The 123,434-nt window shown below is 39.5% G+C and overlaps 4 protein-coding genes and 4 long non-coding RNA genes across 8 annotated transcripts; 3 read left to right on the top strand and 5 right to left on the bottom strand.

The window, feature by feature from the left end:
* Window positions 1–2,047: 2,047 nt before the first annotated feature.
* On the top strand, window positions 2,048–3,090 carry LOC117819847. Its single transcript, XR_004632643.1, has 3 exons — window positions 2,048–2,188; window positions 2,271–2,430; window positions 2,786–3,090. It is a non-coding gene; the product is annotated as an uncharacterized LOC117819847 (long non-coding RNA).
* Window positions 3,091–5,939: 2,849 nt separating this feature from the next.
* gcgb (glucagon b) lies at window positions 5,940–7,501 on the bottom strand. Its single transcript, XM_034694251.1, has 3 exons — window positions 7,345–7,501; window positions 6,631–6,786; window positions 5,940–6,438 (listed from the first exon to the last, which is right to left on the bottom strand). The coding sequence occupies exons 1-3, from the start codon at window positions 7,437–7,439 to the stop codon at window positions 6,318–6,320; spliced, it is 372 nt and encodes a 123-aa protein (XP_034550142.1). The 5' UTR covers window positions 7,440–7,501; the 3' UTR covers window positions 5,940–6,317.
* A 681-nt stretch (window positions 7,502–8,182) lies between these two features.
* fap (fibroblast activation protein, alpha) lies at window positions 8,183–17,972 on the bottom strand. Its single transcript, XM_034694114.1, has 26 exons — window positions 17,626–17,972; window positions 17,337–17,418; window positions 16,833–16,919; window positions 16,633–16,727; window positions 16,474–16,548; window positions 16,280–16,332; window positions 16,022–16,091; window positions 15,194–15,314; window positions 14,946–15,100; window positions 14,181–14,278; window positions 13,942–14,071; window positions 13,812–13,850; window positions 13,620–13,718; window positions 13,454–13,524; window positions 13,314–13,367; window positions 13,064–13,188; window positions 12,872–12,922; window positions 11,643–11,741; window positions 11,203–11,272; window positions 10,913–11,107; window positions 10,665–10,719; window positions 10,475–10,574; window positions 9,201–9,259; window positions 9,033–9,105; window positions 8,794–8,867; window positions 8,183–8,601 (listed from the first exon to the last, which is right to left on the bottom strand). Exons 1-26 carry the CDS (start codon window positions 17,626–17,628, stop codon window positions 8,500–8,502), a joined length of 2,235 nt encoding a protein of 744 aa, XP_034550005.1. The 5' UTR covers window positions 17,629–17,972; the 3' UTR covers window positions 8,183–8,499.
* An 87-nt stretch (window positions 17,973–18,059) lies between these two features.
* ifih1 (interferon induced with helicase C domain 1) lies at window positions 18,060–38,005 on the bottom strand. The gene is made up of 16 exons (XM_034694113.1): window positions 37,433–38,005; window positions 35,213–35,384; window positions 34,944–35,081; window positions 32,959–33,030; window positions 28,973–29,199; window positions 28,140–28,350; window positions 26,896–27,113; window positions 25,203–25,304; window positions 24,937–25,060; window positions 24,602–24,817; window positions 23,043–23,299; window positions 22,806–22,955; window positions 22,546–22,707; window positions 21,337–21,530; window positions 21,165–21,258; window positions 18,060–18,931 (listed from the first exon to the last, which is right to left on the bottom strand). Exons 1-16 carry the CDS (start codon window positions 37,862–37,864, stop codon window positions 18,743–18,745), a joined length of 2,958 nt encoding a protein of 985 aa, XP_034550004.1. The 5' UTR covers window positions 37,865–38,005; the 3' UTR covers window positions 18,060–18,742.
* A 2,604-nt stretch (window positions 38,006–40,609) lies between these two features.
* Window positions 40,610–99,533, bottom strand: LOC117819735 (potassium voltage-gated channel subfamily H member 7-like). The gene is made up of 15 exons (XM_034693168.1): window positions 99,113–99,533; window positions 98,560–98,790; window positions 86,353–86,508; window positions 78,684–79,124; window positions 74,507–74,715; window positions 69,918–70,343; window positions 63,985–64,384; window positions 63,551–63,750; window positions 59,619–59,871; window positions 55,381–55,586; window positions 55,209–55,293; window positions 54,875–55,036; window positions 51,945–52,101; window positions 48,458–48,638; window positions 40,610–45,959 (listed from the first exon to the last, which is right to left on the bottom strand). Exons 1-15 carry the CDS (start codon window positions 99,186–99,188, stop codon window positions 45,642–45,644), a joined length of 3,501 nt encoding a protein of 1,166 aa, XP_034549059.1. The 5' UTR covers window positions 99,189–99,533; the 3' UTR covers window positions 40,610–45,641.
* LOC117819736 lies at window positions 79,863–90,804 on the top strand. The gene is made up of 2 exons (XR_004632609.1): window positions 79,863–79,957; window positions 90,648–90,804. It is a non-coding gene; the product is annotated as an uncharacterized LOC117819736 (long non-coding RNA).
* Window positions 99,534–99,860: 327 nt separating the features above from the next.
* Window positions 99,861–111,408, bottom strand: LOC117819788. Its single transcript, XR_004632626.1, has 4 exons — window positions 111,310–111,408; window positions 109,512–109,582; window positions 102,597–102,725; window positions 99,861–99,990 (listed from the first exon to the last, which is right to left on the bottom strand). It is a non-coding gene; the product is annotated as an uncharacterized LOC117819788 (long non-coding RNA).
* Window positions 111,031–122,329, top strand: LOC117819787. Its single transcript, XR_004632625.1, has 2 exons — window positions 111,031–111,188; window positions 121,820–122,329. It is a non-coding gene; the product is annotated as an uncharacterized LOC117819787 (long non-coding RNA).
* Window positions 122,330–123,434: the final 1,105 nt, after the last annotated feature.

Here is a 123,434-nt window from a genome sequence, read left to right as displayed (position 1 = left end):
TTTTAAGTGGGATTGTATGAAGTACTTGTCAGTGAGTGTATTACCCACACAAGATCCTAATCAGCTAGGCCCTTTAGATGAGACACCAGCAGTGGTGGACAGTAACACAGTAAAATTACTTGAGTACTGTACTTAAGCACATTTTTTGAGTATCTGTACTTTACATGAGTATTGGTTTTTTTTGGGAAACTTATTACTTTGACTCCACTACATTCAGAAGACAATTAGACAATTATCATACTTTTTACTCCACTACATTTCTATCAATGCTGTAGTTACTCACTACTTTTGCTTTGACGTCAGTTCATGAATTTCCTTGTCTTTTCTGAAATCTGATCCCTCGGTTGAACAAGGCAGGTCATAGAGGTGGTAATAATTCTCCACCTGAGCACCCATGGTCATATCTTCAGCCCGTGTTAGAGGTTTCTGAAATGAAGAATGATAAGTTTCGTTTGAAATCTTCTCCCTGTTTCTCACTCTGCCCAAAAATTCACTGTCCAACCTGAGAGAGCGTGTTGAGCTACGTAACATTTGTTTCATTCCAGATGAACATTTCAAACTAAGTTGTCTGTGCTTGGAGTAACTTATTCGCTGTTTTTATTCCGTGGTATAGTTTTTAGAGATTTCAAGTAATGGTTTCTAGATAAACATACAACAGAATGTACTCCTATGTATTCTTGAATGCACTTATGCTTTGTGAAAATACAACATTTTGAGTTGTTTTAAAAAGTAATTTGAATACTTCAGTATTTTTAAAAGCAAGTACTTCAGGACTTTGACTCAAGTTATAATCTGGCAGATCAAAAACTGCTCCAATAGTCCGACTAAACTAGCATCTGTTTATACAGCTTCAGAGAGCGACTGCCAACTTTTCAGCGCTTAGAATATAGCCAATGTCTGGAGATATAAAAACATCCAACCATGATGTCTTTTTCAGTGTGTTGCCATTAATTACAGTCCGACTTTAAATTACAGAAGCAAGAGTGCAGTTTGGGTTGAGAGACTACATCGAAGAGCTGGTTGTTAGCTGTGCTTGAACACAAATGTCTGTTTATAAAGATCATTTGAAGCTAAATTGTTTTCAGAAAATCACCAATTGGAATTGTGGTTGCAACACAAAAAGAAACCAGAATGCTTTCAACAACAAATATCTGTGCTGTAGTTGTACTCAGAGTTTGTTCACACAAAGGCTTCTCAATGGGTTCTTGTTTTTCAGCTTTTCTGAAATCCTCCAACTGCCTTCTTTTCATGCAATATTTTCCAGGTCCCAGTTCTTTGACCTAAACAAATACTTTTTATTTTTTAAACAAAGTCCAATACAACAGTAATAATTCACAGTGATGACATTTAGAGGGAATATAACTCAAATAATAATAATAATAATAATAATGATAATAATAATAATAATAAATAATATGAAATACAATAAATGAATTGAAATAAATACATAAAATAAATTAAGTAAAATGTTATGTGTTAAAACAGTACATCATTATCTAGGGCATAAACAAGCACTGAAACAGGCAAAAGAGGGGAGCAGCAGCATGAGCCAAAAGGGCATCTCAAGGGTCCTTCCAGTTTGATTCATATGCCTCTTATTACTTACATTGACATGAAAGGTTACTCATCCACAAAAGTATCAGAGCTTAAGACAAAAATATTTTGTTCATAATGATTTTCAGGCAGTTCATTTCAACCTCCCCTAGTCCTAGCAATGTGTCGTCATCATCATCTCTTATTTCTTCAGGGATCACAATGTGTTACAGTAACACAGACAAGGACGCACAATTGGACCTGCAAAACTAGGAATACATTTAACAGCGTAATGTTCACTCACCTGCTGAAGGTGCGTTGCATAATCACCTGCTATCTCCTGTCACTGTTTGGGTTGTAAACAGTGAACTCTGGTGCATTTCCGCTTTATAAATAGAACGTTCTCGCGCGCATTGAGAGGCACCCTACTGCAGGCAAGATGGCGCCGCCACAACATCCACACCGGAAGTCCATACCGGAAGTCCATACCGGAAGGGATTCTTTAACCCCCTCTCTACCCAATGCCGGATGCTTCGAACTGGAAGTTTCTTCTTCGTGTAGCGTATTGATTGCATTAGTCTGTCGCTGCTAAATCAATTAGCAGAAAGCTAGCGATAAAACAGCCTTCTCGAGACACGACACTCCAATAATTAAAGTGAACACACATGCACACTGCTCCTTCCATTGTGTGTGCTTGTGCTTGCGTATTGAAATGTATATTTATTCCTTTCTTCCAGATGCATCCGTCGATTATTGAAGGAGACCAGGGGTTGGAGTACACAAGTGTGTCACCATCCCACTTTGGCTGTCCCCTCTGCCCCAGCTTCACCACACGGAGTGCAGGAGTCATCAAGAGGCACCTGGAAGCTCATGTGACAAATGCAGTGCATTTCATGGGTATGGCTTTAAAAATTATCTTTTTGAGATCATATACCTTCACATGTCATTTTTTAACGATACCTTGGTTTCTGCATGTCTAAGGTCATACTTTAACCAGTGTTATATTGTAGTTGCACTCCTTTGCAACTGTTTATAAGCTTATCACATAAAGCAAGTTTCTTTCAAGTGATCCCTCGCAGCACTCAGGGGAATTGTTTCACTTTTTGAAATAGACGTAACTGTTTATAGTAAGGAAAGATACATCTGTATATACTTTATTTATTTTTATATTTAAATATATGATGTTAAATGAAAATGTTTCTCTCAGATACTGGATGATTTTTAAAAACAATTACTCTCGCCCTTTTTTTAGAAATGATGATCTGCAGATGCAATCTCCACTGCTCCAGATGAGCCAGATGTGGGTCAGTCACCGCCGGCTACTGCTTCAGAGGAGCCCATTGCTTCAGAGCCCATTGCTTCAGAGGAGCCCATTGCCCCAACCCACATTAAGTGCCCGTACTGCCCAGTTGTCCTCTTTAAGAGGAATTTGGTTATACATGTTCAACGAAAACATGATAAAGAAAAAGACATCACGGAACTCAAGCTGTACACAGAGATCTATATTCACCACAAAAACAACAGAGGCTCCCCAGAAATGTGTACTGTACATCTATCATCAGTGGCTGACAGTGGTGCCTCAAGTTGAAATATTTTAGTCCTAATATTTTATGTTGATTTGGAGTTTGTAATAGCAAAAGTGCATTGTTCTTTTTCAAGTACAACATTATCAATACAAAAGGGTTAAGACATCATACATATAACATTAAAAGAACATAAAATAAAGTATAATTCTACATTTCAAGTAGGGGTTGGATGGAAAGAAACAGTAGCTATGTATACATTTGCAGTTTTTCTAGTCATTCTAATTGAAGGTTCCAACTTCAATGTTTTCATGGACGCCAAATAAAGTGATCTTGTTAAGACATTGGTGTACATGCATCAAGCATTCAATCTGAATAAAACTGTTTGACAAGCTCAGAGTGTTTATGCCCATCTAATGTCTCAAAATAGAAGGAGAAACCATTCCCTCCGTTTGTTCTTGTGGTTAATGAACACCCCTGTCACTGTGTCATTGTAACGTGTTACAAATTATGTTAAAAAAGAAACAGTCACCACACACCTACATTTTCCTCCTCCACTCGCCCCTGCACCATAGATAACATTCTGCTCTTCTCTCGTGACTGTGGATCTACTCTGGATCTGTATTTCATTCATTCATTAATCTATACATGTGATCACATAGGCAGACAGCATGCAAGGTAATTTGGAACAAACACTACAGCAAACTTAGATAATGTGACAAGTCCCCATGGAAAGAGACTCCTGCACGCTGCACAGTTATCATAATGAACCTGTGGGGAACAGCTGTGCAGAAAGGAAGAGGGGTCACTGGGGGAATCAGTCAAAGGGAAGCAGGTGTGCAGGGGCAGGACACACACCACAGGGAACTGGTGGGCAGGTGAGGTACAGTCAGGCTAACACAACATAAAATAATATATGACCCAGACAAAACAAGAGAGGCATATGCAGATGTCATCACGGCAGCATCATAATCAGCTTTAAGTATTTCAACACACACTCGGAACAAAAGGCTGTGCATGGCTGAGACGTTAACACTATAACTTAGTGTTTCGTGCAGGCTTCTAAGTAACTTGAATTCTCAACAGTCTATACACTTTTGGAGTCAATCAACTAGTCAATAATACTGATACGATTAAAATGTAAGTGCAAAAAAGTTCATAGAATTACGCGTAAACCTACGTGTTTTTGAAGGCTTTTATTTTGCGTTCACGTTCCTGTTTTTCAAGGCTTTTATTTTTTTGAAGGCTTTTATTTTTGTAACTTTCGGTAAGGACTTCCGGTGTTGATGTTATTGCAACATTTTTAGCTTTGTAACTTCCGGTATGGACTTCCGGTATGGACTTCCGGTGTGGATGTTGTGGCGGCGCCATCTTGCCTGCAGTAGGGTACTCTTGCGCGCATTTCGTGGTCACGTGAGGGCATCATTAGAGGCTACTTTTGCTTCTATGGTAACTGAAGCCTATCTCAACAAACATAATGTTGTGGTTGTTTTAAAATGTTTATTTAAATGTATAAATGTTGTTGAAAGTAGTTTGGGAATATAGAAGAATGCTATATGCTAGAATTTTTTTTAAATAATAAGAGAACATGTTTTGTAAAAAAGTGATGTAATTAATGATAACTAGTGGGAGGGGCTAAATATTTAGAACAGGGCCACAAGGGCTGCTTCAAGCCTTAGGTCAGTTTGGATTTCGTTACACAGAATGTAATTGCTGCAACATCTGGTTTGAGCATTGTTGGTATTTTGAGTGCTTTTTGAGTTAATGAGGAACCTCTGTCTTGTATACAATATTCACCCTTTTCACATTTGTTGGGGTTATTTACTTCACTGCACCATGGGATGCCAGTTAAAAATATGTTACTTCATCATTGCATCTTACTTTTCCTACTTTGGGAGAGTTTTGTAACAGAACCTAAATCTGACTAAACTTGTTGAGTGTATGTATGTATGTACGTATGTACATGTGTCTATGTGCATGCGTATGTATATATGTGTATACATATGTGTTCTTATGTATGTGTATGTACATATGGATATGTTTTATATTTGTATACTCCATATTTTATATTAGCTCCTTAAAGGAATTCTGCTGGCCATCACCAGGAAGAATCCAAAGCGCTCTCTCTGTTCTTGTCTAAAAAATTGGTATTGTCTGTTTGTCTGTGTGAAGCCAAAGGCAATTTTCCACATTGTGGACAAATAAAAGTTCTAATCTAATCTAATCTAAAGCGGGCACCGATTTTTGTAATCAACAGATGGTTGTGATGTGCTCGGGTGACAGCTCAGAGACCGGAAACATCCCAAAGCATGACAGTCTGCTGGCTCATGTGAATTACTGTTTTTGTCCCAGTGCCAGTAGCAGGACCTCAAGAGTGTCGACCCAGTCATTGTTCTCAGCAAGTCTGACTTGATTGACATGATTTCCGTCGCTTTCATTTAACATGGCCATCCCTGAGCATCGCTGGGAAATCTCTCTCCAGTGAACAGCTGACAAGTGACACACATCATCCTGTTACCGGGTAAAAATCCCAACACACATATCTCCCATGAGAGAGAAGTGTTTATTGATTTATTTTCTGCCTGCATAAACAGAAGAGAGTTTGACAGAAGAAATCAGGGGTGCTCACTGTGCTCTTAGCTAAAATTTAATACTGCTGTTAACAACAATACTGCTTTTATATTCTCCTTTACAACTCGAAATGTTCTACAAACAGTTATTGATTCAGATGACCAAGTTTTTAGTTCCTATTCTTGAGGATATTTATTTCACGTGCTCTCTGAAATAAAGGGGAAACCAACATTCCAAAATAGATTCAACCTTTAAAAAAAGGAACTATTAGATTGTACATGTCATTTCTTTATTGAAAACTAACTATGACTTTTATGTGAAAAATAGGAAAATCAAGACCACCTCCATTGGTGATTGTACAAGTTGCAATTCAGATCGATATTATGACCATAACAAATTCTTACAAATCTATGTGAGAAGGCTGGTGAAAATGCCAAAATATGAAATTTGAAAACATGAGTGATGTGAATGACTGATAAAAATGTACACAGCATTTTTGATTGAGACATATTTCAAACATAAATATAATGTACATTTTTGCAGCTCAACAACATTTTCTTCAACCACTGAAGGCTGACAGAGCTTCTTATGAGGGTAGTTTAATAGCATGACCAAGAAAAAAAGGCTAATACAGATCGAGAAACACCTGGGTGTGGATTGTTAAGTTTTTTCAGGGAGCTCTGGTTGAGTTTAATCTCTCCTGCCTCGGCCATTCTTCAGCCAGGTCACAAACTCCTTGGCAGCCTGGTCCTGCAGGTAGGAGCTCACATCACTGGTGTAGGTGCCGTCTGCATGGCGTCTGAATAGACTCCTGTGGATACATAACACAGTCGAAAAAGTGTAATAGTTCAGCCGAAAGCAAAGCTGATTTCATATGATTTGATTAAATATTACGTTAGAATCTTAAAAAATTCAACCACAACATATTTCAAACTTGAATTATGTGTCATGTAAATCATACAATGAAACCAAGTTGATTCAGTAAGAAAAAAGGCAAACTTACCCATTCCTTTTTGAATTCTTAAGCCACTGGACAAAGTCTTGTGCTCTTCTTGTCTCCAGGTATTTGCTGTAGTCATTGGAAAAAGTTCCCTCTGAATGTCTCTTCATGTTTGGGAGCTCAATGGGTTCACTCAGCATGGAATTTTCAGTCAAAAGCCTAGAAAACAAAGGATATGTTTCTATAAAAAGTCTATAAAAAGTCTGCCCTGCAAAAATGTTGTTTTGCAGAAACAGTGTTTAAAGTGTATTTATCATTAATGGCTTTAAAACCATTATGCTCCATAACTTCCCTAGACAGTGATTTAAAATAAACTTTTCCCACAGCATTAATAATTTTAAATGACAATAACTAATAAATAAAATTTGCTCTATAGTAGACCCTGTTTCTCAGCTGCCTCTTTGAGCTCTGAAGTGTCTTTGTCTGTCTCCCCTTGGGTTGTAAGACTGTAGCGCTCTCATCTAAAAAAAAAAAACCCACTAATACTGTTAAAAAGTCAATTAAAACTGTAATACTTGAATAAGTTGAAAGACACCAGATTCAGTACTTCCCTTAAAAGATTTAAAATCTCAGGAAATTAAGTGCACACTTCCTTATTTGAGTCAAGTGCATGATTGAGGATGTTGTCTCATGATGAGACCTGTCTACTCTAAACCTCCTCAAAAGGATCTCAAGATACTCAAAGCTTATTGGCTACAGTAAAAGCTTGTATCTTACATGGGGTTTCGGTCTGTGTCCTGATCAGGTGCCTGCCAGCTGCTTTGGACAATGATGAGGAGCAGGAGTCCAGCCAAAGAGTGAACACTCGTCATTGTTGTAGCCCCTGAAAGATGAGGAGAGGAGAGAATGACACAATTAGAATATTTCAGCTTCAAGTAACAAAATGTTATGTGGACAGTTCAGATGTTTGAAATGAAAAACATGAAATTACTCACCTGTGCTGCAGTCTGTTGAGCTTCCAAGAGAGTAATAATAAATTTCTATGATTGGTGCCCGCCTTCTCCCGTGGTTCCTGAAGCTGTTTCAGTTTCCCCTCTTTATCACCTCACTCTTATATGGTGGAGTCGTGGAGCATTCTCCCAGGTGACTCCCCCCGTCACTGACACCTCAGCGGATCCTCTGTTACTCTCAAGCCATTAGTCAGCTTCCGTCTCAGTCCACTGAATGTATTTGACTTTGTTTAAAAGAAAAAAAATTGCGAATGGACGATAAAAGCTGCTACAAATCTACCCCGACAAATAGAAACTGACAAATACTGATTAACAGGTGTTCAAAGTACTGTCAGTGTCATGACACAGAACACTGTGATTCATTTAATGTTATTAATCTTCCACAGAGTAGATCTAAATTGTTAACTAGGATTCTTTATTTATTAGTTATTGCATATGAAGAGAATTATAGTTCTATTAAAACTGAGGACTGTAACTCTAACTTGATATGACCACTCATGACAATATTAAAACATGTTGGCTGTTTTTAGTGTGATGGAAAATGCATATTGTTGCTCTAATCCTAATCAATTTTTTTTAAGATTAAGGATGTATGGGACAGAAAATGTAATAAACTCAAAGTTTATTTCTCTTCCATAAGGACATTACTGCAGCACATATTTTAACACTCCACAACAAATCAGTGCAGTGCAATGCAGACATCATTTCCATATTAAACAAAAAATCCTAAATGCATGCAATGGCTTTTAGTATGTATAAAAAATGAAAGATAAAATATAAATGCTCATTTGTATGAGCAATAGAGACACCATTGCACATAAAAACAATTGTACAGGGATGAACCTTACACAAAAACATACACAAATTAGACACAAATAACCTGCGGTAATGTTCTATCAAAATGTTGTCACAGTTTTCACATCTATTTGGGATTAACAAGGCATTTCTGCAGGAAGTGGCTCATGAGGTTATAGGTGTGATGGTAGGCTGATCCTCTGAGTGTGTGGTCCTTGTCAGTGTACCACTGAAATTAACACAAAAGAAGATTACACATAGATTCTCACACTCTAAGTTACATTTTATTATTTATCTAATTATGTATCTTTTTAATCATATATATTCCAGGCGGTACTCTGTAATACATGCCATTTTTTCAGGTGATACTTCGATATGTTCAACTCCAATATTAGCCCCACTTCCCTCAGCCAATATTTACCATTGCTTCAAAGTCCACTTGCATGTCCACCAGAGCTTTGGAGATCTGAGCTGCTTGCTGGAAATGGACGTTGTCTGTACAGGAAAGACAGCACTTTCACTACATGAATGAACATTCAAGCTTGCGTTTCCATGAGGGCAATCAAGTGCATTCGTGCAAAGCTTAACTGTTCTATCTGGTACACTGTTGAGAAAATAAGAGCTAAGACGTGCTTCAAAAAAACATATTGTTGAACATACCATCTGCTGTGCCGTGAACCAACAGATAGTCCACTGTTTTGAAGTTCTGAGCTCTGGCTGTCACTGAAGAATTCTGTTGAATAAAAGAAAGATCTCTACTTTAGTAACATACTATGTGTTCAGATCCATAATGTGCAGTAGCTACAAGTTGATTGGTATATCATTTACTTTGTAGGATTCTGAGTTCTCAGTGGGCTTGCCCATGTAGCGCTCAGTGTACACTGCATCTGCAAAGGAACACTCAATAAATGTTAGCATTTTACAGACCATGAAACACTGAAATAAAAAAAAACACAGGATACATAACACTTTTCACATCTACATGATGGTTACCCAAGTCTAATAAACTGAGTTCAAGCTTAAGACTCCAACTTGAAGTGAAAAAAATGATGTGGTTCAAAGTAAGTCATATCGTTTTTGCAGCAGCTGATTGGCAACTACTAGCAAACACTGGCATCTCTTTACCAAACTGATATTAGCAGAGTGTCAAATTTGGTCATATCTATTAAAAGATGTCTGCAGAATCGGTTGCTGTAGACAGTTTTTAATAATAATAATAATAACTGGTATTTATTTAGCGCCTTTCAAGAAACCCAAGGTCACTTCACAGGGTCAGGTAGGGGGTCCGGGGGGTAGGTGGGTATAACACTATCTAACGGGGGAAAGGCCTTGAGGAAAAGGTGAGTTTTGACTGCTTTCTTAAAAGTCTGCAGCTAAGCCAGGGGGGATGGAGAGGAGACCCAGGTCCGAAGACCGTAGGTTCTGGGATGGAGTGTGTTGGTGGAGGAGGTCAGCCGGGTATTGGGGGGCGAGGGCATGCAGGGATTTGTAGGTGAGGAGGAGGAGCTTATAGGTGATGCAGTACTTTAAAGGGAGCCACTGGAGGTGAATGAGAGTGGGGTTGATGTGCTGCCAGGGCTTGGTGTGCGTGAGAACCCTGGCAGCTGAGTTCTGCACGTTGTAGTGGGGTTAGTCCTGACCAGTCACTAGGACTTAATTGGGTGCAGCAAAACAGCTTACGAAGGGACAGGATACGGTCTTGGAACACCTTGGCTATCATCTGTTAGCTTTTAAGACATCTGAATGCACTCATATAAAGACATTTGGCTCCAACTCCACTCTTACATCTGAAATCGTGAGTCAAAATGCACATGATACAACAAATTCAAGTCTTTGTCTCGAGTAGTCTGCTCTGAAGTATCAGCAAATGCTACATTGTGGACAGCTGATGACTTTTGAGACTGCACTGTCTGTGGGTAAAGTTCTTGTCACATTTGATGGGAAGAGAGAAAATTGTAACCAAATAAGGTAATATATCTGGTCCTGTTGCATTATTTTATCCCTCAAATAAACTGTTGATAGATAGGTAGTGTAACTATTTTAGAAATTCAAGTACACTTTAGAAAGTAGAAAACTGAAGAGGTGTTTGGATGTATACTTACCATAATATTCCCACTTGGCTACTGGGGCAACTGCTATCCCACACTTTAAGAGTCCACTTCCAGCACCCAGGGCCATGGAGGTGACGTAACCACCGTATGACTGAAGTCATTTTGAATGAGTTAAAGCTTTAAACAAATGGGTAGGTATACAGCAGATACATAAAGAGTGACAAGACTGTGAGTTACTTACCCAGCCCCATATCGCTATTCTGTCTTTATCGATAAAACCCATGTCGATGAATTTCCTACAACACAGACATCATTTTGACTCAGCAAAAACGATCTAACCTTATTTCAATTTCCATGACTTTACAGTGATAATATTACCAAAGCATTTACAAACATTATCAAAGATCCTGCTTTCTGAATATCATGACATTAACTTTGTCTACCCCGCTTCAGGGTGCCTGAGATGTCACAGAGGTGACACATTTTTACCTCACAGCTGTTAGCTGATCTTCAACTTCAAACGTCCCAAGGCGCTTGTAGATGGAGTGCAATATTTCGTCACCTTGATAACCACTTCCCCGTCCATCAAAGCTGGCGAAGATGATCCCGTGTGAGCTGGAGAGGTACGTCCCCCAGTTCAGCTTGAAGCGATAGTCCACCCTCTGACTACAGGGGCCACCATACCTTTACACGACAATCAATGAAGCAGTTTAATGTTAACATGTGTTCTTCTTTCAGATTAAACTGTGACAGAGTGCTAAGAGGTGTTGGTTACTCACACATCAATGAGAAGGGGGTATTTTTTAGACTTCTTGAAATTTGGTGGCAACATCATTTGATACCAGAGATCTGTTGACGTAAAAACAGATGTTTCTAATGTAAAAACAGGCTTGTTTACGCTTTGAAAATGGGGATTGAACTCTGTGTGGTGATTACGTCATCAATTGAACCTTCATTTGAGGCGATTTGTGAGTCAAAATGGAACTCATACATGTGTGGTGGAGCTTTCAATGTGCATATACTGAGAATGGACTTTACAATAAAGTGGAAGATATCAGTTAGTAAAGTTTAAGCTTTTGAAATAAAAAAATAAAGTTCATGCTCAGTTTTGAGTACACTCAGTTCATACAGTTTTATTTCCTCTGTGTGGAAAATCATACCACATGGCAAAAAAAAATAATTTGAGGAAGAGTTGGTAAACTTATTATTGGTGTCTCACCAAATCCTGCGATCTTCAGTGTGCCATACTGCATAGTTGGCATTTGAAATTCTGACAGCATATTTTCCAGCTCCTTGTTGTCCTCAAGAACAGAGAGCTCTGTGAAAAAAGGTGATGGTCAAACATGGTCAACCTTTATCTAAGATGAAATCGGTTTTATCTTTTAATGATTTTGAGAGAGTTATACATGCTTTTATTTCAACTCGACTGGACTACTGCAATGCACTTTATAACTTTTCTTTTAACTGGCACCCGTAAGCAAGAGCACATAACCCCCATCCTTGCCCCCTCCACTGGCTCCCTGTTTATTTTAGGGTTTATTTTAAGATTTTATTGTTTGTTTTTTAATCTTTAAATGGAATCGCTCCACAGTACATCACCGACCTCCTGCAAAGCTACACTCCCGTAAGGTCTTTGAGGTCTACAGGACAGCTTCTTGTAGGCCCTAAGACCAGGCTGAAAACCAGGGGTGGCTGTGCCTTCTCAGCATTGGCCCCGAAACTGTGGAACGAGCTACCCCCCCCCCCCCCCCCCATGTTAGATTGTCCCCAACATTACTGACTTTTAAATCCCACCTTGAAACATATTTTTACTCCTTGGCTTTTAACCCAGCTTGAGAGTTGTGTGGTCTCTGTCTCTGTCTGTTCTTTTATTGGATTTTTATTTGCTGTTACAGTTTTTTTTATTCTTTTTAAGTGTTCTATCATGATTCTTTTACTTTATTCTATTTTATTTTCTGACAGCGTTTTATGTACTGTGTGTTTTAACTAATTTTACCTTACTGTGCAGCACTTTGCTAAACTTGATTGTTTTTTTAAATGTGCTATATACTGTAAATAAAGTAGAATGGATTGAACCTAGAAATTATTGAAACCTAAAACAAAAAATTAATCCATCAACACTGTTTTAACTTTATCCTTGAGCATAATGATCTCCAACGGGCCTGTGGCAATCACAAGAGAGCGAACAGCCTCGAGCAATCCTTTGCTTTAGGCCTTTTTTCTTTATCTATGCCTCTGCCTGCTCTGCATCTACATGTTGTCTGTATAAAACTGTGTAGAATAAATCAAGGGGGGGTTATAAGGGAGGAGACATTATAGATTGGGCAGATTTAAAAGAAATAAAAATAACATGGTTTCCTTATGAAATGGTACAAAGAAGACTTGATATTTCAACTCCAGGCCTGGGGTCAGAACACGAAACTTGTTTGTTTTCATGAATATACCTACCTTTGACTGGCCCCGTGTTGTCCATGAGTGTGAAGAGGGGAAACCCAGGTCCTGTTGACACAAAAATAGAAAATGCACAAATACTTGAAAATACATTTCATTTCAGAAATAGCTTTTAGTCGCAGATGTTCCCCTGCACATCCAACTTGAATGATTTCATTGCTTGAGAGGACATGTGGATGCGTAACTGACCATAGCAGTCCATTCGGTAGTATGAGGCGTCAAAGCTGAAGTAAGCAGAGTTGTACTGACACCTGTCCTCCTTCAGGCTGCAGGTGAGGCACTGAGGGGCCGAGGGGCTGCTTCCAATCATAACCCTGACAAACAAACAAGTAGCAACCTGCGTCACTTGTGTCATTCAAGTCATGCCAGTTCACATTAACAATGTAGAGAAAGCAAATCAAGCATACAAATAAACAGTAGAGACAAAAGAGGTCCTTACTTGTAAAGATTTCTCTTAACAGGTGTTCCTTTGTACTCATTACTCACAAAATATCTGCAGGAAGAACATATATACAAGTATTTACTGAAAGAATCTTTGTGGTCATTATTTTCTCAGAAATGTGCAGTGTCATCACTCACATGGCATCTTTTGTTAATTTGGATATGTAGATGACTTCCCACTTCCCTGAGGTAATAGGTGTTGCTTGGCCCTTAACAACATGCCCTTAGTGAATATACCACAAAACCAAAGAAACGTACCGTGCAGTTTCCTTTTCCATGAATGTAAGAGACAAAAGATACTTACATCTTTGACATAATGAATGTGTTTGTAGCCCTGAGTATCACTCATCACTTTGTAGAAACTGAGTTTGTCTTCAGCGAAGAACAGAGGCAGGGGTACGTACTACAAAATTAAGAGATTTCATACTTTTTAGAACTTCATTAAACAATAAGCCGTCAATAAAAAGTCTACAGTGGTAACTTGTTTTTGACTTACATGGCCGACCCAGCCCGTCTTGCTGGTTTGCTCAAATTTCTACAGAAAGCAGAGACATTTATTGCAGTCAGGAATCCTTTATAGATTATCTATTTTCAAATCACTTGTGATTTCTTGACCGGACAGCTACCTGACTTTCACTCCAGTTGCTTCCATCAAAGTCATAAATCTGTACAACCACGTAATTCTGTTGTCTGGTGAGCCACTGCACAGCAAAGCGTTCGTCTGTAAGCCAGTTCACTGAGCACAAAATGTGATCACTGAGTAAAGGCGACAGAGGGTGACAAGATTTTCACATCAGACAGAAAACAGGGATGTTGTATTTGCCTCTAGATCTGAGAGATGATGTGAACTAAAGAGTATACAGACCCAGAAGCAACAGAAGCTGGAGGAAGCACCTGAGAGCGGCGGGATGGATTTGTCGTATCAACCACATACAGTTTCACCGTGGTAAGGGGTGACCCAGCCTACAACAAAACACAAAACCATTGTTAAAAGAAACTATACATCACGAGTGCTGATAATGTAGTCTGTGCTTTATAAATTAGAAAGTGCCAGGGTCAAGTTGGTAAAAAGGTTTAGTCTAGATGAGGATTATCTGGATTTGGAAATCAACTTTTTCTTTTTTCAATCTTACTCTTCTGAGTCAGAAACAAGCTTCTAATGCAGATCTGAAGTTAACAGTGCTCTGAATGAGACGTTATACTGCATAGTTCGTCCTCAAAGGACACCAAGACCCGCATTTGAACTGAAAAATCCACACAGCTGCTCTGAATTAAATATTTTCTGATGTCAGCAGATATTTGGTGAATCACTTTTACAGCCCTGCTATGACATCGCTCAAGCAAAACACCATACAAAGATCAACATCTTTGAGAAAATGCTGTTTCGTTTGACTTACTGAATCAACTTTCATGAAGAGTTCAAGATCATCCAGATACTTTGATCCCAATCCTAATCAAAATACTGAACAGTATAAACTGGAGATATTATCAGAGTAAAAAGGGGATCACATAAATCAGAATTATCTGATTTTGTCATCCTTTTTTTCTTTTGAACAGCTGTAAACCATCAGATTACTTTTTAACAACTGGTACCAGAATATTTCATGTAACTTCCATATGAGAATCCCACCTTTGGGTATGGGACAGACACTGTCTCCGGGTATTGCTCAGATCCATACCAGGGGAACTCCACTTTGTGAACATTTGTATCATTAAACTCTGCGTAAGCCAGAAGTTTGCCGGTTGTGGACCACCATATTGCCCCATTTGATGCAAATACTTCCTCTGAAATGGTTAAAGAAAAAAAAAAAAATCCATTATCATCCTCTGTAAAGAGACAGAGTCACACAATTTTATAAAAAAGTGAACAATCCTTACCCTCATATACCCAGTCAGGGATACCATTGAGGATCTCATTCTTTTTCCCATTGTGGGTCAGTTGTACAGCTTCAGCGTTGACGTCAGACCTGACAAAAATGTTGTAATCTACGACGTAAGCCTGGGAAACAAAATGTTTATTTATTTGTTTATTTCAGCAGGGACAGTGTACAGCCATTTAGTTGTACCAGAATTAGCTAACAGCTAATTTACATCTGTAGTCCCTGGGCAGGAGACCGAGGCGATGCCTCTGTTAAAAACAAATACATCATTTAAACAGCTACACAATCATACATAACTACTATAAAACAACAGGGATACATTTACATCAAAACTACCGACACAATAATAGAATATAAATAGCTAAAAGCACTACACTATGAGGGTTGTTATATTGAAGTGTGATGAGTACATGATTGGGTTGGTTTTAGCCATGATTTCATCCTTAAATGACTTAAATTCAGCAAAGCTGCAGCACTCTCTGATTTTACTAAGTAATGAGTTCCAAGCAGATGTTGCTCTAATGGAGAGGACTGATTTGCCAAATTCAGAAGATCTGTGGTGTATGACACAGTCAGCTCTATTTGCTGTTCTTCCATTATCTGCACGCAATGATATAAACTCTTTTAATGGGGGAGCAGCCAGACCAAACAAAACGCTGTAACAGTGTTCAGTGTTGTCAGTGACAAACTATGAATTAATTTCCCAAGTTGTCTTCAGGTACACGGGTAACATCTATCAGAGCCCTTAATGCTGAAGTAGATCCAATACTGGTCACTTTAACTAAATGTGGAGACAAGGCTACATGATCTCAGGGTATAAACTTACATATCTGTTTCCTGTTGAGGCCCACGCAAAGTACTGCACAACAGTTGGAAGACTCTTCGTAACAAATGTTCTGGGAAGAAACATGAAAATGATTTAGAGTAACAAAGCCCATCAGTCAGATGCTAAATAATGTACTCTGTCTCAACAAAATAATTTCATAGATTACCACTTAAAAATCCGACAAAGTTGCATCAATTTTATCACATTACAGTTCTTAAAATAAGCCAGTTTATTCGTGATAAAAACATAGCAACTTACAAATTCTTTCTGTCATAGATGGAGTAAGAGGCTGTGAAGGAATGTCTCCATTTCTGTTGTAGTTCAAACACAAAACTTTAGATCAGACTTTGATATCAGGATTTTTTATAAATAAGCTCTAAGCTAAGATAACATTGTATCATTAGAATCAATTGGGTCAGACACACCAACCTATCTGGGGAACAGTTGCTCACCTTTGTTACGTTGCTTTCAAAAGCAATGTATTTATAATCTCCTGATAACAAGTAATCTGTTGCATCCACCTGGGCCTGCAGTGATAAAAACAGAAACTGAGCATTTCAAAAATATCTTTGTTGTAAATAAATGTGATTTAAAAAAAAAAAGTATATTACAAAGGTTGAATTGCTCAAATATGGTGACTCCTCCTTAGTTTCAGCATTGTGGAGGAAGACATTCCCATCTCTTGTTTTATGCAGATACTCCTTGTCTGATACAAGAGATGACAAAGTATAATGGTGTGAGTTTTACTATGCAAAATCAAATTTAAGATATTATAATGCCAGAAAGAGCACCATGTATATAGGATGTGTACCTGATATCCAGTACAAATTGTAGGATCTCCACCTAATGGTGTCATTGAAGTAATCATCGATGGTGAACGGCCTCTTCCCATCAGACTCTAAAATGATGCACATATCATTTTGAATCTTAATAACACCAGAGCTGTCTTAAACCTGGCACATTCCTAGTATGCCAGAAATTAAACATGCACACAAGGTGGCGCTATTTCAGCAGCATGCTCTGACACTGCATGCAGAAAGGCATCTTTTAAATCACATCATCATCGTCTTAACTTTGCAAAAGTAAATTAATTAGCAGCAGAACAAGCGAGAGCACACAAAATTATATACAACAGTACAGGTAAAAAAAATTAAGAAAAAAAACAGTGTTGTCCTTGACACCTGATTTGAAGCTTTAGTGCTGTTAGAGCTGAATTTGATGATTTTTGCTCACAACTCCAACAGGCAGCAGCACACACACACACACACACACCATAGAAAACATCATGCACAAACAGGCCTGAGCTGTAACTTACTGTTTACATAAAGTGCTGTGACTGTTATTAATGTGATGAGGACAGCCGCCCCTACCACCCCCCACAGCACCCTGCTGCAGACCTGGAAAAGGTGACACAAAACTTTTAGAAAAACTCGGAAGTCACACAACACAAGATGACGCTGCGTTCAGGTTCTCGTTTCATTGTCATTCATGTTTTGTTATCACACCAGTGAGCTCTTCAACCTGCCCACTTTAAGTAATTCAGTCTTTCTCAGTGTTTTTCTTTTACTCCCACAACGAATGATGATGGTACATCGATTACTGACCATGGCACAGAAGAAGTCCTTGTGAAGCTTCTTTTCAGTCTTAAAAATCCTCGAAAGTCCGTGGTGTGGCGTTTAAAGTCACTTCATGGAGAAGCAGCCTGGCTAACATAACTCTCACACAAAACACTCCTAACAATGGGTGTAACCCAAAAATGAACATATGAAAAGTGAGCTCCTTCCTTCTTCAGCTTCTCACACTTCCCGATGCATTCCTGAAAAGAAGTCCGACACCAGACCAGACTAGAGCTAGATGTCTCCCTGAAGTCAGCAAGCTTGCCCAACTTTTCCAAGAGCGCACAGCTTGTATTTAGGAAGTGGCTTTTTCAGAGGGCGCGAGTCATTCAACATCAGTTTAACCTCCCAGCACGATTCTGCACTTTTTTTTTCACGTGTTACGCCAGTGAAAATAATGACAATAACAAAATACTGCAAAGTCAGGTAATTATGAAGAGCTTTTATTTCGAATTCAATTCATATGAAAAATGAAGACAGTAGACACAGGTTTATGTCTAAGAGCATCCACACACTTTGAATACTGGTGCTTGTCAGACAGGTTACTTATCATTATGCGGAAACAATCCTTAAAGGTAGATCTAAAAATAGAAGCTCTGACTGGCTCAACAAGAGTGACTCACTAACAGTTGAATTGAATGGCAAATCAACAGCACCTGTTTGTGTTGACAGGTGGTCTCAGAGGGACCATAACGGGCTCAGTGACTCCCATCCCATGAGACCACAGGGCTTTGAGAGGAGTATTTTTTTTTTTTTTTATCATGCAGTTTATCCAGTTCGTCTTGTATCAGAAGGCTAATGCACTTATTAATTGACATTTCTAAAATACATTCAATTGTAAATGCAACTTGCAGTATCCCAAAAACCCATTTTAAACTCATATTTTGACAATCTTAGAAATATATGACATAATCCTTTTACCATTTAAATCATGTAACTGATTGCAGCACATGCTTTCAACCCCACCACCATCAGTTGCTCCAGTTTTGATGACTGTAAACACTGCACCACTGTGACAGTCACTTTATATTTTGCTGTGCAAGTCTCAGTGTGGAGAATGCAACACAAATCCCTCTATAAGTGTACTGTGCGAAGTTATCTTGATTTACAAGTATTCATCGTCTAACATTAGTCGTCTTGCATTTTCAGCATAGTCAAAGGGAGAAAACTTGACGGCAAGATCCTTCCACTTGGTGCATTTGGTGATCTTCTTTCCGCTGACTGTCACCACAAAGTTTTTCACGTGGAGACAGGGGCAGTCAATCCCCTTGTAAAACATCATGGAGCCCCACTTCTGCAATAGAAATCAGAAAGTTAAGACATAAAAGCTTCAATATGGATGTGTATTTATTACAAAGGAGTGACTACTCCATTGCTGTTTGTGCTTTAGCCTAAAATATAACTAGAGGAAAATGGCTACCACAGAGTCACAGCTTTAGAAACATTTTAAATGGAATCATCTGGCATCTCCTGATTGTCTGACTCAGATTCCTCACATATGGAACAACTTATTTTCATGGTGATGGCGGGTCTTGACTCATCTCAATCTTTTCTTTTGTTGACCACTGTGGCCCTCAACAAAACAACTAGTCCTTTTGAAAGGTGCCATCTTTTAGATATGTTGCTAAATCTTTACCATAATGGTATGAAAGTAAGCAAACTATTCCTTTGAGCTTGTTTTTCTCTTATCTCTACTAACTGGCCACTGATGATGACATCATCCTTCTGCTGTGTGAATGTGTTTACTTGACAGTGTCAGTCTGTTAACAGGAGCTTTAGTCTGCAGTGATGTTCACACACTTTGCTGATACTCCAGTAACATAGGGACATGGAGGTTTTTACTTGTACTTGCTTTTATGCATATTCACACACTCCCTCAATCTCCCTCATCCATATGCTCAACAGTCTACTAACATTCTAAATCTTAGAGAAAAGCCTGTTTACTTTAAAAAGAACAATGACCACATCACAACAGCTCTTACATTTTTTGTAAGAATTGTCCAACTCCATTCAATCTGCAGAGTTCCTCTCTACTTTCAAAAGACAGCTAAAGACCCAGCTCTTTAGGAACTATGCACTTAGCTAGACTGTTCTCCACTGTTGTCCCCAGTGGCAGATCATGTCTTCCAGCTACAGTTGACTCGCACTGTCCTGCTCTACTCTGGGAATCTGTGTTCAGCTCTGGAGTGACCCAGCACTTGGTACTTGAGTGACCCAGCTACTTGGTAATTATTGAGGTGATGACAAGCTAATTGTTGATGATGATAATGGAAGGTCTTAAATTGTTTGGTTGCTTCATTGTAGATGTTCCTCATTTTACTAAAAAAAAAAAAATCCTTATTTACTTTTGTTCATTGCCTTTACACTGCCTGGCAGTACCTGCACCCAAATGGACTTGAAGCACTTGTTAATCTTATTGATCTTGTTTCCTCTTGTCTAGATCTTTGCTTGTGTTGTTCTTGTTCTCGTGTGTACGTCGCTTTGGATAAAGCGTCTGCTAAATGACATTGTAACATTGTAACATTATTTCACATCAAATTACAAATTATATCAGTGCTAACAGTAAACTTGAGCTTTATTTTTACCAATAACATAAAAAATATTTGGGTTGGCTGCATGTGAGAACAGAAACAGTTTAAATTTTCACCCCAACTTTATCTGGATTTTTTTCTGCCAGCCCTCTAGGTTTCTGTAACTTTTGTCCACCATCATGCTGTAAACATTACATTGTGGCTTTTGCAGCTAATTTGGGTAAATGTTCTTCCATCTGAGACTCATTACCCACCCCTTGCCCTCTTGTCTGGCTGGGAAGACGTCATGCTGTGAGGGACATATAAACAAGCAACTCTGGAAAATTTCAGGGACAAAGCCCCTTAAAAATTTCTAAACATTTTCAGGAGTGCTTATGTGGAAGAGGCTTCATATGCTGCAAGTATTGTTTTTATTTTTTTAACTTATATTTTTAGCACAGCTGAAGAGAGACAGGAAATGTGGGGAGTAGAGAGTGAGGAAAGACATGTAGCAAATGGTCGAGGCCTGGAGTCAAACCGGCGACCTCTGCTACAAGGACTATAGCCTCTGCATGTGGGGCGCTCAGACCGCTAGGCCACCAGCGGCCCATGCTTTATGTAGTGTTGACTGAACTCATTTTGCAGCTCTGTTCGATGGGATCAATGCTCTTATGTCCAACACCTTGAAAACACCTCAATGTGTCTGCAAGGAGTGAAAAGTCACAACATGCTGCAAGTCCCTCCACTTTGCAGGAAGTATTACAATGAGAATGTTTGAATGTGCTGCAGCTCCCTCAGCACCCTGACTTTTGCAGGCTAATGATTGTCAGTCAGATTGAAAACATCAACATTGTACAGAAAAGGGAATCTAGGCCAGAGGTCCTAATTGTAACTGTTGGCTACATTGGAGGAAGACTGAACAATTGTCTGCTGTTTCAGAGGCGTTACAGACTATAGCCTGCAAGGTTGACTTTTCTCTGAACAATCCCAACCAGAAAACAACTGAAACACATTTACCTGCCCACAGCGTTTGCATGATATGAAGCCCTTGGTCTCATAATCAAGAAGTCTCTCTTGAAGACTGGCATTCTCTGTCTGATTGAAAAGTTCCCTGAAAATAAAGATAGACAGTATTGATTAGTTTGTAGCATGAACACGTCACTAAATGTCTCTGAGGTGCAATCCATACTTGAACTCAGCTGTGACATTGACTCTGTGCACATTTTCGATGACCTGGACATCTTCACCAGTGCAGACAGGCTGGCTGCAGCCACGGCAGTTGAACTGCACGTCAGATGGGCTCTCGTTCTTTATTTCGCTCTGCCTCTTCTTCTTCATTCTCACCATCTCTTCCATTATAGACTGATACTGTAAATCTTCGATCTGAAGAGAAAGGAAAAACACTAATGACATAAGTCTCACAGCGACAAGGGTTCCAGAATGACTGACACTTCCCTAAAAGTTTTGGAGTGAACATACAGTATCTCACAAAAGTGAGTACACCCTCACATTTCTTCTAAAGATGATGCACAAGAAAGCCTGCAAACAGTTTGCTAAAGACAGCAGACTAAGGACATGGATTACTGGAACCATGTCTTGTGGTATGATGAGACCAAGATAAACTTACTTGGTTCAGAAGGTGTTAAGTGTGTGTGGTGGTAACCAGGTAAGGAGTTCAAAGACAAGCGTGACTTGCTTACAGTCAAGCATTGTGGTGGGAGTGTCATGGTCTGGGTCTGCATGAGTGCTGCCAGCACTGGGGAGCTACAGTTCATTGAGGGAACCATGAATGCCAACATGTACTGTGACATACTGAAGCAGAGCATGATCCCCTCCCTTCGGAAACTGGGCCACAGGGCAGTATTCAAACACGGTAACGACCCCAAACACATCCACAAGACGGCCACTGCCGGCTGAGGGTAAAGGTGATGGAGTGGCCAAGTATGTCTCCAGACCTAAACCCTATTGAGCATCTGTGGGGCATTCTCAAAACGGAAGGTGGAGGAGGTCTCTAACATCCACCAGCTCCGTGATGTCGTCATGGAGGAGTGGAAAAGGATTCCAGTGGCAACCTGTGAACTCTGGTGAACTCCATGCCTGAGAGGGTTAAGGGAGTGCTGGAAAATAGTGGTGGTCACACAAAATATTGACATTTTGGGCCCAATTTGGACATTTTCACTTAGGGGTGTACTCACATTTGTTGCCGGTTGTTTAGACATTAATGGCTGTGTGTTGAATTATTTTGAGGGGACAGTAAATTTACACTGTTAAACAAGCTGTACACTGACTACTTTACATTGTATCAAAGTGTCATTTCTTCATTGTTGTCCCATGAAAAGATATAATTAGATGTGTGCAGAAATGTGAGGGGTGTACTCACTTTTGTGAGATACTGTACCTTTTTATTGTAGTCCTCCCGAATCATGGCTCGGATTTTGTCGATTGCTTTGTTCATCATGTTGATGCGGAACTCATTGACACACTCCTTTTCAGAAACGGCCGAGCCTTTGACCTCGATCAGAATGTAACTGCTGTCCTTAGCTCTTCCTCTGCCTCTGGCCTGGAAATAAAAAGAGTCCTTGGTAAGCAGCCACTTCAATTACATTAATTGTGAGAAGTGATAGACACGTATCCCATTTCACAACTAACATAACTTACCTGAATCATAGCAATCTCATTGGTCAGTTGGCCATATTGGATCACAATATTGCACTCTGGTATGTCCAGCCCTTCCTCAGCCACAGAGGTGGCAATCAGCAAGTTGACGTCCCCTTTGCCAAATTTATTCAGCACGTCCTTTTGCTCTGCCTAAGATGCACAATTATGCACACAGTGGGTTTAGTATTTCAATACAGACTACAGCATGGCGTACCAAATTTGAAATGCAACACTCACAGAGGTCATTGGTTTAACAACACTCTGGTCTCCTCCTCCGATGATATAAGATGCTTTCACTCCGATGTCAGCAAACTTTGGGTTTTCCTGGATCCACTGAGTTAGAGCGAGGGCGCTGCGCCGTGTTTTGGTGAAAATGATCCCTCTGGCCGTGTCTCGGCTGCTGAATTCTTGCAGAATATTACTTCTGAGTTTTGACAGGCTGTCATTTTCATACTGCGGCATTTTTGCAAGCCTCTGCAACTCTTCCTTGTTCTCTGCGAAACACAGTTTTAAAAACCTGAGGTGAAGTCTTTGTTTTTGAAGGGTCAATGATTTATTTGAGTCTCTCAGAATTACATCAGATGATCACAATTGATTTTTATGTCTCTGGTGAGGTAAACAGTGACATCATCAGGTAGCTTGTTAGCTTAGCAAAGATTGAATTAAGCCACTATATATTGTTGTTTACACTACAATTCTAACCTTTATTGTGGGCTATCAGCTTTTGCCAGCTTTTTGTTTGATATTTAAACAGAAATAAACCCCAAATGTTCACGGCTACCGAATCAACTTAGCTAAATCAAAGCCTAGCAGACAGCTAACTGCATCCAACTGTGACCAAAGGCAGCTAAGCCCATAATGTATACAGTAAATTAATTATACATTATGGGCTCTGTACAATCTTAAATTGGCAAAAGTAGTTCTTGTATTATTTATCTATGCTTGTGTTTTTTTTTTATTTTAGCTCAGAAGATTTTCATGAAGAAACAAGCTAGCTGTGGAAGCCAGCTTACAGTCATATACTGTATGTTCAGTTCTACAAATGTAGACAGTTCTTTGTTAAGTGATTTGAGTGAGTGTATAAAATTCATGGAATAGGTCCATTGATGTGAATCATTGGGGGTTCTCTAATCATCCTTGGATGTTTTGGTTTTTTTTATAAATGGCATAGCTTTCCACAGGGATTGGTCTTATGTTTAGTTGAGGCTCCAGGACTGACGGAGCCTCGTGGTTTTCTATCTTTAGTACATTTTGATTTATTAAGACATAAAGTGGAATACTCCTGGAAACAAGTAGTGGAAAAAATAGACCTTCTGCCTTTCTCGAATCTGAGTGATTAGAAGTTTTTTGTTGAATCTATGTACACAAATAAGCCAAGGCAGTCATTGAGCCTCTATGAACCAACACTAGTTAAACCACACCAAAAAGGATTTCTAATTAATATGCTGTATGTTCCCTTTGCTCTAAAACAAGAAGTAGTTGGCATAGACACCAGTAAAATCTTTTTTTTAAAACCAAGTTTTTTGTACATTAAACAACTGTTTGAAAGAGCCAGACTAACTGTTCCTCTGTACTACTTGTCTTAGTGCTTTGCTAAGCTAACAAGCTGCTAGCTATAAGTGAACCAACAAGATATGAGTGATATCTTTTCATCAAAGTCTTATAGAAAGGATACTTCAAAATATTCCTAACTATTAAAATGCAACAAAAACAAAGCACAGATAACAACAGTGGAATCCAGAGCTTCTTCCCTTTTCTGGATTATTAAAAAGGTGACACACCACACATTACCGTACCTCTGAACAAGCTGAAGAGGAATCTCTCAGAGTCTGTGATTTGTATGCTCTCCTCATCTTCAGGTGTTGCCTTCTTTTTCAACGCGTCCTCCTGGTACTTGTTCAGGAAACTGAGGGAATCATGCATGCGAATCGTGTTGCTGAGATTCAAGCCCTCGCTGTACTGTCGAAGGTGCTCCGCACAAACCCGCACTTTGTGGTCTTCCTCCGTTGCCGCTAAAATAGATTGAAACAGTTTTTAGATCCCATCAAGGTAGCTTGTTGTTTTATTACACAACGTAAGTTGGATAGGGTTAGTAACCCAGGAGAAAGCATGAATGAAGAGTCAAGCTCACCAGTCCGCTCCTTTTGAATAATCCACTGTTCGTAATTCTGAGAGCCGAGGTCACAGTTGGGACTCAGGTCAGCATGGACATGAATGGCATTCATGATGTTCTTGATTACATCACCAAAAGGATCCTGAAATGTAGATTTTTTTTGTGTTAAATAAAATATTCTTTATGACATTACAAAGAGAGACAGATTTAAAAAGATGATTACATGACTTAATCAAATGACTTAAAAAGCAGCCATGAAAAAATCTGCTGTTCAACAAACGTACCTGTTTTCTGTCTTCAACGGTTACAATTTTTGTCCTTTGGTCCTTTCTGAACTCTCCAATGCTTTTTGACATGATATTGACAGCATCCAAGTTTGCACAAATCTATAAAAGAGACACAGATTTGCAGTGTCAGATTTAATCACATCATGTATGTATCTCAGTGATTCAGTGTGTGAATCAAATGTCTGTTTCTTTAACACAGATTTGAAGCCAAAAGGCTGTTTTCAATTTATTTACTAGTGTGGCGAAAGGAAACTTTATGGTTGCCCTGACTACACAGGCAGCCTAGAATATTGGAAACAGCTTTGCTATGTGAATATGATCCTTTGCAACAGTGAGACAGAGAAAAAGGGGAGGGTTTTCAAAAGACGAGAAAGTGAAAGTTAAGAAGAGAGAATTAGGTTGTTTGATTGTGGACGACACAGCTGTATGATGTAATTATATCCAATGGAAGTACACTGGAATAATTTCTTCCTTTCTGAAGCTGACAATGGCAAAATTGTAATCAAATAATTATTTAATCTGTTAAGGGATTTAATGGGTCAAGAGTCGCTAATGTTCTTTTAGTGACTACTTTGCATATCAAAGCAGAAAACCTATTAATATTCTCTATACTTCAACTACTTCTCCTTTTGTATTTCCATATCAACTGTTGCAAAAGCAAAGTCATAGAGGAAAAAATAAGAAAGAAAGATATGAAGAAAACATGCAGGGTGTGACAACTTTCAAAGGGAATCATCTCTTCAGTTTTTTTCCAAAATCCAAAAAGTAGAAAGAAAAATATCTAAGAAGTCCCCGAGAGGGATGAGTGAAATATAAAACGGATTAATGAATCATTCTCTGTTATTTAAATCGGGGAACATTTTGGCAGTGTCAGTGGATGACATCATCGCTATTTGAGAGGGGCTAAAAAGTAGCTTCAAAAACTTTTCATTACTTCGTTTCGGTTGCCAATGATTTCCTCTACACATGAAATAATCCCAATGTAGGAATGTTTCCCTGGTTGATCATATCAAGTTTTGAAGTGAAACATTTTCACAGTTTTTGTCCTAAGAGCTTCTAAGTAATGAGAGTGTTTGCACCTCCATGCTCCGGCCAGAGCACCAGGTGGTTTTAGATGTTCCAAGAACGAGGCTCAAAACTCGAGGTGACCGAGCCTTTGCGGTGGCTGCTCCCACACTGTGGACCAGTCTGCCTCTTAATATCAGGTCCACTCAGACACAGAATTTTAAATTTCTACTTAAAACGCACCTCTTCGCACTGGCTTTTAATACCTATTGAGACATCCTACATTTTATTTTTGTTTTTAGTTATTGTGGCTTTTTCTTGTGTTATCTATTGTGTTTTTAATATCTGTTCTTTTTTAATTACTATTTGTTTTTATTGATTGTGTTTTTTAAGCTTGTACAGCACTTTGGCACACTGCGGTTGTTTTTTAAATGTGCTATATAAATAAAGTTGACTTGACTTGACAAGGAGTGCCAACCAACTGCCCAATCTACTCCATTATCACATCCTTTACACATCTTTCTACAAATTCTTCTGCTCCAATAAAATTCAATAAACACCTCAGCTTATATTACTCTACATTTACCGTAGATTAGGTGTACCTAATGTATTGTACACATATGTGAATATGTGCCAACACTTCAGTCTATTTAAGTGCACACAGAGAACTGAGAGTATTCTTTACGCGTAGTATATGCTCCTTTGCTTGCTCCATTGTTGTGGCTTCCCCAACCCCTGGCGAGGCAGTCAGACCCAGGATCTGAGGGAGGGGCACCTGCTCCTTCAGCTCCTTCTTCAGCCTGAAGTTCTTGTGCTTCTGCTTCAGGTATCGCATCATGATATGATTGTAGACCTCTCCTTTTTGAGTGTGGTGACACTCATCTATGACGATCAGTGACAAATCTATGGCACATAAACAGAAGGGATGACGACAGACATGTTAATAAAGTGACTGCAAGGAGCCACGCAGAGGAAAAGATGCAGTAAATGTTTGCAGAATGATTATAGGGTTCTCACAAGTGGAATGAAAGCTGAGCATTGTTAACTTGGATTACAGCTTTCTTTGTGAACAAAATAACATTTATACTTTAGACTTATCATCCGTGGACAAAATTGCATGCATCAAAGGAAACATCACAATTTCCTCAACCAGGCAGTGCCTCATTTTGTGTCATTTATTTAGAGAACTTCAATAAATAGAGGCAATTTTCACTCACAGATTATAACATCTTTCTGTAAGGCAGAGATCGTCCCACACAAACCAGGTCTTTTCTAGGAACCCGACGCAGCAGTTAAAGCCACACAATAACATACGCTGGAGAAGCTCTACTTCAAAAATAGCTTCAACTAACTTTATTTATTTTTGTAACTCTACAGAGGTATACAAGAGGTAAAATATAATATTGTATGACATGTATGAGTTAAACCAGAGTGCTTGGGATTAATCCCTGGAGTAGGAGAGTATAGAGAGTGGCAGCTTGATGTACAGTGGCTGATAGAAGCTCTCATGTGAATTAGATCAGCCACACACTGATGGCTTGAACAGACGTGTGGCCTGGAAAGCAGATCGGAAAAAAAGAAGGAAAAAAAAAAATGCTTTCAGGCGTTTCAACAAACAGCATATGTTCCACTGAGGTGGCTATTCCACCTTGGACTGGTGGGTGCCAACAAGAGTGAACAGCAGAGCCGGAAGACTTTGACAAGATCCTGTCAGGTATTATCAGGGGAGATGTTATGAGTCCTCCGGGTGGCTTTCTATTCCAATAGCTGTCAGTGTCTGAGGTTGAAGCCTGGACAGACTTTAACTAAAGGTTTAAGGATGCCTTTTTTAGAAAAATAATGGTTGAGATATTGTGACTGTATTGGATTTTGGGTGTTTTTAAAGCAAAATGAAACTTGTCAGCAAAGTAAAGGTTCTTGTTTTCATACCGCTTAGGTTCACCCCTTCGTCCTCCTCGCTGTTAGACCTCTCCAAGTAATTCTCCAGAATCTGGGCTGTGCAAATGATGACGTCATTCCTCTTCACAATTTCTGTGAAGGAGATCTTATGCTGGCAGTCTCCGCTGACTCGCTCTACTTTATATGTGGGCTTCAAAAAAGGCAGGAACTCTGACGAGTAATGCTGCTCCACGAGGGGGACCTGCAAGGCACCAGAGTACAATAAACCTCACATTGTTTTTACATAAAAGACAGGAAAATGAACAAGAAGAATAAAGCACTGTCTGCATTGTTTTGATTACAGCAATGCTTCTGAGGAATTGGTTTGGATCTATATTACCAGTGTTGTGACTTTGTTGACAGCAGAGTGGCTCATGAATAAATATAAGCAGAATTTCTTCCACATGTTTTGTGAGGATTCTGTTGTCCATTGTTTAAGGAGCAACTGAAAGGACACTCCCTTTTCTGCAGAGACAACTAAAATACCATTCACTCTATTAAGCTTCAAAACACCAACCACTCAGTCACATACCATCCCTATTTCTTGAGCTTTTCTAAAAGCATAGCTTAATAGAGTTATGACTGTAAACCCTTTAATCCAAAATGAAGTAATGTTAGGGATTCTTTCCACAGGACAGCAGATCTATGTACGGCCAAATAGTAACAAAGTGCAGAGGTTGTCTAAACCTCATGGCATGTAATTTGTGGTGAGCTGACCCACATGTGCAAATTGACTGAAAGATCGAATGTTTTCTTTGGATTTGAATGGGATATAAGTAGGTTACCACAATAGCGCAAAGCCACGTGGTGATTGAGGAATGTACCTTGTTCACCAGTACGACCACTTTCCCTGGTCGCTTTTCGGCCCTCCTGCTGTCCAGATGTGTTTTGGTAATATAAACTGCAACTCTGGTTTTACCACTTCCTGTCGGGAGGCATATGATGATGTTTTCCCCCTCCAAGGCAGGTCCAGCTACATCCTTCTGATAATCTCGGAGAACAATATGTGCTGTTTCTGGGCCTCTGGTTGCTGCCTCTGAGTCAGTCCCAGCTGTAACGCAGAGCAGATTTCAGACAGGCAACACTTCTGTGTGTGTCAGCAAGCCACAATTACAGACATCACCAGTGGGAAGACGCTGGGCTTGTCATTGTTGTTTCAGTCCAGTAGTAGAATGCTTATTTTTAATGCTGCTGTTCAAGAGGAGAAACATACTAGAACATACTGGATGAATATGCACAGGGGTGGATCCAGACTTCTTTTGGCTGGGCTGGCCCAACTGTGGTACTGGCTGTTGCAGCATTTATGAACCCTTATATCTACTTTAGAGTTTTTTTCCTGTGTACTTATTAACTGTTAACACTAACACAATAGAGTAGCAGCCTTTAAATTGTATTGGTTTTATCTTTTAAGGACTCAAAAAGAAGATACCAGCTGTTTTCGAAACAGCCTGCTACATACTACCTACTATTGTAGTAGACAGTAGGTACTGTAAGCTACATACTGTGTTTGAATTGAGTATGTAGTATGACTGTTCTGTTTGATCTATGTTGCAGTATATGCTGGGCCAGACATCACTGGATTTCCGGTTTCGGAAAGCGGAAGTAGATAATGGCCAAACGGATAGATAAACTGCTTCTTTAGCATAACTAGTGATTTAAAAAGTTAAGAAGTGGTTTATATGGAATTTAATTATTTTCCCAGCACCCAAAAACTGAGTTTCCCCCATCAAAAAAGAAAAAGTGGAATGAGCGCTGTGCATTGTGGGAAACAGTCAAGAGGCAGACTTGTCCGATGCATACTGTGAAATTTCCCGTATCTGTAGACATCCGGGGAGTTTTGACATACTGCAGATTTTGCTCTTGTTCACATACTACTTACTACATACTGAATTTTGGCCAAATCAGTACGTACTGCTAGTATAGTAGGTGGTTTCGAAAACAGCCATAGTGTTTAAAGTACTAACAAAAACAAGGCTACATTTTCATGCCACCCAAACTACTGGCAGCCTGTTGCACCATAGACTGTAACTAAAAATTGACAGCGTTGCTCCGTCTCTTCTCGTTGTACGGTTCTGAAGCCAAAAAATCCCTCTCCTGGGCGCTGCCATTGTGCAGCCAGAGCCTGTGAAGCCACTGTAATAAGCTCCGCCCTACAGCGTAACGTCACAAGACGCTGTGTGTCCTTTGAAGTTTCACTCTACGGCGGCTGTGAATCAAAGGAAACCTGGAAGTAAAACCCTGTTTTTTAAACTCTAATAACTAACAAAAAAGAAACTTTTCAGGAAAAAGAGGCCTTGGACACAAAACAGTCAAATAATAACTACATATCACCACTGAATACGGATGTGAGAAACATTCGTACGGCGTGTATTTATTTTTTAAAGTTTGACTGCTCCCAAATGAATGGGGGAGACGGATATTTTGACCTGTACTGCAGCCAGCCACCAGGGGGCAGACACGCCACTGAAAGCTTCACCACCAGCCGACTGTGTTGCAACCCCTGGTTGCAACACAGTCCAAATAGTCAATTTTTACATAAGTCTTGCCTCTGACAAGGCAAATAACCAATTAAAATTTTATTGGGTTGGCACCTTTGGTCACTAATCAGATTATTAGGGGGGCAGTGCCACCATTTGGCCACCCTCTGGATCCCACCCTGCATTAAAACTGGATTCATGGAATATGTTCTGCATTGACAACATAAACTCTGAGTATTCAGTCCTTGTCTTTTCACTTTCATTGTTCTTACACTGATTTTAAACTCATCTGAACTTTAGAAAACAGGAACACCGTCAAACCATATGTCTCAAGTCAGTGTTCCCCAAACTTCAGCTGAGTTCCCCAGGGGGAGTCCAGAGTTATGAGTGGGGGGTTGTGGCATGGCTAAATAAAAACAATGCACACAGTCCTGCACTGCTTGCAAAGCATAGCCAATTTTGTGAAAGGGCTATAAAGTTTACTCCCGGGAAGGTGAGGGAGTCAGTTTTGAGAAAATCCATCAAAAGCTACAAAGGCTGTTAAAAACTAGGAAGTAGAATGTTGCAGTATCACTTTGAAATGCTCGCTCATTTCTTCATTTCAATGTCACACACTGAAGTTGCAATCTGTACTTTTTGCAGATGATGTCTCCAACAAGTTTGAAAGATAGAGGAATTTGATCAGAATATATGTGTCTGATAGTGTGTGTTGGTGTACAGTATATGGTGCACATTAGTGTGTCCAAGTACATTTTATATTGTAAGGGGGAGGGAAAATATTTTCATCTACCAAAGGGGGGTCCTGCAGAAAGAGTTTGTTAACCACTGTCTTAAGTAGTTCAGGTTTGAGCACCATGTGCCAACAATCAAGTCACTGAGAGGCACTATTGCACTGTTTGATTAGTCCATACTAATGCAACACATGGAATCTAGCTAAACTGCAAAACGTGGTGCAATGACTCTCCTCTCATTAATTAAGATTAAAGCATGTTGTACATTGACAAACTATTCAATAAACTAAACTCAACTACAAAGCCAAGGGATGTGAAACCTGCACAAATTGGCCAGTAAATGCTCCAGATTGAATTGTGTGATGGAAATCTAAAAAGCAGCCTCAAGTTTCCCAAACCATAAGCACCATTTGTCCTTGCACAAGCTAAAATGTGCATGCATTCCTCAATCATTCTCACTTTCTCAAATGCTTTAAGTATTATATCTCTTCATCACATGCCAGTTCATGTCTGTTGTGGCGGCAGTGTGTCTTATTTTTCTGTCTGCAAAAGACAGCAGACTTACTATGATCCACTTCAGACAGACTTAAAGTCGCTGGGAGGCTCTGACACATTGCTGTCTGGGCTGAGGATAAAACATGACTTAGCGAACATGCACAATGTGCGCCCCCACTTCTCCCTCTCTGCTACTCTCTCTTTAATTGGAGTTCTACAACACCCCCTAGTTATGAGTTCAAACCCCCAGAAAGTCACTCTTTCCCCTCCCACAGACATCTTTTAATTCTTGCCTCTCAGACTTTGTACATTAGAGGTTAGAGTGCTCGTTCAAGTAAACTTCATGGTAATAAATAAGCGTCTGCACCGGTGGAGAGATAGAGCTTTAACAACAAGGAGAAGTAAACACTGGCTTGTGTGGCCCCCTGGATTCCCAGATGCTAAAGTTATTAGAGAAGGAAAGTCAACAATCAGAGACACCATTCCAACCAGCATAGAGAAATCCACTGGCTTATTTTCCATTCTGATTTGGGGCAGTGAAATTCTGCACATGCAGCTCCTTTTTACAGGCTGGCCATGCAAAACAAAAGACCTTATCTTCATTGTGTGTTATCATTTCTGCTGCCTTTTTAGCCCACATGTATCTCCATTACTTCCAGTTCTGTGCTCTAGCTTTATATCTCTACAGTTATGAATTAAATTGTGAACAGAATGTCCAGCAGAATATTATAGAGACTGAAGGGGAGAGGAAAGCACCTTAAATTTAACTTTTGCTTCACATTACTTTCCAATACCTCAAAAGGAGCCAGCATGTGTTTCACATTGAAATCCCTGGATGGGCTCTTTCCTCTTTGACCTCTTTGTGGTTCATCATGATACACACATGGAACATGTTCAGTGGTGTCAAGCACGCAAGACGGAGAAATATTCCACTTGTTCCGATCACTCTCATTCTGCCTTTATGATGCTACAGGGTATCATTTTTCTTGCTATGACTGAAGTCTGCTTTTAATGTGTGGTCAATGGAGTTGGGAAAGAGCAAGATTTTTAGATTACAGGCATTATTTCAATGCTTATCAACTTTACCAAGGGGGGGAACAATCTCACCTGGTTGTGAGAGCTCCATGCTGTTTGACTGCAGTCTGGATTCAGAACTCTGGCCCCCCGCTGCGTACAGATCTGAAATGATGTTCACAGATACGTTAAAGGCAAGAAAGGCAAGAGATACATCCTAAGCAAGGAGGGGCAAAAATTTTCAAATACCTCATTTTGACTTGACCTGAATTATAATTTTGATGTCAACTGATAGGCCCTCCTTCCTTTCAAACAGAAGGAACCTTGACATCCCGAGCAATAAAACCTTAAACCTGGACCAGGAGAGCCCTGTTTTTGTTTTGTTTTCTTTTGTGAAATTGCTTAACTGTCATATGTTTTTCTTTTTGTGCTTATGCAGGGAAAGCAGTGTAAGAAGGGAGAAAATAGAATAGAAACTATATTGACTTTGATGTACCCCTCTCTGTATGCTGATCTCACAATAAAAAGATTTCATTAAATACAAAAAAAAAAAAAAAAAATTGGATGAGGAGAGTCCTGTTTTCGAGGCAAGATCTGTTTTCCGAATCAAAGGGCAAATCCTTTTGTTTTTCTCTTAAAACAAAAATCAATCAAGAGTGATTTCTGTAGTTGCCCCCACAAAACCAAAACAACAAAAAAATAATTATATTATAAGCAGGCATGGTGGCAGAATTCACTTGGACTTATTAAAAAAATGTGTTAATTAAAAAATAAAAATATCCCATAGATAAATATATTATCATTAATTATTAAATGTATAAATATAATAACTGTGCCTAATAAAGGTGCTAATTATACAATAAAATAATAAAAAAATAAATATATTTAATATAAATGAAACTATTAGATTTAATTAAATGTTATTGTTTCAGTGTAAATGCATTTAAAAAAGAAACAATAAATAGTTCCTGTGCTCATTAAAGTGCATTAAATTCAGCACTAGAATGTAATGTCTTAGTCAATAAAGATTTCCAGCTCTGTCTGTACCGAAGTACCACTTTGAGAGGATCTTGGGTGAACTCTGTGGACGTCTTATCTCTTTGCTGGTATAGGAAGTATCGCTAATTAAGGGAAAAAAAACAGGGTCTGGAAATGCTAGTGCTCTAAATGTGACTTCATACTGAATACTTTGCTTAGATGGAGCGGCAGATCCATACAAGAAAAGTTGCTTTTAATTGACAGTTTCATATTTGATATCAACTGGTATTCTACAAAACCCTTAATTTTTTTCACAACCCTAAAGTCGCAGTTGTGTTACTGCAATTCAAGAGCAATATATAATATTATAAGTATAACATTATATATGTCTAAAACAGTTTTGTTAGATCTGCTTCAAATTTGTATTACATTTTATTCCTGTAATCCAGCATGAAACCACTCCTATGCTTGGATCAGGATGATCCTGATGTTTCTCATTAAAGTCAACCCAGACCGACTAAAATTCTGACTGACAGTAACTTCAAGTTTTATTTGTCTAAGACTGGATAACTTGATACCCTTTTTTTTCATTTGAACAACCTGTTTTCAAGATTTGATTTGATCTGTGTGTAATCTGATCTGATTACTTTTTAACAACTGGAGCCTTCTTTGTTGGAAATAGAAAAGCATAGGAGTTTATTTTTGTTAGTGTCATAACTAAAAACTTCTCACAGGAGCCTTAACATTAAGCACTCTAATGGGTGTTGGCTGATTAAGGATCAGTTTACAACAATCCCTAATATGTACAATTCACCACTCCTCCTATCAGATATCTGCCTCTTCTTCCCCACTACCAGAGAGGTGAAGGGAATTTTATGTGTAGTCTCTAATGGCTCCATAAATTGCATTTACAAAAAGCTATGTCACAATTACCCATGATAACCCACAGACCTGGTTCAGTAGTGACATCTGTGAGTCATGTGAGTGTTGTTATCCATTTAAGAACAGTTTAGCTGATCATGTCCCTATGAACCCTTAGCATGTGACTTGCATAACAGTATTTTTTTCCCTGTGTGTAAAAGAGAGGAGCTCTGTTAAACCTTCATCCTGAGGGTTCTCGGTTGTGCTGGTTTCCATGAACTCTATGCTGCCGCTTCCATCAGCTTCTGCTTGGCTCTCCATGGTAACATCACTTCCTGTTGGTTCATCTTTGAATGAACACATTTTCTCATCACAGCCTGAGGGGAAATAAAATACAGCACAAGTTAGTATGTTCATATATCCTTCGTCAACTTGTTCTAATAGAGACACAGCTGCAGTAATACAGCATGCATTGCAATGGGTGTGTGCTCCACTAAACTTAAGTCACCTTTATTGTCACAGTCAGATGATCCTCCAGTCAGCTCATACAAGTGTTGATGTCCAGTGTCCCGCAGGACACTGAGAAATGTAGAAAACCACCGTGAATGTCCTCTTACTATTGCTCTCAGGAGTTCTCGGGCTCCACTCCTGGACCCATGATTTTGTATTGCAGCTTCAATCTATAAAATATGGATAAAGTAACTTGAGTGATGCAATCATAGTGAAGTTTTTATTTTTTTATTTTTTAAACATTCAGACATAAACAGGAACAATGACAAACTCAGACCACATATTCTTAACTTATATTATCAAGAGATTACATCTCCTTTGAACCTGAAAAACATATTTCTGTGGTGTATATCACATTTTTGCACCAGCCATATAACAGATATTCATATGGAAGAAAGAATGACAGGAGCATAAAATAAATAAATAAAAAAACAATAAAAGTAGGGACATAAGGACAATAAACAGCATACTAATAAAACACAAGGGGTTTAGATTAGGATATATTCTGCTATAAATGTGTACAGTTTATTTGCATGATTGTTTATTTGTTTCAGACATTTTTGTAACAAGGAGATTTCATTCTTAAGAGCAATCCATGGGGGGGGGGGGGGGGGGGGGGATTTGGCATACCGACACTTGTAATATTTTGTCAAAATGATGAGATTATTTACAAAAAATTCAGAAGCCTTATCTTTAAGGATTACACCTCTTTGAATGTTTTGAAAGGACCAAAAGTCAATTTTTCTGGAATGGGAAAATAGTGTTTGGACAGTCTCGCATTCAACAGGTGTTCTGTCGTTTCCAAATTTGTTTTAAAGATATAACAGTTTTCTACCACTAACTTAAATCTTCTTTACATTAATTCATTTGAGGGGTAAATGTTGTTTATAGTTTCAAAATGAACCTCTTTCCACTTTGGGGGAATCAGGAATTTTAAGTATCTTGTTCGAAAAATTGATATTTGAGATTTGTTGTAATCTCTATGAGTGAGTGAGCTTTTTACTAAGTGCTGCCTTAAAAAACTTATTGTTACATTTGCGCACTGTCTATGTCTACTGAACATGTGAGAAGACATTTGTCTATGTCCATGGAACTTTGAACTGTTCATGTGTCATTTGACTTTGTCATTACATCGTTTCGTCATGATGTGTCATTTGATAAAGTGTCATTATGATGTGTGTTATGGTTTGTTATCTTGATGTGTAGTTTGGCAATGTCTAATAGCGTCTTGTTTGACAGCATCTTTACGTCATCACTATGTGTTGTTACTACGTGTCGTCTTGATGCGTTGTTGCTATGTGTTGTAGCTATGTGTTGTTTGCTATTGGTCATCTTGATGTGTAGTTACTATGTGTCTTTGACAACGTTGTTGGATCAGAATTAATTTAAATGTTCCAATACAATAATGTAGTAAAATAATAATACAATAATAATACCCCTACGTTGTCAAACGTAGTAACAACACATAGTGACGCTGTCAAACAAGACGTTATTAGACATTGCCAAACTACACATCAAGACAACAAACCATAACACACATCATAATGACACTTTGTCAAATGACACATCATGACGACACGATGTAATGACAAAGTCAAACGACACATGAACAGTTCAAAGTTCCATGGACATAGACAAATGTCTTCTCACATGTTCAGTAGACATAGACAGTGCGCATGACGACATATTTTTGGCACAAATGGAGCCCCATAGTCCAGATCACCTAAATATGGCACGAGTTGCTCCTATAAGATCTTTAAGAAAGTCTCACATAATATCCCTAAAGCCCTTATCCAATTGATAAAGAATGATATTTTTGAATATTCCAATTCCAAATTTGAAATTGAAATTGAAGTGAAAATAGGTACAATAGACCAAATTTGTTTTGTCATCCAGTCCTCCATATACATAGACCTCCCCCTTCTTAGTATTACCCTATTGCTCCACAATGAATTATAGTGAAGTGCAGTGCTCTGAAAACAAATGTGTGCATGTGTCTGCCATCTTGCGGTCCTTTTGTGCAAATACAACTGGAGGAATTAAAAAGTTGGACTTCAAAACAGTACTAAGAGCCTGTAGTAAAACCATAACAGTGTCCATATTATGTTTTTATAGGCCTGTTTAAATGTACTATAAAAGGCATGTTGTAACCCTCTTTGATAATACTGAGGATCTAAACCACACCAATACCAATAGTGATCTCTTAAAATGTACTCACAAGCTCCTTGTCGTCCTGGTTCAGCAGGCCACTTGAGAAACACTTGAGGCACACATCCACAGTCTTCATTTCCACAAGACTTGGGGACAGTATTTGGATAAGCTTGACACAGTATTCATTCTCTGCCTCTTCTTCGGGTTTTTGATTCAGCTGTATGCATTCAGCTGCGTGGATTAAACCTGTGTTTGACAGCGCGTCAACAAATGCACTGAACCAGCCGGGACTGTGAGGCTTCTTGGTGATGGATGCAATGAGGAGATCCACAGCTGACAGATCACCCTCGGTTTTCGCCTTCTGTCTAATCTTTTCCCTTACATCGTTTTTGATAAAATCTAAATGATCCAGGACTCGCTCCACCACGATAAGCTCTCTTAGCCTCGGTGTAAGGTCTTCAATGAGCCGCAGGTTCACATCATCCTGCTCGGATGCCATCACGACCTATCTAACATGTATCAGTGCTCACTGTGGCTGGAGTGCAGGTTTGTTCAGGCGTATTCATAAGCAACTGGATACTGCTGATTCACTGCAATAAGGAAAATGAAACTCTTTCAGTTTCGTTTCTCCAGAAAAAAATCCCTTGGTGTTAAAAGTGGCCACTAGGTGTCAGTATGCCAACGTTGTAGAAAGAACATCCAGGCCTGTAGAAAGCCTGGCTGAGCCTATGTCAAAAACAAGATATAATGCCTCTAATGCGTCTGACTGTGGCTTTTTGTTAGTATCCAGTTACCTGAAATATGATCAGATTACAAATTCCCTTCAGTAGTTTTATTTGAATGAAGTATAAGAAAGTTTTTAAAGGCATTAAACTTCAATATGGTGTGCATTGGTCTCTATTTTATTTTATTTTATGCTGTTCCTATTTTTAATTTGTATTATTACTATTTTTCTTCTTCTTCTTCTTCTTCTTCTTCTTCTTATTATTGTCCCCTAATATGTCTTGCCATTGTTTCATTTCTGCTTCTTTCTCGTTTTTCAATCGCTGTAAAGCACTTTGGGTTGCATTTGATTTGTATGAAAGGTGCTATATAAATAAAGCTTGACTGATTGATTGATTGAACTTTACACAGCTGACTGGAAGAAGTTAGGCAATTTTAACCTTAGGCATTGTGACTGTTTCACTGATTTACAGTGGGGGACAGTAACAAAGTAAATTTACTTAAAGTGGTCATGAAATGGACTGAAATGAACAGTGAACAGTACTTTAACTCAAGTAATAATCTGACAGAGCAGCTTTCACTTGTATTGGAGTAATATTTGACATGGAGTATCTATACTTTGACTTAAGTAATAAAGGTGTGTACTTTGTCCACCACTGCAATGTCAGGAACAAAATATAATGCCTATAATGTGTCTGACTGTGGCTTTTTGTTAGTATCCAGTTACCTGAAATATGATCATATTACAAATTCCCTTCAGCAGTTTTATTTGAATGAAGTATAAGAAAGTTTTTAAAGGCATTCAACTTGACACAGCTCACTGGAAGAAGTGGGACAATTTCAACCTTAGGCATTGTGACTGTTTCACTGATTTACAGTGGTGGACAGTAACAAAGTAAATTTACTTAAAGCTCCTGTGAGGAGTTTTTGAGTGGTCATGAAATGAACAGAGATGCCTCTTTATGACCTAGAAAAGCAAACAAGATTGTTAGAAACGGTATTGAACATTTCTGTTTTTTTATTTTAAAGCCTGAAATCGCTTTGAGAGGGTAGGTGTCAGATGAGGTGATGGACAGCATGTCAAGAAAAAAACATTTTTTCTGCAGTAAATATTCTTAATGAGTGAAATAGTTGACTGTTAATTGAAAGCAGGAGGAGATATAATTTACACATGTACAGGACAAAATAAGCAAGATCACTTAGTGCACCAAAGTCAACACAAACAAAGTTCCTCACAGGAGCTTTAAGTACATTTTTGGAGTATCTGTACTTTACTTGAGTATTGTTTTTCAGGGGGAACTTATTACTTTTACTCCACTACATTCAGAAGACATTTATTGTACTTTTCACTCCACTAAATTTCTATCAGTGCTCTAGTTACTCACTACTTTATCTTTGAACTCAGCTCATGAATTTCCTTCTCTTTTCTGAAATCTGATCCCTCGATTGAACGTAGAGCAAAAACAGCAAATTTCACTCAGATCAGGCAGTTCATTTAGAGGTGGTAATGATGGCTATAATTCTCCACCTGAGCACCCATGGTCATATCTTCAGCCCGTGTTAGAGGTTTTTGAAATGAAGAATATGTATCATTTGAAATGTTCTCCTTGTTTCCCACTCTGCAAAAACATACAAACATTCACTGTCCAACCTGAGAAAGAGTGTTGAGCTACGTAACATTTGTTTAAATCCAGATGAACATTTCAAACTAAGTTGTCTGTGCTTGGAGTAACTTAGTTTCTGTTTTTATTCCATGGTATAGTTTTGAGATTTCAAGTAATGGTTTCTAAATAAACATAATGTACCCCTATGTATTCTTGACTGCACTGATATATTGTAAAAAAAAAACCAACAACAACATTTTGAGATACTTTAAAAAGTACTTTGAATACTTCAGTATTTTTAAAAGCAAGTACTTCAGTACTTTAACTCAAGTAATAATTTGACAGAGCAACTTTCACTTGTATTGGAGTAATATTTTGACCTGGAATATCTATACTTTGACTTAAGTAATGAAGCTGTGTACTTTGCCCACCACTGCTGATTTAAGATACTTACCAGCTCTGAAAAAAAAAATGTTGCTGGAGACTTTGCCACTAGGCTCTCAATTTCTGTCTTCTCTTCCAGATGATAACTAATGTGCACTGAAATTTTGTCTCAAAATTTGGTATAAAATATGCTATTTTACTGATATTACTCCTTATATGGCCAAATGAAAATCCCCTTTCCTTTATGGGAATACCATATTATTCTCTCAATTCATACTACAGTACATTATTCAGTCTACCGTTGGACAATTAAAAAGAAGAAAAAGAGAAAAAATATCTATCTATCTATCCATCTATCTATCTATCTATCTATCTATCTATCTATCTATCTATCTATCTATCTATCTATCTATCTATCTATCTATCTGGTTAATTCATATCTATCTGTCTCTAGCTGTGCACAGGTATCCTTTATTATTATAGCATTACATTAATCTCCATTCATTTTGAATTAAAAAAGGGATAACAAGAAAGGGACTCCAATTTTTTTATTTATTGCTCCGACAGCTTCAAAACAAACATATGTAGTACTGTTTCTAAAGAGTTTATCTTATAATTTACTCAGTTAAAAAAAATACATTTTTTTTTACATATGGCAATATGATGTGCAGTATTTCTTTTCTAACAATTTTCTAACAACATTTTTTCGTTAATGTACATTGCCACCAAACAGTACAGGGAAACAATATAATTTGTTTATGATATGGTTAGTATTACATGAAGATGCTAAATTAGCATTTGGATTGGTTGTATAGGCACAGGACCCCCTGTAGGTCTGTTTATGCGCAAGTACTACCCCATCCCACCTACACCCTAGCCCCAACACACCCTTTAAGTGCATCCTAAACAGAGATAAGTATGCTGACATCATTTTATTTTATTATGTGCTACTTTGGGCTCATAAGCAGTGCAAAACAGTAAATATATAGATATAAAACGCATGCACTGCCTTGTAGAAATACTTACATCATACCTGTTTGTCAGAGGCGAAGCTTGGGAATAAGCTATCTGCTCGGGCAAGCATGTATGGTGTGTTCTATTGGCTTAACTTGGTACAGTAGGTGCACATCAGTGACTGCAGTAATAATGCACATTATCAAAAACAAAAAAAAAACACTACAGTATACATAATACTGTACTATTGCAGTGCAATTGTCCATAACCCCTGAGTCACACTTCAGAGATGACAGGCTTAAAACTAAGGATAAGAAAAGTGTTCTTACACCTTTGTAATAATGCTGTATTACAATAACAGCTGCAGAAAAAAGTTTGTACAGTGTGTTCATATGCAGGCTCAGACCCTCTAATTCGAAGAGTCTGTATATTTTTCGCTCAGGCTTTGAACTCTAACAGGCTCTTGCAGTAATGACCACGATCAGCAATATCTGTTGAAGGTGTTGATGTGGCCGGTACAAGTCAAAATCCTCCATCCCAGAGGTGGAAATTCACCTTGTGTTTCAACCCATGTCCTTGTCACTGCCTCAGAGTCAGGTGCCATGCAAATATTCCAGGGACTGGAGAAAGAATGGCTGTGTAATCATTTTCTTCACTGCCTCCGAACACAGGGGGGGTGGGGGGGTGGAGGGAAGGACAGAGGCTTGACCTTAGAGATGTGACAAGACTAATTTTCCTTCCCAGATACAGATTCAAATTCCTAAACATGAGTATCGGTCATTTCTGATTACCACTCTGATACCAGTGTGGTAAAAACATCATATCATTATTATTGTTTTAATGGCAGTTTACTTTTAACTATGCATGGACTTGATAATTCTCCTGTCATATCTGTATAACCTGGATCAGCACACAAAGCTAAACTAAAATAAGCAGTTATCTTAGCTAGCCCCTGATATTGTTCTGTTTGCCAAAAAGAGACTTTGACCTTTTAAATATCCTGAAATTATATTTCCAGCATTTAATCATTTTCTTTTCTTTAATGCAGATAAAAATAAGAACAACTTTAAATTGATGATATACTTATACTGTTATTAATGACAATAGAATAGCTAGGTTTGACTACTCTACTATCTGCTAGCATCACATAGTTGTTGTTTTTTTTTACTATCATGGCATTAAAAATGACCATAAATCAATTTGTCTTCACACCTTTAGGCAATAGTTGCAAGTGGTAGCACTTCTATATTTATTAATTATTATATTAATTGCTATGGTTTGTAATGTTTTGGTGAAGACCATGTACTGTATAAATAATGGATGTAGTATCCGTGATGTCACCCATCTGTTCCTGAGCGCTGTTTTGAAGCCAATCGACGGCGGCAGCCATATTGGAAATGCGGAACTCAACCAGGCAGAGTGTGACGTAAAGAGGTGGGGTTTAAGCATCCTAGCCAACAGCTATGTGTTCCCGTCCGGGAGTCAAGTCAGTCATGTCCTTATTTGGGCAAAAACTGTTAATCTTAATATCTTCTGAACCGTCGCGTTAGAAATAAAATTCAACCCCCCGTACAGTGTGTGCCGATAGAGAATTTAGTTATGTAGAGCCAAGCTGTTTTTTGAACCAGGCTGTAAACATGTTTATTAATGCTGCAAAGATCGTCTTTTTCCCATTCATGTCTATGTGGTTTCCGGTGTTTCTGCAGCCAGCCTCAAGCGGATTCTCGATGAGCTGCAGTTTATAACACTTCAGTATGGGCTTCATAGTTTGAGACCGGAGGTTGCCGCTTGGTGAAGACACAAGTACATTTTTGCCACTTTAGTACATTAATGATATTTTATGTCATATTAACACACTGGCTAGCATACTTGCTGCTACCAGGTGCTGCATTTAAGGCCATACCACAGATATTTCAGATAAACGTATCGGTATTGAATTATTGCTATTTTGCAGGGTTCTGTCTAAGTAATAACTGCTGTTAAAGTAAGAAAAATACATTCAAAAGTTTGATTAGGGTCACGCCAGGTCTTTGTTACTCTTTAATAGGATTAGGGCCACTTCAGGGAAAAACAAGAAATAAGAGGAAAAAGAGAGAGGGAGATTTTCAGAGTAAAGTCTCAAATTTATGAGATTTAAATTGTACATTTATGAGATGAAAGTCTAAACGTACGAGTGATTTAATGAGAAAGAAGGAGTATCAAAAGACCAGCCAAATCCCTGCGCTAAAACGAGGACTGTGAATCATCTTGTGAAGTTAAACTCAACAGCTTGAGGACAAACAGCGGTTGCAGAAGTGTGCACAGGCTAATAAGTAGCCTGTGCTTCTTCAGAACAGACTCAGTTTCTTGCGCAATCAGAATCCAAATCCTTATGACAATGTGGTACTGATGTTTTGAAAGATCAAGTTTTTAGTTTTTTATTAAATTTGAAGTATATTTTCACAGGAGGCTCCATTTGAGTGCAGGCAGCTGCAGACGACTCTTCTGATTTGTCTCTTCATATAACATGAAGACTAACCATAGCTTAATAAGATTACTTTTATCTCATATTGTACGACTTCATTCTTGTTATATTATGTCCTAATTTTCTTAAATTTCAACAGTTTTCTTTAAATTTCAGTTTATTCTCATGAATTTACAACTTTGATCTCAAAATCTTAATTTATCTTTTCTATAAGGTGGCCTTACTACTCTGATGCATTGATACAAACAGGTGGGTGACCTATTTGTCTGGCTTTTTAATGCCTTCCTGCACAGGAGTACTGATAATGATGCATTGGTTCGATGTCACATTGTCTGTCTGGCGATACATTTCTATCTGCTCTTGGGAAGCATTCTCTGGGATGGCGCTGCGGTCACCCTCACCTCTGTCGGAAAACCAGATAAGGTTGGCTTTGAAAGTCTTTCTTTGCCAAAAGTCCATCCATGGCTTTGATCTCTTCTTGGGAGTCTTGCTGAGAATGCTCAAATCCAACAGGTACCTTCTCTGAGGATGTTTCTGAGCACTTGAGTCTTCCTATGTATGCACGTCCTAGTTTGAGATAACATCCTCTTTAAAGTTGGGGAGCCTGTCATAGCTCTGTAGCTGGCACCAGTAAGAAACCATATGATATATTGTACTGATTCCTTGGGCACTGGACATTGGAACTTGTCCAGTGTGAGGTAGGTCGGCCAGTTCCTCTTGCTGAACAAGTCATGATGGATGGAAGGGGACATCTTTCTGATAGGCAAGGTCACTGCAGATTGTTGTCCACCACTGAGTCTGGTTCTGCTTGAGGTTTCTGCCTGTTAAAAGGAAGTTTCTCTTTGCTACTGTTGCCAAGTGCCTGCTCATGTTGTGTCATTTTAGGTCCAAATGATAATACATACAGCTCGGTCTAGACCTGCTTTTTATGCACAATAACTTTTGTTGTGTTTGTTGATATTTAAATGACAATCAATTGACTGATGGTTGTCAGGGCTTTTGGTAGGGATGCACCAACCCAATCCTGGTATCGGGTATCGGCTAGATCGGACTCAAAAAGCTAGATCGGATATCAGTGACAAAGGGCCGATATATAGTGCCGATCCATGTGGCAGATCTATTCATCTCAGTTCCATGCTTTTCTGTGTTTACAACACCCATGTGGGTCTCCTACGTCATCAGTGCCGGACGGTCTGTGAATTTTTGCCCGATGGAGCATGATGGAGGATAACTACAGAGGTTCTGTAGTTTAGGTGCATGTCACACTTCTTTTGCTAACAACTCCGCCGGAAACTTGCAACATATGCAGCGGTAATGTTTCAACAGATGGTAGTCGAGCTGAAAATTAAAATGGAAGCCCAAAGGAAGAAGTTTAGGTCAGCTGTAGCCCACTGCAAAGAAGGAAGAAACCTTCTATACATGGATTCAAAGTGTGAGAAGCAGACAGGTTATTGGATTAAATTGTTCCGGATCCTTGAAATTAAGTACTTGGAACCCAGGTACAGTTCACCATCAAGTCAGCAAAGCCTGAAGTTGCCAAAACATGATTCTATCCTCACATTAAGGAATAGAGATTGTTAAATCAATACAAGGATCGGATCGGCTAGTATCGGTATCGGCAGATACAAAGGTATTAATATCGGTATCGGGATCTAAAAACGAGGATTGATGCATCCCTAGCTTTTGGAGCATAAAATGTTGCAACAGGTTTAAAAGAGAAGATACAGAGCCCCATCAGAGTCCATCGGAGTAAAAAGCCTGGGGGAAACAGAGAGTTATTTAGGTGTTGTGCTAATTCTATCCCAACAAGATGCATCCCTTAAATCAGTATCCCTACAGAAAGGGTAGAATTGAGTTAAGAGGCTGTTAAATCCAACAAAGGGCCTTTGTGTTGATAGAGCTACTGTTACAATATGTAACTATTGTTATTACACTGGTTACTGCAGAAAACAGTCCGTTATCTCACTGTTAGCTGCAGTGAACAGTATTTTATCCACATGCATAATGAAAAAAACCTTCTTATTTCTATTACCAAGACAATGCAAACTAACAATACAGAAGTCTGTACCAGCATGCTGAAAAGAAGCTGCTACTTAGTAATTACAGCATTACAACCTAGATATTAGAACAATGTGCTGCTGGAGGGTTTACGGTCTGGAGCACTCCGGGTCTGAGATGGGTCTATGGAGTCCAGCAGCGTTGAGTTGGGAGTCAGAGGGGGATGGAGAGGAAGAGAAGGAGGAGTTGGAAGAGGTTTCAGTTGGAAGAAGGAGCAGTGCAGGCTGTTGATGTCCTGTGATTTGTTGTTGCTGCTGCTGCTGCTGCTGCTGCTGTTGTTGTGGCTCTGTATGTCTTTGTACAAGCAATGCTGTAAGGCTGTCCTCCATGGATGCATTCACACTGGCCAAGCTCGACACAGAGTCTTTGGATTCCTGAATGCCTCTCTCCAGTTTGAGGTTCGGGCCCTAAGAGGAAGAGCAGCAGAATATATATAAGTTAGCAGCTTGTTAACCAATTTTTTTTATAAATCAAAATTACCATTGCTAATGTTGCAGGCCAACTACATATAAAGATGGACAATCTGTGTACACCTGAAGTGAAGTCAAGATACCCATGTGACATGCACTGATATTTAGCACATTTGGAGCCACAGTCTGCACAGTCAGGATCAGCTGGTGGAGCCACCGTGTTGACACCCTGCCCCTTTCGCTAAAATCCCTTAGGTCAGTACCGTCTACTTCAGAACAGCTTCACGTGTTAGTTTGAAGTAAACGCTTACAGTCATAGAAAGTAAATTGACTCTTTTGTCAGTGTTTGTTACGTAGCAGCTGGCTGTTCCTCCTCTACTCTGCTAATCTGGTCTACACAGTAGGGGCCACAGTTGTCAACAAAGCTGTCAAGCTGATGGTGTTGTAGTTCTTTTTATATCATTAAAAATCACAAATTACAACTCAACTTGTCAGAAAAATTAACATTCAGAGATGTATTGGCATGATACGAACTAACTATAACAACAGAAGCCTTGTTGGAGAAAACATTATTTGATCTCAAAGTTGTCGATGTCCCATCTGTTAACATGAAGAAGGTTGGCTGGTGCAGTCAGGCAACAGGGGTAGCTCCAAATGTTTGGCTTCACTTTAGAGTAGCTGTCATCTTGTTATACTCTACAGTTTGTGGTCATCACCAACCAGCCATTGTGCTGTTGTGTTGCAAGGAAAATAACAACACCTTTTATATTTTCAGAATTTTGACTGATTTGACTGAATAAAAAGTTTGACATGAGAGAATGTGACGTATAACAAATTATGTATGTTTGAAAAACTGAATTCAGCTGAGAAGATCATCAGAATCATCACAGTAGTTGATTTGGTATTTAACCAAATGCTTATTTTATTTTATTTTATTTTGCCTTGTGTTTATTTGATAGGACAGCTGAAGAAAGACAGGAAATGTGGGGAGTAGAGAGTGAAGACATGCAGGCAATGGTTGTGGCTGGGAGTCGAACTGGCGACCTTTGCAACAAGGACTGTAGCCTCTGTATGTGGGGTGCTTAGACCGCTAGGCCACCAGCACCCCCACCAAATGCTTATTATGGTAACAGTCGCCCTTTCTAATCTTGTCTTATGTGGTTGAGCTATGCATTCAAAGTGAGGGCTGACCTTTAACCTTATCTTTTCATATTTGTAATCTATTTGAAAACTATTGGTTATCATAATTAGCTTATGATGTCAAAATAATGAAGCCACTGTCACCTTTGATTTGTGACCACAAGTTTCTGGAGTCCATGGCGACATTTGTATCGCGTTTGAAGAAATGTTGTCAAGGCGTTTGATTGATTCAGCATCTTCTATGGCCTTCCTTCAAAACAACTCAACAAACTACATTACATCCAGAACTCTGCCGCCCGCCTGCTCACCCACACCCGCTCCCGTGACCATATCACCCCTGTCCTCCAAAACCTCCACTGGCTCCCTATCAAACAGCGCATACATTTCAAAATCCTCCTTCTCACCCACAAAGCCCTCCATAACCAGGCCCCCTCTTACCTCACCGACCTGCTCCATCACCACACCCCCTCCCGTAACCTCCGATCCTCCAACGCCCACCTCCTCTCCCTACCACCTGACACCAAGCACCAAACCTTGGGGGACAGAGCTTTCTCTGTCGCCGCCCCCACCCTCTGGAACGCCTTACCACTTAACATTCGAAACTGCCCCAACCTGTCCACCTTCAAATCACTCACCAAAACCCACGTGTTTAGAATTGCTTTTAACGTATGATTGCTTTTGAATGTATTTTATTCATGTTTTTATTATTCTGTTGTTTTATATGATGTTTTTATCCTTTGTGCAGCGTCTTTGAGTTTTTAGAAAAGCGCTTTATAAATAAAATGTATTATTATTATTATTATTCTGTGTTAACAAGAAAAGGACGGAAAGAGGACTTGAACACAACATGCCTAGGGCTAAAGCTATCACCAGTGTGGGGGCATGTAAGGTTCAAAATTCAAGGGTATGTAAGGTTATAACTGCCAACTAAAACACACACACAACGATTAGAGACAGCTGTTTTAAAATTGAGCTCAACACCATTTGCAAACGAAGATGATACTATGTGTTTTAGCCAGTTCTGACTCCCTTGTTGTGACAAGTGTCAGTCACAGTGAAACGCGACAGTGGCTCAGATTCTTCCCTGTAATTGTCTGGACTCTCTCTGCCTACAATGTGGCAGACAAACCAATCCATCAAAACACTCAGTAGTATCAGAGAGAAGCAGCTGGGAGCACAGCATTGTGCAACAGTGGGACATTGTTGGACTGTAGAGACTGTTTCATTGTGTCTTTGAATAGTGATGACTTGATGAGCTTCTGATTGGTTACCGTAAAGCCCAGCTGATGCATTTCATATAGTACTGCATGTAGTAAAAATAACGTTGTTTGTTGGGGTGGGCAGAGCTTCCTTACTTGAGTTCCTGTATGGCTGAAGAAATGGCTTGCAGTCAGAGCGACTGGCTGCACCTTCACTGCAGGTCTGTGATAGTCTGGACTGGCTGTCACAGTGCTGTATGCTGGAGGTCCAAGTGTTGGCTGTCTTTGCAGCAGCTGAAGGATGGTCTGCATGTCTGACACCAGCTGAGACTCCAGCCTCAAAATGAAAACAGAGAAAAAAAAAGTTGGAAAGACAGCCTGGGGGATAATCACAGAGGAGATGTAATAAACTCATAATTGTGACGAGCGTAATCATGTGCTGATGGGGAAAAAAACACTCAGTTGTACTTCGCTGAGCACTAGATGGAGCTTGTGCTCCTCTGTGAATAAATTAAGAGGCGGCAAAGATGTGGAAACACATCCTGCCAGACGAGTAGACGGAAGATGCTTCCCCGGCTAGGAGTGATAATGAGCTTTGTGTGGGAAGTGTGAAATCAGCATTTACTGTGGAAATGACTATATCACACCCGTTTGGTCAATCTAATAATGACCAGATTTTATCCAGGCTCTATTTTTAGGCAAAATGGGGTGACGCTGAGTAACCTTTTAATCACCCAGAGCCCTATTAAATGTAAACAGACCATATCAGATTTATAATGCTGGTTTACTTTGCTATTCTATTGCAACAAGGCAGCATTTGTTTACCGAGCCATGACTAATGACTGAATAGGGAAAAAAGCAGTCAAACAACAGACATCATTGCAGGAGCACAGTGAATTCTTCTTGGCTATACCTACAGATTTGTGGAGATTGCTAGAATCTGACACCAGCTTTTTCTTTCCTTTTGTCATATCCTTCCAAACTAGTCAAATCCACAAAAAAAGAAGGATAAAACTGACACAAATGTGCTGCTCATCCTGAAGCCAGCAAGCATTAGAGGAAAAAAAGCAAGGTCAGGTAGAGTGCAGTGAATAAAATGTCTAATTTAGGGAAAAAAATAAACGAGCGAGTCCAGTATTTCAGGCACACTGATGCTGCCTGTCCTTCTCTGTGATAATTCCAGCTAAAAATACCACCTGCTGTTCATTTGTGGGTCTGTTTCAGGTGGCCTGCTGGCTGCAGGTGTCGTTAAAAAAATGCCAAATGTGGATCTCTGCGACAGAAAATAAGAACTAAATGAAATGTATTAATCCTGAAAGTTACACTTTCATATATATTGTTTAGATTACAGTTAAGTAAGCTTGAGAGTGGCTTTTGTTTCCACACTGAGTTCAACCAATAATTCCACCAGCTACTTCCCTTCCTCCACCCACTCATTATGTTGGCAACTGAGATACATATAACCAGTGAAGGCTGTTGAGGTATAGCTTACTTTCAGCAGTGTGGGAGGTGACAACTAAAAATCTAGCACTCCATAATCATTGAGTCAACAACTGATTTAACGGTAGGATCAAACTTAATTGGGTTAATTTGTCAGAATGTGGCATCTAATAAGGCGACTTTACAATTTTATAATGGCCTGCTAGAATGGCCGATATGTATGCTTCTTTTTCTATGCAGTACTCTATGTCTAACTTTTTCTATGCAGTCATGGACACAGCCCCTGCAACTTCTTATATGTAAGAAAGGCTAGTAATGAATTGGCTAGTTCATTAAGATTTAGAAATATGTGACTAAGGGGCACCCAATCCTACTGTACACTGCTGTAGCGTCAGGCCCAACATCAGAACATGTTGTTGTTTTCACATTAAATTTAGATTTGTGAAGCTATTTTGAAGTGACTAAGCAATTAGGCAACCCTGTAATAACATTTAACTCGTTACATATAGTTCAAAATGTGTCTCCTCCATTAGGTAGTATTAAAAACTCTGATTCAGATTATTTTAAAGGTGACATATTATGGTCCTTTTCATCAAAATATATTGCTCTAAGAGGTCCCCAAAACATGTCTTTAAAGTTTATTGATCAAAAAAAACACTTTGAAATCAGATTTTGGCATGCCTGTAAACCCCTTTTTTTCAGCCCTGCTCAGAACAGGCTGTTTTCTGTGTCTGTGCCTTTAAATGAGAATGAACTCTCTGACCACGCCCCCTCAGGAAGTGGATGCGGCCTCGGCTCTCCAGCACGTTGACCTAATGTTTACATGTTGGCTGAATATACACGGCTGCTCACAGACCCGCGTTACTTCAACCCTCTGAATCTGATCCAGAATCTGATCCTGACAGAGAGGCGCCTGCAGCAGGACCTTTCTGAACGATTGGTCACAGATTTTGTGTTTCTTGTTGTTTTATTTGTCAGCATGTCGACGTGTGTCTTGATACACAGCTACGAACATGTAGCTATGTGGCTATGCTAACTAGCACTAGCACTTTTCCATGAAAAATAAAATTCCTCCACTACATCTTCAAATCTGCAGACGTGGGGAGTAAAACCGACCTTTGTGTTTATTAAGACAGACTACAACTAGCATGTCTCCCTCCTAAGCTCCTTGTTAGCACACGTGTGCAGGGAATGAAAAACGGAGGAGGAGTTGAGTTGTATTTTATACAGTCTATGGGCTGAACGAGCTCCGAGCTCTGACTTCCATTACAGACCGGATGTCGTTGCGACGTATGAAAAACACTGAAAACTGAAACGGCTCGTTTCACACACATTTACAGAAAGGTGGAGAAATCAAAACAGGGGCAGAATGGATTTTTTTCATTTTCGGGGGATTTGTAGACATGCCAGGGAAACATATTTCAGGTAGAGAACCATTAAAAAGTCAATTTTGCATGATATGTCACCTTTAAATCTTCAGCAAAGCCACAGGAAGTTAATTATTGAATAAATTATTCTCTTTTCAAAGCAACACTATGACATTAGAATTGTCCTGTGCATGTCTTTATTTTTGTATCAAGCCGAGATTTTGCCTCACATGATTGGTTTCTTAGCAGAGTTTGTGAAATCCATAAGGACTTAAAATAACAAACAAACAACTAAAAAACAAGTCAGACATATATTATTTCATTACAAGAATTTAGAAAATAGCAAACCAATTTTAAAATACATCAGTATCACCTAACGATGATGTATGCGTCTTGGAACAATAGACCAAACCACCCTAGAAAAGAACTGCTTTGACACCATGTTTTTGTACTGTTACAACAAAAGTATGTATGTGTTTCCAGTGATAAACATGCTGCACTTTATATGGCTGTAAGAAGATGACTTTAAGAAAAAACTAACTAAGTCTCCTAAGAATTTACACAGTGTCCTCACAGCAGTTATTATCAGTAGGCATCTAAGAACAGCCTGTTATGCTGCAAAATCAACCACTGTGTCCATCTGACACACGTAATCAGGCTCAAGTGATAATGCCAAGACAAAAATAAAACAAGTGAAGCACAATGAAACCTTTGAGAATTAGAGAAGTATTTCCATAAAGCAGAAACACTCGTTTATAAAGTGGTAAAATGATTCTGCTTCTGGTGAAAGGTGAATGATGATCAACCTCTTGTATTCAGACCATAAAGATGTGTACCTGTTAAGGTGGTCCTGAAGCTGACCTAAGCGTTGTTCCACCTCTCCGTACATGATATCGCTGGCAGAATTATCATCCTCCCTAAGGTCCTGGAAGTGTGCTGACTCATCCAGGAAGTCTGTAGGTTTCTTACAGGCCCATTTATCACAGCACAGATCTGGAGAGACCAAAGGCAACACACATGTGGGTCAGACCAACGTCATCACTAAACAAGAAAAAATAGAATGTAATTAATCTCTGCAGGAGAGCAGTGCGTAGCTCCACTGTTATCATTTATCAAGCCCTTGTACTGGGAGAATCATTAATGCAATGTTTTCCAGCAGCAAACTAACCCTAGTGTTATCTCTCATGAGCACCTGCTAGTGTTCGGCTTGCACTCCACTGATACAAGTAGAGCCTCTTTTGTGATTTAAACACAGAAATGGTAAGTAGCTCTGTGGTTACACTATCTGCTGAAGCAGACTGTGCAGGTGGCCTTATATCACCATGAATGCTGACTGGATGGTGTGTGTTCCTTCAGCATGCATGGCACTTACCTTTGCCCTCATGTTATCTTAATGTCTGTTGTAAATAATCCGTTAAAATTAAATTGCTCAGCGGTTATGACCACACTTCTTTGCATAAAAGATTAGCAGTTCCTATATTGGTCTCCTTTTTTTATTTACTAATGATTTCACTCAGAGCTTCTCTGCCTTTGATTCTGGATGGTGAACTTGCTAAGCAGAGTCCTGACATGTTAAAAGTTAACATTTATAACTATACATCCCTCTTTTCAGAGTGTATAAAGGTAATGAGCAGTCCATTAGATGCATATTGTTAAAAAGAGGGTTCTTAAGAATAACATGGGTCTTAAGAAATACTGCCAATTATTATTCACTGCAGACCAATTGTTTTCCCCATATGTGCAGGTTATCAAATTTCATATAACTTCATCTTTTAATTTTCTATAAACACTAAATTTGTTTTTATTCATCAATGATTAATTTAAAGTTCCCTCTTAAACAGTGGTGTTTTCATTAACTTAAGTGCTTGAACAACTTACAGTACATCTGGTTTTAAAGCCAGGTCAGTGGAACGGCCTTCAAATTAAAACCAAAACATAGGATTCAACTTTGTCCACCTCATAAAAAATCTACTTTTGAGCTGTAGTAAAATATTTTGACACTTACTTATATGTCATTTTAAAGGGTCATTTACGTCTGTATCCTCTCAGCATTCAGAAATAAACAACAGCTTCAGTCCGTCAATTGTTTTTTGTTTCTCCAATTGTCTGTCTTGTAGGACTTGGCCTCTGAGTCTTGTCAGTGGAACAAGCTGTGCCCATACAAAATCTGGGGATTTTTCTTTTTGTCAGAGATTATCATGGACAGTAATTGCTGTCTATTTAAGATCTCTGAGCCCGAATCCTCAGGGAAAAAGAAAAGAGATTATAAAGGTGGAATTTCCTCTATCTGCATTCTGTTTCTGGTTGTTGCTCCTGCCTGTCTTAATTGTAAAAAAAATAGGTCAGTATTTCGGCTGATTGTAATATGTACAATGAGACACAGAAAGAAAATAGAATATGAATGCTATATATTGCAATAGACTTTCAATAAAACCTCCTTTGTGAGGTAACGCCTTGCTTCAAGTGAATCTGAAGATAAAAGGATATTGATTGCACAAAAGTATTACTGTGAATAAATTCACCCCTTGCATTTTTTTCAGATTTTCTTCTTAATAAGAATTTATTACTGTGGCCTTTGTCTCGAGACAAAGATGGGAACATGATCAAGGACTAACATTTCAGGAAAAACATCCAAAGAGTATGTTCTCTATTGATTACTTGCAAATGTGTTTAACTCTACGATTCACTCCAGAGGTATTTCACAGAGCAATAAACCTCTGTGCAGTGTTTACAAGAAAGACTGGCCTTTTCACCCTTACATCTTTTACTCCAATCAAGCCGTAAAGTCGGAAGATTTAAACCTCCTTTGCTATGATCCTTCCCTGGCTTCCCACCAAGAATGCTTCTTTAGGCGTTCTTTTAACATTATATCCCAGTCCCTCCAGGATTTTTGTAAAAATTGCGGTGAGAGTTGCGATTTTTTTGTTGTTGCTTTTTTCCCCAAATAACATCTCATGGGCAAGTAAATATGCTAAATTACAGTTGTTTTTAGAAATCATTCTTGATGTGACTTCTGGGAATGTATCTTGATTCTCTTCATTCACAGAAAAATGTCATGAAAGGACTGTATTGCACATTTACGACGGTCCTTGAATGTACCTGCAGTGAAGGGCGCACTGGACAGACTGTCAGTTCACGGCACTCTGAAATGCATCTGCATCTTTGATGACTATGAGTTGATCAAAACTTATTAAATGTGTCTGATGTATCACCAAACTGGAATAAATCAAGCTGTAGACCTGGAGCTTTTTACAGTAGTGGCGGCAACAACGTCAATCATTAAATATTAAACAGATGTCCCCCGGTTGTGTCACGAGACAGATGCATGGAGGCGGGGAGAGCTGGTTCATAAAGCACACCTGCTGCAGGTAGAGACCAAGCAAACACTGAGCCCCTCTAATAATAACTCTAGTATCTATAAATAACAACTTTGTCATTGTCACTTGTCCTGCCTGCTGTCCTCTCTTTTCACCCGTTCTCTGTGCGTGTTTTGCTGTTGCAAAGTATCGATCAAGTGAGGACTTACGTTTATGTTCCAAGGAAGTGAAATTGATGACGAAACCGATGACGTACAGGGGCTGAGATTAAGGTAATTGGTCAAATTTGCAGGAAAGTTGCTGTGATTGTATAAAATTGCAAGGCCACGCAAAAATCACACTGATATGTTGAATTTGCGTTGATAGTTGCGATCGCGAAATCGCAACTTCCTGGAGGGACTGATATCCACATGACACCTATAATTCATCAACACCACACAGTGTATCACCTTCAAAAGACGGCCTCCTCTCCATGCTGTCTCTCACAATAAGATTTGAGTCCAGGACTGCAGGACTGGGCGGACAAGGACCAAGGACTTCTGAAGATCTCTTTAGGCACAAGTTAGACTCCCTGTTCCCTCCCATGTCTTCAACCACCTCCTTGTTTTCCCCTGTAGAACGGCAATAAACAGCAGTCAGTGGAATAACAGTGTAGTGTAGGCCTTAGGGGAAAGATGTTCTCAGTGAGCACCTCTTGGGGAAAAATAACAAAGAGCACATTTACAATCCTAACGCATGCAAAGGAGGGCTGTGGTGGAGAAGAGCAGATTTGTTTCTTCTTACCTTTAGCTGGATCTGGTGTAAAGGAGATCCTTCGTTTTACGCTCTTAGAGCCCTCGTCGTCTGAATCACAGTCTGAATTTGACGGCTACAACAATATGAACATTAGTATCTATTGATCAGAGGTCAGTGTTAATGAATTTTGTATTGCCAGAAGATTCAAATTATTGTCTACCTTAGCAGAATCATCTCTGAGGTTGAAGGTAAGCTCCAGGTTGTTGAAGAAGCAGTCAGCAAACTCTGGGTACATGTCCAGCACCTCCAGCAGATCCTCTCTCTGAATGGTGCTCAGGTCGCAGTAACTGAGTGCTCGCACGTCAGCATTCGATTTCCCTGGTTTGGCCAATAGATGAATCATCTCTCCAAAGATGTCATTCTTTCCTGTTATCAACACACACACACACACACACACACACACACACAAACACACACACACACACACACAGATAGTAAATCTTCTCGCGCTGGGATAAGAAAAATGTCAACTTTACGTTCCTCGACTTATACAAGTAATCATGAGTGCTATAGAAGAATCTGTGTCATGTTTTCATGGGGGACTTGACTAGCTCGGGCTCACGCTTAAGGGCACCAGACGTGTTTGTTTTTGTGGAGAGTTAAAATCAAACAGCCTTTCCCGCCTGTGTAGATGTTCTCCCAAGGCCTGTGCATCAGTTGTCTTTCTGTCTTTGATCCATTATTTACACTGAGGAATAGCTGCTAACTCAAAGCAACTTTGATGTGCCCGGAAAAGGAGGGTTTGACTATGATTGACACCACTTGTTGTACACTTCAAAGCTGGAAATTTGTGTTGATAATGGCTACTATGTAATGAAGCTAGATTTTCTTCTAACATCTGGGAAATCTTCCACAAGCTTGGTGTCCAAACTGGGGAATTAAAGAGTTTCTTCAAGCGGTCTGGTCTAAAGGCCATGATGAAAAAACATCACTTTGTTGGCTCTGGGGTTCAACAAATTCCAACACTGAAAGCAGGGGTTCAGAAGGAAAGGATATAATATGTTGGCAGTCATTGCGCCTATCACAGCGAGCGGCGGACACCTTTCTGCCACAGAGGACAGCTTCACACTGAGCGGTGAATCTCTCCCCCACGTACAGCTTTCAGCATAAGGATTTGGATTAGCCTGGATGGTGGTTTAAAGCCTTCAGAAATCTCACTTCAAGTAGGAGAAATGCATGTGAGCCTCATTAAGCATTCACATAAATCTGAGTGAAAATAAAGGCTCAGAAGTGTTTGAAAGCCTAGCTGAAAAACAGCTAATTTTGCTGTGTAGACTAGGTCTCAAGACCTGCAGACCTTTACAGCATGTTTGAATTGTTTATATTATTTGGTCACTAAAGATGAGTCACATATAAGACCTCGCTATCCTTATTAGAGTTAGCAGTTAACAGACATTCAGTATTAGCTTGTTTATTTTCATAGCTGTGAATACAATGCTAAATGATGGTGTGTAGTGTTAGTTAGTGGTAAACTATTACAAAACTTAACTCCTCTGGCATTGCTAAACACACACCAGCCAAAAATAGGCAGTTGGGGTGAACATTAAACACCCACTGCCATACGGACGACAACTTTATTGATAATTCTAGTAAAAATCTATGATTAACCACATCCGTTTCAAACCCAATAATAGAGTTGCTTACAAAAATGTAAAAGACAATACTTCCAATTTAGACTGGACTCTTTTATGTACCATAACATGCCTACTTTTATGTACACAAGACTCTATAATGTGGATTTGTATTTCCAATGGCTTTACTGAATACTTTAGCACTATTGAAAAAACAGTGTTGGAAAGTAACAAATTACATTTACTTGGATCACTGTAATTAAGTAGCTTGTATGTGTACTTTTATTTTTTTAAGTAGTTTTTAAAATCAATATATTGACTTCTACGTATTTTTTTTTATGTGGGAAGTATTTAATTTAATTTAATTTAATTTAATTTGAGTTTATTGGATTAGGAGAATGCACATTAATCAACATTTCAACAGTGTGCCTCAATGTAAATATGACAGAATTAGCACAATAGCTAAATTTCGTCCGTAGTCCTAAGGCATGTTCTCACATAAAACATAAAGTTTTAAAACTACAGGATGTCACAGAACAGTTAACAGGACACACGAGCTGACTTACAAACAGGTTTTACATACAAAACGTTTGTGACATTATAAAAACAGGATGGAAGGTGAGGTCAAAGCCCCCGGGAACGGGCATCAAGTGAGAACAGATTATTCATGTGTGCCTGACTGGTTTGTTTTTAATGTTTAACTGTTTTTTTTAAAGGTACAGTAGTTCTCAAGCTCCCTAATGTGCACTGGTAGTTTATTCCAGGACTGTGTGCCTCTGACAGACACTACCATTTGGCTGAATTAGTTTTTTTCGTTGCGGTACATCACAGTCCCCCCACAGTTTGTGCTCTAGTATTTATCATAGTGTGGCTACATTTTTCATTGCATCCATCACTGAAAAAACAAAATCATGTATAATGCCAAAAAAAGAAATAAGCGTTCATCAGCTGTGTGACTGTCAGATGATTTGCTGATGCTCACAATTTTGCTAATATGTAGCTAAGGAGAAGAACGCAAACACTAGCGCTAAAATCACAACAAGATAGTTGGAAATATGTTCACTTATTTCCCAGGTCTTGCTTTTACAAATCTGACACCTCTGTTCAACCATCAAAAGGCAGAGCAAGCCAGAACCCAATTTTCAACCAGTACAATGTACTCTGACCGCTATACACAGCTAGCTGTGACTGAAGTGCACAAGGGACCATCTACAAAGTGCAATACTAAAGAAAGATGCTAAAAAAATATTCAATAACTTCAACAGGATAGAGGTAGTAAGAAGATTTCTTGTAAGTACTCTCAATAGATTCAAGGTCAATTTCAAGGTAACTGTATTTTCACTTGAAGAGTATATTTCAGTACTCTTCCCTCCCCGAGTAATAACACATCTACTGGTTTTTACATACTAATTGGGGGACTGATGCTGACTGAGCTTTATATTTGTACTTCATCACAAATGGGCTGATCTATGAGATCAGTGACTCTCCAGCACGTTAGCTAATAATGTGTTTTGTGTGATGCAGCAGCTTTTGCTAAGCTTAAACCTCATTCTGTCAGGTGCAGCTTTGAGAACATTCATCTCATGAAAAATGGCAAGTTTAATCCAGGCTTGGCCTGCAGCACCTGGTTGTGGTTCACCCATGAAGAGAAAGATGAATACTCATTATTCAAAGAGTAACAGTTGTGAATATTCACTACTGCTATATAAACAAGGCGAAATGTCATTTCCCATGCAGAGCTGCTGATTGTTTTAGCCCGTTCTACTTTTACTGCCCTTTTTAAAAATCCTTAGTTTACAGCTTTAACTCATTTCTCTGTGCTGTCAAAAAAGTGGCAGTTATTTCACCGTGCTCTTTAAAATTGCCAAACAGCATTTCACGGAGCCACTTAATAGAAATGTCAGCGTCTCAAACCTGCCACATGAACAGCAGCGTTGCCCAGAGGACAGGACTGGGAGACAGCAGGCACACCTCGTCATTCTTGTCAAAATGTGTGAACATGATGTGGTTTAGCTGCTGTAATGACGTGAAAATTGTACCCACATTATAACAGTTAATACCTTGATGTGCACACAAGTCACGCTGAGCCTCTTTGTCAGTGTTACCATGTTCAAGTAATGTGTCCAATGGGAATTCGCACTTCCTACCCTTTTCTGAGCTAATCACAGCAGCATCTCCTCACGCTGAGGAAAATATATCAAGAATCCTCTGCAGATGAGGTCGGCTGAATAAATAATTCAAATGTTTCAATAAATCAGAGCAACCTACATAATTAAAAACCTTATCAAAAAGTCAACATTAGAAACCAGTTTACAGGCACCGAGCGTTTGTGAGCTGAAGAAATGCTGCGCATGCACATGTTTATGCAAAAACAGGAAAATTAAGATTTACAGTTTCATCAATTTGATCATTTGCCTTGAATTCCAATGTTCTTGACTTTAATGCTAGTTTTTTCCTCTTTGAGTAAAAATGTACAAATGGCTGATGATAGATTTAAACTCAAAATATGAAAGACTTTGACAGAGTAATGTCACTTTTATCCAGCCTCTCCCTTTTTTAGGATCAGATTTCACCAAAAGAAGTAGAATGTGTTTTTGTCTCACCAGGTTTAACGCTGACATTCACCACACAATCAGCTGTGAGATTTTCTATACATCAGGGAAGTGACTTTTACTGTTCCACACCTTTGTATGAAAGATGAAGGTTTCTCAGGACTACAGTCCACCAATACATCCATGGTACTGATGATGGACAGTGGTAAAAGGTCACACAAAGAACAATCAATCTCAGCTCAAAGGAGACGTGATCAACAAGGGTTTGTATTTACCCAGGATGGCTACCACAATGTCGTCTTTCAGGATCTCAATAGAGCCACGGGACAGGAAGTACAAAGCGGTGAGCACGTCTCCACTGTGGACCAGAGTGTCTCCAGGAGGGGCGTGAGTGGTTCTGAAGCGCATGGCCAGCGCCCTCAGGCAGCCTTTGGTGGCTCCTTCAAAAGCTTTGCAGCTGTGCAGAAGACTTTTGTTGAGGTGAAGGCAGATATCCGCCTGCAGGCACTCAGGAAAACCTTTTAACACCTGTGATGCAGACAGAATCCGTGAGGAGAATACACAACATGCTGCTTTGATTTCCTCAAAGGAGATGCATTAAGCTAACAGAGGATGTGAGCAAATCATTTGTAGAAGACTCTTTGTTATGGGAAGTTATGATTTAGCTTGACAACAGCACAGAGGTGAGGGCGGTCAGATCCATATGCATGACATATTTAATGCTGCAAAGAAAAGGCACAAATGTAATGGGACAGGCATTGTGAACTTTCTTATTCAAGCATTCAGTGGAATTCAAACTAAGTGAAATAATTGCTGAATTTGTGCGGTTTTAAAAACAGAGACAGAATTTAAAAATAACTGCTGCTTGGATTTAAGTGACCACCCTCTGAGCAAAACACACAACACAAGACCTGCAGTTTTGGCTCAGTCTCTTTCTCCGTTTTAACTTGCTTCAAAAGTAATATTGGAGTGAGGAGAGAGTGCATTGTGTGATAAATGCAAGCATCAAAGAAATCACTTTTATAGCCAAGAATTCAATCCAGAATTTTTTGTTGTATGCATCCTCCCAAAAGCAAAGCACGTATTACTGTGTAACCAAACCAAACTAAAGACAACACTAATTATAAGACGACACCCTATTTTTAAGATATAGTTTTGGAGAAATACTTTTCAAAGACCAAATCTTGTTTATATGTACACTACCGTTCAAAAGTTTGGGGTCACCCAGACAATTTTGTGTTTTTCATGAAAACTCACACTTTTATTCATCAAATGAGTTACAAAATTAATAGAAAATATAGTCAAGACATTGAGAATGTTAGAAATAATGATTTTTAGTTGAAATAATAATTTTGTCCTTCAAACTTTTCTTTCATCATAGAATGCTCCCTTTGCAACAATTACAGCATTGCAGACCTTTGGCATTCTAGCTGTTTATTTGTTGAGGGAATCTGAAGACATTTCATCCCACGCTTCCTGAAGCACCTCCCACAAGTTGGATTGGCTTGATGGACACTTCTTGCGTACCATACGGTCAAGCTGCTCACACAAGTTCAATGGGGTTGAGATCTGGTGACTGCACTGTCCACTCCATTACAGACAGAATACCAGCTGCCTGCTTCTTCCCTAAATAGTTCTTGCATAATCTGGAGGTGTGCTTTGGGTCATTGTCCTGTTGTAGGAGGAAATTGGCTCAAATCAAGCGCTGTCCACAGGGTATGGCATGGCGTTGCAAAGTTGAGTGATAGCCTTCATTATTCAAAATCCCTTTTTTTTTTTTACAAATCTCCCACTTTACCAGCACCAAAGCATCCCCAGACCATCACATTACCTCCATCATGCTTAACAGATGGCATCAGGCACTCTTCCAGCATCTTTTCACTTGTTCTGCGTCTCACTAATGTTCTTCTGTGTGATCCAAACACCTGAAACTTCGATTCGTCTGTCCATAACACTTTTTTCCAATCTTCCTCTGTCCAATGTCTGTGTCTTTTTGCCCATATTAATCTTTTCCTTTTATTGGCCAACTATTGGCCTTTTATTATATATCTCAGATATGGTCTTTTCTTTGCCACTCTGCCTAGAAGGCCAGCATCCCGGAGTCACCTCTTCGCTGTAGATGTTGACACTGGCATTTTGCAGGTACCATTTAATGAAGCTGCCAGTTCAGGACCTGTGTGGTGTCTATTTCTCAAACTAGAGACTCTACTGTACTTGTCTTCTTGTTCAGTTGTGCACCGGGGCCTCCCACTTCTCTTTCTACTCTGGTTACAGCCTGTTTGTGCTGTTCTCTGAAGGGAGTAGTACACATCGTTGTAGGAAATGTTCAGTTTCTTGGCAATTTCTCGCATGGAATAGCCTTCATTTCTAAGAACAAGAATAGACTGTGGAGTTTCATATGAAAGTTCTCTTTTTCTGGCCATTTTGAGAGTATAATCGAACCCACAAATGTGATGCTCCAGATACTCAACTAGCTCAAAGAAAGGCCAGTTTTATAGCTTCTCTAACCAGCAAAACCGTTTTCAGCTGTGCTAACGTAACTACACAAGGGTTTTCAAGATGTTTCTAATCATCCATTAGCTTTCTAACGCGATAAGCAAACACAATGTACCATTAGAACACTGGAGCGATGGTTGCTGGAAATGAGCCTCTATACACCTTTGTAGAAAATCCATTAAAAACCAGACGTTTGCAGCTAGAATAGTCATTTACCACATTAACAATGTATAGAGAGTATTTCTAATTAATTTAATGTTATCTTCATTGAAAAAAAAAAGTGCTTTTCTTTCAAAAATAAGGACATTTCTAAGTGACCCCAAACTTTTGAACGGTGGTGTATATACATTTTTGGCTGGGGAAAGTAATAGCTTTCAAATAAAGTTGTGTTTTCAGTATCTCAAGTTTTATATTTAAATTCAATCAAATTGTAATGACATGTGTAAAATAAGCGCTAGTGGTTCTTGTATTTACTATAAATACCATAGAAATGAAAATAGCCTGTAACTAATTTGTTATAAGACCGTCTGCTTTAGTTAAAAACAATCATATGTAGCCTATATGCAAATCTCTGAGGCTTTCAGCTGGGTGCTGTCCTGTTTTTCAGAAAAATACTCACACACTTTGCTGTCAATCTCTCAACCTAATGAGACCATGTTGAGGAGGACGGTAAGGTTTCCTTCTACTGTTCTTGAATTTTCAGGTGGGCTCTTCATTTTCAAACACCATACCTCTTGACTGCTTAACAGTTGTGAAGTGTTTCTGCTGCATTTATAACCCTTATCTTAAAATTTGCAACAGAACTGCCTCTGTTGTTGGTTAACTTGGCCTAATTATAAGCCATTCTGTTCTGGAGGATCGCTGTGTCTCTACATCTTTCATCCCCCTCCACTGGCTCTGTAGTTGTGAGTGACAGTTGTGTTCTGTCATTCGGGACACACTCCCTTTACAGATAAGTGCTGTAATCTACTTTGTGTTCAAAATTTGGTTTTCAAACGTCTGGACACAAAATTTACACTATTAAATAATCCCACTTTTCAGAAGTCAATACAGTTCTGCTGTTAGAGCAAAAAACAGACGTTACCATCTATAATAACCACATTTTTTATGCTCTATACATCTTTAGTGTATACTTTTTTCCACCGAGTCCAAACATTTGACCTCTGTTTCTTGTTTCAAATGAAATGAAATTTGGGAGGGAGTTTTCTATCGACATCTGTAAAACAAATCCTTAGGATACATCACTGCTACACTCTCACACAATGAAAATCAATTTACTTAAACATAGACATTTTAAAAAAACAGGATGTAAATACTGTTCGGGATAAGAAATATGGTTATTTTTGCAAAAGGATGTTATTGATGGAATTATTTTGAAGTTTCAGATGGTGTGGAAACAAGACAATATCCAGCAATATCAGGGCAGTAATTCACACAGACACCATGCAAAAGTGAAAGAAACTTCAAAATGTCTTTAGTCACTGAAATAGTGCTGAAACAGTGACCCATCACCCACAAAAACGCCAAGAAATAAAGATTTGTACCTCCTGCTCTTACCAACGTAGAGGTGTTAATCCAGAGGAAAGCAGACAAGGAAGAGAGAGTTCTTTTTAGAATTTTGTATTTGCATGATCATAGCATAGGATCAGTGAAATATATTGGGTATCCTTTCAAGGTACTGTAGCAGATGGACGGGGAGATTTCTTTTTACCGTGTTCATATCAATGCCGTTGGTGTAGGTCCATGAGTGTTGGAAGTACTCCTCCAGCCTCTGCCTCAGTGGGTTTGGGATCTGGTGGAAGCGTATGAACTCCTTGACCCGTAACATCTGAGCATGATAGCGGGCCGTACCCGAGTACAGCCTCTGGATGATGGCTGAGACGTTTCCAAAAATACTGGCGTACATGAGGGCTGAAACACAGACGATGATACATCAGTAAAAAAAAAATACAGACTGATTTTCATGTCTATTGATTTGATCCCCAGAGACACACGGCTAACTTGAATGAATTTGAACGAATCCCTACGTGAGCACAAACAATCTGTCGTCTGGGATCCGATGAAAAGAAGTTAAAGCTTTAAAACATTTCAAAGACTGTGCCAGGATGAAGTGAAAGACATAAAAAAGGACCATAACATACTCACAGCCAATCAGCATGACGCAGATGGAAAAGATCTTCTCTGAGTTGGTGTTTGGGGAAACATTTCCAAAGCCCACGCTGGTCAGACTACTGAAGGTGAAGTAAAGTGCTGTGACGTACTTGTCTTTAATAGAGGGACCAGAGCTTGGATCGCTGTAGTTGTATCTCTTTCCTATGGACACGCCCAGATTGTCCAGCCAGCCAATCTTGTGCTCCAGGTAGGGCTTCTCTACATTTCCGATGGCGTACCATATACAGGCCAGCCAGTGGGCGATGAGGGCAAAGATGCACATGAGGAGCATGAGTACAGCAGCGCCGTACTCAGAGTAGCGGTCCAGCTTTCTGGCTACACGGACCAATCGCAGGAGCCGAGCGGTCTTCAACAGGCCAATCAGAGTGGTGGTCTAAACAAAATAAAGAGTTTAGAGATTTATCAGCAAAGGTGGAAATACTTCAAAGTTAATGTACATCAGATTAACTAAACTGATAACTCCATCTATAAATAATGAGTATTTGACGACAACAATTTATTTGTCATGTAATTCCTTAATAGAGAAACTATCCTATCTGTCATTTAATAATCTCCATTTCTTTAACGCAACTCTCCCACTGTGTCTAATATCAAGAGACCATTCACAAACAGAGGCAATGGGTTCCTCTAACAGTAGAAGAAGACAAATTCCTCTCTTGGCTAATCTGCAGAGTACTTCGGCTGAAAGCAAACAAACACAGAAGTGGAGACAGCGGCAGCCCACACATAAATCTTCATTTATTCAGGCTGTATCATTCAGGGGGTCCCTGGGACTTTGTTGCTGCTTCTGTGTCATCAAGAAAGGATTTAGCAACACTAAAAACCATTTCCATTAGCATTGTCATTAATCTGCCTGACAATTACTGAATGACCTTTGACAATGAAGTAAGTGTCTGCAGACGAGAGACTGTCCTCCCTGAACACTGAGTTAGAAAAGTGTTCAATCTTCATTTTCTAAAGATGAATGAAACACAAACAGATCCGTTCTTTTCTCGCTGTTTCTTCGAGAAGTTTAGTTTAACTTCTTTAAAAGATAGTTTCACTACATTCAACAGAAACCAATGACAAAATGGTCGATAATTGGTAGGCTATGTCGTTGCATGTGTTTTTCCATGCTGTTAGTCGACAACATTTTCTGAGTTGCTGAGAGGGTGAGCCATCTCACATCCTTACTTTCTCTCCTGAGAGCTGCGTATGCAAAACAGCAACCAGGAATCAACAGGTAGATAAAAACATAGCAAAATGTTTGCCAGCTGATGCAACACCTTCACTTTCCTAAACTTCTGCAGTCTAGGAGCATTTCACCCTCAACACTGCAAAGAAAAAGGCCTTATAAAGTGGAGTTTCATGGGAGAACTTCAGTAATGTACAAGTGTTTGAAGAGAAGGCACATCCGACATCTCTCTTTAAACAATCAGCTGTCATTCAACCTAACAGCCCAAAGATGGAGCCACACGCTTTGAGTTTCCTCTCACCTTAAAACTTTTCCCCTCAAGTAATTTTCTCTCCTTCTCACCCCTTTGTGTTCCTTCTCTCCTGCCACTTAAAAAACACTTAGAAACGACAGTTTGTTACTAAAGTGACCATGCTACACAGAAAAAAATAACCTGTCTGACATTAACACTGGTTTAAAGCCACACAGTTTAAAGCCACAACAAAAATGGCTTCAATTAAGATGTTCAATGAAGTTTTAAATTTAAAAGTGTAATGTTAAAAAGGCAGCTGATAGCTTAATTAGAGTAATTAAGTAGTTGTTTGGTTCATTATCTGATAAATCCATTAATCATTTCAGCAATCAATAAGCAGCTTATCAAATAGTTGGTTGTTGCAGTCCAGGGATCCCTTCAGTTATTGGCATCCTTCTGATAAACCACTATTGAACACTGAGAACACCGTTAACCATTTTCAGGACAATAATATAACATAAGAGATATTATATAACATTGCAAGGAGATTTTAAATGGTACAAAGATTAAAGCCCATATTTTGGATTTTTTTTTCTCTTTGTTTAATATTTTAACATTAGTCAAAACTAGGGGTGGGAATCGAAAACCAGATCCGACTTATAACCGGTTCCAATTGATCAATTCCATCAGAATTGTACACCTCAAATGATCGATTCCTCTTAACAATTCATTTCCCAGCATGACGTCACGTCACGTTGCGGTACGTTACACACTCCTAGGTGCAAATACCTCAAATATGCTGAAGCATTTGTCGACTCGGCCTCGAAGTTTGGGGTTCGTGTCGGGCCGACGTAGGGAAGGGTTCCATGTTCAGTCTTGTGCAGACATAATTTTGGAAAAAATTAAATGGTTCCTTTTGGTGCGGAAGACTGTGTAGAACTACTTTTTTCCCTCTCAAAAAAATACTCAGGAATCGTTAGGAGATTTGATAAGGAATTGGATTGATAAGCAGAATCGACAATAGCATTGACACCCCTAGTCAAAACTCATAGCAGTTATTATTTTCAGAATATGAATTATTCAATCATGAACACAATCTTTCTCATACGTAAGTAACTTGAATCAGCTAAACTGCAGGCACCACCGTACCCCATCACACCTGAGTACAGTTTTGTATTTCACATAACATATGTTTTCTCCGAAATAGGTTGTGCTGCTTTTCTTTATGTAACTCTGTCCTCTTTATCTACTATGAGCTGATCACCTTGATAAATCTGAACTACCAAATTATATATTAATTGATCAACTGACTCATTTTGCCATTGTCTTAAACCTCCTGAGAGGAACATTTGGGTTATGGTACTTTTGGCGACCCCTGTGGACAAAGTATACAGCTTAATTTTTGTTGATCCTGTCCTGCACAGGTATAAGCAACAAAGTATTTCATACAAGATTCTTGAATATGTAACATGCAACTTGTAATAAATCTGGTGCGGTGAATAAAAAACAGCCTGTTTTAGCAGCGTTCTGTTAAAGGTGACATATCATGCAAAATTGACTTTTTAATGGTTCTTTACCTGAAATATGTGTCCCTGGCATGTCTACAAACCCCCCAAGAATGAAAAAAATCCATTCTGCCCCTGTTTTGATTTCTACACCTTTCTGTAAATGTGTGTGAAACGAGCCGTTTCAGACTTCCGTGTTTTGTTACGTAACAACAATATCCGGTCTGTCACGGAGTCAGAGCTCGGAGCTTGTTCAGCCCATAGACTGTATAAAATAATACTGAATCCCTCCCCCGTTTTTCATTACCTGCACAAATATGTGCCAACAAGGAGCTTAGGAGGGAGGCATGCTAGTTGTAGGCTTTCTTAATAAACGCAAAGGTCGGTTTTACTCCCCACGTCTGCAGATTTGAAGATCTAGTGGATGATTTTTATTTGTCATGGATAAGTGCTAGCGCTAATTAGCATAGCCACATAGCTATATGTTCATAGCTGTAGCTGTAGCTGTAGCTGTGTACCAAGACACACGTCGACATACTGACAAATAAAACAACAAGAAACACTAAATCTGTGACCAATCCTTCATAAAAGGTCCTGCTGCCTTTCTGGCAGAGGTCGGTTTTACTCCCCACGTCTGCAGATTTGAAGATCTAGTGGATGATTTATCATGGATAAGTGCTAGCGCTAGTTAGCATAGCCACATAGCTACATGTTCGTAGCTGTGTACCAAGACACACGTCTACATACTGATAAATAAAACAACAAGAAACACTAAATCTATGACCAATCCTTCAGAAAGGTCCTGCTACAGGCGCCTCTCCGTCAGGATCAGATTCAGAGGGTTGAAGTAACGCGATCTCTGAGCAGCCGTGTATATTCAGCCAACATGTAAACATTAGATCAACGTGCTGGAGAGCCGAGGCACATCCACTTCCGGAGGGGGCGTGGTCAGAGGGAAAACAGAGTGTTCTGATGAGGAATGAAGAAGAGGACTTTTCAGGCATGCCAAAATCTGATTTCAAAGTGTTTTTTTGAGCATAAACTTTAAATACATGTTTTTGGGACCTCTTAGACCAATATATATTGATGAAAAAAGCGTGATATGTCCCCTTTAAAGTCTCGTCTGACACCTACCCTGCAGCAGGGGTGAGAGGCAGATAAAAGAACTATTTCAAAATGACCAATCTTGTCGCTCGTGGTCTTGTTTGCTTCTGTAGGTCATATACTTTTACATCAGTATAAATGTCTGTCTGATTCTTTACTAGCTAAAAACTCCTCACAGGAGCCTTAAAAAAATAAAAAAATTTTCGACAAAAGCGACATTTCTAACACTCAAATGTAATTGGAAGGACACTTTGAGAGCAAAGCTCAACATGACAAATACTGAAGTCAATATTCACTCTGAAAAACAACATTTCCTACAAAGCTTTCAGAAATACTTGAAGTGTGCCAAAACTAATACTTGAGACTGCAGTTCAATTTGAATTTGAAGGCCCCATCAGACATCAGTATTAGGTAACACACTAGCTGTTTGTTATATTGCCCTGCTTTACCTCTGGGTTTTCTAATACCAGCCTTCTAATAACACAAGAATGAAAAAATAATCAAAACCTTTGATGAAAAAGCCCAGACAAACAATAACCCTGGCCTTTAAATTCTAATATCGATGAAACCTTAAGGCACACTTCACTCTGCAATCAAGTGCAAGTTCAATTAAGTCTTAGAGAGTACCTGCCCAGGCAATTATGTAACACAGCTGCACAGCACTACACCCCGCCCCCTTCCCCTCTCTCTGTTCCGCTCTAATGGGAACAACATTAAGGAGGTTCAAGTTGGGACAAGGCACTCAAGTTCTCTTGTATTCTATTAGCAGTGAAACAGCTTGAAATAAATCTCTTGAATTTCCACTGCTATAATGGTTATTATTATTAACAAAACACTGCATGGTGCCTATTTGGATAATGCTTCTCACAGTGTGTGAAATCCTCTAGCAAGACTAATTTGTTTTGAAAGCAACCAGACACCAGTTGAAATCTATTTCAGCTGCATTTTCTGATCAAATCAAAAGGTTCACTTAAGCACTTGTGGGTCAAAGCCATCTTATTCAGCTGAGGAAAAATATGAGTTCTGAAAAAGAACATCAACCACTATTTTCTGAATACTTATTTTCTGAATGAAGCAGGACTTAGCGTGTTTAGTCTGGGTTATAAATACCACACTGAGAGGATATAAATGTATCACAGCACATAGGAGGGGGGGTGGTCCCACTTTTCCAAAAGGAAATGATTATTTTCCCCCCTTAAGTTAATTTTGTAATGAAATATAGCTAAAAGCTTCAAATAGTCATGGTTAGCATTGCTTTCCCTGTGGCAAAACACTTCCTTTTTTTCCACTTACAACTCATTTGTTCAATTTATTTGTTACACTGTCTTGTGAGAGACACGTACGTCCATTTTCTTTTTGATCTGTTGTCATTCACTGATCTGACTCAGCAGTAGCAGCCGCACAGCAGTGGAAAAGATGATTATGGTTTATAATCAGGAGCTTTTCTGGTGTAATGGAGTGCCTACAAAGCACGATAAAGCACTGAAGTGGATCCAGAGCCCGAGGGGACATATCCTACCAACAAACAAGCCAGCAGGCCCTGGCAGCCAGCCTACCAATGGCCTCTCACAGCTGCATGTAAGCTGCGCACACAGCCCTGTTGGCCTGCTCCTCACATAAATGCATCATTGATTGCCATTTGGTAAGCCATTAATCCGTGTAAATGGATTCTAGAATGAGGACCATTCAAAAAAAAAGAGGGAAAAAAAGAAAAAAAGGAAAAAAAACATGCAATTTAAAGTAATCCTTTCAGAGCCGAGACAGAAAGATTCAGGCTTTGAGCATTGACCCAGGGGCACAAGTCTGGACATGGCTAGGTTTCTGTGTGGTAAAGCTCCAAGGGAGAAAAACAGGTAAAAAAAAAATAATCTATGCATTAAAGATAACATACCTCATCTGATCCTGAGCCAAAGATAAGAAGGTCAAAGGGGATTGCAGCCACCATGTCTATAAGGAACCAGCCTTTAAAATAATGTATTGCTATCTTAGCTGGATCGCTGACCACCTCCTCGTTCTGGTTCACGTAAGTGGTCCTGAAGTTTATGAGGATGTCAATGATGAACATGATGTCCACCATTAAATCCACCACGTTAAGCGGGCTGCATGAGTATCCACATTCACGCCTCTTCTGCTCCCCTTGGTCATTGAGAAGAAAAGCAGCGGAGTAGGGAGTTAGGATGGCTGTGTAGATGACCAGCAGCAGGATCAGCCAATCCCACACAGCTTTGAAGGGGCTGTAGTGGAGGATGGTGAACTTGTCAATGCGAGGAGTCTGGAGTTTGTACTCTGGAAGCACATCAGCTCCGAGTGACAGGACCTGGGGAAGAGGTAAGAGTAAGAAAGGGTCAGAACTGTGAGGAATAACAAGACTTGGTTCTTTACATTATACTACACTAGGGATGGGTACCTTTCACATTTGAACCGGTACGGTACCGATGCCTGGTACCTTGGAATTGGTATCGGTACTCAACGGTACCAATTTTCGGTTCTTTTGGGTGTTTATGTGGTAATAAATGTTAATTTGTTTAATAATAAAATCTTAAACAATTTTAAATAAACCCTCAAAGACCTAGACAGCCACCGGCGGCTACTTGTTCTTGAATGTTTGATAACTTTTGAACCGCTAATCCTATCAACAATCTTTAAAAACTCAGTTACAGCGAACATTCTCAGCTTTTCATTGATACCACATTTGTCTCATTCAGCATATTCAAAATAAATTCAGGAGAGTCTGGCGCGCCCAAAAGATGGTCTATGTCTTTAGGGGTTAACATATTTATTTCTAGATACATAAACTTCAACAAATATATCAAAACAACATCCAACTGTTTGTATATATACATTTCTTCAACATGAAAACTCTTAACTACAATTAACTACAACTTAATCAATTAACTAAAACTATGCAGTGTTTTTTCTTTATAATGCACAAATTAAGATCCAAAATCTCCTACTCTTCCACTCCCTCACAGTCACAAGGATGCATTAGTTTCTGAAACATGGTACCATTTGATTTTATGTGAATCAGTACTTGGTAGTAAAGACGGAATTCGGTCGGTACCTATAAAAGTACCGAATTCGGTACCCATCCCTATACTACACTATAACCAAAATTTGTATCTATTTATCTATGATATCTCATTACTATTTCTATTATTCCATTATTCAATTTTCTATTTAGTACCACTATTTCTGTAGTGCATTTTTTATGGCTGTCAAAATTGATGTGATAACAGGTTTACGCGAATTCCTTTTAACGCCCCTCATTCTTTGACGTGTGATTAATGCATGCGTGTTTTGGATTATGACCCTCGGCCCACCAAGTGGGAAAACATAAAATGGTGCAGTAGTAACGTTGTGGATGGCAAGCAGAAACAAATCTCCTTGAGCAGAAATGGATGAAGAAATGGGGAATGCTGTGGCTCAGTGGGTAGAGTCGGTCGTCTATCAATCGGAAAGTTGGCGTTTTGATTCCAGCGCCGGCAGTCACAGGCCGAAGTGTCCTTGAGCAAGACACTGAACCCCAAATTGCTCCCTCTGTTGTTCAGTGGTGTGTGAATGTGTACGAATGATATTAGCTAATACTGATGGTTCCTTACATTAGCAGCCTCTACCATCAGTGAGTGAATGAGTATGAATGGGTGAATGTGATGAGTAAAAGCGCTTTGAGTAGTCAGACAGAGTAGAAAAGCGCTATATAAGTACAAGTCCATTTACCAATTACCAATGCTCTTTGAGTGCTGGAAAATGTATCTGACCCATGTTCTCATTACCAGTCCCAGTATTGTATGCCTCTTATACAGCCCCAAACTAGGTATCTTGCCAGCTAGCCAGTCAGTACACAAATCCATCAACAAGATTTGCAAGTGACCCCAAACAATTTACTTGCTACTTCTTCTTCTCCCAAACATTTGTGATTTTATTAAATATGCCACTAGAAAATGCTTTTTTAGAGCAACACAGTTTCATGAAAATTATCAAAGTGAAGAAAAGGTGCTTTGCTAACAGAGAATGTAACATTAGTCAAAGCTAGCAAAACGTCAGCAGTCAGTGTTTTCTCATTATACATTTTAATGCTGTGTATCTAAAATCAAAACAAGATTCTAAAAAATTATAAAACTACAAATTAAATCAGTGTCATGTTGAAAATCAGGGTATCTCTGCACTCTTTGGTGGACACGCTTTGCACTTTAACCTGGGCCATGGCTAATGTCAGTGTAGCCAGGCCATACAGCAATGCTAGCAGCCATTAGTTGAGTTGGTTAGTTGTATAAAGCTTTTAAAAATAAAGAGTAGTATTATATTTTAAGGTTATTATGGAGCATTTTAAGGAACTGAAGAGAAAGTGCAGCATGACAAGTGGCACAGGACTGCAGGATGTAATCGGACCCGGGTCGCATGCTTAGAGGACGTATCCTCTATACATGGCAAATGAATTTAACTGCTAAGCCAAACTGTTGCCCTGTAATAAAACTTTTTAATTGCACTTGTATCAGAGAAGTACCTTATCTCTGCCAATAATCAAGCTGAGGTATCAGAATCAGGATCAGAAGCCGAATATATTACTGAAAGATTTATAGTAAGGGCAAGAAGCTGATTACATCGATGCACTTTGATAGCATGACTGAAATTCACTTCATTTTAATACAGGTCAACGTCTTTGCTCAGATGATAACAGACAAAATGAAAACTTAATCATTATCCAAAATTTAATTGATGGTTTTTCCACTATTAAAATTGTTATGTTGATCTTCAATCTGACAATTTAATCATAGAAAACTTCAACTGCTTCATCCTCATGGAAATTGTTGCTGAGGCTCACCAGGTAATCTAGCCGGCTCACAGTCTTCTGGACTGATCCGACAGGGACTGTGACACACCTGCGTAAGTGCTCTGCAGTCAAACAGTATTAGGTAAAGACATCCACTCTACTCTGACAGCTGGATTGCCAGTGTCCTGGCAGCGTGAATAATGTGACTGCCTCTGACTTGTTCCGCATTTTCAAGAGGTACATTTTGTACTCTTGGTAAAAATTGTAAGCCCTTTACAGTACAGATGATTAAGAGGAGAAAAGCCTGAAAAACATGTGCTGACAAATATCTTTACAAACATATCCTGGTAGGCAAACTGTTTTTTTAAACTACCCTCTATCAATAAACTCTGACTGGATGGTAAATTATTAATGGTGCTCAGCAGGGCCGAGTCACCTCCTGTTTCTGGCTTAATAAGCCATTGCTCACAAAGAAAAGGAGCTCTCTTCTGACAGAAAATAGTGCAGGAGAAAGGAAAAGGGCAGCAGGTCTTGCTGTTCATTTCAGCACATCCCCATATCTCCAACACATGAATTATAGATTTCCCCATGCTAGCAGTCAGGATGTGGATGCCGTTTTCACATCTCAGATGTGTTTCCAAACCCCTAACCAAGGCAGGCAGAGAGTGGGAGCATTTAATCCTAATGATGGTGCTTCTTAATTTATGAATGAGAAAGCTCTGTTGACAGGAGTTTGAATATAAGGTTTCTGGGGCTCTGTTGTACTTGATTGTTGCAAACACTGCATGTAAGTACTACAAGTGTTGTGTTACTGCTGTGCTTTGATCAACCCACACTTTTTACATTCGCTTTACAAGGACAATTTGAACTGATTTTTTTTAAGATTCTGGCAGTGATTCAAGCTATCCAAAAAATTGAAAATCCTATATAATATATTTCAGATTTTCTTTTAATGTAACTGGATGAAACCTAACAATCGGTTTATCAAAATTGTGGTAGAATCCTGGACCTTTTGCTATCTTTCTAAAAACTAGCCTCGACTGTGCTGCTGGTGCTGTCAACAGGGAATTCTGCCACCAGCTACCCTTTGTTTTAGCAGTGTACCAAAAAAGTTTTGGTCCACTGCATTGTCCTTGAACAAGAAATTGAATCCCTGTTGAATTTCTGCAGAAGTGTTGTGAACCCGAATTAAGGCTTGCAAGTAAAAAGCTGACTTTTTTTTCATGAGGGATCAGTGGAATGTCCTTTCTCTCCCCTTTCAAAACAACTACCCTCGGTGAATGTTGATGAGTATGAATTTTTACCTCAATATCATCCCCAACTTTCTCTGCAACTACCAATGTTCAATTACCCTTCATGCTCGCCTGTAATGCAGCAGATAGTTAGGTGCAAACCATGCATCACTAGTGTTTTTTTTCATCTGCCAATATTAAAATTTCACCATTAGGCTGTAACACGAGCTGTGTACCAGTTTATCACACTATCCCACATCCCTCCTTGAAGGTGTCCAAACCAGTAGGAATCACTACTGCAGTGGCAGACATCCTTTTTGCAAGTATCCCACTCACAAATAGGCAACTGTGATCTTTGAAATACCAAACCAAGGATTATTGTGCATTTCAAAAATTGCACATTTCAATATCATAGAAACAAAATATATGGTTCTGAAGTAACCACAGATTTAAATGAAGTGAAACTTCTTGACTCACCTGTGTGACTTTCTCTGTGACATTGTGAGTTCTGTCTTTGACTTTGGGTGCGATGATGGCCGTCTCAGATGTAGGCGGGGAATGAGGCTTCTTATCAGCCTCTGCAAAATGGAGCGCTATCAGAGGGATCTTGTTGAGGGTGCTGTACTTGTTAATGTTGGAGTCCGAGGTAGAGCCGAGCAGGCTGGACTTCACATGATTAAAGGGGCCTGGTGGTTTAGAACAAAGAAGAGTCTTGTTAGTATCCCTGGTAAACTTTGGTCGACTCTGCTTATAAAGTAAGACTGGTGGTGTATCTTTGACAAATATATTTACACATTCAGATCGTGCTTGCATTTGAAATCATAGAGCAAAACATTTGTAACTATCTTAGAGCTATGAAAAAGGTACAGTCTGTTTGCTCACTTGATTTAGTGACAAAGCTCAGAAATTACAACTATTATTCAACCAAAAACAATCTTTTGATTTTGCAAACACAGACTTAGAGTTTGAAAGAACACAGAGTTTGAACCTCATTTGCACAATACATAATGCTTTGTATTCTGTACATGTATTAGTGTACCCAGCTGTACAGCACCAGCCTACAATACTTTGAGTACAGTGAGTAGCTAAAGTGGAAAGTGAATGCTTGTTTACTCCTTTTGCAAATTGGACATGCACTGTAGTTCAGGGTTTTTGTGTCCTTGAAATATGTTTGGGTACTTAGGACTCTTCTTGGCTGTGAGTTGGAACCACCAACAAACTTAGAGGAACTGGTGGTTCATTTTCAAACATAATGATTGACATGGTCAAGTTTAAGACATTCCTAAAAGCAAACATTTTACTAACTGTTACTCTGTGTTTGGTAGGGGTGGGAATCGAAAACCGGATCCGACTTAGAACCGGTTCCAATTGATCAATTCCATCGGAGCTGTACACCTCAAATGTTATCGATTCTTCTTAACGATTCATTTCCCAGCACGACGTCACGTCACGTTGCGGTACGTTGCATTACGTCACACACTCTGCGACACAGAACTCTTTCATATTTGAGGAAACATGGAGAGGAAAAGGGTTTTTCCTTTCCAGATTCAGGGGCAACGTCCGGATTCAAGCGGCCGAAAATTAGGCACAGAGAGTGGATAAAATACCTCCGCTATGACCCCCGGAGGAAAAGCGTTTTTCCGGACTAACGTGGCTGAGAATTAGAAACCTATTGTTCAGTTTTCCTATTGCGGTTAGCCCCGCTTGAGTGGCTACTTGTTGCAGCAGCTCTCTCTTCTTTGTTCTTTTTTCAACCTTTTTTCATATCTGTTCAGTTCTCTTTGTATTTGGAGCCTGTCATGTCTTTTAATGACTCATTTGTTGGCCATAGACACCAAACTGGCTACGTTTGCAGTGGTGTTTTTGCTATTATTGTTCCTGTCTGTGTCCGCAGATCCTGCATGTATCCATGGTAACATTGTTTACATACGAGATCAGCTGTTAGCTGCCCGTAGCATGTTGATGCTAAACGATACTAGGCCCGATGTTCCCTACGAGCTGAGGAGAAGGAGGCAAGGACGACGTGCTGGTACTGAGGTGCAAGCTAAGAAAAGACGACATCCACCTGTCCTTCCACCCATCGTTATGGGGAATGTAAGATCTATCTACGATAAGGTGGACGAGCTAACCCAGCACCAGAGCGAATACTGGCAGAGTAGCATCATGCTAACAGAGCTAACACCAGACACGAACGCCACATTGGAAGGATTAAACCTGCTGTGGGCGGACAGGATACAGGAGAGCAAGACTGAACACACTGGTGAAGAGGGCCAGCTCAGTCCTGGACCCTGTGGAGGTGGTGGCTGACAGGAGGATTATGGCCAAGCTGTCATCTTTGATGAACATTTCTTTTTTAGATATATATTCTGATAGATTAGATATATATTGACATAGAATGGTCTAGACCTCCTATGTTTGTAAAAGCGTCTTGAGATAACGTTTGTTGTGATTTGGCGCTATACAAATAAAGATTGATTGATATGTTCAAGTTGAATATGTTCATGTTCAGTGTTACGCAGATATAATTTTGGAAAAAATTGAATGGTTCCTTTTGGTGCGGAAGACTGTGTAGAACTACTTTTTTTCCCCTCAAAAAAAAAAATCAGGAATTGTTAGGAGAATTGATAAGGAATTGGATTGATAAGCAGAATCGACAATGGCATTGACATTGATAAAATCTTATCAATTCCCACCCCTAGTGTTTGGCACTGGCTTTGCACGCAGCACAACACATGTTTACAAACCTGAAAACTGGAGCAGGCACATCTCTTAATTTAAATCACTTATAAGGAAACTTCATGTGTGGCCAAAGAAGGCTGCTGAGAACAGAGAAAGTGTTGCTGTGACTTTAAACTACGTACACAACCCCAACATTACAGATGTACAGTTCATGTTCTTTATAGTTAAAATAGTATTGCTTCACATCATAGAGCATGGTTGTGTTTGTGTTAATTATTATTAGACCATGTGTGCCATTATCTAAATAGGGTCCTTAATTTTAGAATATGTCAGTGGCAAGCTATGCAACAATTTCACATAGAGAATGCATGCTTAATGGCTAGCGTAGCATGAATCAGTAGCTTGTTTGCAGAGCTACTACAGCATCATGTTTTACAAGCACACACTCATGCAGGTCAGTTGAAAACAAATGCTATGATTTGCATGAGAGCAGTCATGAGAATCATATGATGGCATTATATGATTGTATATAGCCTGCAAAAATGACAAAATCCCCACATCTGTCTTGTATACACACATACACAGTTATTTCACACAAGTAGGTGCAGTAAGCCCACTCAAGCTGTCATTCAAAAGTGGATCTGTGAGGAGGATTTATGCTGATTGCCTTGCTTGAAAAATCATGCTCCAAAACAGCAGTGAGCGATGAAATCATGGGCACAAATACATGATTACCTCTGACACGGCTACCACTGTCTAGAGACAGCATTTTGTGGACAGAAAATCAAGACAAAATCATTTCAAAAACTTGACACATGTGAGAAGTCATAAAAAAGATTAGAAGAGAGTTACTAGACAAACGGTTTTAACCTCTGGGAGATCAGTATATGTGAAACTGTAATCAGTACACTTTGCCTTGTTTACTTTAGTGTATTATGATTGAGTAAAAACTGGTATGCATCATAATGAACTGTATATGAGAAGTGGCTGTAGCCTCTGGTTTCAAGAGTGAGGTGCCCCTAAACTTTTTTCTCTAGTGGCAATCAGCTGGAGACTCTACTCTGCAACCATGAAACCAGATGGTTAAATTGACCCTACTTTTCCATTTAACCCTCCTGTTATGTTTTCGTTTCTCAGGAACAGCAATAATGCTCCTGGGTCAATTTAACGTGGGGCATATTTAATTATCATAAAGTGTCAGAACCCAAAAAAATCTCAATAAACATTTTTTAAATCTCATTATTAACTCCATTACTAACCACTTGAATCAATATCTAGTGCAATGGTGTTCTTTAATTCTAACAGATCATGGTTTAATGAGGATATCTCACTTGTTGTTTATGAAAATTCATGTTACAAGGGTGTGTGTGTGCGTTTGTGTATGAGTGGGGTGAAATATGTCACACAGTGGTAAAGAAACAATTAGTATTTCACACTTCTGACCCCTTTTAGCCTCCACTTTGACTGCCGGGTCAAATTGACCCACAAACAGTATATCTATAAACATGCACGGAGGGTTGCAAATTTGTGAAATCAACCATTTTCATTATATATGTTGGTTTCACCTATTAAGTCAAGCAGAAGAAGTTTCATACCGAAAAAATACTTTTAACAATTTTGGGGGGATTTTTGAAATTTAAAAAGGGCCAATTTGACCCGCAACATAACAGGAGGGTTAAATATTCCATCAGATAACATTTTCTGGTCTCAATTGCAGCATGATTTTTATCTTGTAATTTAGAGTGAATTGTGTTTATTTGACGTTGAGGATACAGCAGAGAAGACTTTTGGGAGCAGCTACCTGTGATTGACAAACCCAATCCAGAAATATCATGGAGATGGCCAATATGTTGAACCTGATCATTTACAAACAGATGGATGACATCAAGTTGGCTACGTCCACTTCTTTCATACAGTATAGACCATGCACTCTTAAAAACCTCAGCCATGAAGCTGTAAATGAATCAGTACATACCTTCACTTGTATGACGATCCCTGAACACGCTTTTGGAATTGGAACTGTAGCCTTCAATTTCATGGACGGACGAGGCCCGCCTCATGCTGTTGATGCTGCCTCTGGGGAAGGTGTTTGACAGGGTGGTCGAGGACTGGTGGGGCTCTGTCTGGTACAGCTTCTGCCAAGGGAGTTTGGGGGATGAATGGTCAACTGGTTCAGGACCAATGCTGGTCTGGGACGTGTGGTGGCTGGAGCCTATGAGGCCATGTGTGTCATTGGCCTCAATGGGACTAAAAATGCTCTTTGTGGGTGAGTTGAAGTTCTGCAGGGCCACTGAGTCCTCGTTCTCTTTGGGTGAGTCCACCATCACAGCATCAGGGTCCTCTTGCGGAAGAGATTGCTTGTTGGTATTCATCAGACTCAAAGCGGCCTGACGGAAGCGAAAGAATCTACTCCTCCCTAAAAATTAAGAGGAAATATGAGAGCTTATGTAAAGGTTCACAGCACTGAAAAATAAAAAGTAAACCAAGAGAAACAAATAATTTCCTATTTTCCAATGAAACTCATGGTTGGGTGAGAGGTTAATTCTTTGTACAACACATGGGGGGACTTCAAAATAAACTTGGTATGTCAGATATAATGACATAAAAGATATTGATGCACTTGAGGATAGCTATGTTTTTTTTCTGATAATTTATCAACTGTAGAACATTTTAAAACTTTGTTGATGATTCATTTCACATGGAATGAATCCTTACATTGGTCAATTTTGATTTGTGTTTAAACCCCTGACAACTAGGCTGCATTGTCAAATAGGAATGTTTCTTTTTAATCAACTAAATGCTTGAACATCGGCGCCCTTGCTAGTTGGCAACAGAATTACCCATTTGTTTAATTGAATCATTGATATTTTTATCATTAGAGGCCTCAAATGCTAGTCTTATGTTGTCTCTAAGCTGTAACGTAGCTACCCACCACTAGCCGGGGCTGAAGTAAGTGAGTAAGTAAACTTTATCTATTTAGCCCTTTTCACAGACAACAGTCACAAAGTGCTTTACAACGACAAGACATGCAGAAAGAAATATAAAACTGGTAGGCAACATAAAAATGACAGAGGTTACATGATCCTTAAAAGCATTAAAAGTTCTGTGAGAATCAACTAAAAGCCTAGCTAATTCAGTGTTTCTTTTAATGTAGACTTAAAAACATCTGCAGATTCTGCAGAGCGCAGGGATATCGGCAGAGTGTTCCAGAGCCTAGGGGCTACAGGCTCTGTCACCGCGAGTGCTGAGGTGTGTACGTGGAACAGTGAAAAGGTGTAACATGTTGGACCTGAGTGGGCGAGGTAGCTGGTAGGGGTGAATGAGTTCTGACAAGTATTCTGGAGTCTGACCTTGTAGGGATCTGTGAGTAAGTGTGAGTATTTTGTACTGGATTCTACAGGTGATGGGGAGCCAGTGAAGGGATTTAAGTACCAGGGTGAAGCTCTGGGTAATGGCTAATCTCATATGTATATACATCACTGCTATAATGCTTGACTACCCAGATGTAAACAAGCACGGATAAAAGAGGGAATCTGTGCAGCGCAGTTTAGCGGTATTATGATCTAGAAAATGGAGATAATGATGTATATAGACTGGGTTGACCGAAGCAATGTGTAACCAGCACAGGAATGTGGATGTCAACCTGCAAAGAAGACCTAAAGCTGGTGATGCTAGCTCTTCTAGTCTTAGCGGCATTCGGCAAACCAATTTTGACTCAGTGATTTAGTTGTGTTGAATACATTTGCCTATTTTTGACTGTTTTTGAAGTGTTCTCTTACATTTAAACTAGTTGGTAAGTTAGTATTTCAATTTCTGTTTAAAGGAGTAGGAATGTAATTGTTTTGTAACGTCCCTTGTGTCTAATCTTTCTTATCATTATTTGACTCTTTCACTCCAACACGGTAACCTCAACTAAAAAAACAGGAAAGGTATACACATCTCTGACATAACCAAGGGGAACATAGGGCCTATAAAAAAGGACATATTCTGTAAGTCACGAATACACTCCCTCCCGCTCCCTCCACTCAACCTCTGCTGGACCATCCCATCGTCACGCCCTCAGTACCATGGGTGCCCGAGCCTTCAGCTGCTCAGCACCCAGACTCTGGAACTCCCTCCCCCCACACATAAGACAGTCAGACTCCATAACATCATTCGAATCTCAACTTAAAACTCACCTGTTCAAACTGGCATATTCCCTTTAGATGAACTCTGTGCACTTCACTTGTTTTTAATTTATTTCTTATTTTTATTTTATATTATTACTTAGTCTGTTAGTTTTAATGATGTTTTAATGATGAATGTTTTTTATTGTATTCCCTGTAAGGCGACCTTGGATGACTTGAAAGGCGCCTCCAAATAAAATGCATTACTATTATTATTATTATTATTTAAGTCAGTAACAAACTGCCAAGATGCAATATCATAATATTCATCCTAACAATACGGTAGGGAATCTTAACTCTGTATCGTGTCACCACACAGTATATCATATTGCCAATACCCAGGTCTGGCCAGATGCAAACTTACTAGCATCTACTTTCAGTTCTCACACAGGAAAAAGCATCTTGCACAGTTCAATTCTTACGTCTCATTGATTTGAAAAGGGAACCCTGATGAACTGGGAACACTGATGGACGCAGTACAAAATGTTAACGACCTCTTGGGATGGAGTGAAAGTATTGCCTCATTAACTATAGAAAGAGGGTGAAAGTGAGCCCTGCCTCACTCATGGGGCACCCATCCCTCAGCACCCTCCTTACATAACGCCGTTACCATCTGTTTCCATCCCCCGTCCAAATGTGCTGATGTTACAACTAAGGTAGCTTACAATAGAGCCGTGACACTCAACAAGTTTCCTGGAGAGGAACCTAATGACATCCTGAGCTGGCAGGAGATATGGATAACCTTCCTGTCCCTGCTCTGTGGGGAGACTCTGTCATCACTACAGAATGCTCCTGACTGGAGCCCGAGCTGAATGCTTATATAACTCCCGTTTACAGTATTTTGGCGTGGGGATAGGTCTATCAAAAAAACACAAGGCCTAAAAATATGTTACTGTACAACACGCAAAATAATCTCAAAGCTTTTTCTTAATAATGCTTGAATTACATATTTTACTGTTTTTGCTCAATATTCAATTTTAGAAGTTAGGAAATAAGCAAAGCCTGCAGATTTTTGTGGTTCCTTTTTTAGTTTTATTTTTTAAAATATGTAAAAACATGATTAGCTTCAGCTTCACTGTGTTAAGTTTATCGTTCTAAATTTCAAGGTTCCTGTGTTCCCAGAGGGGGATATTGACAAGGCAGTTTGAAACATCAACCCACTGTGGACATATCAATGTCTTAAGAGAGTTAGGACGCTAATAGCCATAGCTAATTGATTTCAACGTATTGACCAAGCGTAACATGCACTGAATATTTGATCTAACAATAATAACATTGTTAGGAACATGAAACCCTTTGGAAGATCTTCTAAAAGTGAGCACAAAAGGAGCCACTGAGCATAGACCATAAGAACATTCAATTCTCCCTGTGTTTTCTGCTAATGAGCAAAGTTAAAATGTTTAAAAGTTGAACTCACATGGTGAACATAGTTAATATTTCACTTGCTTGACATCAATACCCTCAGTCATCACGAGTGGGCTAAGATAAGAACTTGGCTTTGGTGCCACATTGTGGGTAATGCTTCCTTACAGAGCAGCTAGCTTGGTTGTTGACTCCAAATCTGTTTTTAGGCATCAACTAAAAATTTAAGATCAACTTAAGTCAGATTTTACAACATGCTAAGTGAGTAAACATGGAAACACATATATCTGAAGGACACAGTCATATATGAGGGGAGGCTGACATCCACACACAACCACATTTGTTTTAGTTCAGAGGACATGTCACTGCTCATTCAGGAGGCTTCATCAGCTCTATCGATTCATGGCTCTTGGTTTTTCTCACCTCTGCCCACAAGAGAGTGGGCAGGGTCACATGACAGTCATATGGGAATTATTGTGGCTACAGAGAGTCAGTGTAGCAGCATATGAAGGAAAATGGAGATAGGGTTGTAAACTGCTAATATGTGGTGATGCAGCCTACCTTCTTTTTGTTCCTGTTTCCTGGTTCATTTCAAAAGCTTTTGCCTTGTTTGTCCAAATTTGTTACAAAATGAGGGTCCCTATTTTTCATTTATGTATAATTACAGCTGGGACATGATCCAAGGTGTTTTCTCCTTGACACAGGGACCTGTTGGCTTTTTTCCTTCTATTTCATGACTTCATATATTTCTGCTTAAAAAAGGTAGGGTATTGGGGGGACAGGTGTCGATCAGCTTTAGTGTCTAGAACAGTGGTTCTCAAAGTGGGAGCCGCCAGGGGTCGCTAGGGGTGCCTCAGAAAATTGGAGGGAAGGGAAAAGAATACAATCTAATTTTATTTATTTTTTACAACACGTTTGTTAATAATTTCCTTTGCTAAACAAATGTAATAAATATTGAAAAGTGAATAAAAGTAAGAAAATACATTCTAAAAGTTGATGTTCCTGTACATATTTTGAAGCCTTGTCTGTGGGTTTGCAAAGGGGGTCCCCAGTCAGACGCTAATGCTGTTTGGAGAGCCTTGACATGGTAAAGTTTGGGAACCCCTGGTCTTAAAGACTACCAAAGTACAAGCACAGGGTGCTATGAGAAGTTTCTTGAACATTTAATGTTCTTCTTTTACAATGTCTGCTTTTATTTATGCTATTTCTCTCTTCTGTGTTGTCGCAGTGTTTTTGCCAGCTTTATTTCTACTCATTCTCACCAGAACCTAACCCTTAAACTTGTCTTTAAAAGGCTCACAGTGCTGTCTTGATGTCTCCCCTGAGACAGTTTCAAACAAATTCAAACCATAAACATGGGACTCTGATAACTCATACAAAGCCATAATGTCATCCTAACAACTTGAAGCGGTCTAAAAGACTCTTGTATGGCTTTTAAGCATGAATGATTCAAAGAGTTACTCCTACATGGGACTCCTCACTAGCGAGCAGCTCGAAACAGAAGACATTTTATGTTGACAGAATTTTTCTAACACTAAGGGAGAACTTATCTCTTTATCCTAGTTATTGGGCTGGTCTGTAGCTGAATGTGAAATGTTAGGACAAGACAATCAACTGAGCTAAGTTGCCGTTTCGAGTGACAAAGATGACAATTCGTACAATCTTGTTCAAAGTGAAGGGTAAAATGGAGCATGAGATTAACAGCCATACAAGAAGCGTTCTGGACTTTGAATTGGACATTTTGTGATGAAAAGGCAAACCTCTCGGACCCTCAGGTTGATTTAAATTCTTGAGCTGTGGGTATTCAATAGAATGAAGCCTGAGAGGTAGGCTATGGAGCCTTACATGTGAAGCCTGGCTGTATTTTATATATTACAAGATAGTAAGCAGCTTGGTTTGAATCTGGAGTTTCAGAAAACCTCTGGCAAAACCATAAATGTCAGATTTCTATAAATACCCCACAATCTAAATAAGCGTCACGGCTTATGAAAGCTAGTTCTTACTGCTGCATTTCCATTGGGGGAACTTTACCCTGCTACTGGGAGCTTTAAGAGGCATACAGTGTTTCCACTCTAAGTAAGGGATAATGACCACCCGCTCACTATACATCATCACACTCATTACCCAGCAACCTACAAAATACCAGTTAAACAAGTTGATAGAAATATAAATTAAAAGATGATTTAATCAATTTAAAATTATGTTTTTATTTATATTGCTAACAAAATATTCCCTTCGCTTTGTAGTTGGTGTTGTGAAATAACACACCATTGCTATGAGGTATTGACCAGAATCAAGTATTAAACATAGCTGGGTAATAAGGGTTCTTGGTAAAATACTGGTGCCTCTTTCCTCTAAAAGGTTCCTGCTAAAGAGGGGAAGTAGCAGTCTACTCTCTGAAAGTACAAGGAGATGTTTCACATGTCAGCATGCTATTTTGTCACAACGGCTTAAGACCAGGAAGGAAACAGGGACATCAAGGAGGAACCTTTATTTCCATGAATGGTACCTCCTGGGACTTAATGTCTTGTGTACGTTCGGTGTAAATGTGACTTCTGCAACATACATAATTAACATAATTAACATTCATGTGAGCCCTGTCAGGTGTTTGTTAAGGTATAATTTTTCATCAATGCAAAAGTGTTTTCATAGCTGGCAAATGTCATACAGTTTGAAAGAGAAGGATTTCAGAGTGATGGAGACTTTCAATAAAATTCAGGTTCCAACATAAATTTGTGATTCTATCAGACAATCTATCAAGCATTGTACCCAGGCGGTAAAAAGGAATCTCTCAGGACCAAACAGTGTATCTTTCTGCCGAGTAATTTGTACCTATTGTGTCTTGTTTTGGGTCTTAGGGCAGGTCGGAGCTGCTGAGTGGTGTGTTTTAGATGGCAGCTCAGGGAAAGAGGGATTACTCTCTTCCAGGCTCAATATTGTGCTCGCTGACACCTGCAGGTTTGTTGTCTGCTGTCGAAAGCGGATCATAATTAGCCCCGAAAATGTCCAAAAGTCACTTTTTACATGCTGCTATTACTGGTATATACGGCTAGGCTATGTGGAAATGTTCTACTAGAGTATTTCAATAAAATGCTAAAAATATGAATAATTTTTGAAAGCTAGTGTTCACAAATCATTTGCAGTTTGAGTTAAAGTCAAAGCACACAAGGCATTAAATTGCTCTCATGCCCTGGTGTTATCTGAGGGCTGCTTTAAAGCAAAGACAATGGAAAGGTCATATTTTAAGTGCGATGTGTGCAAGTAGTCAAGACTGTTTCTAATCTAAAGTCACATCATATGTTTAACTCCCCCATCTACCCACAGGTCCCCTCTCTGAAGCACTGTCACAAGCAATCAATTCTGATTAGTAATGTTAGCAGCGGACACAGGCATTCACTCGCACATGAGCGGATACACACACGCATGCACACGCGCACATTTACATACACGCATACACACACACGGAGAGGCACAAGCTGAATGCCAGTGCCTTGGAGGAATTCATGCTGAGTGAAGTGGATAGCTGGGCTCTGGTTAGACAAGAGACGCTGAGTGCCTCCAATCAGGGAGGAGCCTGATTGACATTTACACCTACTGACACACATCCAAATAAACACATACATGGAGAATATTCTGCTTTTCTACAAGACTCAAGACAAAAATAACTATTCTATTATAAATTTAACATTTCCTATAAGACAGGCTTATGTAAACCCTCACTCCCGGTGTATACATGTAAAAACAATAAATAATGTACTATTTTTTAGTGGTTGGAGGAAAAAAGCTTGCAACATGATTGGATGTTACACAGAGCATGCCAGGGAAGTGAATCATAATCTGTAGCGCTTAATTAGTGTCTAGGAGATGTAGAGCGCTAATTTAATGAATCATCTCAATTTCAGGCTTCCACTTCATGGAACTGCCCTTTTGTTAAAAGAGCCAGAAAATCATTGTTTTAGGAAATGGTGCCAACCTAATAACTGTGCATATACTTCATTCAGATAAAATAGTGGTGTAGGGTAATGGATGACTTCTTTATTTCTCTACCCCCACTGCAAAACTATTCAAAGTACTTTCATGTCATGGTATTTTTAGCAAGGTTTGTCAAACACTCACTTTGATCTGACTTTGTAGGGGACGTCGGGCTTATCTTCTCAGTAGAGTTGTCACTCTCCTCATCCACGACGTAATCGAAATTCAAGATAAACATCATCACCACGCCCTCTTCATTTTTCACCGGGATGACGTGGATGTTGCACTGAAAGTCAGAGCCTGAAAGGGAAACACAGCGTCAATGCCAAGAAGCTGAATCATACCTTCCTATCAGCTTTTTGTCTTAATTTGACCTGAACCTGTGGAGAAAAAAATATCAAGTTAACATGTATTGTCACTGAGGCCATTATTGTAAACATTTATTAATGAAAAATGACTCACACCTCCCTCTGGTTTCATATGAATGTTGGGAGAAAACACAGAGAAGTTGATCCGATTTAAAGGTCAATGCCTGCATGTCAGAACAAATGAAAGGGTTTGAGATAAAAATAAGTAAGCCCAGGGGTTAAATGTGCTCGTGTGTCCCTATACATATGCCACGTGTGTTTTAATGAGCAATACATAGCATAAAAATGAGTAAGCTAGCAGAGGTTGGACAAATGTGATGCAAGAGCCCTAGTGTGGTGCAGACAGCAGGGTTTAGCCGAATAGATCAAACAGGCAGGGCAGATTACAGCCAATTTAGAGGATTGCAATGCGCTCATAGGAATAATTACTCGAGCTGAGAACCGTGTGAGGCAGTGGAGCGGAAAACAATCCTTGATCTAAACTTAGGCTGGAGCCCCTGAGTATCCTGATTTCTCAACTGCAGTCACTGGTTATAGCTGCGTTAGTGAAAGCTATTATTGATGCCTGCGGGCACATGTACACAACAATGAAAGTTTGTACTTACTGGGCTCCAAACAACAACACATTAGGCGCTGTACAGCAAGGGTGATACGTCTCTTAGACTGCTCAGATTTTCAGCACAATAATCAGACACAACTTAAGTATACTTACAAAAAAGTTTCACAGATTTTTACAGAAAAATACACTGAGAATAGTTTGCCTTCGTCATCTGGCTAAATCACAATGCAAGTATGGAAATATATCTGTCCCTTTGTCACTCTCAGGCCTGTCTATCTCTCTGTCTGGCTTGCTGTGTCGCCCCTCCTCACAGAGGACACATATTACCGCCGTTCGCTGTAATCTCCGCAGGGCTCACAGACACCCTGCCAGCAGCATTCATTAGCAGTAGACTTGCTGTCTGACTAAATATAACAAACTCGGGCTGCCTCAACATGCCAGAGTTCTGTTGGAAGGATTTCTGCATAAAATCTCCCAGAAGGATTGCAGCATTGTCACCGCTGGGGAATATGATAATGTGGCTTTAATACAAGAGGTGACATCAAAAAATGTACAGCGCTTGAGAGTGACGGTAGAATTAACTGGGAATCATTTACATAACATAGGCTTGTGTGTGTGTGTGGATAAAAAGACCACTCAGCACCCATCTTCTCTGGTGTGATGGGTGCCTGGAAATGCTGTGATGTAAGGTAAAAGAGCTATGCTAGGAGAGCTGAGGGACTGTGAGTCCTTCCTTCAACAGAAAATCCCCTTTTTCATAAAAAGCACTTTTGTGCATTTCCCAGAAATCCTTCACTTAATTCTACATTGTCCTTTCTATAAAAAGAAACAGTTTGGACTCTGACTTTGTTCTGTTTGATTTAACTGTATGCTTATTTTTCAGAGTGGAAGAAAATCTGAGCGCGTGCTGTTCAGATCGACTTTTAATTATCTGATAAATCCTGCGGGAATTAGATTAGTTTGTGACTAACACTTAAAATCTACCTCCAAAAATAATACTTTTGATGCTATTTGAGGATATTTTTTGCCTCATTTAAAAGTAGACACTGGAGAGGACAGTGATTAGGGAATGACTTCCAATAAAGTCCCACAAATGGAATCAAACTTACTTTTGAATTCAAGTTGAATACGAGAGATTCAGCATGTCTAATGTTGGATTTCTAACCACTCATTTTTGACAACAAGAATGTGCTGATGATACTCTTTCCTAAAAACCTAATTATTGTTTCAAATATCTCATAAGCACTACTGTATAGATCTAGCTCATATTTTCTGCTGAGACACTCTGAAAAGGACACAAACAAGCTATACATTTTAAATATGCTGCTGTGTAGTCTTTAGATTCTGTCTTTTTTAGTCTTGAGGGCAACACAACAAAACACCTTCCTGTGCTGCTTTAACCTCATAAAGCAAAGCAGATGTGATTTATTTTTATTTTTGAGAATATGTATATTCAGCATTTCTTCTCAATATATCAAAACAGATGCAGATATCATGTCTCTCAGGCGTTTTTTTAAAGTTTTCGAAGTATAGCATAACTGGTGCATTAAATATTTACTGCCTAACTCCACTAGATGCATCCTGGAGCATATGAACTATTATTTTTTTGCTAACAGCACTATGGTTTAGCATCTACATGGTTGCATGCTGACATGCTCATTCTCTGGAGCATATTTCTTTACATATTTCAGACAGTGTAAGCAGTAGAAATGCTTTGAAAAATACATGCCATGAGCTCCAAAGCTGCCCATTTGAAAAGGAAAAATAGGAGTTAAATACCGAATAATTATATTTGTTCACACAATAGAGATCTAGGGTAAATTATTTAGCACTTTGTTCTGTGTACAGTCAATTCAGCAGAGATATTTCTGGGCTGGAGTTTCCCTCAGCAGATGGGGAAACAATAGTCATGCTTAAAGGCTAAACCATAGGGGTCCCCTCTCATCCAGTCTCCTGCTGAATGTCACCTCTACTGCAAGAGGATGAAAGGAAAGCTTTCTCTCAAACAGCCATGTTAAAGCAGCACAGACGGTAGAGGCATAAAACTTGATCTGATGAAATGTTCTTATAACAGTTTTCTTCATTACTTTGTTAACTTGCGTATTTGCCTGCAGAGCTCCTGGTAAACAAGGGGAACTTTTTGTGAATAAAACAGGGAGCGTCTTTCTACCCTCTATTTTACATCAGTGGCTGTGAGCCATGTGATGAGATAAAGTTATGTATGACCTCAGGGATGAAAAATAGGAACAACGGTGCGATTCATTTTTTTTCTGACATCAAACTTACTCTAAGAGCTAACTCAAACAGTGAACCCAAAACTCTGATTTCACATCATTTCTTCATACTTCTGTAACGATGCAAGACCATTTTCATCAGTTCGGGGGGTTTAGATCATGCAAGATCTACTACAAGGCCTGAAGTTTATGTGCAGCATCAAAAGAGAGTTACTGACGTTATAAACCAAGGTTTATAGTGAACCTAAACTAAATGTCAATTCAACAAATCTTAATGTTTCAAGCCGAATACCAGCAAAAGGATTCTACATGAATACAAATTAATTTCAGATGGGAAGACCCCGTTTCCTGGATGTGTAATGATCACCTCCTGCTGACTGACAAGCTGCCGTGGCAGACTTGACTTCTCAGTTGAAGTGTCATCATGATAAAAACATTCACACTCTTGGTGCAGGAGTTTTGGTCTGTCTTGGATCCACTGTGAATTAATATTTAATATAGCCTTTTTAAAATTTGTTGTAAAAGCTAAGTGTGCTTCACGTGGGACTCACAATTAATCATGTGAAATATTAAAGTGGAATAAAAACAGTGTCAGAACAGATGTCATGCACGCTGACATTACATGGGCGGAAGGAGCTATTTAATAAAGATAGAAAGTCTCATTCATGTCATCTTTTAGGATCCTCACCACCAATTTGTAAAGGGAAAGCTGCAGGGTACATTTAAAGGCATACACATTACTCATAAAGGAGTAAGGGCTGGGTTAAGAAAATTGTTTTTCAATTCATATTGATTTTTATTTTTATAATAAGACATCGATTCATAAAGTCTTGAGATCAATCTTTTAAAATATCCATTTTCCCTTGTCTCGTGAGACCAGCCTTTGCGAAATGAGATCTGGCCACGTGAGCGGTTGGTACTTCAGAACAAACATGCCTGGATGTTGGGTTTGCTGAAGGCACTGAAAAACCTGAAAGCACAAACCTCAACAACATAGACTACCTGGATGAAAGCAAGACTATAAGCAAGGTGTTGTGATGATTCTAACATGGTTGTGGCTTTTTAGTTAGTTTCTTTTGTGGAGTCTCTCTCCTTCTCTCAGAGATTGGGCGGCTCCTCCCACACCTGCACCTTAACACCTTCACACCTGCACCTGATTATTCCCGCATCTGAAGTGGTATCTTGGCCTGTTCTCTCGTGAATTTGCTAGTTTGCTATCGAGTGTTCCAGCTTTGTGCTTTTTACCTGTGACTAACCCTGCTGTCTCTGTTTCTCCAGTGCCGCCACGAGCCCCTAGTGCTTTTTCCCTATCGCTGCCACACTGCCTCACTCTCTACCTGGATTTATTCACCAGCCTCCACCTCTATTCCTCACGCCTTGGACCCTGGATCCCTTCCCTGCTCCCTTTGTTCCATACAATAAATTCACTGAACTGCGTCCTCTGCCTCCGGCTGTGCTTTTGGGTCCACACTGTTACATCTGGTTTTCTAACCATCACAGATGTGCAAGAAATCTTGTGAAAATACCGCAAATCTCTGAAACCATTTCAAGAGGCATCTCCCTGATACACAATCCACAAAAACATAAAAACCGGAACAAACCTGTTACGTTACCAAACCATGATACATGTTATCAACGCTCCCAACCATGTCAGTCAAGTTGCCATCCCAAAACTTTATGCAGAGGGGAAAATGTGTTGCAACTACAAAGCCCAAGGCTTGTTCTGACAGTGCATTATGCATCAGTGTAAAATGATCAGTTAATCCTTTGAGCCAGAACTCAAAGGAACTGACATGAAGGGCTGTATCGATTTAAATTTACACCATGTGTATACTGTACGTCTATGTTTTATTATTCCACAACATAGTAAGTAGATGGGATGTAACATAATCATCATCTGGCCAGTGAAACACCACAATAAATGCAGGAATGCATGTGAACAGCCAAAAGTCCAGTACAGTATTTACTGGTTCCAGAGGAGACATTACATGCAGTCTAAAGCAGCCTCATCATATAAGTGTTCACAGTTTTACAGAACAGTTTGCGTGAGATTGTTTGAAAAATTTGACTTTCACAACTGCAGAGCGCGAGTGATACCCAGCTCTACAACAGACTGCTTCTAGCAAAGTGCTTACTCTGCGTTTTCTGAAGGTAAGCTGATCATTGTGCTGGTCCTCAATATGTCTTGCCTTTTTGCCCCAAACTCAGAACAAAAAACTTTTGTCTATTGTCATGAACAAACAACTATGATGGCTCAGGCTGACAAGTGCAAACATGCAGCAGTGGTACAAAAGATTTCCTCTTGGAGGCAAATTCAAAAACATGTCCAAAGCCACTGAAAAGCTGCCAATGAAAGAAGTGCTCCAAAAAACAACACAAATGCATTTACAGCAAGTACGCAGCAAGTACACTCACATGCAAAGTCATGGTAGCACATGGTTAAGTCACAGAACACTACATTATTGAATATGATGCTGTGGTTAAATCCAAATCATGCTGTTAAATGTTACTGCCACACACTTTTAGCTTATGAATGCCGATGTTCAGATGCCTTAATGTGTTTTTACTGTTGGTGAGGTCACTATGCCCGGGTTCAGCATGTGTGAACATTTTTTTAAATTGGTGAATTTGTCATTAATTCGCATGGTCCTTAACTGTACGGCCGTTTTCAGTGGGTTGCAGATGTGTGCCTGAAAAAAGAGAGAAGATGCGGCAAAAGTCTTTACTGTACCTCTATTCTGAAAGACAAGTTTCCTATGACTCACTGTGGTTGTAGTAATAGGGTTGTTTATTCACACTCCAACACAATAGGTGGTAATAATGCACCCACCAGTAATCTCAGGTCCTCCTCTTCCATCCAACTCACCCTCCCAGCTGCTTGCTTGACCACCATGGGGTCGAGAGCCTTCAGCCGCTCGGCCCCCCGCCTCTGGAACTCTCTCCCCCTGGACGTACAAAATTCCACGTCTCCCACCACCTTCAAATCCCGCCTAAAAACTCACCTTTTCCACCAAGCATACGCACTCTAATCCATTTCTTTGGGAGTGGAATGACGCCCCCTCCCTCTTTAATTTTTTCTAGTATTGCATTCTTTATTCTAATGTATGTATTTATCTACTGTTGATTATTACTTTAATCATTGCTCTTTTAAAAGGTGACCTTGGGTGTCCAGAAGGGCGCCTATAAATAAAATGAATTATTATAATTAAATTATTATTATTATTATTACCTTAATAATGGTTGACAACCACCAAAAGAAACAGGGGGTCAGAGTTGAGTTTCATTGGCTTTTGTTTTATAAGTTTCCAGCACTTTATTTTCCTATATATGTGACAAATGTTTTCTTGAGTCTGATTAACTTTTTGTGTTTTGTTAATTTATTCCGTTCATTATTTTGGACTGCAATGCTTTTAAGAAACCATCAATTTTAACATTTAACAAACTCTTTGAATTCTTGGAAGTCCTGCAAAGGTGATCGTTTCATCTTGTGCACACAAGAAATGTATCTAATGCAAGCAAGATTTAAAAAAAAGAAGATTACTTAATTTTAATCTTAATTGCTAATAACTTTTTAATAATTGATATTTTATAGGCTCTTGTTTGCTTTATATTTTTTTTGCACTGTCTACTTTGCTACTGTGACACTTGAATTTCCCCGTTGTGGGACGAATAAAGGACTATCTTATCTTATCTTATCTTATACAGTTTCTTTGCATTGAAGACAGTTTACCATTCAAATATCAGGCTCTGAAACCTTCCTCTTCCTCTGCACAACTCATCTCATCACAGCATATTACTGTCTAAACATGGCCATAGCTGCACCACATAGTTAAAATTAATGACAGTCGAGCAGTTCATGGCACTGAGTGTCCTTAACAGAGTGTTTCCCTGAGAGCCAAGAAATGTTATTTACACCTGCCTGAATGAATGGACACTGTATTAGGACTAGCTCCCTTTTCACCATGGAAATTTCATTAACTGTAGATTCTATTTCCATCATCAATTATTAAAAGACTGTAGCTTAATCAAGTGGTACTCTGGACACTCTAACACCGATGGCTCACTGTACGGGTCAAACAGAGTAGTAGTGGAACAGTAAGATGTTTTGAAGATACATTAATACTGGAGTAGCTGGTGTTTATAGTTTTGTAGTAATGCGACGACAGCTACATTTATATTTTTAATCTCATTTCAAAAAAGAGAAGCTCTTCCTCATTTCAACCCTGCTGTTCGATTTTGATGTATTGAGGCTTCATATTAATCTGCATAAGCTGATCTACTTTGGGGGGAAACATGAGTAATATTGTTGAGCACTGATTTTTATTTTTATATCTTCCTACCAGCGTGCTATCACACAACCCCAGCTTTAAACAGCACAGCCCCAGACTACTGCCTGGTAATAAGTCTTGTATAATGAAATCTGACATGTTTCTCTTTTAGGGCTATTCTGCTTAAGCCAATACACAACGTTACTGGGGCGTAGCCAATCGGGACTAGGGCATGTAGGGAGAGGCCATGCAAGCTAACCCTTTGTTTCCAGTCCTTGGCCCTTGTGGCAATATCTTGCCTAAGTGTGGCTGCTGTGAGCCACGCAGCCTGGCCTAATTTCATCTTCAATCAGCATCTCCAGAGCCATCAGGGATAACTAGCAAGCTCTGGCTCTACCACTACATCTCATTTGTGTTTATGTTTATCAATTCATGATATTTTTGCTCCATGATCTTTTATTCCGTGTAGTTCAGCACAAATGTCGGCGGATCGAATGCAATGGATGGTGAAAAATGTAAGTTAGAGTACAGTGAGTGATTAAGAGAAAAACACAGATGGTATGGAGAGAAATATTAGATTACCACCTCCAGTACAAGCATCCCATGAGATAAAAATAGCCTTTGGATGAGCATTCCTGTCCAATGCAAACTGAGAGGTGTATTGTTGTAGTGCTCAAAGCTCCATTTAATTATGTTATTTCATGTTGTACTGTACGTACAGCGCCTTGCAGGAGTCTTCCCCAGCTTTGAACTTTTACATACAGTGTGTTATCATTCTACGACTGCAATTAAAATGGATTTTCTTGGGTTTGTATTTCATGATCCAACACTAATAGGCCTCATTTTGAAGGGGGATGAGAAAATATTTCATTGTATTCAAAATGCCTTGAAAATAAAAATACAAAGAACTATGAGTGCTTTGCTTTGGAGACCCTAAACTAAGATCAAGAACAATCATTGGATTTTGATCATTTCTTTGATACATTGCAATATTACCCAATAATTTATCTCAGCTGTATCACAACCTTATGTTTTTGAAATGCTTGTAGAATATACAGTATTGCCCAATGGACAAGGTCTATAGTGGGTATAGCTTTACCACTATCATTATATCTAGTGATCTTCATGTATTTTTATTGCCCCTCCATACTCTCCTCTTTTAATCATTTAATTACCCTTTTTACAGTAAATTGACACGTGTATAAGTTGCACATTTAACACCTCTTTTTTCATCTAAAAGGTGGGCTGCATTCTAAACAGTGTGACCAATATAGCCACATGAAATGAACAGTGGTATTTCATTTTGTTACAGCATTTCTCCCAGAGGGTGGCGCTTAATAAGCTGAAGTATCATCACATACATGCACCACCAGGACCATCATTGGAGCTGCAAACCATCACCCACTACATGCAATGCAAAAATGCCCTGATTTGTTGTGTATTGATAGCAGACACCTGGTTGCATTAAGCATGCTGGGATGCATAGCCAGGCTAGAGTTACACCTTCTAACAGCTCTTCTTCTTCATTAGGTCATATCATGCATATTGAAGACAACAGAGGTACACTGTGAAGTAAATAAACCTTGTGCAGTGCTGGCTTGATCCTCAATATATACATCAATATTCATTTCAAGCTGTTTCATGACCAGCCACAAACTCCTCGCAGGAGCTTTAAGCTAACTTGTGCATCTAACAGATGTTTGTTAATCAAACATTAAAAAGCTCCACTGAGTCTGTTAGAATTCAGGTCGAAGCACCGTTAAATGGAAAGTCTAAAGTCATGCAAGGAACAGTATGGGAAGCAATGGTAGAGAAACATCCATTACACAAATGAATATGCAAATTTCCCTGACGCATGCAAGCCACATGTTCTGTTTTTAATTAGTAACATCTACCTGGACCAGCTGATTAGTATCTAACAAATGAAACCCGATGAAGAAAGCTCTGCGTGTGTTTCAGCTCAAACTGTGAGACACCAAAGAGTCCTTAGCATTATGAAAAATGGATGTGCTCCTTTGCGGGGTGGTCATCCAAGTGTCCTGCAGCAAATCTAGTGCAATGAAGCCCCTCTGTGTCCCCTCACTACACCCCTCAGCTGGAGGTGCGCGGCCTGTCAGTCCCCTCTGTGGGGAGTCACCTATGAAACCCAGCACCCACGGGTACCACATGTCCCCGGCTCATTCAGCACGGTTAGCTAAGCTGCTCACTGTTATGTACCCATTATCCATTTAACTTCTCTCGGCGCGGTGTCAGCTTCCTTTTGTTAAGACTCATTCAGGTACAAAGTATTATTACACTCTGTGGAATAGGATAGCTCTACAAAGCCATCAGAGAAAGCATTTATCTCATTGATAATGTATCATCCTGAAGACTGCGTGTGTGTTCGCTTTTCTAACAACCTGGCTACTTCACAAAATTTGAACAAAAATTGCCCTTGTGCTTAAGGCCTGTGCTGTGCTCCCACGGTCGCCATTGTTCCACCACTTTTAATATCCAAGCACACGCGTAAGCAGCTTAACTTTTTGCCTTTTCAGTGAAAAGAGCCGAAGCTTTGTTGCTCCCGATGTCACACAGCTTCCTCAAATCCTGATCTTCCTTTTTTTCCCACTGTAGCTATTGACAGGCAAGGAAAAGCAAACTACATTATGTCACTTTGCAATTCCTCAAGACCATATTTCCAAAAATAATTAAGAAATTTTGAGAAATTTAAAAGGAATTCTGATAATATATCAGAGACTTTCTGGTTTATTTTTTGGTATTTTTCCTTACCGTGTGATTTCAGGAGGGAGTTTAATACAAAGGATTAACTGATTTGCACCAGGGCTGATAAATTGAAATTCATTGAGATGAGGAGACATGGAATACATTCACTTTTCATCCATCACTCTCAATTTGGAAAGCGGCTAAGATCAATATAGCCATCGTTCTCAAGGATGCCATGAATCTTTCATTCCCTCCTATAGGAGCAGAGCGGGAGCGTGTGGAATGTATCCTCCAAACCAGTTTAATGCATTTACTCTGTAAGCTGCTCATTCCCAGTCACTGCACTGTCAGCCCTTGACATCTTTATTCATGAGCACACACGCTCACTGTAAATTCCTCTGAGGAGTATTAAGAGTTGTGTCTTGGAGCTGCGATGCACACCAGGGGAGGATTGTGAGCTGCGATGATGGTTGGAAGGTTCTTTAAAAAAATTACAGGCACACGCGTGCAGTACAGGAAGATGAGGAGCAGAAAAGAAGTTGCTTTAAAAATCTGACTTGTCAAAAACCAAGCCGCTCTCGCACTCGCAAAAAAGACCCTAGAGTGTTCGGTGTAATTGTCTGAGTTTCTGGAGCAATCTGTTTGAAGAGTAGAGCAGCTGCTTCTTGATTTCTTCTTGATTGGCAAAAACACAAAACAAAACAAAACCTCTGAAGGTTGCTGATGGTAGATTAAAAATGTATCCATGACCCAGAATCTATTCAAACGCACAATTAAAAATTAAAGCAGTAGCTCTATGATTAAATAAAATATTAGATTCCATATATTGTGTCTTTCACTTCTGACTCTACTGCCGTTTGGTCATGAAGGAAAAGTTTTTTCACCGTCAAGAATGAATTCAACGTAAATTTCAACAAAAATGTTGGCCTTGTATAAGCTACCTCTTTCACAAAACAACATCACGCTCTGTAAGAGGAGCACTTTTGGATTGATCCTGTACAGCTATGTCATGTTGGCCATAAAAAGCTCATGTGAGAGCATGGCAGGAGTCAGTCAATCCGGGGATTTATGCCACTGAGCGGTAACATCATATTAATTCCCTCTGACTCAGGATTGCTGTATCTGCTATGCACCATTCATACCAGGAGTGGGATTGGACAGAAATGAATGACAAACAAAAGATGCATTAAAAGGAAAGCATTTTGGTGGAGAGCTGTAGCCTACCATGTGAAGGGGAATTTTACAGATTACTGAATCATTGGACTGTCTATTGAATCTCCTGTACACCTTTACTAGACATTACACAGACAAAGATGAATCATGGCTTAAATATACAGGAAGGGATTTATTTTTAAGTCTAAGCAGATGTGAAATCTATGATAAACCATGAAAACACAAACCTTACTTAGCACCTCCTTTTGACAAGCAGGATCCATTTCAATTTTCATGTTAGATCCAAAACTATGGAACTATTTTGGCCACACTTTTTGTCACCCAGGCTCACAATGCTGTGAATCAGTGAAGGTGGCAAAAAGACTCCTGGAGCTTTTGAATGTTCTTAACACACTGACTGCTACACCTACTCTAAAAACATCAACACAGCTCCATTTTCATACTTCAAGATGTGGGAAAATCACTTGAGTTTCACATGTAGAAACAGGATCACATGTGAGTATGTTGAACATGTTTTTTAATTGCGACAGGAAAAACATATCATTGTTGATCTTTCTAGTAATGTCTGAAGCTCATTCGTATTCCTATTTTCTATACATACTCCATATTTAGAAAGATGTGATCACATGGGATCACACGTAAAAGCAGATGAAACTGTTTTTGTTCTGTAAGGGATTACATGGATAAGCATTGTTTTGTAAGAATAATATTTCCCTTTTTTGGTATAAGTATTGAAATTTCTATTCCTAACCCATCTGACGCATGAGGACGATCATATGTTTCTCTCAACTTTCACCAGGTACTTGAATATTGACAGCATAAACTGTTACAAAGCAGTTATTTCAGAGCTACCTTTACTGTTGTCCTCTGACTGTGTTCCTTGTAACTGATCCTGGCCAGTTACTCACAGACTGACAGGCCACACATAATGGAAGCAAGGACTTTCAGTATAGGTGCTTCCTCAGGAGCAGGGCATCACAAAAGAGCCCTCTCAGCTTACAGGCACACTGTGACAGCATCACTCTTCTGTCACATCACTGACTTACCATCCTTGCGGTAGTAGGTGATCTCCACCTTGCGCTCTTCGGATCCAAGCACGGCCTGGGACACCAGGCTGATGGCCTCTTTGTCAGTCAGGTCACCGTGGAGGAAGTCACAGGTGCAGGGCTTCTGCATGATGTCTGGTCTGGAGAAGCCAGTCATCTCGCAAAAGCCATCATTGCAGTATATGATCGCACAGTTCTCCACCCTGGCATTGGCTATCACAAATTTACGGTCTGAAATGAAAAGTAAAAATATGCACTGTAGGTTTACTGCATGTTGTGTTACATCTGACCTCAGGGTTTTCATCATTGTGTCAGCTTACAAGTATAATCACCATCAACATAAGTTAGCTGTCAACACACATTTATATTGACATTATGGACAATGTAAGCAATTCAGATTTTTTATTTTATTTTATGAAAGACAAAGTCTTATATAAACATTTTTTTGGACAGGATTACATTTTTTAATTCATTATGTATTAGAGCTATGTCAAAGCATTTACTTTGCAATATTCTATGAGCAGACAGGAGTCTACATCAAGAAAATACTTACTCTGACCCTCGAATTTCCGTATAATAATTCCAAGGAATGTGTTTTGTGGCGCAACGTGACCTCTTCTAACAGGCATGTTTGAGCACAGAATATCCCACGATCTCCACTAAAAGCTCCTTTACAAGTAAATCCCGAAGTTACAGATGTTGGCTCGTGGTGCTGGTCCCTGTGCCACAGATCATAATCGACGCGAGCACTCTTTCCACTTTCGACGACCTTCCTTACTTCCCACGAGGTCTTGTTTAGCCCGCTTGTATGCCTGAACGTGTGAATGCCTCCTCGCCGAAACGCAGGGAATCGGGGAGGATTGCTTGAGTTAGGTTCAGTTTGCAAAGCATTTCGCGATGTGGATGTGGATGGGGCTCGATCCTCCTGACGTCCTCTGTAGTGCTGTGTGGAGCGCATGCAGCGGACAGCGGTGGATATGCCAAGGGGAGTGACGTTGCTCCCAGGGGGCTTAGTTCCCTCCACCTAGCCTCTTGCACAAAGAGCCAGACCTTATCAAGATATACGCTCATTTAGAATCTCATGTACACCAGTTCGCTGTCCTATTTGAAAAAGACATATTTCTCAGATACTGTCGGTAAACTTTGCGTGAGGAGTGATGAAATGTGCTAAATGGGCTCACTGACAATGGGAGATGCAATGTGTTATAAAGTACGCACTACGCAGTTACTCCTGACTAATTTCAACATTTAGCATACTGCTCCTACATACATACTGTCATACATACAAGCTACACCAATACATTTATTCCTAAGCCTCTTTTTTTTTTTTAAACTTTGTTTATTGGCTTTTTCACAATTACAATAAAAAACTAACATTTCATATACAAATGCACAAATAGAGACATAACACTGGACAGTCAACTCCCCCACCTTAAAGAAAAACAAAAAACACAAGAAAAAAATAAAATGTATATAAGTAAAATAAAGCAATTAAACAACTATAATAATAATCGTATAATAATACATATACATACATAAACAGTTGTGCTCATAAGTTTACATACCCTGGCAGAGTGTATGGTTTCTTTGGTAGTTTCTGTTGTCTTTATGATATAAATAAAAAGAGTAAACACAGTTGTTTCATAAAAAATGTTGCATCACCCAACCACTAACCATGAGTGAAAAAAAGTGTTTTTTTTATCATTCATATTCTCTGAAAATTGGCCCAAAAAAATCACAAATTCTACCAAGGTATGTAAACTTATGAGCACAATTGTTCATACAAGGTCCCTCGCCCATATTGTCAAGATTGGACCATGAGACAAGTTTGCATGTGAAGGGTGACAAAGAGTTGACATAAAAAAATATTAAAAACAAAAATCATTATTTACTTTTGTGCATTGCCTTTACACTGCTTGGCAGTACCTGCATACAAATGGACTTGAAGCACTTTGTTACTCTTACTGATCTTGTTTCCTTTTGTCTAGAACTCTGCTTGTGTTGTTCTTGTTCTCGTATGTACGTCGCTTTGGATAAAAGCATCTGCTAAATGACATTTTAACATTGTAACATAAACAAAAACAGATGAAAATAATAAGTATCAGTAAATAAACAATACAAAAGTTGTGTGTAACTTAAGCCTCTTAATTAAAAGTGAGATAACCGGCAGGGTCATCCTAAAAGAAGAGCAAAACATAAGATTGGCCACTTATTGACCAATATACCTCTTTAGGAACAAAATGTAAGTGTGGGTTTATAAGCAGGACTCTCTCTTGTTAGCCACTGCTTTAGAGGCTGGTAAGTGGTTGTTGTTACACAAAGGCAGAACAATCAAAGCTAAGCTAACAGGCTGGTGGTTATAGCTAATCGTTGAAGGGACAGACATGAAGGTGTTAGTTTCCATATGAGCCCTCGACAAGAACTCAATTAAACATTTTTTAATCGAATGTCCAACAAATTCTTTCAAACAAAACAAATAAATTGATACTTAATTAAATAACAAATTAATGTCAGATATTGATACAGCTTATTCACTGGGGTTATCATTGATAGCAATATTGTATTTTATTTTGTAGACACAATTGGGTCAAGGTGTTGGAAAGACTTAGTGTTATATGACAATTATCAAACCATGATGTGTCCCAGTTATCCATTAATCATGTTGTCATTAAATATAAAATAGTGAAATTTCTGAATAATTTGTTAATTTATATGAAAAACTGCTAAGGTTTCAGATATTCAGTTAAATAATACATCTTCAGATTCAAATCACTGAGAAATTACCAAAAAAAAAATTCAAAACCCTATACATGTACTTACATTGAATACCTTCAGACAGTGAAACCACTGATTTAATATGAGACAACCTTTTCTCAGGACTGAGTGGGTGCATACAGACTGTACTTGACTGACATGTCCTTGATGCCCTAGCCTTTTTTCTTGTACCTGTAGGGCGGCACAGAAATTGCAGAATCACACCCTGACAGTCTTAATGCTTGTACTTGGAGGACTTAATTGTTCTGAGCATTACTTAACTCAGCTTTCACCCAAGCTGAGGTTTTTATTCTGTTTGTAAAACCGAAAACTGTAGTATCAGTTTGCCTGGCCTTTAAAAGCCCGTTCAGGTGTTGGAATGCCAAGAGTTCCTTGAAGTTGCTGTCCATGGTGCTGAAGAGAGTGGTGATTGCAGGTGATTATGAAAATCCTGATTCAATTTCTATTTGGTACACTAACACTGACCTTCTTTGGAACATTTTTTTCTATCATGTATAGAGAACAAAATAGGATTTATAAATCTATAGTGACATTTATTATAAATTAACACACAGAGCATTGTAGTTTAGTTAAACTCTGTGGACCTGAAGTGTCACTGCAGATGGTTAATGTGTATATAACTGATCTGGGGCAGGAAGTGTTCTCTCATACAGGGATATTCAATATAAATACTCTAATGGTCTTTAAGGAGCACCTATTTCTGAGTAAAATGTATAGTAGCTTTTAAGTCCTCCATCTAAACCATGAGGTCCAGTGGTTTCAAACAGTCACTTGAAAGCTGAAAGGACTCTTGATCAGTATCATACGCAGCACTTGCACCACTCTAAAATTACAGCCAATCATTTCACTCAGAGCTTAATATTTAAAGACAGAAGGTTAATTAATGTAGGTGCTATAAACAGAAAGTGTAAGTAGGGCTTTGTAAGTTTTAATATTGGTTTACAGCATCCAGTAAGCCATTCTGCTGGATTATTTGCTAACCTTTGATGTGCACACTGTGCAGGTAACCTGACGTGTGTTTCTCACTTGTAAAAAGGGATGTAAAAAGATAACAGCAGAATAGCTGGAGTATAAAAGGTTGTTTTAGTTTTAAATCTAACTAAAGCACACTTCCTTTGAATTCACAAAAGCATACTCACTTACCAGGAACTGTGCAAGTGTTCCTAGATAAAATGTTTCTTATATGAGGTGCATTTTATGGATGTGTATTAACAACTCTTCATTACATTAACTGTGTTGTCTGTATCCTGAAGTTGTTTTACCTTAGGGGTCCAACAGGTTGGTGTCAAGGTTTCACACAGCTTTCCTGTAAAGTCAGCACAAGGTGAGGCTGACTGAGGTGCTGTCCATGGTCCTGCAGTTTCAGTACCACTCTGCATATCCCCTGAGATCTGGAGAAAAGCTGATATTATTCACTGATGTGCAATTTCATTCTTGCCGCCACACATTCAAAGCACCAAACCCTCTTCCTGAATGTTTTTCATTCATTCATCTCTGTAATATTTACAACTGGGTGTATGAAAAAAAACAGAAACCCCTAATCATTATATTTAACTGAATCAACTTCAGGTTTTTTGGCTTTGGGTGAAAAAAAATCCAGGGTTTCCTCATATTACTTCAGTTCTATTGGCCTACATGTGGAATTGGAGCAAAAAATGGTGGCAGGGACTATTATTCTTGTTTTGCACAGTGCTGGGAATACTGTTTACTGTAGTCAGCTTTATTGCATTTCTGACTTTGCAACCTACATGCAAGATAAACTGTGAGGGTTGTTCTCCTTGTACCCATATGTACCCATAACCACACAGTTCCCTGGGTCACAGTGCTTTGTCTGCTGTATTTTATTAAATCACTGTTGCATTAAGCCAATTTGCAGCTTGTATCCATTACTCACAACACAGCCAGTGCACAGTTGAACCTTTCAGAGGACAACCATTACTCACTACTAACTAAGTTAGGAGATCGGGCTTGTTTTTTTGTTGGTTGTTTGGCTGTGCATTTTAAGATGAAAAGCCATCCTAACTATTACTTACTGCGCTATGACTAATGTGAGAGATATCATTGTTGTTTGCACCTCACTTCTTGCAAACATACTTAATTAATACTGTCATATATGCTGACTGGTTGAAGCAAAAGGTATAGCAGTGGATGGGTGAGGGGGGATACTAAGTGAGAGCTGCACACAGGGGAAACAGTATCCCATGGAGAGCTGTGCGCCTCTGGGTCAACTGTCGTGCACTACCACTCCTGCTTGCTCAGCCCATAATGCATCTGAACCATGTGGATTACACTTTACATTAAGAGATCTTATTCTGCCAGATCTGTTTCTCATCTTTAATAGCTCATGCAGTGCAGACAAAAGAATAAAGGGTTACAATGAGTATCTATTTGGTCTTTGGTTTGTTTTTAGATTTGCTCTTACTTTAAAGTAATCATTATTAATTTTGAATGATTACAATTGTTTCAAATACACTGAATGGTTTGTTATAGGAATCACAGGTATAAACCTTCATTTGAAGTGATAGTGAAGAGAAAGAGATAAGAGTTGGAACCAGCAGTCTGGTAAGGAAACAGCACTCCACTAAACAATCAGTAATAAAATTAAGTGGGTGAAACCACAAAACCCATGGAGGCCTGATGCTTGGAAAGCATTACTACAAATGACACAGCACCTCATCTTTTGTCTTCAAATGGTGCATGTCAAACAAGATCCACAATGCATTAAGCCCTCCATCAATAATAGGTGGTAGTGTCTGTAACTGAATAGGACGACGGCATTCATCACTCTGCGGCTCCTAGACTGGTAATTGGTGTGTCCGGTAACAATAGTTTCAACTTTGAGTGATTCTACACTGGAAGACAGTGCTTTGCATTGAAATCTCAGAGCCAAAAGCCATTCATCTTTTGACAAACAAAGTAAATGACCAGCTGTCTAGCAGAGATTTTTGTTTTAGAGCTGATTTTTGCTATGTACAGAGGAACTAAAAATGCAATTTCTGCACATAGATCGCCACTGTGTCGAAGAACCAAGGCATTTTTACTGTTTCAAAGAGTAATTATTGAAACAAGTACATTTTACCCTAGCATTTCATTGCCATTGAATTTAAAGACACACAAGCTTTGATTAGTTCTACCTTTAGTGGCCATTACCTACATTTTGAACATATGATAGGTGAATTATTTCAGAGTTTATGCCCTTTTTCTCACTCTTACCCATCATCAATACCATCTTCTTCTAGTTGTTTTTATAGATACAGAGCTAAAACTTGGCTTTTTTTTTTGTTGAAACCATGAAAACATTATCTCTCAAAGAAACTAGCTCCTTTTTTCTAGAGAGACCCCGCTTTAAGAAAAACATCACCATAAGTGAATATATCAGAATTATATTCTCATCATATTTGTTTAGTCTTAACAAAGCAGATTTTTCTCTCTCTCAATCAGTTTGTTTCCATTAGTTTGTGTCTATGTCTGTGGTTATGACTGACACATTTCACATTAATTAGTGAAAAAAACCTTAAAGCTGCTGTCCTGATATTTATAATAACTCTTTCTGAGTTTTTTGCATTATCTATCCTAATATAACTCATCTGTTTATTCTTAAATTCTGTACTGATAGCTAAAATGATGTGACATTTTTTTAAGCAGCCAAAATACCTGTCAGGGTCATTCCAGTCGTTGAATATGTCTGTTAGTTTGGAACTCCTGTGAGGAACTGTCTGTTTGGGTTGATTTTTGCACCCCCTATAGACAAAGTGTTACCAGAGGTTGAAGTGTTAAAATACATTATCCATTCATCCATCCATTATCTATACCACTTTTCTCAAGCAGCCTATTCCAGCTGTCATTTTGAAAGAGGCAGCGTACACCCTGGACAGGGTGCCAGCCTGTTACATAAGAATAAATGTGAAATTAATCACTGGATCTGTTTTTGAACAGTGTATTATTTTTTCTACAGTAAAATGTACAGCTTGAAAGGATTCCAGCAATAATGCCTTTGGTGCACTGTGCAGTTGTTTGAAAAATCACGCGGCCATTCATTTATTCTGTCATTCATTCATTCGGCATAATCTCCGGGAATTTAGAGCAATTTGAAAAACAGCTGCAGCCACGGCAGCATGCACTGTCCAGGGCCTAATCCACGTCTCACGGCAGTATAGCCCTCTCCCTGTCTCTCTCTTCATACACATACAGCCATGCAAGGTTTACTCATTGTCCATATAAACCATTATGTCCCTGTCTCTGAGAAAATAATCCACTCGAGCAAAACACCAGAGTGCTATTGCTGCTTTTGCTGCTGTGCTTTACCCCATATGCCACTGCACACATTCTCAGCCATCTGCCCTGAACGGGGAAAAAAATGGAGCAAGTGACTTCACAATATCATTTAATCTGCCAGAGGTCAGTGCTTTGTCCCTTCGGCCCTATTGAAAATGTTAGACCTATCACACAGGGTGGGGCTTGGAGAAAGGCTTACTCAAAATCACATGAAAATATGTAAAAACACTAAATGAAAGCATCAGTGGTTATTCCCCTTGGTGCTTCAGGCTAAAAGATTATTCAGAAGCAGCCCGTATCACGTTTCCATTAGTTTCGCAGGGTCAGAAATACTGCAGCATCTGTCCCCTGTGTCACCATCGTGACTGTAACTAGTGTGAGGCCCTGTGTGAATGCAGCTGTAGACTCCAGGCTCAGGCACCATATGTTGCCACCCACAAATAGGCTACAGAGTCATCTGACGGTGAAACAGCTCGCCTGTGTGGCTCGCTTTACCATTTGCCTTTTGCCCGGTCTTTGACTGCTGATTCATCACAAAGCTGTGAATCTTCCGTTGGTCAGCCATCCATTGTTGTTCATAAGGCTGACAGAGGAAGGAGAATTAGTCCTGATAGATTGGGTTTACACAAATCCTGCTTAAAGGAAATTATATTTACAGATTATATAGATTTACGATTGGAGCTAGAGTCAATAAAGAAATCGGAAATATTAGTTGGATAATTCCTCACAGATTACATCGATAATCATTTACTCACACTGATATAATTAGATTGCATTTAAAACAAATAGAGATAACAGTGAAGCTTTTCATCTACCTCCTAATGGTAGGATTTTCTCACTAAGATGATCATAAGTCTCCCTTTTCTCTCTGATAGTAATGGCTCTCAGATGCTGCGGCTAAACATCATTAAACATCATTTATTCAGGGGTGGTGTAATACCCAATGACATGCAAAGGGCGCCATAACTGAACTCACCAAGTATCAATTTACCTTTATGGATAATTAAAATGTTGGCAATTAAAATCAGACACCTGTCGAAAGAATCCCATCGAAAACCACTTTGATGACCTGCTGATCCCACTGCAGATAAATTATACGAGGAGAAATAATCAGAAACTGTTGTGTGGCTACTGCTACAACAAACAGAAACAGATCTATCAAAGTGAAACATTAAGAGTCCACTGCCATTAATATTTCAGAATTGTAACTCATTAGCTTCATTAATAAACTGTATAAATAGCGTCTGTGTTGGCAGCAAATAGAGATGAGATTAACTTACCAGCTTGATAAATAAAAAAGTATGCACACGTCTCCACTCATTTTAACTGCCACAAGTAAATCAAAGTGTATAAGTAAAAAAAAAAATGAGTGTCTGATCACAAAATGACCTTTCTCAAAATGTCACATCTATCAAATCCAAATAGAATTAAATCACAGGAGAGCAAAATGACAGTGTCTGCACTTGATGAAACTCGTAAAACAAAGCTCAGGCTCTTATTTTTGCAGGTTAAAAGTGAAGCTGTTCATTTTCACTGTTGTCAAACTGCTGCCAGGGCTCAATGGAGTGATTACCTCACTTCAGTCATCCCCACTCTGATCAGAGGTTACCATAGAAACTGGTGTACCCCTGTAGATGTGTCAATGTCCATCTACCCTTGAAGTGTAGGCTACTTTTCATTGGATATTACGAATTTCTTCATAGCTGAGCCCTACTACCGGGAAATAAAGTAATTACTCATAAGGCTCTGACTTTCGTAGCAACAAGTTGATCTGACATAGAGCTTTAAATGCATTCAGTGTGTCACCTTTCATGTCCCACTGTACTTGATAACAGTAGTTTGAATGTGTAATATGTGATTCAATATGCATTTCAGATACAGTTACACACAGCATCCACACTAACATTTCATTTCATACACAGTCAAAAACCACTGAGAATTAAAAAAAGGTGCATGTACCTTTAAATCTTGCTTATGTGTTTTGTTATTCCTCAAAGGAGAAGAGTTTGTTTTGAAATAGCATTACAGCCTACTTTAGCATTTTTTTTAATGAATATTCCCATGTGCTCTACGGTACCTCTCTCTGATCTTCACTATCATCCAGTGTGCTGTAAGTGATGCAGATGCAATTATCTGTAATGACTAAAAATAAAACAGAGCTTTGTTGTTTGGTATGTCAAAGGGAAAGATATGGAGGCACTTAGGGGTCAACCTGGGTATAAATACCTTACAAGAAAGCAAGTATGGGTTATGCCACTCCTGGCTTTCATCATTCTTGTTGAATTTGTTATAATTCATAATACATCTCAGCTACAAGCATTACACAACTGGAGTACATTTTTGAATTTAGTTACATGGTATTGTTTTTGTTTTTGCTCTGTAAAACTTTGTCTAAAAATGTCAGGGGAGCTGTGTCTTTATCAGCAGAGTCAGAACATACCTGCTCTTGCACTGGTCTTATCTCAGCTGTCTCACAATGGATCAAGTCTTGGAATTGACATGTATGCCAATGAAGCCTGCAAGGGGTCTGATGAGGAAATGTCCTGGTTTAGGCCCCTTCTTCATCCCAGGTCAAGCAAAACACAACACAATAATCGCAACCAAAGATTGTGACAGTACTGTTGTAGATGTTTCCTCTTTCAGTTTAACTCTGGATAGTCTTGAATCCACTGAACATTAATGTACTGATGTTAATCTACTTTGACAGCGTATTGAATGTTTTGTTCATGTGCAGCTTTGTGTTGTTTTGTTGATTCTGTCTCGACCAGGTCTTATTTAGGTATGAGACCCTGTGTATTTAGAAATGTACCATTCCAAATAAAGGTTAATTGAATACACAAAACTAATTTCTAGTTACATTCGGTGCATCTTTCACATTTCATGTTTTACTAGATGTATATTTAAGGGATCTTTGTGCTTGGTTTCTCAAAGTAAAACTTACTTTCAAACTCAATGAATGCATTGAGGTGGAGGTGATGCTTCTTTAAATGGATCTGTGCTGACATCATGTGGTTGCTATCACAAGTTACATATGAAGGTTTATCTCTTAATTAGGACTCAAGCATGTGATCTTTGTGTGAAACTCACAATACATACTGGCAGGAATTGTTTCAAAATGTTCCAGCCAAGCTGCAAGTATATAATTTAGATTACTTACCCACTCAGCCTTATCGCTGCAAACTAATGGATGGTAACAGAAGTCAACTAAAGGCCTTTTTTTTTAGTATTAACATGCTTCCTGGACAATTGGATCACTAGCAGACAGCTTTAAGGACAGTTGAAAATGCACTCAGGACCCATTCAGGGTGAATTGAGATCTGATCACTTAGGCCACATACAGAGAATGTCTTGGACACATTTGTCCACATTTGCCTGGCTGTGTACATACATCCTGGGACAAACAAAAGGACTGCCCACACTCCACGGAAATGATCACAGGGTAACAGACGACGCACATCTCATTTTTGACTGATATAATATTTCTCTGCTCCTGAATGTACCTGTTTTTTTAATTGACCATGTCAGTCCAAATGCGTGAAACTTGCCCACTTAATTTATTAGAAGTAAATGAGATGGTTCAAATGCTGACCCGCTTTGCTATACCTGCCTGACTGCACCCCTGCATGTGCAATTCTATAAAGAGTGCACTGAAGTTTTCATCAAGGTATTAATTCACTGTAACTACTCAGCTTCATTCTGTCACATTACCAATGAAACACTGTAATTCAAATGTATATTCCTTCAACTCAGGACAGTGCTGCAGAGTAATGGCATCTAGAAAAGAACTAGTGAAAGCGGTGAGGTTAAAGACAAATTTAAGTTGCAACATTGAACAGAGAAAGTTGCAATGGTGATCTAGCCAGGTCAAAAAGAGCCAGCTTCGCCACGTGATGATCTCTTACCTTTTCTTCTTTGTTGTGGAAAATGTAGACTGTTTCTGCATCGTGCTGTCAATCAACATCCAACACCAACCCTGCAGCAGCAGATTCAGATAATGAAAATAACAATATAAAAATACAGTATTCATATTCTGTATGTGGAGGGTGTTGTTTGCTTTCTGATGCTAATAAAGAATTATCAATATTAATTTCAGTCTGTTAACAAGTGAGGAACTTTTAACAAGAAGCTTTAAAGATCAGTTGTCAAGACTTTGGTTTTACTTGTAGTTACAATGCCAAAAAGTCTACACTCAATAGACTAATTCTAATACTCACTTGAAGTTATAGCAGCTGTTGGTCATGATCTGTGCAGGTGTCATGAAGGACTTGAACTCTTGTGTATTATTGTATGTGTCATGCTCTTTGGTATTTAATAATAGGCCTACTTAATGAGTCCAGACATCTGCTAAGGCTGCTAAAGAAATTGGGCCCACTATTAAAAGCTTTAAATAGCTTCCTTGGGGTCATCCCTTTCCACACATCCAACCATTGTGAAAATGTTTACTGAATATATATAGATGAATAGTGGATAGCAAAAGTCTACACACCCCTGTTAAAATGCCAGGTTTTGTGATGTAAAAAATTGAGACCAAGATAAATCATGTCAGAACTGTGTCCACCTTTAATGTGAACTATAACATGAACAATTCAGTTGAAAAAAAAAAGAAATCTGTTAGGGGGAAGAATAAAAAATAAATAACTAAAATAATGTGGTTGCATAAGTGTACACACCCTCTTATAACTGGGGATGTGGCTGTGTTCAGAATTAACCAATCACATTCAAACTCATGACAAATAGTACTCAGTATACACCTGTCATAATTTAAAGTGACTTTGATTAATCCCAATAAAGATCAGCTGTTCTAGGAGGATTCTCCTGACATTTCCTCAGTTCATCTAACAGCAAAAGCCATGGTCCACAGAGAGCTTCCAAAGCACTAGAGGGATCTCATTGTTGAAAGTTATCAGCCAGGAGAAGGGTACAAACATGATCCAAGGCATTAGATATACCACGGACCACAGTGAAGACAGTCATCATCAAGTGGAGAAAATATGGCACAACAGTGACATTACCAAGACCTGGACATCCCTCCAAAACTGATGAAAAGACTAGAAGAAAACTGGTCAGGGAGGCTTCCAAGAGGCCTACAGCAACATTAAAGGAGCTGCAGGGATTTCAGATTTATTTACATCACAAAACATTGCATTTTAACAGGGGTGTGTAGACTTTTGCTATCCACTGTACATTTGTGATGATGTGTGTGACTAAACTAAACTAAACTAAACTAAACTAAACTAAACTACATACAGTAAGTGCCTAATAGTAGTCACCTATTAAATAATAAAAATAATATCAAACAGTTTTAAATATCCTATACAATCAAATGTGTCTCACCTTTGCTCTCAAAAAAGTTTCAATAAACTTTTATGTTAAAAAAAAAAGTGCAAGGTGTACCAGCGGAATTCTGGGTTGTGGTTATTTTGGACATGCGCATTGCGGCGCAAAAACTACGCGGGAAAATTAATTAGCTGGAAACGTTTGTAAACAAGGACAAAGAATAAACAAATTCTGGAGCAAGTTACTGGCCCGACAATATGAAGACTTCTCACACCAAAGAGTCAAGTGAATTCTCCTGAAATGTAAGTAGGAATATTTTTGTTAATTTTTTATTGACGAAAAGTCAACACAGTTTTCAATTTGCGGGTGCGCCGTCACCAATAATGATGTTGTTGTCTGCATTAAAAATTAAGCTGAGCTTACTTTTGAAGGGGGGCTGTCACCCTTGTTTCTTTTGTGTGCCGCAGTGTTGTTTTCATGATGTGTTTGCCTGTGGTCTGCAGTGTCGATGTTGCTTTCCCTAATGGCTCCATGTTGTCTGCTGCTCTGCTTCTAAAAGTTGTCAGGTGTGCAAGTGAATCATTGGGGCAACATGTCATTTTGTTTTTGACTTCAGTGTTGTTCTGGTGCTGTTGTTTTTTCTTTTGCCTGCTTGCTTTCAGCCTATTCATTTGCCTTTGATGTTTTGATGTTCCCTCTAAATATGATAATTGAGAGGGGTGCTCTTTTGTATTTGGGTGCATGTTTGTGCCCATCTGTTCAGGGCATGTTGGTCTTCAAATGAGAAAATTGTTGTAGTCAGGCACATTGGTACATTGCTATCTTGAGGCAATGCAAATTGTATGAAAACCTGATTTAAAGTCAGTGGTGCTGCATGGTTTTGGTGTTCCAAGGTTTCTTGATCACATGCAGGAGACTTGTACCTGATCATGGCTTTCCTTTGCTTGCTTGTCTTCTGAAAACATTGTGCTGCTTTTGAGATAATGTGAGCACTCTGGGCAGGTGGGGCCATGCTCACTAACATCCTCTGATTCAGGGGCGTCTAACATGCAGCCCGCAGGCTTAAACTGGCCCCCCAGAGGTTCCAATCTGGCCCGTGGAACGACTTTGTAAAGTAAAAAAATTACAGAGAAGACATTAACTGCAATTTTTCAATAAAAGTAACTATTATTTCAGATTTGTCCCCTGCGGGTCGCATAAAATCATAGTGCTGACTGAGTGCACCTGAACTCAGGGACTTTTTTTTTCTCAAAGTGAGAAAATAGATTACTTGCTGTTTGCATAATCCGGTTGAGATTCATTAAGCCTTTTTAGAGCACTATAAGATGATCCACTAACTACTAACACTAGCACTACACCCTTGCATACAACACTGTCCAGCGGCAGCAAGCAAACTGTTCATGATGGAGCTGAGGGGTCCAAAATAATCAACTTTACCTTCTTCATTATTGTAATCTCTGTGACTTTGCAGTAAACATTACACTCTGTGTCAGGTGAATGGGTAACCTGTGTGTTTAACGTGTTTGCAGCAGGTTTCAGGGCTTAAAGAGTTAAATATTCGTCCCACTATGAGACTCATCATGGTAAAAAATACAACAGCTGTTTTTGTAGAAAGATAGTTCATGTAATGTGAAGAATGTATTTGTACTTTTTTGCTCTAAAACAAAGGGAAACATTAAGAGTTGTAGTTATTTATAGGTTATTGTGTTATGATTTTACTGGTCCGGCCCACTTCAGATCAACTTGGGCTGTATGTGGCCGCTGAACTGAAATGAGTTTGACGCCCCTGCCCCTATTCTTATAGAGCACTGTTTTACATGCTCTCTTCCTCCACAGCCAGTGTTGCCAACATCCATGCCTATAGGTGAGCATCTTTACCGTTTACAGGTCAATTTAGCAGGGGCTACGTTGAGATAAAGTTGAAACAAAGTCAACAGTGCAGCAAAGAGTGCACACGAGTTTGTCTACATTTTCAATGTTTATGGATTTGCAGAACAAATGTTTCTATTTAAAGAGAGATTTTGTAGCCGTCTGTAAGTGGTAGTTTTATATCCATGATCATGGACAAAATGAGGCTTATTGTAACCATGCACTTGCATACCAAATAAAAAAGGAGTTCTTTGTTAAACTATAATGAACAGAAAAGTTACAGACCGGCTGTGAAGATCTTTGTTGGCCCACAGTTTGAGTTTACAGCTGGTGGAGGGGGAGGTCCTGCTAATAGTTAGCCCAACTCAAGCCCATGTATGAGGCCGAACCATCCAACCCAGTTATCATTCAGTTTCGTGATGTTTAGAATTACTAATGCCTTTAAAAAAGTTTCAAATGTGTTTTTATAAAACCTCTAAGTTCATATTTACTGACTGTTTTCATCTGAGACTTTTATTCATTGAGGACCTTAAAATAAATCCTTTTACAACATTGGAACTACAAATAATCTCCATAGTTATGCAACTGTCGTGCAATTTAAAGCCTCATAAACAACAGCGTCATGTTGTATGGGCAGTTCATGACATAATATCAGTTATGTAGTATTTAGTTCAGCTTGAGGCATTGAGTCAGAAGACAAAGTATGGTACTTAGAGATTTGTTGTGGTTCATTAAAAGAAGAGATTGTGTAAATAATGTTTTTTTCATAAACTTTAACCTCAAATCATGGCATATGCAAGCGGCAAGCTCCGGCTGCGAGAATTGAAGCCAATGCGGAAGTGTTAAAAGCTGCAATTTCGAGTGTCTGCTTGAGGCTGGCTCTGGAAGTACTGGAAACCACATACACACCAATTCAAAAAAGACGATCTTAACAGCAGAAATAAACATGTTTACAGCCTGGTACAAAAAACAAGTTTAGTCTTGATAGCTCATTTCTTGATCGGCTCACACTGTGAGGGGGGTGAATTTGTTCATAACGCGGCAATTTTGAAGATATTAAGATTGCAAGTTTTCCATTATGAGAGGCACAGCTGACTTGATTGACAGGCAGGAACACTGTAGCTGTGGGTGAGGAGGCTCAAAGCCCGCCTCTTTACGTCACACTAGCTCAACAACAGTTAGGTTGACTTCAGCATTTCCAATATGGCTCCTGCTGACGACTTGCCTCAAAACAGCGCTTCAGAAACAGATGAGTGACGTCATGGATGCTACGTCCATATTTTATACAGTCTAGGGGCACATGCTCTTAAAGTCACAGCCAAATTAAGGGACGTTTATTTTGTGGAGCCTAAAGGCTGATGTATACTTCTGCGTCGACTCGACGGCGTAGCCTACGCCGTAGGTCCGCGCAGCTCCCGTACCTACGCAGAGGCCTACGCACGTAGCTGACGTGCACCTCCTCCAAAATGTAACTACGCGTGGAGCCGACGCGGACCGCAAGCTCTGTGATTGGTCCGCTCGGCAGCTTTGTCTTTCCCGCATTCACAGCATTTCCGGGATCCCGGACATCGGCCGCACATCGGCCGTGTATTTCATCTCCTCCTCTCTATTCTTCATGTAATCATGTCTGTATGATAAACAGCAACATGTATCAGCTGTAGATGAACATAACACGCTCTGAAACTCTGTGGAAAAGTAAACAGAGATCGTAGCAGGACCGGAAGCAGGCGACCGGCTATCAGAGAGACCACACTGCCCTCAGGCGTTTCGGCGGAGAATTGCTGCGCGACACGGACACACCGACGCACAAGTATGTGGGGCTCATGTCCGCGTCAGCCCCTGCTGCGTAGGGGAGACGCAAAAGTATAAATCAGCCTTAATGTGTTGTTGGATGATATTTATCATAGAAAGTGCTTTGAAGAAAATGAAAAGTCATTTCAATAGGCATATTACAGCTTGTTTCGATTAGTGGGTTCATTAACACAAAAAAGTCTCAGAATCTTTTCATGTATCTGTGCTATGGATGCACTATATTGGATTTTTGCAGAAATATCGATATGCCGATATTTTACAACTTATTTAGCCGATTACTGATACCGATACCGATATTATTTTCCGCACAACTAATTGCAGAGATCATCAATTCTCTTCTGTATTGGAATTAGCGTACAGTATTATTATAAACAAAATTCATACAAAAAGATACATCCTACTGAAAACTTGGATGATGCTCTCCCTGAGACAATCATAACAACAATACACACAACCAGGGCAAATTTGACCAATTTCACATTTGACATAGTAAGTAAACCTAACCTCTGTTCACAGGGAACATGTGAAAAGTTCAACTGTACAGCAATTAGGGATGGGTACGATTACTCGAGTACTCGAGGACTCGCCGTTGACCCCATTATTCGAATAGCATTTTGTTATTCGCGCACCTGGCAAGATAATCATACAGCGTTACATGTGTGACCATGTGCTTTTTGTTTTCGCCTAACTGAATATACTAGGTAGGAAAATAATTAAGGGGATATAAACGTTTGACTTCTCTGGCCACGGCTTCAGCCTTAGAACACATCGAGCCAGATTTCAGCAAGAACAACTGATTTACGGCAGCTAAGGCAACTCTTTAGGAACATATTATTCCACCGAAAGCAAAAGCACAACAAACGAACCGTCTGCGACACCTGCAACATGTCAGTTAAAAAAAATGTCTGGAAGTGCTTTGGAAAAACGATGAAGTTAATGTGCAGTGCAAGATATGTGGCGTTAAACTTACATACCATAGAAATACTAGTTTGATGATTAACCACATGCGCTTAAAGCACAAGGAGAAAACAGCGGAGACAGGTAACAGGCAGTCTCCATTCACGTCTTTTGCTCGCCCTGTTAGCACACGTCGTTGTGATGAAACCAGAGCGGAGAAGATTAGCCTGCTAATCACCAAAATGGTAACTGGAGATATGCTCCCATTAAGTTTTGTGGAAGGAGAAGGCTTCAAAGAGCTGATCGCGTTAGTCCAGTCGGAGTACAAGCTACCATCACAGAGAACAACAACCAAGAGAGTGGAAAAGATGTATGAAGGAAAAGGCAGCAGAACTTACTACAATTCTGGTCTGGTAGCTCCGTGTCCGACAGACTTTTATCTATTTATTTTTGTTTATGGTTAAAAAAATAAATAATTGCGAGTACTCGAGTAATCGTTCATTAGGAAATTCGAGTAATCGATTACAAGGATTCCGTTAAATTCCCATCCCTAACAGCAATTAAACCCAAATTAAATAAAATGTTTACTCTTTGACAGTAAATGTTCCTAAATTAGCCAGCTACATGTACCTTACAGACTGCTGCTTAAAGGTGACATATCATGCAAAATTGACTTTTTAATGGTTCTTTACCTGAAATATGTGTCCCTGGCATGTCTACAAACCCCCCGAGAATGAAAAAAATCCATTCTGCCCCTGTTTAGATTTCTCCACCTTTCTGTAAATGTGTGTGAAACGAGCCGTTTCAGACTTCCGTGTTTTTGTTACGTAACAACAATATCCGGTCTGTCACGGAGTCAGAGCTCGGAGCTTGTTCAGCCCATAGACTGTATAAAATAATACTGAATCCCTCCTCCGTTTTTCATTACCTGCACAAATGTGTGGTAACAAGGAGCTTAGGAGGGAGGCATGCTAGTTGTAGGCTGTCTTAATAAACACAAAGGTCGGTTTTACTCCCCACGTCTGCAGATTTGAAGATCTAGTGGATGATTTTTATTTGTCATGGATAAGTGCTAGCGCTAATTGGCATAGCCACATAGCTACATGTTCATAGCTGTAGCTGTAGCTGTAGCTGTAAGTAGCTGTAGCTGTAGCTGTAGCTGTGTACCAAGACACACGTCGACATACTGACAAATAAAACAACAAGAAACACTAAATCTGTGACCAATCCTTCATAAAAGGTCCTGCTGCCTTTCTGGCAGAGGTCGGTTTTACTCCCCACGTCTGCAGATTTGAAGATCTAGTGGATGATTTTTATTTATCATGGATAAGTGCTAGCGCTAGTTAGCATAGCCACATAGCTACATGTTCGTAGCTGTGTACCAAGACACACGTCTACATACTGATAAATAAAACAACAAGAAACACTAAATCTGTGACCAATCCTTCAGAAAGGTCCTGCTGCAGGCGCCTCTCCGTCAGGATCAGATTCTGGATCAGATTCAGAGGGTTGAAGTAACGCGATCTCTGAGCAGCCGTGTATATTCAGCCAACATGTAAACATTAGATCAACGCGCTGGAGAGCCGAGGCACATCCACTTCCGGAGGGGGCGTGGTCAGAGGGAAAACAGAGTGTTCTGATGAGGAATGAAGAAGAGTGTTTTTCAGGCATGCCAAAATCTGATTTCAAAGTGTTTTTTTGAGCATAAACTTTAAAGACATATTTTGGGGACCTCTTAGACCAATATATATTGATGAAAAAAGCGTGATATGTCACCTTTAAATTCAAAATTTACTTAAAACATGAGCCCAACATGTGTGCAGCAGACCATTATTTTATCGGTTAATTATATCGGTGGATATCAGCGTGTTGCCCGATAGTTCATTTTAAAGCCAATATCGGCTGATACCGATAATGTGCTGATAATATTGTGCATCCCTGATCTGTGCATACTGTATGTATATTGCATGTGTGTGTATGGCCAAAGGGATTAGCATAAAGAAAAGTGTACACACACAGGCTGTAGTAAATCATTTAGGTTAAAAGCTTGAGCGGAGTCATTTGTTCTGGGTACTCTTCCACTCTGCTCCATCAAATGATTTTATGCTTGAACTTTACATTTGTTTCAAACCACAACAACCAGGTGTGCACTTCTCTGCAGAAACCGTCTGCAGGAGTCATTGATGAGTTCACCAGAGGAGACACTGTAAGAGAAGTAGCACTGCCTCACGTTGAACAGAAGAGGGCAGTGTTGAATAAGATACTACAGAGTAGTCAAAGAAAAGGCCAACAGCTTGTCCACCAGTTTCATTTTCTTTCATTGTATTTGAAATACATCACTGTTTGACATTCATGAAAACTGATTTACTTTTAAAAAATGAATCGAACTAAAAATGAGGAATATGTTCTCATTACTCTGTCACATCTCGTACTCTCCCGACTTCTATTACAACCTGTAAACTCCACCTAAACAACACTTTCATGACACACGCACAAAGTTCCAATACCAGCGCATGAAGACACGCTTTGGATCACGTCACATTCATGTTAACGAGTATTCTCTTGTAGCTGTCGGTTGTTACAGGCCTGAACTAATGCTCCCGCAGTGACCTGACTGCACGGACCAAACATGTGGCTCAGTGTGAGCTGGATTACCACACTGGGAATTAACATAGGCAGGTTATACGCCTGTCTGGGCATGCTGAAGGGAGGGTGAGAAGTACCGAGGCAGCTAAGAGGCATAACCTGATGAAAATGTGCGGTTAGATAAAGAGATTTAGACGGATGAAGATTGATATCTACTGAACGGTATATTTTACATGTGCTTCTATCTGGGTAAAAACTTGTGAATAATTGTGTCAGTGTCATGTAATTCCTTCATAGTTGGGTGGATTCTAAGTGAGGAATCTGTCCTAGTGCACAGACTAAGTCTTCTTTTGAAGTTGCCTCTCCAGTGAAGAAAGGTGGACGGTGTTAAAAGTCATTCTTAAGTGCGGCTCTGATGATGGAAAGTTGTTCTAGCGAGGGGGGAAATGGTGCCATACCTATGTAACATTCATATCATTTGAATTATGAATCAGAGTAAGGAGAAAGTCTATGTTCGGAGCTGATGAATATTTAAGGCATTGAGTATACAGATCATCATATTGACAAAGGGAGAATACTAATGTCCTCTTCTCTGAGTCTGATTAGAGGTTAAGCAGAATGCAAACTGCATAATTTATTTCCATTCTTGCATTTTTTTTGTACCTTTTGATTCGCCCCCTCTTCTTTTTTTTTGATAACTTCTTTGTGCAGAGGTCTTTTGCCTTTTTTTAAAAACTGAAATATCGTAAGGTAGCATGCAAATGAGGGATAATTGGTGTCATTTGTTTTAAGCTTGCAGAAGAAAGTTAGCGATGTGCTTTCTTTGTGCAAAAATGTTTCACCTGCAGTCGACCGCTTTTCAGAAATATGTCTTCCATTTTCCGGGCCTGTGCTGCAGCAGTTGACATACTCCGAGTGCCTAGTGTCCCCACTGACACAGACATTGTCCACAGTCTATTAAATTGAATGTTGTATTTAACTGGTTTGGAGCCAGGGCAAAGTTACACTCTTTTGTATCATTCTTCCTCCTCTCTCTGGTGGAATGTGCTTATTTCACAGAGAAAGAGGGAGAGAGAGAGAGCCATGCAGGTGAGAGTGTCTAACAGTGAGGAAATCAATATGATGTAAATTATTAAGAGCTCAGGAATGCGTCTGACCCCTACTGTCTTGCAGCAGGCTGGGCTCTGAAGGCTGGCAGGTGGACGCGAGCTTGGACTCTCCCTCTAACACTCATTAGTGGCTGGGAGCCGGGGCTCCTTGTGAGTGGGAAGGCAGGGATCACAGCGGGGAAGTGATGGCCCAGGCCTCTCACATCCCCGGCTCAGCCTTCGCTCCGGCTCTTGCCAGCCTCTCCCTGGAAGCTCATTAGTAAGTGCACTGATGCATAAGAGCTAGTCATTAGCTGGGCTTTTTTTTCAGTCTTCATCTTTCTTTCCCCCGACACCGTGTCTGATCCTGAAGACCGGTGGCAGTGCTGGTTTAAAAGACGAGGAGAGAAGAAGTCCACATTACCGCAGGTACTCCAGACGTATGGATATGAGACAATGGTAGCCATCAGATGCGTTTTCTTTTTTCTTTCTTCATACGGGTATAGAGGGTGGGGGTGTCAATTTCTTCAAATGGACTCCATCCACAGCCCTTCAAACCAAAGAGTAAACATTAGCGCTTGACCAGGACTTTGGCTGAGCGCCCCTTTCTTCCTCCATGCTTGGTTTTGATCTGGGGTATTTGCTTTTGCTGCTGGCCAGATCCCCCTCAGCACCTGATGGTTGCCTAGGCTCAGAGTAAATAAGATCTAGGGGCCCAGGCCTCTTCTGGGGGCTGCTGGGTAAATAAGGTCTCTGGTGTGTGTAGCGTGCCTGGCAGCAGGGTGAGCACTGGTGTGGAGGCCTCCAGAGACACGCCACCCCCCCCCCCTTTTCTATATCTAGCTGCTTAATTCTGTTATCCCCTCTCTCTCTTTCTCTCTTCAACTTACTCCTTTCTCCCTCCTCTTTCTCCGGCACACACACGCACACGCACACACACACACACACACTCAGCAGGCGCTCTGATTAATGTTAGCCAGTCGTACTCAAGAACATTAGCACCTGCAACAGGACCTGTGTGTGTCCAATATCATGGAATCAACTTGATCACTTGTTCAGGCAGATTGCTTGAATAAAACAGGAAATGAACCACTTCTGTTTGCAGCATATAAACTATTTAGTCCAGATTATCCACATGTGGTTTCACAAGCTTCTGGACTTTGCAGATGGATGCTATTAGAATTTAAAGATCCTGTAATTAAAAGTGTTTGAACATTGCATAGGATTGAGCCTCCATCTCTGTGGATGGGCTTGGCATTTAGTGCGTCTTTAAATGTCAGAAAGATAAATGATGATGATAGCACCTGTAATAATGTAATTACTTTCTCAATGGTAATCGTCGTAGAAGCCCACAAACAAATGGATTTCATATACTACTGAAAGATTAAACAATTTAACACCTGATGTCTCTATGACTTATTAAAACTAAAAGTAGCCATAGGGGAGCTGCAAAATATTGCAGTCATTATATGCTCAACCTACATATTGTGTACTTGTTTCATGTAGTCACAACAAAAGCTAATGGTGGCAACTGTTCTGTCCAAGTTTTAAATGTATACACTTCATGAGCTGAACACTGTATTTAAAAGTCTTTTCAGCAGAGGGTTTACACATAAAGTATGCTATAGTGTCATTCATCCCCTGTAACGAGGGATTTGCCTTTGTGAAAGTTTACTGAGTCAAATCTCATCAGCTTAATGTGATCTGGCGCTAGCCATGCTGGATCCCCTTATGCCAATTAATCCAGGTTGTAACTCACAGACTCCTGCTGACCGATTCACATCCATTGTTGATAGTTTTTGGCTGCAGGAGCCTTGAAAACCCTCCTTGTTAGAGCCAAAAACACCACAAGAAACCCAGCACCTCTTTCAGCCCCATCATATTGTCTGTTGATTGCCAGCAATTAGTAAAAAAAGCCAGGGAGAGGCTGAGAAATGACAAGATGGGCCACGGCTATTGCGATGCATGGGCGTTGTTGGCTCACACGTCAGCTGAAAGCCTCGACAATGTTTGTTAACCCCGGAGGTCACGACTGATTCACTGGCGCAGACAGAAAACAAGATTTATGTAGCACAAATCAATACGCAGTCCGACTTTTACCATTGTGGAGCACCGAAACAGGCACTTCTCTCTATCAGTCGAACATGACACTAATGTGTTTTTATTCCAGTTTAACCCAGCCGGTGATGAATCTGTTGGCAGGCCGAGAGGGAGACGGAGAGAAGCAGGCTGCCCTTGATTAGTTGGAGAACACACGGCGACATGCAGAGGCTGATGCGATGGCATGTCACTGAGGCAGTGGCTATTTGTCTTTATGTTTCCTGCTGTGTGTGTGTGTGTGTGTGTGTGTGTGTGGGGGGGGGGGGGGGGGGGGGGTTGTTTATCAGCTGTTGTGAGAAAAATCAGCACCTGACAGTGTATCAAATGAACTAATGGCCGCCTTAAGTAAATTAGGATGAATGTAAATACTCCTCTTTATTCTCTCGGCCATCAGCACTGATTTCATTAAGATTGCTTGTCAACTGCTCACAAAGGATGACACACACCTGGCAGAGCCCCTCGCTTGAAAAAAAAACAACCTCCAGAGTAAATTATTGTACAGTAGGAATCATCCTCTTACAAGCTGGCAGGCCAATAATGTAGAATTTGTTTAATGTCTGCTCTGCTTATCCTGTTAACAGGGGGAAAACTTGGAAAGTGACATGAGTGACGGGCGCCATTCTCTGAGCGTTGACCAGCAGGCACAATGGAAGAGTCGAGCGCGGTGCCAAGTTTCTATTTCAGGGGGGACGCATTCCAATTGATTAGAAGGCTTGTGAAACAAACTCTGGTGACAGAAACGAGAGTGCGGCCCCCGGCAGCTGCTGGCACGTTGCCAGGTGGACAGGCTTTCCTTGCAGCATCTCTTTCTCTCTCTCTCTCTCTCTCTCTTTTTCTCTCTCCGCCTCATACACACATTAGCGACACATTAACGACACCCACAATGTGACCACTGGGATAACTTAGCAGCATTATCTCTCTGCATGGGATTAAGCTTTGGACCAGCTTTCCCGTGTTCCCTAGGACTCCAAGCAATACAATGGATACTTTCACCAGGTCTCTTTAAATGTACAACCTCTATTTAAAATTACCTTTTTTAGATTCCACTGAAATATTCTTTGATTTGCATTAAACTTGGTCCTTGACAATGAGTCCTGAATTGTGCTTCAGTCAAGCATAGTTTTCAAGTACTTTGAGTACTTTTGGCCTCATGTTCAAACTATATTAATCTCTTTATGTGAGTGTGAGGCATGGTTATATTGACTGCATGTTTGTGTGTGTGTGAGTTGCAAGGGTAAGTGGGTGCATGTGTCCGTGCATATGCCTGGTCTTAGCAGCAGCACCCTGTAAACCCCCGGCTTGTCTTTATAGTGAAGTTGATGATTGGATAAACAGTCTGAGTGTGGATTATTGTAGTGGAAAATGAAAGCATATGCACAATTTGCATTTTAATGAGCGAGTGAGTGTTATAAAACAAATTGTCCCGGCTAAACTGGCTCTTTAAATAAAGCGGTGAAATATTTTAGAAACACGTTTGTGGCGCTGTTATCCTTTGAACAACTCACATTTTTAGAGTTTATTTCAAATTAATTTAAAGCAGTTAAATGGTTGTTTCATCTCATTTGGGTTTACTGTATACTCAGTTTACACAAAGTCATGTGTTGCATCCCTCTCTTTGCAGATCTACTTTGATTCTGACACATATAAGGAAGCCATGCATAAAATTTATGCATGGCTGACGCAAAGTTCAGTAGGCCCGTGCCAAACAAAACGCTGTTCAATTAAAAGGGAAGTAATGGCACCCTATATAATAAAGGAGATCTGTGCATACATAAAGTGACAGAAAGGCAATGATGGCTCATTCACGTCATGCTATGTAATTTAGTTAATGCATTTCCCTCTTGCTCTTTAAAACACTTGCACATTCAAATTTGCCATCATAATCTCTATGACAGAGGACATTAATTATGTTCGTCGGCTGATCGCTGTTTCTTCACAACATCTCTGATTAAAATTTCACACATTGTAATGATGTGCTTCAGAGCTAGAAGCTGTGAAATTTACTAAGCAGTCAGCCGGCTTGAATCCTTATTCTCGGGAGCACGCACACACACATACACACATACACACACACACACACACACACACACACAAAGAAAACACATATTACACAAATCAAAGCTGTTAAGTGCTTGAGGAAAAGCTTTATTTACATGCAAATGGCAATACATCTCAGCAACTTGTTCATTAAAATAC

The sequence above is a fragment of the Notolabrus celidotus genome, chromosome 10, assembly GCF_009762535.1.
Source record: "Notolabrus celidotus isolate fNotCel1 chromosome 10, fNotCel1.pri, whole genome shotgun sequence".
Lineage (NCBI taxonomy): Eukaryota > Metazoa > Chordata > Actinopteri > Labriformes > Labridae > Notolabrus > Notolabrus celidotus.
This window is presented reverse-complemented; position numbering and strand designations above follow the sequence as displayed.

Excerpts from the sequence above, each read along its gene's own strand:
- gcgb (XM_034694251.1), bottom strand. The coding sequence starts at position 7,439 with ATGACGAGTGTTCACTCTTTGGCTGGACTCCTGCTCCTCATCATTGTC. Across the intron at positions 6,787-7,344 it reads GACACAGACCGAAACCCCAT|GCTTTTGACTGAAAATTCCA; the intron begins GTAAGATACAAG and ends TTTGTTTTCTAG. Across the intron at positions 6,439-6,630 it reads AAGAATTCAAAAAGGAATGG|GAGTCTATTCAGACGCCATG; the intron begins GTAAGTTTGCCT and ends ATGTATCCACAG.
- LOC117819735 (XM_034693168.1), bottom strand. The coding sequence starts at position 99,188 with ATGCCTGTTAGAAGAGGTCACGTTGCGCCACAAAACACATTCCTTGGA. Across the intron at positions 59,872-63,550 it reads ACGGCATTGATATGAACACG|GTGTTAAAAGGTTTTCCTGA; the intron begins GTAAAAAGAAAT and ends TCTGCATCACAG. Across the intron at positions 48,639-51,944 it reads CTTCAGGACCACCTTAACAG|GCTGGAGTCTCAGCTGGTGT; the intron begins GTACACATCTTT and ends TTTCATTTTGAG.
- fap (XM_034694114.1), bottom strand. Across the intron at positions 15,101-15,193 it reads CCCTGACTGGGTATATGAGG|AGGAAGTATTTGCATCAAAT; the intron begins GTAAGGATTGTT and ends TAACCATTTCAG. Across the intron at positions 8,868-9,032 it reads GGTTCACGGCACAGCAGATG|ACAACGTCCATTTCCAGCAA; the intron begins GTATGTTCAACA and ends TTTCCTGTACAG.
- ifih1 (XM_034694113.1), bottom strand. The coding sequence starts at position 37,864 with ATGGCATCCGAGCAGGATGATGTGAACCTGCGGCTCATTGAAGACCTT. Across the intron at positions 22,708-22,805 it reads ATGAGATTGCTATGATTCAG|GCCAGAGGCAGAGGAAGAGC; the intron begins GTAAGTTATGTT and ends TTTTATTTCCAG. Across the intron at positions 21,259-21,336 it reads AATGTCACAGCTGAGTTCAA|GGAACTTTTCAATCAGACAG; the intron begins GTATGGATTGCA and ends CTTTATTTTCAG.